We start from the raw sequence: 110984 nt of genomic DNA, 5'->3' as shown, positions 1-110984 counted from the left end.
TACCATACTTGTGGGCTTAAAGGGATTACTTGGGCTAGAGTTGCAGGGAAGGACTAGAGAGGGGGAGGCAAGAGTGGATGTAGATTTCTTTACCCACGTTCATAAGCAGCGTTATTCATAATAGTCAAAAAGGCGGAAGCAACCCAGATGTCCATTGCTGGATGAGTAGATAAACAAAATGTAGTCTATCCAAGCAACGGAATATTATTCAGCCTTAAAAAGGAAGGAAATTCTGACACATGCTACAAATGTATGAACCACGAAGCATTATGCTAAGTAATAAATAAGCCAGTCACAAAAGGACAAATATTCTACAATTCCACTTATATGAGATACCTAGAGTAGGCAAGTTCATAGAGACAACAAGTAGAAGGTAGTTGCCAGGGAGTGGGGAGAGGGGAGTATGGGGAGTTCGTATTTAATGGGTATAGTGTTTCAGTGGGCAAAGATGAAAAATTCTGGAGATGAATGCAGTGATGATGCACAGCCACATCAAAACCATACACTTAAAATGGCTAAAATGGTGAATTATATGTATATTTTTATTTATTTATTTATTTATTTTTAAAGATTTTATTTATTTGACAGAGACAGACACAGCGAGAGAGGGAGGACAAGCAGGGGGAGTGGGAGAAGCAGGCTTCCCACTGAGCAGGGAGCCCGATGCAGGGCTCGATTCCAGGACCCTGGGATCATGACCTGAGCCGAAGGCAGAGGCTTAATGACTGAGCCACCCAGGCGCCCCTATATGTATATTTTAGATAGATAGATAGATAGATAGATAGATGGATAGATAGATAGATATCAGGAGGCTATTTTGATTGTCCAAGCAAAAAAATTATTCTGATTTAGAACAGGGCTTTCCAAATTTTGTTGTTGTTCTTTTTTTTTTAAGATTTTTTTTTATTTATCTGACAGAGAGATAGAGAGAGAGCACAAGCAGGCAGAGCAGCAGGCCGAGGGAGAGGCAGAAGCAGGCTCTGTGCTCAGCAGGGAACCCGATGTGGGACTCGATCCCAGGACCCCGGAATCATGACCCGAGCCAAAGGCAGACGCTTAACCGACTGAGCCACCCAGGTGCCCCCAGAAACAGCATTTTTTACAAATTCAAGGTTCGTGGCAACCCTGCATCGAGCAAGCCTATTGGTGCTATTTTTCTAAAGCATTTGTTCACTTTGTGTCTCTGTGCACATTTTGGTCATTCTCCCAATATTGCAAACTTTTTCATTATTATTTTATTATGGTAATCCAAGATCAGTGATTATGACTCAAAGAAAGCTCAGATGATGGTTAGCACTTTTTAACAATAAAGTTTGGGCTGGTTTGTTTGTTTGTTTGTTTTAAAGATTTTTTTTTTTGACAGAGAGAGACACAGTGAGAGAGGGAACACAAGCAGAGGGAGGGGGAGAGGGAGAAGCAGGCTTCCCACTAAGCAGGGAGCCCGATGCGGGGCTCGATCCCAGGACCCTGGGATCATGACCTGAGCTGAAGGCAGACGCTTAACAACTGAGCCACCCAGGCACCCCTGTTTGTTTTTTTGAGAGAGAGAGAGAGCGGGAGGGGACAGGCAGAGGGAGAAGGAGGGAGGGAGCATCTTAGGTTGTCTCCATGCCCACGTCCTGAGATCATGACCGGAGCTGAAATCAAGAGTTGGATGTTTAATTGACTGAGCCACCTAGGCACCCCAGCAATAAAGTATTTTTAATTAAGGTATATACATTGCTTTCTTAGACATAATGCTATTGCACACTTAATAGACTATAGGCTTGTATAAACATAACTTTTATATGCACTGGAACAAACAAAAAATTCATTTGACTCACTTTATTGCAATATTAGTTTTATTACGGTGGTCTGGAACCAAATCTGGAATATGTCCAGGTATGCCCATATGCACTCCACTACTCATATACTATTTACATTATGAAACCGAAATAAAGAATTTTAAAAGATTAAAAAGAAAACAGTCTGTATAGAAGTTCTAATATTCTCTCCTGTACTCTAATAGATTGCTTTCTTACACTAGTGGGTATGTGAACCTCACTTGGAAAGCCACTCATAGACTATGGTAGTGGCAGTAGGGAGTAAAGCAGATGCAAGTCAGTGATGAAATGGATATGGAGGGTCAGGAAGAGAAGGGAGTCCTGGATTTCTCCTGAGTCTCTGGGACAAACCATTGTAGTGGTGATACTCAGTGCTGGGACATTCCTGAAGACCACATTTGGAAGGGTGGAAGGTAGAAAGAAGGCCATGAGTTCCGCTGTGAAAATGACATCAAGGAGGGAACTGGGATGAGGGTCTGGAGCTTAGGAGAGTGCTGGAGATGTCACTGGAGCTTTGGTGGTCATCCAAGCTGTGGGGAGGAGCTGAAGGTGGGTTTAGATCGAGGGGAGGCTTTTTAGTGATTTAGTTTTGTTTCATTTTGTTTTAAGTAAGTTCTACGCACAATGTGGGGCTTGAACTCACGATCCTGAGGTCAAGAGTCTCATGCTCCACCGGCTGAGCCAGGCAGGTGCCCGTTTGGAGATTGGTTTTTTAAAGTGGAAGAAATTTAGACACATTTCAGTGTTAGAGAGGAGAATCCAGTTAACAGAAAGAAGCTGAGTATACAGTAGAGACATCTGGTCATTTTGTGAGGTTCTGAAAAGACTCGAGGGGGTCTAAGATGCTTTGGAGCAGGGGCACCTGGGTGGCTCAGTCGGTTGAGCATCCAACTCTTGGTTTTGGCTGGGGTCGTGATCTCAGGGTCGTGGGTTCAGGCCCCCGTCAGGCTCTGTGCTGCTGGGCATGGAGCCTACTTGAGATTCTCTCTCTCCCTCTGCCTCTCCTGTGCTTTCTCTCTCTCTCTCAAAAAAAAAAAAAACAACAAAAACTGCTTTGCAGCAAAGACAGTGGGGAGCTTGCGGACAGAGGCGTGAGGAGAGTGAGAAAGGTCTGAAGGCAGAAAGGTGAGTAGAAGGAGAAATGTGGTAAAATTTACAACTTGTACTAAGGATCTATTTCAGGTTGATAGTCATTAATTCAGAGTAGAGCCCTCCTTTCTAGAAAGCGACTTCCCCTGGCAGCCTTCAGGTCAAAGTGAGGAAGGTGGAGTGAGGATTCACCTGGCAGTTGAATACAGAGAGTGGAGCAAGAGTGTTATTGATGTGATGGGCTTGAAACCCAAGCTACAACAGGAGGGATGTGAGGCGGGAGAAGACATTGGGTTGGAGGAAGTGTCTCTGGGTGCTGGGGTCATCTTATCTGTGGAGGCTTCAGACAAGGGACAAGGGATGATGGCTGGCTTCTATGTGGGCCAACTGTGGTTCCTGCAGTCTCAGGACAAGCCCGCCCACCATGCAGAGGTCCTCCTAGCTCCTAGGACAGGCCCCAGAGGCCTCTAGTGGCTGTGTCAGAGGCACGTGGTAAACACTGGATGGGACTTTAAAGAGGCTCCCTCTGCACGTGGCAGGCTCTGATCCGTGTGCTTAACCACTGCTGTTCACTTCACTCCCAACGTCATGGTCCCAGAGTGATGTGCTGGAAACTCCTTGTGCCTGGCTCCATCGGGGCCCCTTCTGTAGACTTCAAGCCAGGACCAGGAGGTTCTAGAGACCCATCCTGCCATGCATGCGGTTCTTCTTTTTTCTTTTCATTGAAGTATAATTAACATACAGTGTTATATTAGTTTTGGGTCATATGTGCAGTTCTTATTTGGGCTTGGTGTAAACCTGGTCAACCTTGGGGCCCTTCTGGTGACTCCTGTGGTACTCTGAGCACCAGGCCATCTTGGACTTCTCAAGCTTCCTTGAGGACATTTTGTATCGTGCACATTTCAAGTCTGCTCTGCGAGTACATCTACAGTTCTCATACCTACCTCCTAGAGGTTTGAACAATTTGTTTTCCTTCCTCAAATACACATACATATGGAAAAGGAGGGAAAAAACATCCACGTACCCACCACACAGGTCTGAGACATTTGTCATGTCGGGTCGCCTCTTCATTCCAAGCTCCCTTGCACAGGCCTGCCAAGAAAAGAAGATCTAGAGATGGAGGCCAGGCCCTCCTGGAGCCCCGCTGTCTTCAGGGACAGAAGCTGTGATCCTCCAGGTTTGCAGAGAGGTTTGTGATTGGAGCCTTAACACGCACATAGGGATAGGACGGCAGCCCAGAGACCACCAGACCAGCACCTCAATTTGCCACGCGAGAGGCCAAGAAGGCACAGGCGGGGAACAGGGTCTCTCTCTGAATCTACCTGACGCCCTGTGTATCTGGTTAGAGGCACAGTTGGTGGGAGCCAGATCCCACGGAAGGGAGGAGACCTCGGAGGTCATCACCGTGGGAAGTGAGAATGAAATTTCATGAGTTCCTCAATGACAAAAGAGCCCTGCATTAGGGAGATGGGCCAGAGATGCACCTTGACCTTGGCATGAGATGCCTCTCTTCGCTGAGGCAAAAACAAAAATAAAAACAAAACAAAAACAAAACGCAGCAGATTCACATTCCTAATGTGAAAGGCTGCGGAATACAGATATCCACACTGAGGGGCCCATGAGGAATGAGAGAACTAATTTTCTTAAGCAGCCAAGGTTATTACTGTTGGCTTGTGCATTCTTCATGGCAGTAGAAGCCAGGGCTCCCAGGCTGGGCTTTTCCATGTTAGTTTTAGTGGGCATGTCTGAAAGAAGAGCCTTCAGGGAAGGGGTTATCCCAGCCAAGTTTTGTGGGTGGGGTAAGGCGCAATGGAGTTGGTTTGGAGAGAGTACCTTTTCTCCTCTACTTGACTGGTTTCCCCTGGGCACAATGTGAAAGCTGCAATATGGACTAGGAGCCCCAGGAAGGGTAGCTGCATTCCAGAATCCACAGGATTGGGGAGCAAGTCTGGAGAGGGCTGGCCAGACGTTCTGGACAGAGAGCAACCGGCTGTCTGCTGGGCGTGGAGAGAGGCTGGGGCGAGGCCAGTCTGGTCTAGCTTGAGTGGCGTGGCCCAAGCAGGAAAGGGGGTGAAAGTGGTGTGAGTCATGTGCTGAGGGGGAAACTTCTCCCCCAGTCTCCAGATTACCTCCCTGAGGAAGTCACTCCTCACTCCTCCCTTTCCCCCGTGTGTAAGCATCTGAGCATCCTGTTGTCCTTTCTTCACTGGTTGTGCTGTGGCCAAGAGGCCCTTGCCGGGCAGAGCCATCTGCTTCTGTCCACCCACACCTCTAAGATCCCAGGTTGCTTTTCATTGTTCTGGGGGGCTGGGGCTGGCCAGAGTCCTGGGAGATCCCTGATGGTGGTGGGGGCAGCTGAACCCCAGGATCCAGGCCCCTTCCCCTGCAGCCAGGACAGGAGGCCTGGTCCCATCTTAGGGAACATGCAAGATACAGGCAGGATGAGCTGCTGGGGGCTCCCTGGGGGCTCTTTGGGGCTGAGTGAAACAGAGGTATCTGGGTTATGGGGAAGGTGCTGGATGGACTAGGGACCACCCTGAAGGCTATGCCCACCATAGTGATCAGCTGTGAAAGTCTCACAGTGGAGAGAGATATAGTCCAGGCCCCACAGACTTCCAGGGGTTCCCAGGGCTCATGGGCAGGAAAGGACAGTGTGCTGGGGAGGGAACCAGGCAAGGTTCTGGTACCGGTGAAGCCATAGGTGTTACTGCCTCCAGGTCAAGTTATCCTGAAAGCTGTGAGCAGCTCCGGTCCATTTCATAGCTGACAGAGCCAAGGTCCTACTCTCCTCAGGTTCCCATATGTGAACCCAACCACGGGCACTGCCCTCGCTCAGAAGGTCTCTGCTGTGGTTCTGGTCCAGCAAGACGTGTCTCCCGAGAACTGTGAGAGAAGAGTTGCAGGGTCGATTCCATGGCCTTGTGGAAAGTTCGGCCTTGAACACTTGTTGGAGTCCTGAACAGTTACATTTATGAAAATCCCCCTCAGATGTGTACACCCACCAGGGGCCAAGATGGAGGGGCCTGAGAAACCTTCTCGGGTCCATCTGGTTGAAGAAAGCAGAACTCTGTCCCCTTTCCTGAGTGCGGGCGACTTTCTTTTGGTTATCAAAATGTAATAACCCCAACTCCTTGTCATGGAAACAAGAGGGGATTTATTAGCCCTAACAAAAAGGGCACTGTGGCCACTAGAATGGCTGTCCTTGGCAGCCGTCCTGATGCCCGGGAATAACTCACAGACTGCTACCCTGCAGCTTGCGTGCTCCCCCTGGACACAGTGGGGAGGAGGCCCTCAGGAGCTGGGTCTTCGTTTCTGCAACACACAGTGCCAGAGTCCTCCAACCCGGCAACTCTGACGTTCCGTTATGGCTCCACTTAGAGATCTCTCCATGTGGTTGCCCCTAGTTACAGGCCAGTTAGGGCACTTCAAGTGGGTCTCCACTTGCTAGCAAGCAGGGGCAGGGAGCTGCCACCGGCTGAATTTCTAGTGGTGACGGTGATTTATGAGACCTTAGCGACTGGCCGCAGAACCCGGATTCCCTTCCTTCCAAGGAGATGTGGGACGACGGAGGTGCTGGAGGGCAGGAGCGCATAAGCATCAAACAGCTGGCTCCTCCCCACGTGCAATTTGGACAAGCAGGTGTTCCAGCCAGGTCACGGAGCAGTGGGGGTTTGAGTGATGAGAGGCGAGAGGAAGCTTCTCCCCCGCAACACTCACTCACTCCACGGGGAGAGATGGGCTCAGGGTCCAGCCCCCCCAGGCTTCTCACTGCCAGGCAATGTTGCACCTGACCTTAACGCTAACCCGCGCAGCTGCCAAGTACTCGGGCCTTCCATTTAGGGGCAAAGCTGGGCAGAATCAAATCACATTTTTAAGCCAAGTTATTAGAAACATTTGGGGAAAGGCTGAGTGGATACACTACAATTTGGCTCTTAACCTACAATGATTTCACGACCACAAAACATTGCTGGTAAAGTGCAAAACAATGAAGCACGGTCACTCTACACGGCATCAAATGAGGGTGCAGGAGCATCCAGTTCTGAGCCAACAGTGAGGACTGAAGAGGGAGCTGACAAAAATTAAAGCCACCTTTCACTTGCCATAGCTCCGGGTTTCCCACCAGAATCACCAAGGAGATTGGGCTGAAGCCCTCAGCATAAATGGAGAAACCCTGGAAGCAAAACATCACCCGCACAAAGCCTATCAGATCAGTAAAAATAAATGAGATTACCTGTGATCCCATAAAATTGGCAATTCAAGCTGATTCCACATCTGCCCAGGTGCAGTCACAGGAAAATCCAAGAGGACCATGAGTCCTGAAGCTGTCACAAGTTTGGCCCCCTCCTAGAACAAGCCTCTGGTGGTGGGGCTCTTTAAAGCATGACCTCATGGGCCTCCTCCTCCAGGAAGCCTGCCCTGAAATCCCCAGCTGCTTACTTTCCCGTTATAGTATTTATCGTGCAAAACTGTAAGTTTTGCCCTTTCGGGACTGTGAGCTTAGACAATGTTCATCTCATACTCAGCTATCTCTCCAGCCCTGGGTTTTTGCATATAGCAAACAGCAGGCATTCACGAAGCAGCTTCATTTAGTCAACACATTTCTGAGCACCTACTATGGGCCAGGCACTGTGCTAGGTACTGGGTATGGAGTTGGTGAATACCACAAAAGTGATCGTTCCACTCAGTTGTGGGGTTTGTTTTGAACAAACAAAACCCACAAAGAGAAACATAATACAAACATGCAAGCACAATGAGAACGTATTGCAGTGAAGAAAAAAAAAGTACCAGAAGACTATTGCAAGAAGAGCTTAACACATTCTGGAAGGTCCTAGAAGGCATCCCTGAACATGAAATGTTTAAACTGGCATTTGAAGAATGAGAAGCAATTACAGTGGACCCTTGAACGGCACAGGTTTGAACTGTGTGGGCCCACCTACGGGTGCATTTTTTCACAACACAGTTCTGGATTTTCTCTTACGATTTTTTTTTTAAAGATTTTATTTATTTATTTGACAGAGAGAGACACAGCGAGAGAGGAAACACAAGCAGGGGGAGTGGGAGAGGGAGAAGCAGGCTTCCCACCCAGCAGGGAGCCCGATGCGGGGCTCGATCCCAGGACCCTGGGACCATGACCTGAGCCGAAGGCAGACGCTTAACAACTGAGCCACCCAGGCGCCCCCTCTCTTACAATTTTCTTAATGACATTCTTTTCTCTAGATGTATTGTAAGAATATAACATACATATAACATACAAACTACGTGTTAATCAATTGTTTGTATTATTGGTCAGGCTTTTGGTCAACAGTAGGCTACTCAGTTTGGGGGGGGGGGAGTCAGAAGCTGTATGTGGATTTTTTATTGTGTGTGGGTGGCCAGCACCCCAACCTCTGCAACGTTCAAGGTCAACTGTAGTTGGGGAAGACCTCCAGGTGAAAGGACCTGCCTGTACAAGGGCCCCGGAGCAAGGAATGTGGCTTATTTTAGGAACTGAGGGAAGGCTAAGGGAATTCCCCAGGGACTAGATCATACAAGACAGGCTGGGCAGCATGGCTCTTTCTTAAGAGAAACAGGAAGTCACTGGAGAGTTTGATGCAAAAATTTGTTTCCATAGCACTGGGCGGGGCGGGGGGGGGTGCGGTGGAGAGGCAGAGGGGAAGGCAGTTAGCAAGGTTCTCAGGGGCCTGTGTGTGGTATCAAAGGGCCAGAGCAATGGAGAAAATCCAAGGTCCTCTTCCATGGATCTTTAATACTGATGTTCATTTTACATCAAGTACACAAATCTTTTTTTTTTAAAGATATTTATTTATTTATTTATTTATTTATTTATTTATTTATTTATTTATTTATTTGACAGAGAGAGACACCGCGAGAGAGGGAACACAAGCAGGGGGAGGGGGAGAGGGAGAAGCAAGTTTCCTGCGGAGCAGGGAGCCCAATGCAGGGCTTGATCTCAGGACCCTGGGATCGTGACCTGAGCCGACGGCAGATGCCTAACAACTGAACCACCCAGGCGCCCCTCCAGTATATAAATCTTAAAGGCAAGTTTAAATTCCTACTCATGTATATATATGGTACCCCTCATCCCAATCAAGATATAATACTTGAGCAGGCCCTGCCTCTCCCAAAGATAACTGCTACTTCATCTCTACTATTATAGATTAGTTTTGCCCGTTTTGAGTTTCCCATCGGTGAAATCAGGTAGTATGTACTCTTTGTGCCTGGCTTCTTTCACTCATCACAATGCCTGGGAGATTCATTTATGTTGCGTAGGACAAGTTTTAATTTTTTTTCGCTGTATTCCATTGAGGAACATACCACTACTCATTCTGTTGTTGTTGAACATTTGAGTTATTGCCAGGTTTTGGCTATTATGATTACTATGAACATTCCTGTCGGTCTTCCGGTGACATAAGCCGATCACTGCTACTGGTACATACCCAACAGTGAAACTGCTGGAGCATAACTACGTATATACTTAGCTTTAGTAGACACTACCCATTAGCTTTCCAAAGTGGTTGTACCAATTTACATTGCCACCATCAAAGTGTGTCCATCCCAGCTCTCCTACTTCCTCACCAACACTTGACATTCCGGTCTTCAAAAAAGTCTGTCATTTTTGTGGGGGTAGAATGGTATCTCACTGTGGTTGGCATTTGCATTTCCTTGATGACAAAATGTCAAGAATGTTTTCCCATGGGCGCCTGGGTGGCTCAGATGGTTAAGCGTCTGCCTTCGGCTCAGGTCATGATCCCGGGGTCCTGGGATCAAGTCCCGCATTGGGCTCCCTGCTCCGCGGGAGCCTGCTTCTCTCTCTCTCCTCCTCTGTCTCTCATGAATAAATAAAATCTTAAAAAAAAAAAAAAAAAAGAATGTTTTCCCATGTTTATTAGATATCTGAATATTCTTATCGTCTGTTCAAGATTTTAAAAACTGAATTGTTGGTCTTTTAAAAAAAAATAAAATGGACTAAAAAAATAAATAGGACAGACTTGTAGTTCTTCTTATATTCTGGGTAATGAGCCCTTTGATGGCCAATATTACATGATGTAAATATCTTCTCCCAAGCTGTGGCTCCCATTTTCACTTCCTTTTGATAATTTTTACTCTTAATGCAGTCATTTGTCAACATTTTTTCTCTCTTATGGTTATCACTTTTTGCTTGGTGTCTTCTTCGCCCAGTTGAAGGTCTTAAAGTTATAACCCTATTTTCCTCTTGGAAATGTTCTATAGTTTGCAGTGTAAAGGTCTTGCACATCTTTGTTAGATTGCTAGGTATTTGATTTTTTTGGGTAGGGTACAAATGGTAATATTCTAACTTACCATTTTCTAATTACTTGGTGCTTGTTTATAAAGACATGATTTTTGTGTGTTGATAATTCACTTATTAATTATAATAGTTTGGATTTTGTACATATCCCCTCATGTCATGTTACAAATGACAGTTTTCTCTTTTTCCCAATCTTTGTACCTTTCTTTCTTTTTCATACCTTATTGCACTAGCCAGGATGGCCAATACAGTGCGAAATGAAAGTGCTGAGAGCTGACACCAGTCTCAAGATGAGAGTTCAATATTTCACCATTACGTGTACTATTGCCTAACATTTTTGCTAAATATCCTTTATTAGATTAAGTTTCCATCTATTCCTAATTCGCTGAATTAAAGAAAAAAGTCTTTCTTTTTTGAAAGGCTGAAGACTGTGTGCACACCCAGTTTGTTCATGGTGGAAGGGGATGGGGAATCAAATGTGAAAAGATGTCAGCCTGCTCCAGAAGGCACCCTGGGGCTCACATCAGCGGTTGCTGGGGGTATTGCTGGCCTCTCCACCAACAGTCTGTGCGGGCTCCTGCTTGCCAGGTCATCTGTAGCTGGCTGTTCTTTTCTGGTAGTTGGCTGTGACCGACATTACTTGGGCTAATATTTGGTTCTATACTTCCCTGCCTCCTTAAGTGAGAATGAGGTAAGTTCAAGTTGGGATAATGTAAAAATGAGCATGTCTGACAGCTCCGTTCCATTCCTGGGAGAAGAAAAAAGCAGCCATCTTCTGACTGCTAGGGACAGACACCAGGACAGTGGCCCATCTCCATTCCATGGAAGGCTGATGTCTGCAGGATCTCCAGATTTAAACCAAGTAGAGCTGCAAGAGAAAAGTAAGCCCGCCCAGACACTGGGGTATGTTTTGAGCGTTAAGTCATCATCTGGGTTGATGAAAGCTGCAGAGCAAAACCACTGAGTCTGGAAACCGAAGCACAGAGAGGCCTCTAACTCATGGACCCACCCAAGGAGATGGTAAAGTATGAGCTGGCCTGGCCTTTCTTGTTTTGTCAAGAAGTCCTTTAGACACTTGTGGAGAACAGGTCTGAGGTTCTGGTCACTCACACCTTTAAGATAAGTCCAGCGCATGGTGAGGGGCAGCTCCGAGGCCTCATCCCTGTGGGAGCCGAGCCCAATCTCCAGGCTGTCCAGAGCAGTAGCAGTGCTGGACATGGGGACTCGCTGCCGCAGAGAACCAGAGGTGTGCAGCCTTGTGCCTTATTTTTAGATCTGTGACTCAGAGGCTTAAACCAGGACCGAGGCCTTGGGGAGAGAAGAGGCCCCACTCAGGGGCTGGCTCTTGGGAATAGCACGGGTCTGGCTGCTTGACACCACGACCCTGTCCATATCAGACCACACGTAGGTGCAGCGACAGAATTTCCAGTAGGACACACTCTCTTGAGGCCTTCCATTAGCAGCCCTTCTCTAAGACATGGGATATAATTTGACGATCAGGTTTAAGTTCCCAAAAATTCATTCTGGCTGCTGCATAGAAAATGAATTGGGGTGAGTGCAGTAGGGATGGAAAGGGACCAGTGAAGAAGTTACTGCAGTAACACATGCAGGAGGTGAAGGTGCTTCACACTAGAGGTCAACAGATTTCTGGTTCAAGATGGTAAACCAACTATAAATGTTTTCTTCTTTTTTTTTAAAGATCGTATTTATTGGGGCGCCTGGGTAGCTCAGTTGTTAAGCATCTGCCTTCAGCTCAGGTCATGATCCCAGGGTCCTGGGATCGAGACCCGCATCAGGCTCCCTGCTCCGCGGGAAGCCTGCTTCTCCCTCCCCCACTCTCCCTGCTTGTGTTCCCTCTCTCGCTGTGTCTGTCAGATAAATGAATAAAATCTTAAAAAAAACCTGTATTTATTTATTTCTCCCTCTGCCTGCCGCTCCCCCTGCTCGTGCTCTCTCGCTCTCTCAAATAAATAAATACAATCTTTAAAAAAAAAAAAGGACATTAAAAGGTCATCAAATGAGTAAACTACTATTTGTAATATAAAGAGAATTGGGCAGAAAGGAATCTGTGAGTTATTTTTCGACAAATTTCTAGACTGATTAGAGCATATGGAGTTGGCTTGGCGACCCAGGGCAGAGCAGAGGGTGCGGCCACCTGGACCACGCCTGAGGGTGCCTCTGTGCACGAGGAGCCACTTGGCTGAACTCTGAAATGCTTCAGACTCTGAGGCAGCAGGTATGACAAGAGGGCAAGAGTGAGGGGGAGGCTTGAAGACAGAAAAACTAATTTTAGGTCTGTCTGCACAATAAGCAGTGAATAATCCTCTCACTGCTACAATTAGAATGACCTATAATTAGGGAACGAATTGCTGGGAAAAACAAACAAACAAAAGGAAGATTCTTCTCTGCAGATAGCTGTGGGATCTGTGAATATTGGCACCTCTGGACAAAACCTTCTGGAATTCAGAGATCTCAAGGATTAAGAGCACTCACTACCTTAAAGGAAACCCTGCCAGATGACAATTCTGGCCACAAAAAGGGCTCCTGGCAACAATTCTGCCTCTTTCTAATGAGATACAATGAAGAATCCTCAGATATTTGAATAAAGTATGTTACAGAAGGGAAACCAAGATTGAAAATGAGGATAAGGAAAGAAATATGAGGAAAAAACCAAAAACCAAAAAAACAAAGACACAGGGGATGCATCTGAAGCTCTCATATCTACGAGGGAGATTGAAAGAGCAGTGTGGGTGGCACTGAAGAAACTACCCAAGAAGTAGTTAAGAGTTAAAGGAAAGACTAATCTTTAAATCCAAAGAGTCTACAAACTGTTCAAGATAACACTGGGATAAAACAGAAAGACCCATAACCAGAGAAGTCATTATAAAGTTTCTTAACACAAAGGACAATGCTCAGTTTCCAGAGAGGAAAAAACCTGTCCTCTCTAACGAAAAAGAATCAGATTGGCATTGGGCTTAGCACTACTGCATATTAGATCAAGGGTCAGCAACTGAGCTAAGAATGGTCTTTATATTCTTAAAGGGTTGTTAAAATAAAAGATGATTTAACAGAGACCATACTATCTGGCCCCCTTTTTTTTTAAAAAAACTTTTTATTTATTTATTCATGAGAGACAGAGACAGACAGAGAGAGAGAGAGAGGCAGAGGGAGAAGCAGGCTCCCAAGGAGCAGGGAGCCCGATGCGGGACTCGATCCCAGGACCCCAGGATCACGACCCGAGCCGAAGGCAGACGCCCAACCATCTGAGCCACCCAGGCACCCTGGCCCTTTATATATACTTTCATAGAAAGCTCCCTAAGGAAGAGTTCTAGCAAACAAGGAAATGGAAAACATGGCATCCATGAAGCTCTGACTCTCATCCATGAGAGCAATGAACAGAAATCCCAGAATCATCACTTTGCTGAAGATCTCGAAAGCAATGTTTGGATTTTAGGATGGCAGAAAGTTACAGAACAGCCTCTAGGAAAAAAGACTTCATAGACCGAATTGGAAAGATAGTATGGCTGAGGGCTTAGAAAAGCTTTATTGTATGATAAAAGCAACAAATACAAGCAAAGAACATTCAGCAATTCCAGGAAAAAGAAAAAGCTGTAGAGAAAGTAATGGTCCAAGGAAAAAACTGTCTAAAGTATATTAGAAAATTGTTGAGCTCAAGAAGAATGAAATAGATTCCAAGTAACAGAGAATATGAGAGGCAGTCAGAGGGAAAATGAGACGAGAGAGAGAGAATATTTGCAAAACCAACCAGAAATTCTAGGGATAAACATTGTAAACATAACCCAAACCCAGAAAATAATACACATAAAATTCAGAATAGCGGTTTCCTTTTGTGTGAAGAACAAATGAACAGGGGGCTATAATACATAGATGCAGGTTGTTGTGACACTAGTTTTTGGGGTAAATAACAGACTTACAGTTCCTCATCATAGTACAATTACATATTCTTTTGTGTACATTAAACATGAAAAGAGAAAAAGATAAAGGAAATGCAATTTAAAAATTGGAGAAGAAAGGCAAAGTCCAATCATGAAGCAAATTAAAATGTGGATGATTTTTTTTTTAAGATTTTATTTATTTATTTGACAGAGAGAGACACACCAAGAGAGGGAACACAAGCAGGGGGAAGGGGAGAGGGAGAAGCAGGCTCCCTGCCAAGCAGGGAGCCTGATGGGGGACTCGATCCCAGGACCCTGGGATCATAACCTGAACTGAAGGCAGACGCTTAACTGACTGATGCACCCAAGTGTCCCGCTAACCTCATATTCTACTACTCTCCTGCTTTGCTCCACTCCAGCCATATCAGGTTCACTCCTGTTTCAGGGTCTTCACAGCTACAATTTCTTCTGCTTGAATATTCAGTCACTTTCTTGAGTCATTTCTCAAACGTCAGCTTCCCTAACCTAATTTATTATTTCTTAACTTTATTTATTTATAATCTCTACATGAAATGCGGGGCTCAAACTTACAACCCCCTACTGACTGAGCCAGCCAGGCACCCCTCTAACCTATTTTGTTTTTTAAAAAGATTTTTTTAAAAGATTTTATTTATTTGAGAGAGAGAGAATGAGAGAGAGAGAAAGCACATGAGGGGGGGGGGAGGGTCAGAGGGAGAAGGAGACTCCCTGATGAGCAGGGAGCCTGACGCGGGACTCGATCCAGGGACTCCAGGATCATGACCTGAGCCGAAGGCAGTTGCTTAACCAACTGAGCCACCCAGGCGCCCCTTTTAAAAAGATTTTATTTATTTGCAGAGAGAGAGTGAGAGCACAAGCAGGGGGAGCGGCAGGCAGAGGGAGAGGGAGGAGCAGACTTTCCGCTGAGCAAGGAGCCTGATCCCAGGACCCTGAGATCATGACCTGAGCCGAAAGCAGATGCTTAACTGACTGAAACACTCAGGCGCCTCCCTTCTAACCTATTTTATTTTAAAGATTTTATTTATTTATGTGAGAGAGAGAGAGTGAGAAACGGCATGAGAGGGGAGAGGGTCAGAGGGAGAAGCAGGTTCCCCACCAAGCCGGGAGCCCGACGTGAGACTTGATCCCAGGACCCTGGGACCATGACCTGAGCCAAAGGCAGTCACTTAACCAACTGAGCCACCCAGGTGCCCCCTTCTAACCTATTTTAAATCGGAAGCAGAAATCCCTCCTCCAGTCCATATGCCCTTTCTTGTCCCCCTTTTCCTTCATAGCACTTAATGATTTTAATATATTACATATTTTACTCATTTATTTTGTCTCCTCAGTAGAAAACAAGCCCCTATTGGGGCTATTTGTTTTGTTCACTGCTGCTTACCCTGCAATCGCAACTATACCTCTTCCACAGTAAGGGCTCAATAAATGTTTGTTGAATAAACAAACTCTTTCCCTTTTTCTATAGAGAATCAGCAAAACTAAAAACAGAAGACTAGGTGTAGAAAGGGATAAGATTGTGAGCATGACTATTGCCTTTCATTAAAATCCTGATTTAGGGATGCCTGGGCTGGCTCAGTTGGCTAAGCATCTGCCTTCAGCTCGGGTCATGATCCCAGGTTCCTGAGATCGAGTCCGCATAGGGCTCTCTGCTCAGCGGGGAGTCTGCTTCTTGCTTTGCCTTTGCCCTCCCCTCCTGCTTGTGCTCTCAAATAAATAAATAAATAAAATCTTTTAAAAAAATCCTTTCTGATTTAAATAAAAACACAAGGGGCGCCTGGGTGGCTCAGTCGGTTGAGCGACTGCCTTCAGCTCAGGTCATGATCCCGGAGTCCCGGGATCAGGCCCTGCGCCGGCTCCCTGCTCAGCAGGGAGTCTGCTTCTCCCTCGGACCTTCCTCCCTCTCATGCTCATGTCTCTCACTCTTTCAAATAAATAAAATCTTAAAAAAAATATGTACACACGTATATCTCCTATCAAAACAAATTTTTTTTAAGGAAAAGAGGTTATCATAAATACTTAGGAAGTAGAGTAGACGGAACTTGGTAACAGGTATGATGCTGGTACAGAATGGAAGGAAAACAGAGTGTCAAAGACAGGACTGCCAGATTTCTGGTATCCTCCACTTAGTAGCTGGTACTGCTCCATAATGGGATCAAGAATGCTGGAAGAGGGCGCCTGGGTGGCTCAGTTTTCGGATGTCTGCCTTTGGCTTAGGTCATGATCCCAGGGTCCTGGGATCGAGCCCCGCATTGGGCTCCCCGATCACTGGGGAGTCTGCATCTCCCTCTGCCCACCCCCTGCTTGTGTTCCCTCTCTCGCTATGTCTCTGTCAAATAAATAAATAAAATCTTAAAAAAAAAATGCTGGAAGAGGGGCACCTGGGTGGCTCAGTAGGTTAGGCACCTGCCTTCAGCTCAGGTCATGCTCCCATGGTCTTGGGATCAAGTCCTGGGTTAGGCTCCCTGCTCAGTGGGGAGCCTGCTTCTCCTTCTCCTCCCCGCTCATGCTTTCTCTTGCTATCTCTGTCTCTCTCAAATAAAATCCTAAAAAAAAAAAAAAAAAAAAAGAATGCTGGAAGAAAAGTAGAGGGGAGATCACTTCAGTTTGGCGACACTGAATGTGACAGGCTACTGTTAAAGACATTCAAGTACAGGTAACAAGACGTCAGATCTAGACTCAGAAAAGATATCTGTGCTAGGTATGTGAATCTGAGAATAACTCCATATAGTTAAGGCCACAGACGTTGAGGCCAGAGAGTATGCAGCTTTAAAAAAGATCATGACCTGAGCTGAAGGCAGACACTTTTTTAAAAAGATTTTATTTATTTATTTGACAGACACAGCGAGAGAGGGAACACAAGCAGGGGTAGTGGGAGAGGGAGAAGCAGGCTTCCCGCGGAGCAGGGAGCCCGATGTGGGGCTCGATCCTAGGACCCTGGAACCATGACCTGAGCTGAAGGCAGACGTTTAATGACAGAGCCACCCAGGCGCCCCAAGCATTATTTTCTTAAAAAAGGAGTTTGTAACATAATAAATATACTACATACTTTCAATCATATATTAATATATATTAACACAATGGGATATAGTATGCCAGCATAATTAAATGCAAGTGAAAGGATGCCTTATCAAGAAAGATGTTGAAGATACAGGAAGAGAGAGGCAAATCAGTATTTTATGTCTGGGAAGAGTGGGAGTTAGGGAGCATGAGACAAGCCGTTTTTTGATAGGTGTTTCTTTCTTTATAGGGCCACCAGGAAATGGCTGGATTTAGATGGGGGGTTGGTTTAGCGTGTGGTTTTAAGTATTGGAAGTAGTTTCTGTCCAATGTCCTCTAGTTCTCTTTGAAATAGATGGCAAGGCCTATTGTTGACTGCAAAGAGGTGATTCAAGGAAAATACTCAGTTTTGCTGGCAATGCTGAGGGCCCAGTAGAGAGCAGTAATCAGATTTACAGTCGTACTAATTTACTCCATTGTGATTCTCTTCTGCAGGATTCAACCCTCTGAGTGAATACTGACAATGTGAAAGGATGGATGCTTTCAGAGTTGAAGTTCCTCTAGGCAGGAGCAGAAGCAGCTCAAGAGGTATATGGGGGTTCAGGGTAATTGCAAGATAAAGGATGGATCATGGAGTCTAGGCTGGTGGGAGATGGTGGTGGGGAAAGCAAAAGAAAGGAGGGAGCTAAATGAGTTCAAAGTAGAAAGATCCTTGACCTGGAGATTTCCACCAGGCTAAGAACAGTTACTGAGCAAGGGAGTGGTTAGGTCACTATGATTTTTTTATTTTTTATTAAAGACTTTATTATTATTAAAGATTTTATCTATTTGAGAGACAGAGAGAGAGCATGGGAGTGAGCAGTGGGAAGAGCGGAGGGACAAGCAGACTCTGTGCTGTGCCTGGAGCCTGACGTGGGGCTCAATCCCATGACCCTGAGCATGACCTGAGCTGAAATCAAGAGTTGGGACGCTTAACCCACTGAGCCCCTCAGGTGCCCCTTATTTATTTATCATTTTAAATTTATTTTTGAAGATTTTATTGACAGAGAGAGAGAGAGAGAGAGAGAGAGAGAGAACAAGCAGGGGGAACAGGAGAGGGAGAAGCAGGCTCCTTCAATGCGGGACTCAATCCCAGGACCCCGAGATCATGACCTGGGCTGAAGGCAGAGGCTTCTCCGGCTGAGCCACCCAGGCAACCCTTTTTTATTTTTACAAGATTTTATTTTTTTAAGTAATCTCTACACCCAACGTGGAGCTCAAAGTCACAACCCAGAGGTCAAGAGTCACATGCTCCACCAACTGAGTCAGTCAGGTGCCCCTGGAGTTATTTCTTGAGTAAGCCAGTTGGAAGATCAGTGTGGGGTGTCTAAATCCATGATTCAGAAGTGATGCAATTGATCTTGATGTGCAGGGTCCAGGTGTCTCCACACCTCTGGGTAGGAGATGGAGGGTGAGAGGAAAAGGTCACAGGACAAGGAACAGTAACCAGGGTGTGGGACGGGTCCAGAAGAGTTAACATACTAGGCCTGACTGTTATCCTTTATAATTCCTGCTTACAAGTTTGGTCCTTGGCTGCTATCTGGAAACTTGGATTTCAGGAGGGTTTCTACCACTCCCAGACCTGTAAGAGTGGATCACTGTGCCTGAATTGTTTGTACGATAAATAGGGTTTAACTGTGCTTTACTTCTGTAACTCTGGGGTTTGGGGATGTGCCAAGCAGACGGTGCTTACATAGCCAGCCCCCAACCAAAACAGTGGGCACTAAGTCTTGAATGAGCTTCCCTGGTAGACAACATTCCACACATGTTGTAACAACTTGTTGCTGGGGGAATGAGTACATCCTGTGTGGTTCCACTTCAAAGTCCCCTTGGAAAGTTTGAGCCTGGTTTCCTCCAGATGTTGCCCCTGTCTTTTCCCTTTGCTAACTTTACTTTGTATCCTTTAGCTGTTAAGAAATCCCTTTATTAGGATTATCCTGGGGTCTCTCAGTGCAGATGGGTAAACCACACAGAAGCTGGACACTCGGAAGGATGGAAGTGTGGAGGAAGAGAAAGGCAGGCATCAGACTTTTTAAGATAATGGGTAGTAATGAGATGATTAGATGATCATAACCAGGAGGGTGAGAGGATCACATGAGCCTCAACAAAGTAAGTAGGGCTTTCACCAGGAGGGGAAGGAACAAGGACACCAAGCCCACATCCTGAACACTGGTTTGCAGGGCAAGAACTACTCTAGTGTCCCTACTGGGAGGGTGGTGGGGGGAGCAGGCACAGGGGAGGATTAACCCTGTGTCTGCTCTAATCTATACATCTCTGTCTACATCTATAGGACATCAGGGTTTTCTAGTATTTCATGGTCAGTAACAAATTACTTGCAGTAGCACGCTGGTGTGGGGTGCACCATAGTTGGGCACTACCATCTTTCACCATACTCCAAGTCCTCAAGAGGTGTAAATCAGCATTCCTCTCACCTACTGCAGCTCTGGCTTCTCTTGCAGAGGAAAAAACAGTGCTAGCATGATTGACCGCCAAAAGGTAGAAATTACCTGAATGTGGCACCAATGGCAGAATGGCTAAACTGTGGGCTATTAACACAAAGGAATATTACGTTGCAATGAAAACAGTTCATAGCCAAATGCAACAATATGAACTAATCCCACAAACAACGTTGAGCAAAGCTAAGCACAAAAAGAATTTATAGTGTATAATTCAATTTATATAAAGAACAACAAAAAGCAAAAGCCATCTACACCGTTTTAAGTCAGGATAGTAGTTACCCCTGAGGGGCAAGAGGATACTAGAAGGGAGTTATAGAGGGGTTTCTAGGGTACTGTTAATAAGCTGAATCCCAAACTGGGTGCTGTTTACAATTATGACACATGTACTTCGCTGTATATATTGTACTTCAAAACTGGAACAGTGCTATTCAATATATTGCGTGACAAGAGCAAGTTTCACCATAGTACATATACTGTGAATCCATCTTTGCTGAAAAGCACATGGCTGTACAGAACAATGCCAGGCAGAATATACCCCAATAGTGTTGAGGATGGTTAGCTCTGCGTAATGGGACTGTAAATTTCCTTTTCTTCTTATCTATTTTTAAAAACCATTTCCATACTGCCCATATTCTTTTTTTTTTTTTTTTAAAGTAAGCTCTATGCCCAATGTGGGGCTTGAACTCACGACTGAGATCCAGAGTTGCATGCTCTGCTGACTGAGCCAGCCAGGAACCCATACCGCCCATATTCTTTCTAAATGTATGACTTTTACAAAAACAAAACAGCAATACCTATTACCATTTTATAAACTGCAACCTGCAAGGTTCCACATACCCACTTTGGGACAGAGCAATGCTATTAATTAAACACTGAGGAATGGAGCAACCCATAAAGAAAAAAAATTTACAAAACCATTTCAGCACAAGCAAAATCCTGAATTGCAATGTTGGGATTTGCATTCTCATCAACAATCCTGTGTGAGTCTAGCACTGGAGGATTACCAGGATTAGGTGAGCCCCAGGATTATAGAGGCACACTCCAGACATCTAGTAAACATGTTCCCATCCTCGGTACTTTTGAATGACTGTCAACCATTCACTGGAATTCATTACAGTGTTACCTAGGGTCCCAACTTCTCACAGCTCCTCAAGACTGGCATTCTTTCCTCTCTCCTTCCACTTTCAGACTACTTTTCAAGTCTGGAGGCAAAGGCAAGGCTTACTAAATGGAGTCACTCTAAGAAAGCCTTATTATTGAGCTGAAATATGCTTTAGCCTCGCAGTGCTACTTTGTTTCTTTATGAACCACAACATGGACATCAGTGCATTTTAAAGCATTTCCTTAAAATCAACATTCATTATGAACTGGAGTCAGAATCAGGTTTATTTTGACATGTTTCTGAGCTAAACCTGAAAACATTTTTACCAGTCAGCCCAGTTCGTTAAATATGAACCAAGCTGGAATTTAAAGGACACCCACACCACTGGCTCACAGCTCTGCACCATCACTGAGAACAGAAACCACATTAGATTCAGGCTCACCATGTGCTCTTGGAACCAGATTTATAAATGTCTCAAAACCACAAGTTTGCTTTTACTAACACTGGCTCTGAAAAACAGAAGAACCTTTGCATCACTCCTCAGAAGTTTGGGATTATCCCAAGACCAGTGCCTGGGACCTGTACCTCTAGCTTCCCAGTGCACACACTAGCTGGCTGCCTGGCTGCCATTGGCCTCCAAGCCCGGTGCTCAAAGCTACACTCCCTGGCTTCCCTCACTTGACCAACTCCTAGTCAGGGAATACCTCTTCCAAGAAGTTGTCCTTGTGTCTCCTTGGGAGGAGCTAGGGCAGCCTGTTCTGAGCAAACCCCAATTTAGCATCCTCAGATTCTGAGATTAACAGTGCTACTTTACCTCCCTAAATTGACTTCCAACTGTATTAATACTTATCTTTTAAAAACACAGTCGAGGGGCGCCTGGGTGGCTCAGTCGTTGGGCGTCTGCCTTCGGCTCAGGTCATGATCCCAGAGTCCTGGGATCGAGCCCCACATCGGGCTCCCTGCTCGACCGGAAGCCTGCTTCTCCCTCCCCCACACCCCCTGCTTGTGTTCCTGCTCTCGCTATCTCTCTGTCAAATAAATAAATAAAATCTTTAAAAAATAAAAATACAGTCGAAACAGGTAAAGTCACATGCACATGTGGGCTCCTAAGAGAGCTCACTTACCTCGATTACTTTATCCCACAACCTCTCCTGACGGTCACAGTTTAAACCAGCTCTGAACTAACAGGGCCGGGGCATCCCCACACACTGCATCTGGGCATGATTAGACCCGAGTGATTAGCACACAGCCGTGCAGAAGGCGCAGCTTCTCTTTCAGACAGATAACCCACAGAGACAGGGAAAACGGCCATGTAAAACTGAGACACAGAAACAACACACACCCTTTTCCTGTATGCTAGGAATAAAAAACTAAGTCTTAGTACTCAAATCAGCCAAAGCCGTAGGAAATTTGAATCTCTGTCTCCCTGTTTTCCCCTGGATTCTGTCCTGCAGAAATGCCCCCCCCCCCCCCTTAGTCCTCTTTCCCTCTTCCTGCCGCCGTCACAGCCTGGATGTACTGGATTTGGAAGGATGGGGAAATGGAAAAATCATCCAGTGAAAACTTTACTAAGGCCCTTTAAGGAGGGGGCTAGATGAGGTGAGCTGGCTGTGCTGTTCTTCTAAACCTGCTTATCAGAACTACCTATGGGCTCCTCTACAGAACTTCAGACTCTTGACTCAAGGTGTGGGGTATGGGAATCTGTACTTTACAAATGCTCCTGAGCAGATCTGGAGAAGAGATTTGTGAACCATTTCTTGAGAGAGACTGGGATGAAGTGGTAATTCCTGTGATAATGGCTTTCCAAAACACTGACTGTGCCACCGGAAGTAAGGTCCTTTTATACCTTGTCCTTTCATATTCCATATAGACAATTTCTTCAGTAAATGTTTTTAAAGATTTTGGGGGAGGGAAAGAATTAATTCCCCATTCATCGTCTTTTGTTCTAGAGGAACCTCAGCCAGTATTTCTCAAATTGGAAGGGCCACCGTTGTACTTTGGGCTGGATAACTGATGATGTGGCACCATCGAGCATAGTGTACAATTTTGCCACCCTGGCCCTTACTCTTAAATGCCAGTGGTGGTTCCTAGTCACTGTGACAACCAACACACATCCCCTCATACTTCTAAATGCTCTTGGGATGTCAGTTCAAACCCTGATTAAGAGCCATTGAGCTGGATTAACATTCCTGACCCCTCTCCCTACCCCCTGCTAAGTCCTGCTTTTTCAGGGGAAGACATGGTCTAATCCTACAAATGAAGTTAGGAGTCAGCCCTTCCCTCTCTCCTCTTTCACACCCGCCTACCCACAGAGGGAGCATTTTAGCTTGAGGCTTCTAGCTTGGCCTGTGCATGGCGGGTTCAGTCTCCTCAAGATGTGGACTGCAAAGCACCCTAGTGGGGGACAAAGGGGTTCCCAGCTTCCTAAGCACCTACAACAATAAATAAATCTTAGGAAAAATGTTAGAAATTAGTTATTTTAGGGAATATAAACATAACCGTAATTCCATTCCTATACTTAAAAGAGGTCTTTCATTATGTTTCTTTCTATGGTAAGATGATACTACTATTTAAAGAGAAAGAACTTTGACGAACATTTTTTATTTAACAGTTTTATTCTGTCTTAGAATAAAAACCTTGCTTTAATATTGTAAGGTGCACTGCAGGTATGCCATGCTGCCAGTTATTATTGGGGCACCAAATGCCTTAGTCAGTGACCCAGAGGGCTTGAAAAACACGTGAATTCATACTTTCAGAGCATGTAGAACTGGTATTTACAGCTTTTCTTGAAACTGGCCCGGGACATCTCAAACAGTCTACATAGGAATTATCATAGCACTGCTTTGATGTTCAGAATGCTTCGGAAATGTGTTCAATATCATGATTTGTGGGTCCTCCAAAAGGTTTTGTTGTTAACATGCAAGCAAACAGTATTAAGCAACATTATCTAAACTACGGCTGCCAAGTACTGGACCTTAAACGAAACCAAATTACAAAACATTTCCTTGTAGGGAGCTATACAAAAGATATAAAATTAAAATTAAAAATATCAACCATCTTTAAATATTCCAATTCTCCTACAGTGCAGTTTTCCACATCTTTATCACTATTGAATACTTTAAGGAGAAAGTTAACAAAAATCAAAATAGATAAAAATATTTAAATCTTTGGATCCCTTTATTCCATGGCCTTCATAAAAACACAAAAGTGGCCAGATTTTTTTTTTCCACTCTAGCTTAAAATATCAAAAAGATTTACTAGTGATTTATAATTAGCAATGAACTCTATTACCGAGTCATTTGTGGGCCATGGGCCCAAGGACCAGTGTTAGGATATCTTATAGGTTGCCAAAATAATTTCTAGCACTCTGAATCCTCTTGAAATATAATGGAATGAATCAAGGTATCACGACAAAATTCCAGGCATATCAGGAAGAATGGGTTAATCGATGCCCAGTTTTATTATCTTAAAAAAGGGAAGGGTGCTTATTTGAAAATACAGCTAAGTATATTCTTATCTATGATTATTTACATTCATATACTGAAAATATTTATTATTTGGACAAATCCTGTGATATGCCATTTGTTATAAAATGAAGCTCTTACAATGAGTATGAGTAATTTATCCTTTTCAGATAATGGAAGAATGTATCAAATCTTATGTTCCAAACATTAAAAAAAAAATCAAAATCAAAAATCTCAAGCCTGGAAAGCTATGAAAAAAGACCCACCACCCACAGCTCTGCTCCTCAGCACATCAACTTCTGCAAGGACACAGTATGTTTTGCTGACTTTAAAATGTTTATTCTTTAAAAAATTAGTTGCTTTTTATACAGCTATACAAAGTTCTTAATGTTTCTTTGGCAATGGAATATAATGGAATTTTACAACTATATAAAAAAGTTACCTTTGCCTAAGAAACAGTATTTACTGTGTGTACATAGTTGACTGACAAAATTCTCTACCATCCAGCACCCTAATTAATTGACCAAATAAGCTACCTCAAAGGGGATATTACAGGATTTCCAAAAAGAAAGAAAGAAAGAAAGATACAGACACACACGCACGCGCACACACACACACAACCTTCTGTGGCTCAAAACACAGTATCACGGCCCTATCTGCAGGCAACTTACAATAATTGCCAAATACAATTTAGTGATAAGAAAAATCCTTTCAGTGATGAAAAAATACTTATAAGTCCCATTGAAGTACTGCTGTAGTTTAACTATACATAAGAAATTACTTAACCTTCTGCTATTCCAAATATATTTAATGCTCATTTTTTAAGATGAGCCTCCCCCCCAAAAGTAACTGCATTGTATCTTTGAAATTAAGCAGAAAAACAAACAAACAAACAAACAAACAAAAACCCAGTGCTGGTGACAAATATACAGCAAATTCACTTCTTCATTCTTCTCAAAAGACTGAAACCAATTCTCAGGACCATGAAGAGCTAGAAATTCACCTATTTTCAAAGACTTGTTTGTAGACTATGCAGCAACTTTGTTGTCTTTCTAAAAAGGAAAAAAAAATATCTCATGTTTCAAATTATCAGTTTATTAATAAGTACTTCTAATTTACTTAAGTATATTTCCCATTACTTTCAAATATACCCTCCTTTTCCTTTCATGTATAAATCCATTTCACTAATTTCCAGGAAACATTTTGACTTCCACCCCCGGCAGCAGCTCATTATTGTTAACTGCATTTCCCAGTTACTAGAGGTTACAGCAGTGGTGATGTGGTGTGGGCTGGTTCCAGCAAGAAGGCCTCCAAGATACAGGCATACCTCACTATCTTTGGTTGCATCTTAATAATTTTTAAACACAATGATTTAAACCTTCAACTTAGCAGTCAAGTTCATCAACTACAACTGACAACATACCCTGGAAAAGGATTAATAAAATCCTGAAGTCTTTGATGTTTTTACTAAGCAATAAAATATCCAGACAGTAAAATAACATTTCTCTCCAAAGTTTCATGCCAGGAGAAAGCAATGATTTAGAAATTCATTTTACAAGGATAACTTTTAAATTCAAAAATAAGTTCTGAAAATCAAGGTTGACTGGGTAGTAATTTTTAAAAAGTAACCAGGGAAAAAACAAAAATCTCAAGGAGTCTCTAGCTTTCCAGTGAGACTAAACGTAATCAAAAGTCCTGTACGTAACACCAGAGCCAGGGGCTACTGTTTTCCTCAGGACTAGTTGTTATCATATACCTGATTTTTACTGCTGATTCTCAGCCTGACTATTATAAATACATTATTTCCCATGTTAAAGACTTAACTTTATCTGTGTATACAGCACCAAACCATTTGTACAATGCCATTAAATTGGATACATATGGCATGGTGTGAATTGGTGCAAAAAGAAATAAACTGAAGATAATCCCACCCACCCCACAGTCCCCCACCGAAGCCAACCTTCACATGCCCCGATATTTTTTTTTTACCTTTCAGAAAGTTGTATGATCAATCCAGACCTACTTTAGGGTCCAAAAGCTGTGGTTTTCTGAAAGGTAAAAAAAAGAAAGCAAGAAAGAAAGGGAGAGAGAAGGGAGGGGGAGAGGGATACAGGGAAGTAGAGGGAAAGAGAGGAGAAAATAAAGGGGGGGAGGGAGAGAGAGTACCATGCTGAGTCATTTCGGTTACCTCTTTGTTTCTGGACCCTATCTGAAGAAACAGACTCAAACGGAAGGCAGTCTGTCTCACCTACCATGCTGTTTTATTTAACCTCCTTAGCAGCAGCATATAAAATAGGAACTGACTATACTCTTATTACAAACCCAACCTGATCTCCTCATCCCCCAAACCCACAAAGTGCCATAGGACCAAGCTTAACACAAGTTTATCTTTCTGACATTATCCTTAAGGAAAACTGGGCTAGAAGTCAGAGACTAAGTTTTGGCTTTACTAGCTTGTACCCAGATCAAGAGAGTTAACTTCTCTGGGTCCTTGGTTTCCGATCTATTGGGGGTAGGGTGAGAGAGAGTTTATAGTTCAGCTGGTATTTTTGAGGAGTTCTAAAAATCTATAATCCTACTTTGCCCACATTTTCATTAAACAACCAGATTTGCTTATGCTCACCTCAAAACTAATGATTCATGCCAACAGAACACAAAGAAGAAAGCCAACCCATTACATGAAGGCTGCTGTAAATGCCAATGACCTCCATTTCTCTAAGAAGTATTAGATGTAGTTTTAGAAGGGAGTTTAATCCTTGAAGGTAAATTTCCTTCATGTAATAGTGATCACTCACTCTTTCCACCTTTAAAGGTGCCTGCCAGGTGATATGATTTAGAAGACGTTGAATGCGGAGAAGGTCAGGGCTCTAGTGCCAGACTTGAGGGTCATTTAACTTTGGAATGGACAATGAAGGACTAGCCACACTGATGGACCTTCTGCCTTACTGAAGGCTGAAGTAGTGTATTCCTAATCAACATGCTGAGCACTTACTTCAAGCCCACTATAGTTCCATGTCCACTGGAGGAAATGAAAAGTAAAATACACGTTCACTAATGCCAAGAGGCTCATATCTAGCTGGAAATGCAGAACAAAACACATGAAATACGGAACATGAGTGTATTTAAAATGTGTGCTGATGAAAGCAGATACCATAGGAGTCAGAAAAAGAAGAAATCAGTGCAGGAAAGAAGAGAAGTTTCCAAGGACAGAGCAAACCTTGGACAAGACTGTGAAGGGTGTGAAAGGGAACCCCTTGACTTTTAGCTATGTCTATCTCTCCACTGGACTAAAACACCAAGAAAGCTGGGACTGCATCCGTTTTGCTTACCACTAATATCCAGCACAGTGCTTGCCATATATGAAGAATGCAATATGTTTGGTCAACAAATGAGGTCAAAGTCGGAATCAAGGACAGTGCATATAAGCATTGACCATGAGTCAATTTGCTTGAACCAGACAGCTTAAAGGGCAATGAGAAATGGGGCTGGAAATAGCAGTGGGATCTGCACAGAGTAAGAAGAGCAGGCAGTACAATGTCACATTAGAACCTTCTTACCACCAGGGCAATATCTAGGGCCCAATCTATGACGCCTTGAAACACCCAAGCAGAGGCTGGGCTCCCTGTCAAGGATACACTAATGTGGGTAGACTCACGCAGACAACCTCTACAATGCATTCTAATTCTGCAATGCGTGGCATAGGGGTTTTCACTGGAGGCTCAAAATGACTGAACAGTGAGAGCTTCAGAAAGTCTGAATTAATAAATGCATGTACCATGCACTCGGCAGTTATTCAAAGGTTTACTGATGACTGTCAGATAATGGGAAATAACAGTCCAATCTTGTAGACAGCATGACCGCGGTTTTATCAAGTATCTGTGGAATTATCATGAAGAGGAGTATGTATATTCTGTGTGTTTACAAGGGTAGAGTTAAACTAAGAGTGAAGATACAGGGGAAAAGATCTTCACCCACACTGTGAAATCCTACTAATTAGACCATCCCTGGGGTGGGATGGATGCCTCTTAGTAAAAGTAAGCTGCCAGCCCCTGTAAGGGATACGTCAGAACTCACAGCTTGGCCAGAAGCTCAGACCTCTCAGATGCTTCCCAACTCTGAGGCTTTAATGATCTTTAAAATGTGTATTTGATAAAAGTGTAACTGTTTCCAAAAATGTAAAAACTGAGGGCCTGAAAGGTTTAACAACTCAACTGAAGTCACACTAGCAACAATCACTAGAATTCTCATCAGGATCCAAGTTTAATTTAAATGTACTTTTTCTCAAGCCAAGTTGAGTCAATGTGGTTTTCAACAAGGAGCTGTCACAGGTTCTTCAACAGGTAGCTGATATGCCTGAAGTGAGGTAAAGAGACTGAATGTCTACAGACCAATTAGTGGGTTATTATGGTAGTGCGCAGGGACATCAAATAGGAACAAATGTGGTAATGTGTAAAGGGGCTGTGCCACACTGTTAGTGTGGATGCTGGGGTGGTGGGAAGGCAAGAAGATGGTAAGGTCATTTTGAAGAAGGTCAAGTTTAAGTTAGTCAAAGGACATAAAGCAGATAAAGATGGAGAAATGCAGGTGGAAGCACACAAGGTCCAAGTTGAAAACTGATTAAAAGCTACGTATCAACAAGCTCACAAAAGGGGAGGGGAGAGAGGTAGGGACAAGAAAGAAGGGGGAAGAAGAGCAAGCGCAAACATCAGCACGAAAGCTTTTATTTATTTTTAAGAGATTTTATTTATTTATTTGGGGCGGGAGGGTCAGAGGGAGAAGCCGACTCCCCACAGAGTGAGGAGCCCAATGCAGGACTTCATCTCGTGGACTCTGGGATCATGACCAGAGCCTAAGGCAGATGTTTAACTGACTGAGCCACCCAGGCACCCTGAGCATGAAAGCTTTTAAGGAGCAAACCGAACATTCTAGGCAGAAGGAATGGGTGAAAAGGTCCTGAGATAAGAATAAGCTTGGCACTGAACAAGAGCAAGAAGGTGGTCCACATATCTGCAGCAGACTGAATAAAGAAAAGGGGAGTCCCAATGGCAACAAGGACAAGAGCCAGTACAAGACTTCTGAACTGGAGAAATAGATCATGAAGTGCTTACAGGCTGTGCTGAGGAACATGTGTTATTATTATTATTTTTAAAGATTTTATTTTTAAGTAATCTCTACACCCAACATGGGGCTCAAAGTCACAACCCCAAGATCAAGTCACAACTGAGCCAGCCAGGTGCCCTGGAACATGGTGTCATTTTTAAAAAATTAATTAATTAATTAATTTAAAGATTTTTATTTATTTGAGAAAGAGAGACACAGCGAGAGCAGGAACACAAGCAGGGGGAATGGGAGAGGGAGAAGCAGGCTTCCTGCTGAGCAGGGAGCCCGACGTGGGGCTCGATCCCAGGACCCTGGGATCATGACCTGAGCCGAAGGCAGACGCTTAATGACTGAGCCACCCAGGCGCCCCCATGGTGTCATTTTTAAAAAGAAAAACAAAACAAAACAAAAACACCCCAAATAACAGTATTTTTAAAAAACCAGGAAGAAAGATTCCAAGTTGGGTGGGCAGTTATCAGTGTCAAATACTTCAGAGGGGTTAAGGGCAAATATTTGAATTCTGTAAGCAAAAGGCCACTGGCAAGGGCAGTAATAAGAACAATAACAGTGACAAGCAATGGCAATTTTGCAAGTTACATGTCCTACAGCGGCTGCACCAGGCCACGACAGCTGAATAGCCTGAGCTAATGACTTGAGGCTAATTTCCAGTAGTCTTGGATGGATGATACAGTATCAGAGGTGTCAGAATTAACAGAATAGACCCCAAAGCCACTAACATCGATCCTTCAAGAGGGATCTCAACAATGGCCAGTTTCGAATAATGGACAATAAAATTCCTGCCAGCAGGGCTTTTTGTTTCCAGCTGCCCTTTGTAATTCTAGTAGATCTCTTTACAAGGGGATTTTGATCCTTTCTGTGATTATATAACTTTCCTCTCTACTGAACCTAAAAATCAATAAACTAGGAGAGTGACACTGACGTCATCTACAGACTCCTTGCAATAAATTAACTACACATATATACAAACTATACATAGTTTTCTAGCAGCAGTTCTCAAATGCCAATATATCACAATATTTTCAAGACCAAGGTAAAATAAGAAAACCAGGGAAAATGTAGTTGAATTTTCCATAAAAGTAAATTAAGAGCACTGACTCAGGAACAAACTTACTAGGCTCACGACCCTGCAGCATCACTTAGTAGCTGACCTTGGACAAGGTATTTAGTATCTCTATACCTATTTCTTCTTCTGTAAAATGGTGATAAGAACAGAACTATCTTATAGAGTTACATGAGATTTAAGTGAGTTAATATGTGAAAAACATTTAGAACAATGCCTAATACATGCAAAGTACTATATAAATGTTGGCTGCTATGGATGCTTTCCATTCTGGAGTATGTCCTTCCTAGACTCTTTTGGTGTTAAAACATACTTTGTAATATAAAATAAAGGTAATATGATATAGTCTTTTTTGGTATAAATACTTTAGTAATCCCCCATGCCTCCAAAAAAAAAAAAGGAAGAAAGAAAAAATACCACCCTAAATCAATTTCTAATACATTTTTGGGGGAAATTTTACTAGTCCATGAAATCTAAAACCATGGTTCTACAATAAAAAAGACCCCTCCCACCCCAATCTCATTTCATCTCTTACTTCCTCCAATTGAAAACAGTTAAAAACTTTGGACTCATCAGCAAAGAAGTTATTCTCCCTAAAATTACATAAACAACCTAATCCCCCATTAAACAGTCAAATTGGAAGTTATACAAATGTCTTAAAAATATTCACTCAAAATAAAACCATTTTGAATTTCATAAAACTGCATGCCAACCCCAAAGCATATAATACTTACCCTGTATTCAAAATCTGCAAACTCCCTGCCCCCACGACCTCCTCTGAATCCACCACGAAATCCTCGAGGGGTGGTGAAGGTACCACCTCTGCCACCACCACGCCCTCGGCCACCACGGAAACCAAGACCTCCTCTGCCTCTGTACCCGCCACGGCCACGGTTTGGACGAAGTGGGATTCCAAATGTTTCGGCATTTAATCTTCTTTCTTCAGCCCAGGTTGGTCTCCGTTCTCTGTTTTAAGAACAAATCATCTCTAGTGTATCGGGTTTAAGAACATTTTCCAGCAAAACAATGTGGCACTAATTCCCAAATTAAGGATAAATAAATCCTAAAGATCAAATAAAAATAAGCACCTTATCTGAGTCATCACAAACTGTCCATGGCAGTATGTTCCCATAATATTCTATTAAACTTCATGTGAAAACATGACTGGTGTTAGTTTCTTTCAAATACAGTTGAGGAAACAAACATCGTAACAGCCCCCAATATAATGGGAATTCAAATATAGTAGGATTGGCAATTGACTACTTCTCCCCTCAGCCCCAATGTGAGAGAGCGCAAAGCCAGGAAAGGGAACTCTGTCTCAGGAAGCTGGGAGAAGGAAAGTAAGTCCTAGTATGCTAGGAAAGTAAGGTCCTAGTATGCTCCTAGCCCAATCCCTGGACCTGATGTCAGAAGCAAGTGTTTAAATTGCTACTGCTGTTGTCCCACAGCCCAGTCCTACAGCAGGACACAGATCAGATCATTCCCCCTCCATATTTACGCCGAAGTAGATAACTGCCACCAGGTGGCACCAAACTACAGAGAGGAGAAGGAAAATTTGGACTGGATAGCAGAAACTCTAGAACTCCTGTTATGCTGGATCCTTTAATTAACCTGACAATTTTCTGGATCCACATTTGCTGCGATATGGTGAAGTTTTACTATATCAGCAAACTTCAAAGTAACATTAGCATTTTTTGGCCATGACTTCATTTGAACTACACTGTAGAGGAGTAAAGTAAAAGGTCTTACTTAGATATTAGATGAATGCTTTTGTTTTAATTAATAATTTCCAAATGTCAATGCATCCCTAAACAAAAGTATATGGTTATTTCTTCTTCATAAGGAGTAATGTTACTGAAAATTTTAGTACGGATTATTTTCTTTTAGCAAAATAACACATTAAAAAATTGTAGTCCTTAGATATTTTTAAGTATTCATTAAACTTTGTCAATTTATAGGAAATCATTTCATACTTCAACCTCCCAACAGCATAAGAGAAGCTTAAAAGACTGTACCTATTATCATCACAAGAAATATTATCAAAGAAGGATTTGGTTTTGTCATAATAGCAATTAGGGCCAAGTGGATCTTCTTCATCTGCATTTCCTTCACTGTTTTGGGTATCAACTCCTGAGTCTCCTTTATCTTCACCATTTACAGGCTTCTCCTGTTTCTCAAGTTTATCCTCTAATGAAAAACAAGCACATACCAGAAAGTCAAGATTTTTATTAAACATCCACAATTCACAAGCCAAATAACATTTTCTGAATAGAAAAATAAACTCACCTTTCAATTTAAGTTTATTATGAAATTCTCTGTCTATTTCCTCCTTGTTAAATTGTGCATTTGCACTTTCAAAGTCAAAGTCTTTCTCAAATTTCATTGGACCATCTCGTCGAATACCAAATCGTCCCCTGCCACCTCGATGACCCCCACGCCCTCTCCTTGGAGCTGAAGGAGCACCTGGAACTATGTCAATAAAGGAAGAATAAGCTGGTTTAAGACAGAAGCTACTACTATGGTCTTTTATACACATTACTATATTTGTAGTTTTTATAAAAATAAATTGGGATGCCTGGGAGGCTCAGTCGATTAAGTGCTTGACTCTTGGTTTTGGCTCAGGTCATGATCTCATGGGTTGTGAGAGTCTGCTTTAAGATCTTCTCCCGGTTTTGGCTCAGGTCATGATCTCATGGGTTGTGAGAGCCTGCTTTAAGATCTTCTCCCTGTCCCTCCCTACACACACACACACACACACACTCTTTCTCTCTAAAATAAACAAATCCTTAAAAAAAATTAAAAAAGAAATGAGATTTCACTAACCTAACACATAGTGAACTGAGAACAGCACACATGAAATTTATACTTATGGGGTCCAAACTCATACATGTTTCTCACAGAGTGCACAACCAAACTGTTTGAAGACTTCTATAGTAAATTACTGGCATACTCCTTGAGGGAGGGGCTCTGCTCTGCTTATAGTTCTAATTCCTACAAAGTGCCAAACATGTAGTGGGTTCTCAAAATTTAGGAAGTCTTCTATGAAAGTATCACAGGAACCAAGATTTATAATAAGAAAATAAATGAACGCTAATAAGCACAAATATCACAGATAACAAAAAGCACCACCACGTCTCAACTCCTCCAACCACTTTCTTTCACCTTTCTTGTCTCCCTCTAAATGGCTTCATATTATTCAAATCTTCCTGTATCTACTTCCTCTACTGTGCTAAAAGGATTTATGAAGTATGATAAAGCAATAGCAAAATAACATAGATTACAGTAAAAACTTGAGAACCCAAATATCCAACATAAGAGGAAGAGTTAAGAAAAAAATAAGAGGAATATGGAACAGTAGTTCATGTGAGTTAAAAGAAACAGAGCACAAAGGAGTATGAATTCAATGATAATTATGTGAAATGTTTAATACATAGTGACAAAGATCAGAAAGTGACTGCACAGAAACAGACAGGTTATGTTCAGTGTTGGCTGAAGTTCTGCAAATTGCCCACGTCTGAAAAAACAAACCACAAAAACCTACAGCAGCATATCCAGACACTTAAATCTAGATAAGCAGGATGTTTAAAACATTCAACTTCACTATTAAAAACACCTTGGCCACAAGCCAGGAAGTAAATATAGCACAATCTTTCCGTCTTAAAAAAAACAAAAAAAGTTTAAGTATAGTCAATGTTTATAAAATCATTAAGAAAAAATGTCTGAAAGAATAGTCACTGGTCTGTTAATGAACCTTTGGGGTATGAATTTTGAAGCACACTGAAAGGTACTTTTATTTATTACTTTATGTGATTTTTAAATGATGGTAGTATGGCAATTACCTTGTTCTGAGAGAGAAGTTCTCTTTTCCAAAATAAAAAAAAGTGAAACATAGCAAATCAAATCAAAACCCCTGAATCCCACGGCACACAGCACATACAGCAATGTACAGGAGAAATTCAGTATACATTTTCTGAAATTAAGTGAAAGATCATTTTCTATTATCTAAATAAGGTGATTACACCTTGCCTTTATTTTTTAATTTGGACATTTAAAATCATAAATTTATTCTCTGGTAATATATTTGAAAGTATTGATAAAATAAATGAATCTGGGGATAAACGTTATAGATTACAAAACACAAAGGTACAGTCTTATTAATTCAATAACAATGAAAGAAAATTAAAGTTCTTGAACAATTACTTAAAGGAAAAAAAACTCAGGGCTTAAATAATTATAATGAGAAAACCTCAAACCTTCGAGGTACAGATAAATCCACTCTTAAAAGCTCAGAAAACAATAAAAATTTTATAATGTTAACCAGAAACTGACATAAAAACGTAAAAAAATACAAAAGACAGTACTAAAGAGGAAACCATACAACAATGTAAATATAAGTGTACAAATCTTAATGGCAGATAAATTCAATATACTGAAAGACAACTGCCTCCCATCGAGTGGAGTTTATTCCAGAAATATAATAGTGATTTTTTTAAAAAAACTTTTATTTTAAAACATTTAGACACAAAAAAATTGAAAAAAAAAAAAAAAGTAGTACAGAGTGGTCCTATATGCCCATTATCTAGCTTCCCCTCTAATGGTAGTATCTTATTTTAACTACTGTACATTACCAAAACCAGGAAATTAAAACTGGCACAATATAATTACACTATAAGCCTCACTCAGATTTCAACAGTTTTTGCAGGTACTTATTTTCTAGTGTATCTTTAGATATAGTTCTATAACATTTTGCTATATGTATACATCTGTACAACTACTACCATAATCAAGATAAAGAAATGTTCTGTTACCACAATGAACTCCCCAGTGCTAGTCCTTTATAGTCACCAACCCCAGGCTTTCATTTTTTTTTTTTTAAAGATTTATTTATTTGAGAGAGAGAGAATCTTAAGCAGACTCCCTGCCGAGCGCAGAGCCCAACATGGGGCTTGATCCCACAACCCACAAGATCATGACCTGAGCCAAAATCAAGAGTTGGATGCTCAACCCACTAAGTCACCCAGGTGCCCTGCAGGCTTTCATTTTTTAATAGTAATTATGCATCAAATGTTCTTTTTAATTGAGAAGCCCAGAATATGGCTTTCAGATTCAAGTAACTTACCTATTTGTCTCTTGCTATCATTTCTGAGTTGCTCATTTTCTGGTCTTGAAACTTTGTGTACTTCAGCTATAAAAGATATACAAAATCAGGAATGAGCTCAGGACACAAAATCAAAAACTTCTGTAAAGTTTAAAATGGGAAAAACAAAGGAACCCAAAACAAAAGCAAAAAATCTATACCCCCACCACCATCACTACTTTTGAGTCAAGTTTGAAAGACTGAACATTCTATCAAGTTCAGTTTAAACCCTCTAGGATCATTCATATACAGTAAATCTTTTTAATAAAAAATAAGGTGAATGGAAAATGTTGATCAGTCAATTAACGAATAGTAAATAGCTAAAGTTCTACCTCGCCTGTGCTCTTGATTCTCTATTGCTTTTTGGCTGGTAGATGGTAAAGGCCTGGTTGATACAGGGCTCCTTCTCCCAACAGGTGCTGGAGCAGGTAAGTGGGCCGAGGCGGTCTGTACTGCTTGTTCCATGGTTGGGCTTTTTCTCAAAGGGTCTAACTGAGGGCTTGAACGACCTAAAACGTAACCAAAAGATAAGAAACTACCCTATCCTCTGGGGATTTCAAAATAATCTAGACCCTCAAAAAAAAGGTCTATGGTTTTATTTCTACCAATTTAAATCCTTAGCACAAATCTGAATTCATCTACTTATTAGACCAGAGTTTAAAACTGGTTATCTTTAGTGCGCTGAGTCACTAGGCTAGGAAAGAAACACTGAAAAAACCCCCAAAACCCCCAACAACCAACCAACGAACCAACCAACCAACCAATGGAACTTTTTCTGTATTTCTACCTGGTGGAACAAGATTTAAGTAAGTTTTTAAAAAATTGCTGCCTGGGCAAGACTTCCCAGGAATATTATCAAAGATCATGTTGTATGCAGGTAGGATGCAGGCTTTCCCCAATAATGACAACCACAAGATTATATTGACACTTTAGACATTATTTCCAGAGGCTGTAACCTAAAATTTTTAGTACTTTCTGAAGATATGTCCAAAGTAGTACTTTTTATATTTATAGGTATTATCTCCATACATTTCCATTATAAAGGAAGTAAAGAACTAGAAAGTTAGACAGGTGAAGTCCTTCAATATCCTAGGGGCTTGGGAAATTTTATGTCAATACTCAAAGGCTAGCAACAAATACACCCTTCAGATAATAACAGAGTAGCCCCATATTCATTTCTGGCCATTTGAAAGATCTTTTGGAAGCTTTTGCTTAATATGAGTTGTGCACTTACAAATTCCATTTTTCCTTTTATATGAGTTCAGAGCCTGGTCACAGTATGGACAGAATAATAGAACACTGGATGCTCCCATCATGTTCTGTCTCTACGTATGCGGTAAATCTCTTCTCAAGGTGCTCTCATATCTCATGATATTGCACGGGATATGTTTTGCTTAAGAAAATTATGCTCATTTCAAGTAAAAAAAATTCCAAGTATGCTGCAATGTTACTCCCCACCAGTGCATAGCTGCATAGGCTCCGACCACTGGTGAACTGGTTGAGTGCTGACAATGCATTGGTTATTAGGCACCAGATGCTTCAGGGACCATCTATTAGTAATTTTCCCATGTTTATAGTTATCTAAAGTACGTAATAAAATGTATATCACCATTTCCAGCCATTAATGCCAAAGTTTACTCTACCATTAAGAGAAACAGTGCAATGTTCCGTGATTATAATGGGAATCATGGTGGTTTGTAGAAGTTCTGGCCTATGAGAAATCATTTTGTGATCATTTATCACCTTGTACAGGGATTTACTTATAGAACAAGTGCTAAGTTTTTTGAAAAGCCTATTGTTCAATTTTATAATATTACATTAAATGATCTTATAAATTTCTTTTTCTTTCTTTTTTTAAAAAAAGATTTTATTTATCAGGGAGAGCACGAGCAGAAGGGAGGGGCAGAGGGAGAGGGGCAAGCAGACTCCCCGCTGAGCAGGGAGCCCGAAAGGAGGCTTGATCCCAGGACCCTGGGGTCATGACCTGAGTCGAAGGCAGACACTTAACCGACTGAGCCACCCAGGCGTTCCGATCTTATAAATTTCTAAAATTTGTCTCATTGAGGCTTTTGAGAAAAGAATCCTGTGACCCACAAGTGTTGTAGAACCACAAGTGATGGGGCGATCACAGCAAGGACTCATCTGATGTGTACTTTCTTTCTTTTTTTTAAGATTTTATTTATCAGAGGAGAGAGAAAGTGCGCACACAAGCAGGGGTAGCGGCAAGGAGAGGGAGAAGCAGGCTCCCTGCTGAGCAAGGAGCCTGATGTGGGACTCGATCCCAGGACCCTGGGGTCACGACCTGAGCCAAAGGCAGACATTTAACCAACTGAGCCACCCAGGTGTCCCCTGCTGTGTACTTTCAAAACCTTTGTGACTGAAGTCTCCTAGTCTTATTGGCAGCTGTGTTATCCACAGGGAAATACAGGTAATGCTAGACATACCATTAGGAATAAACCCAGAAGCTGGTTTCGACATAATAAAAACACAACCCCCTGACTTATCTGCACATTCTTACCATTTCGAAGAAAACTCTAGGTATTTTAATTTTGTTAAGTTGTTTTCATTGATGAAACTTAAATGCAGAGTCCCAGACTTTCTCCATTACTGCTTTATATAAATATACCTCTTTCTTATAATATGTACTTGAAAAATTTTTAAATATTTTAATCTATTTAAAATTCTAGTCCAAAGTATGAGGGAAGGAATCTAGATCTATTTTTCCCAAATGATCAGGCAGTTGTCTGTCCTGATATCACTTATTGGATAGCCAGCCTTCCTCTACTAATTTAAGAACATCTTTATCATGTATTAATCACTTATTTATATTTGGAACTATTTCTGACTTTTATTCCTGCACTGCTTTACTTTATGTGTACTTTATTATCAAGTAGGTAAGCCCTATGTCATTACTTTTATTTGAAAAATATGTCTAACTATACTTCCATGTTTATTTTCAGGTCTGTGTATCTTTTAATTAAGTTCTCCTACTATTCCATGTGGATTAAAAGTAGAGTAAATTTAATTAATATGAGACACAAGATCTTCCTAATACTAAATCTTTAAATCTAGGAATAAGATCTATTTCTCTGATTACCTCTGACTTCTTTTATGTTCCTCTACCACATTTTGTATTTTCTACAGAAGTTTACCATATTTGTTATGTATTTTATATTTAATTACTATTTTTTATTATGACATCTTTTATCTCCATTACATAATCAGTGGGTTAGGTTTTAGAACAACTATTGCTTTTTATATGTGTGAATTTAAATACCTCTCATTTCAGTCCTTTAGTTCTAGGTTTTTCAGTGAATTCTCAGTTCACTGGCAATTCTCAATTGCACTGGCAAATAATACCAATTCCAATATTTATGCTTATTTCTTTTCATGTGTTCCCGATTTAGCTAAAAATTCCAGAACTATGCTGAGTAGTAAAGATAACAGGCATCCTTACTTATGATTTTAATAAGTGCTTCAATATTAAGGTTAATGTTCACTACTGATTAAAATAACATCTGCAGTATGCTAAGGACACTGCATACATTTTAAAAAATGTAATTCTCACAATAAGTTACTTACCCATAGAGCCCCATTTTATTCTATTCTTATTTTTTAAGGTTTTATTTACTTTAGAGAGAATGTGAACGTGAGTGGGGCAGGGGATGGGGAGAGGGTGAGAGAATGTGAAGCAGATTCCACACTCAGCACGGAGCCCACTATGGGGCTCGATCCCACGACCATGAGATCAGGACCTGAGCCAAAACTGAGAGTTGGCCACTCAACCAACTGAGCCACTCAGGTGCCCCTTTATTTTATTTTTTACGAAGATTTTATTTTATTTAAGATTTTATTTATTTGACAGAGACACAGCGAGAGAGAGGGAACACAGGCAGGGGGAAGGGGAGAGGGAAAAGCAGGCTTCCTGCTGAGCTGGGAGCCCGATGTGGGGCTCAATCCCAGAACCCTGGGATTGTGACGAGAGCCGAAGGCAAACACTTAATGACTGAGCCATCCAGGCGCCCCTATAAAGATTTTATTTTTAAGTAATCTCTATAACCCAACATGGGGTTATAGAGATCCACAACCCCAAATCCACAACCCCAAAATCAAGTCATGTGCTCCACCAGATGAGCCAGCCAGGTACCCCTAAAGTCCCATTTTATAGTTTAGAAAACTAATGCTTAAAAAGATGAAGAATTTTACTGAAGAATTTTAAGAAAGATTTTTTTTTTTTTTAAGAATTTATTTATTTATTTGACAGAGAGAGAAAGCACAAGCAGGGGGAGCGGCAGGCAGAGGGAGAGGCAGGCTCCCTGCAGGGTAAGAAAGAATTCTTAAAAGAAAAAAGACCCAAAAGAGCTATAGAGAAATATACACTTCTATTAACCTAGAAAAAAGTCTGACATGTATACAACAAAAAGTAATTATTTGTTATTTCTGGATAGTGGGACTATGGGTGTTTTTATTTTTATTTTCTTCCTTATACTTACTGTATTTTCTAATTCATCTACAACACATCTTTAGAATGTTAAAAAATTAAAAACTAAGTTATTTTAAATCAGTATGACAGTAATTATTTCAAAACATCTAAAGTGAGATACATAGGATTATGTTTAGTATTAGCTTGGTTTTACCCTCAACAGCTTTAAACAATATTATCCTGTGATGATTATAGCATCCTTCTGAAATGACTACATTGTTTTATTTAAAAGTGAACATCCATATAAAGTAACGAGCCAAAAACAACCACTTCAGGGGCGCCTGGGTGGCTCAGTTGGTTGAGCGTCTGCCTTCGGCTCGGGTCATGATCCCAGGGTCCTGGGATTGAGCCCCACGTCGGGCTCCTGGCTCAGCGGGGAGCCTGCTTCTCCCTCTCCCTCTGCCTCTTCCCCTGCTCATGCTCTCTGCTCTCTATCTCTGTGTCTCAAATGAATTAAAAACAAACAAAAACACACAACCACTTCAGCTGCAGGTAAAAAAATATAGACTCTTGGGACCACCGAAGATTACAAAACTGGCTGGTAGAAAAATAGATTTAAAGGGCACCTGGGTGGCTCAGATGGTTGAGCGTCTGCCTTCGGCTCAGGTCATGATCCCAGGTTCCTGGGATCGAGTCCCGCATCGGGCTCCCTGCTCCTTGGGAGCCTGCTTCTCCCTCTGCTTCTCTCTCTCTCTCTCTCTCATGAATAAATAAATAAAATCTTTAAAAAAAAAAAAAGAAAAATAGATTTAAAAAAATTAAACAGGGGCGCCTGGGTGGCTCAGTCGATTAAGCGGCTGCCTTGGCTCAGGTCATGATCCCAAAGTCCTGGGATTGAGCCCCACATCGGGCTCCCTGCTCAGTGGAGAGCCTGCTTCTCCCTCTCCCTCTGCCTGCCTCTCTGCCTACTTGTGCTTTCTCTCCCTCTGTCAATAAATAAATAAATAAATAAATGAAATCTTAAAAAAAAAAATTAAGGGAGGAGTAGGAGACCTAGATTTCGTCTGGTCAGGAATTCAGCTGAATAGGGATCAAACCATTCTGAACACCTACGAACTCAACAGGAGATCGAAGAGGAGAGTAGCAACAACTCTCTGAACAGAGAAGCGACCACTTACTGGAAGGTAGGACGTGCGGAGAAGTGAATCCGAGGCGATATTCGGGAGGATAGACGGCGGGGGAGGGGCCTCCGCCGGCCGCTTCTGACAAGTGATAGAGCCATGGAGCACAAAATTGGACCTTTTAGAAGGTGGCTCGGCTGAGGGACGTCGCTGCAGTGGCTAAAATCCTCCCGGGACAGTGTGGACTCAGGACCCTTGGGGTCACAGAAAGACCGGGGGTGCCTGAGTGCGGCAGAGCTCCCAGGTATCGGAGCGGGGAAGCCGGCTGCAGAGACGGAGCCGAGGCACGGGCTCTCAGCTCGGGGTTGCCATAAACTGTGATCCGCGGCCCAGTCAGGCCACTGCTCCTCCAGCAGGGACCCAACAAGCAGCAGAGCCGGGGAGACTCCCCTCCCTCCCCGGGGAGGAGCGGCGCGGGAACGCACCGCAGGGATCTGCTGGGTTTGGAGACTCCACACGGGGTCGGGTGCCAGAGATAGCAACGCTCGGTCACAGGCCGGTGAGCACGGAGTGCGGCCCGAGACCAGGGAGACGGGAGTGACTGCTTTTCTCTGGGAGCACACTGAGGAGCGGGGCCCCGAGTTCTCGGCTCCTCCGGGTGGAGACTGGGAGGCCACCATTTTTGCCCTGGTCCTTCAAAGCTGTACTGAGAGCTTGCAGGGAACAAAAGCTCCTGAGAGCAAACCCGACGACAAGGGCGGGGCAATTCAGCCTCCAGCAAAGACATTTGGAAACCACAGCAACAGGCCCCTCCCCCAGAAGATCAGCACGAACAGCCAGCAAGCCAAGACCAAGTTTACCGATCAAGGAGAACGGGAGAACTCCAGCGCTAGGGGAATACTGCACATAGAATTCATGGCTTTTTTTTTACCATGATTCATTAGTTCATCAAAGTTAATTTTTGTTAACTGTTTTTTTTTTATTTTTCTTTTTCCCTTTTTCAACCAACGTCTCATCAATCCCTTTTTTTTTAAAAAAACATTTTTTATTTTTCATTTTTAGAGTCATATTTTATCCCTTCATAGTAGTTACCCTTATTTTTGGCATATATATATAAGTTGTTCTCTCTTTAAAATTTTGAGATACAGTTTCTTCTAACAGATCAAAATATACCCTAAATCACTAGTGTATGGCTTTGTTCTAATCTCCTGCCTGATCACATTCTCTCCCTTTTTCCTTTTTATTTTTCTTAAATCTTTTTTCAAACAACTTCTTATCTTATCAAGTCCTTTTATAAAATCTTTTATAATTTTCATCTTTACAGTCATCTTCCATCCCTTCATTGTATCAACCCTTATTTTGTACATATATGTCTTTCTTCCTTTAAAATTTTAGGAGGCACTTTTTTCTAACAGACCAAAATACGCCCAAAATCTAGTGTGTGGCACTGATCTATGCACTAGCGTGATCATATTTGATTATAGTCTGCTTTTTTTGTATTGTTCTGTTTTTGTTTTTATCTTTTTCTTTTCTTTTTTTCTTTTTTCTCTTTCTTTTTTCTTTCTTTCCCTTTCTTTTCCCCTGGTTTGAGGTCTTTTCTGATTTGTATACAGTATATTTGCTGGGGACGTTGTAAACCTGTTAGCATTTTGTTCTCTCATTCATCTATTCTCCTCTGGACAAAATGACAAGACGAAAAAAATCACCTCAGCAAAAAGAACAAGAGGTAGTACCGTCAGCCAGGGAACCTACTTAATACGGACATTAGTACGATGTTGGACCTAGAGTTCAGGATCATGACTTTAAAGATACTAGCTGGGCTTGAAAAAAGCGTGGAAGTTATTAGAGAAACCCTTTCTGGAGAAATAAAAGAACTAAAATCTAACCAAGTCGAAATCAAAAAGGCTATTGATGAGGTGCAATCAAAAATGGGGGCACTAACTGCTAGGATAAATGAGGCAGAAGAGAGAATCAGTGATATAGAAGACCAAATGATGGAAAATAAAGAGGCTGAGAAAAAGAGAGAGAAACAACTACAGGATCACGAGGGCAGAATTCGAGAGATAAGTGATACGATAAGACGAAACAACATTAGAATAATTGGGATCCCAGAAGAAGAGAGAGAGAGAGAGGGGCAGAAGGTATATTGGAGCAAATAATAGCAGAGAACTTCCCTAATGTGAGGAAGGAAACAGGCATCAAAATCTAGGAGGCACAGAGAACCCCTCTCAAAATCAATAATAATAGGTCAACACGCCGACATCTAATAGTAAAACTTACGAGTCTCAGAGACAAAGAGAAAATCCTGAAAGCAGCTCGGGAGAAGAGATATGTAACCTACAATGGTAGAAACATTAGATTGGCAACAGACCTATCCACAGAGACCTGGCAGGTCAGAAAGGACTGGCAAGATATCTTCAGAGCACTAAATGAGAAAAATATGCAGCCAAGAATACTATATCCAGCTAGGCTGTCATTGAAAATAGGAGGAGAGATAAAAAGCTTCCAGAACAAACAAAAACTAAAGGAATTTGCAAACACGAAACCAGCCCTCCAAGAAATATTGAAAGGGGTGCTCTAAGCAAAGAGAGAACCTAAAAGCAGCAAAGATCAGAAAGGAACACAGACAACATACAGTTAACAGTCACCTTACAGGCAATACAATGGCACTAAATTCATACCTTTCAATAGTTACCCTGAATGTAAATGGGCTAAATGCCCCAATCAAAAGACACAGGCTATCAGATTGGATTAAAAAACAAGACCCATCAATATGCTGTCTGCAAGAGACTCATTTTAGACCGAAAGACACCCCCAGATTGAAAGTGAGGGGGTGGAAAACCATTTACCATGCTAATGGACACCAAAAGAAAGCTGGGGTGGCAATCCTTATATCAGACAAACTAGATTTTAAAACAAAGACTGTAATAAGAGATGAGGAAGGACACTATATCCTACTTAAAGGGTCTATCCAACAGGAAGATCTAACAATTGTAAATATCTATGCCCCGAACATGGGAGGTGGGGGTGGGAGGATGGGTTAGCGTGGTGATGGGTATTAAAGAGGGCACATTCTGCATGGAGCACTGGGTGTTACGAACAAACAATGAATCATGGAACACTACATCAAAAACTAATGATGTAATATATGGTGATTAACATAACAATAAAAAAATTAAACAGGATCTTTTTTTTTTTTTTTAAAGATTTTATTTATTTATTTGACAGAGACAGCGAGAGCAGGAACACAAGCAGGGGGACTGAGGGAGGGAGAAGCAAGCTTCCCGCTGAGCAGGGAGCCCGATGCGGGGCTCGATCCCAGGACCCTGGGATCATGACCTGAGCCGAAGGCAGACGCTTAACGACTGAGCCACCCAGGCGCCCTAAACAGGATCCTTTAAGAAGCTAATTATGATGCACATTGCCAAACTCCAAGGATTCTGATATAGCAATTGTCAGGATCTACATTTTTAAGAAGCACTCCACATGATTTGGTTGTGGGTGGTCCACACTAAGAACCACTGCTCTAGCTCCTGTGAGGATGCTAGGCAAGATCCAACAGCGTAAGGAATAGTTTGGTTCTTTTAAGCTGCTATTTCAAGTTCATCAAGAATAATTCATTTTCCGTGGTGAGTCTGGGACTAATTTGATATATTTAAATATTATATAGAAGTCATATAATTGCCTTGCAAGAAAGTTTCAAACTTAGAGAATGTTCACTGGTTCCCAGTTTTATAATCTCAGAACTGCAAAGAGTCTAAATAGTGGATGTCATTCAATAATATATTTATCACAACAGCAACTCTCCAAGATTTAGGAGAAAAATCTTAAAAGGACCAAATAGAAAGTATACATGTGATTTGCAAGCTGCAAAAGCTCCTTACATTCAAAGAGAAAGACAAAAACCACTAAAGATGTTAGGAATGGAAATATATGAAAGAAAAAACAGCTTACCTTGAGATAACTGTGTTTTTAGCGATCTTGTATCCTGTGTAAAGGCAGAACCAACTGCAGTACTTTGGGATAGGGTACCACTGTTTGATGTTTCTGTTCCAAAGGATGTCAAAGAGCTTCCAGCTTTAAGAGATTTTTTTTTAAATGACAAAAATATATATTTAATTTAAACCTTTCAATTATATAAAGTAATATACCATTTTAATGATGATAACTTGCCACCCCTCCCCCCTGCAACATGTGTGCAAATTAGTAATCTTGGAAATTAACCAAAGTGCATCAAAAATAGTTTGAGAAATCTTTTACACTATATGGAAAAAACAAACCAATATACACTCCAGCATCCTTGGATGCAAACGATTTTTTAACAGCAACACTGTCCTAGGCAGTCACATAGATAGGACAGGAAGGACTGACGTCAGATAGAGAAGTAGCAGAAATGGTACGTTCTACACCAATATTAAGGTGTAATTATTTTAATACCGAGTATCTGCACAAACAGCCAAATTAGCAGACAGGTCTATGAAGAGCTTGTCCAGCATTTCCAAGGAGCCAGTGGACTCCAGTTCATTTTAATGCTTCCCTCCAGGATGGTACCATGGGACTGCATTTTGCCTAAAGCAACCACAAAAAGTTCTGGTAATATGAACAACAAATCCCTAGAAAAGGCCCAAATTCTTTGCTATATGAGGTTATGTCAATCTCCTCTAAATTTCTATAGTCCTTATGGATCATTCACTTTTCTTATGCTGTGTTCTCTTCTGACGTAATATTTAATTTATGTAGGTTTTCTCCAGCAGGAACTATCTCAGTAGCCCTTCCTCCCCCACCTCTAAATCCAATCTGAAGGTGGTTTTCAGAATGATCTCTTGTGAAATACAGATATAACCACATTACCACAGTGCTAAGGACCCTGTTATGGCTTTCCACTGCCCTTAAGATAAAAAGTTCAGATTACTTACCTCAGTTTATCAGGCCCTCCCCTATCTGTCTACTTCTTTTCTCACCACTTTCCTTATTTTCACCAGTCTACTCTTAAATATTTGAAGATCATGATCACGCTTCTAGGAATCTTCTGATTTCCCAGCTAAGCAACTCCAGTTCCTTCAACCACTACTTACCTTCCCACGTCCCAGTCTTTAACACTGTCCCCTCCAATTTAATAAATCCTAGTTATTCATATCCCTTTTAAAACAGGGCATCAGAACCTAGCACAGAATCTCATAATGAGATTCACTGGGACTCTCCTGGAGGTAGAATCCAGTCAGGCTACAGTCCTGGCCAGTTCAGGAGAGGCCTAACATAACTTTCTACATCACCAGAAATGTGGGGACTAATGCTCTCAATGATTGTGGGAAGTTAAATCCATCCCATTATCCCTAGTATTTCTAGGCAATGACCAAGACATAAGCCACTCTGATCATATGTAGTCTTATCTGCATGCTGGTTTCCTCACCTCCTCCAACCTCCCACTGCTTGCCCTCTGGTTAGCAAACTCTTCTATGTATCTTTGTTTCCTCCATCTCTTCTCTGAGTTCCTGGTTGTACCACACCTAGTTCCTTACTCTAATTCGCCTACTAGTTTATCTAAAAAAAAAAAAAAAAAATTTTTTTTTTTAAAGATTTGACACCAAGCGTGAGCGCAGAGGGGAGGGACAGAGGAAGAGGGAGAGAGAGAATCTTAAGCAGACTCCACTCTATGTGCAGTCGGGTTCAATCTCATGAACCTGAGGATCATGACCTGAGCCAAAGCCAAGAGTAAGACGATTAACCGACTGCGCCACCCAAGCACCCCTCAAACTGTTTTTCATATATGGTGTGAGGCAGGGGCCAAGGCTAATTTTTTCCAAATACATATTGGTTAAGGAGATTTGCCCCTCTCCACTGAACTGCACTGGCATCTGTTTTAAATGAGTATTTAAGTAGGTCTATTTCTGTACTCTCTATTCTTTATTCCTGATATATTTGTCTATCCTTGTATCATTGAGTCACTGTTCTGATTTCCCTAACTTTACAGTAAATCTTGAAACCACATACAAACCTCAAACTTTTTTTTTTTTAAGTAGGTTCCATGCCCAGCGTAGAGCCCAACACAGGGCTTGAACTCACGGCCCTGAGATTAAGACCTGAGCTGAGATCAAGAATCGGATGCTTAGGGGCATCTGGGTGGCTCAGTTGGTTAAGTGTCTGCCTTCGGCCCAGGTCACGATCCCATGATCCCTGGGATCGAGCCCCATGTCGGGCTCCCTGCTCTGCAGAGAGCCTGTCTCTCCCTCTCCCTCTGCCTGCCGCTCTGCCTACTTGTGTTCTCTCTATGTCTCTGTCAAATAAAGAAATAAAATCTTTAAAAAGAAAAAAAAAGAACTGGACGCTTAACTCTCTGAGCCACCCAGATGCCCCCTTTCTTCAAGACTGTTTTGGCTATTCTAGGTTTTGTATTTCCACTAAATATTAGAATCAGCATGTCAATTTCTCTCTCTCTTTCTTTCTGAGAGAGAGCAGGAATGGGGGTGGGGAGGTAGAGGGAGAGAGAATCCCAAGCAGGCTGTGTGTCCGGCGCAGAACCCAACACAGGGCTTGATCTCACGGCCCTGAGATCATGACCTGAGCCAAAATCCAGAGTCAGATGCCCAACCGACTGAGTCACCCAGGCGCCCCCTGTCAATTTCTATTTTTAAAATGTCTACTGGCATTCTGTTTATTCTGTAAATCAATTTTGGGAAAAATATCACCTTAAAAATAATACTGAGTTTTCCAACCCACGAGCCTGGATCAACTCTCCATTTATTTAGAACTTTAACTTCTCTCAGCAATATTTTGTGGTTTTCATTATAGAGCAGTTTTCTCAGCTTCAGCACTACTGACATTTTGTGAGGAGTTGTCCTATGCACCGTAGGATGTTAGGTAGCATCCCTGGCCTCTCTCCACATACTAGTATCCCCCAGTTGTGAGAACCTAAAGGTCTCCATACGTTACCAAATGCCCCTGCAGGAGGAAGATGAAATTAACCCTCCTCCACTGAGAACCACTGTTGTAGATGTTTTCAAATATCTTCTGTTGTATTATTTCCTGGGTATCTGATGTTACTGGTGCTAACTGCAAGCTGTGGTGCATTTTACATTTCACTTCTCAACAATCTGTTCTAGATCACATGTCAATAAACTTCAACTATAAGTGACCAGATGATAAATATTTAGGCTTTTCAGGCCATATGGTCCCCATTATAACAACTCAAATCTGCCTATGTAGTTTTTTAGCAGCCATAAACAACATATAATAAATGGGTGTGCATGTATTCCAATAAAACTTTATCAAAACAGGAGGCTGGCTGGATTCAGTCCACAGACCACAGTTTGCCAACCCATCTGTTCTAGAATAAAAAATATAGTTCATTTTGTATATTTACCATGTATTCCCTTACCATGCTAAATTCACTTATTCATTCTAATGGTTTGAATATTCTTTTGCATTTTCTAGTACACAATCATGACACCTTCAAATAGAGACATTTTTAGTTCCTTTTCAATCTTTATTATAATCTTTCTTTCTTGCCTTTATGTATGTAAACTTTTCATTTCACTGATCAAATTTAGGAAATTCCCTCCCATTCCTCAGTTGTTGATAAGTAGGTGCTGAATTTTTATCAAATGCCTGTTCTGTGTCTCTTGGGATTCTAGTTTTTCTCCTTTATTCTGTTAATGTGGTAAATTACTAATAATTTTCAAATGTTAAAATAACTTTGCATTTCTGCGATAACTTTACTTTGTCATTAGATACTATTCTTTTTATGAATTGCTGACTTTCACTGCTAATATTGTTAAGGATTTTTAAATACATGTCCACAGAGATGGTGGGCTGTAATTTTCTTTTCTTGTAATGACCTCATTAGATTTCGGTATCTTAGTTAGCCAGGATATCATGTTTTTATCTGCTCCTGTTTGGGTTTAGGAAAGTTGTATTTTTTTAAGGAATCTGTCTATTTTATCTAAGATGTCAAATTTGTTGATTTAAACTCGTCCATAAGATCTGTTCTTTAAGGATCTATAATGATATCTACTCTTTCATTCCTCATATTGGTAATTTGGGTCTTCTCTTTTTCCTTGATCAGTCTTGCTAGGGCCTGGCTTTGTTGATGTTATGTATATTTTGGCTTTTCTTTTATTTATTTATTTATTTAAAATTCTTTATTTAAATGCAATTTAGTTAACATATACTATATTACTAGTTACTGGGGTAGAATTTAGTGATTCGTCAGTTGCATATAACACCCAGTGCTCATTACATGAAGTTATTTTGGCTTGTTTCTATTTCATTGATTTATGCTTTTAATTTTTTCTCCTTCTACTACATTTGGGCTAATTTTCTTTCCTTTTTTCTTAGCTTCTTAAGCTGGCAGTCTAGAGCACTAATTCTAAAACATCCTTATTTTCTAATATATGCATTTGAAAGTATAAAATTTTTTAAAGGTGTAAAATTTCCTCTAAGCTCCACTCATAAATTTTGATATGCTGCATTTTATGATCACTAAAAAGTATTTTCTAGTTTCTCTTATGCTTTCTTCTTTGATTCATTAGTGATTTATAAGTTTGCTCAATTTCCAGTTATTGGAATTTTTCAAGTTATATTTATTTATTTTTTAAGATTTTTGACAGAGAGAGAGAGATAGCTAGAGCAGGAACATAAGCAGGGGGAGTGGGAGAGGGAGAAGCAGGCTTTCAGTGGAGCAGGGAGCCCAATGCAGGGCTCTATCCCAGGACCTGGGGATCCTGACCTGAGCTGAAGGCAGACGCTTAACGACTGAGACACTCAGGCACCCCTCAAGTTATACTTATTTAACTTATGGTTATGAGAACACACCATGTATGATTTCAGTCCTAAATTTAATGTAACTTGTTTTATGGCCTAGGATTTGATCTATCCCATTAAGTGGTCCATATTTACATGAAAAGAATCTATATTCTACAATTTTGGGGTGCACTATTTTATAAAAGTTACCACCTAGAATTATTAAAGCTTCCTGATGAACTGTCCTCTGTATCATTAGGAAGAATCCTTCTTATCTCTGGTAGTACCCCTGATCTTTAAGTTTCTTTGTCTGCTGTTAATTTGTCTAACATGGTTTTCTTGTTATTAGTATTTGTATGGTATGCCATGCTGTTTTTTATTTTCTCCTCTTTCAGTGTATTTCTTATAAACATTACATAGTTAGGTCTTGTTATTTTTCTGAGTTCAGTTTGATGATCTCTGCCTTTTAACTGGAATGTTTAATTCCCTTACACTTTATCAAAGTGGATCTTGAACAATCTTTAGTCTGTCAGCCCCAATGTATGAAATACTCAACTGGCTTGGGGCGCCTGGGTGGCTCAGCCGTTAAGCGTCTGCCTTCGGCTCAGGTCATGATCCCAGGGTCCTGGGATCGAGCCCCGCATCGGGCTCCCTGCTCCGCAGGAAGCCTGCTTCTCCCTCTCACAGTCCTCTGCTTGTGTTCCCTCTCTCGCTGTGTCTCTCTCTGTCAAATAAATAAAATCTTTAAAAAAAAAAAAAAAAAGAAATACTCAACTGGCTTTATGCTAACTATAAAGTTCATAAGCCTGCCTTCTAAATGTTCATCAAAATGATCTAAATTTTCATTAAAAATTAATCTGTATGAAATACTGGAGACTAAGAGAATCATTGTCTAATACGGCTTGACTATGTTTAACCAGCTAAAATGTACCCATTTGTCTGTCTATTCAGCCAACAGTTCTCAGTCTTGTCCACAGGGTATTATGAGACTTAGCATGCCATGGCACTTTTGCTGTTTCCTTTATTGTGGGGTCATTAATTTTTCCTAAGGATCTATAAATTAAAGTCAATAAAGACCTAATCTTTGCACTTAAGAATTATTTTGGCATCAGCTTTAAAAAAATACTGTTTTAATTCTGTCTGGTGTATCATTCTTTTCAATGTATGAGAGTATCTGTTTCCTCACTATCTTGCAAAAATACTATATATACACACTTAAACTTTTGGGCTTTTGCCAAATTGATCGTGAGAAATGGTGCCTCAGTACAGATTTAATTTGTGTATCTCATCATAAGCAAAACTTAAGCATTTTTCCACATTTGAAGGACATTTGTACTACTTTCTTTCTGAAAAAGGCAAAGTTAGTTCCTAACACCTGCCTCTTTTTCTGTTGGGTTGTAGGTCCTTAGTTTTGGAAGCCCTATAGATGTTATAGATACTAATCTTCATGATACAAATTGTAAAAAAAAAAAAACCAAAACCTGTAAAAAGACTATAAACATCTAAGAATTAAAATGGAAAAAAATTTTCCCAAATAGCAAGAGTTTCCCTGATTTAAGCTTCCTTTTTAAGTCAGAATACTCTACTGTATTCTTACAATAAAGTAAGCTAAAGAAAAGGAAATGTTATTAAGGAAATCATTCAGGGGCACCTACGTGGCTGAGTCAGTTAAGCATCCTACTCTTAGTTTCGGCTCAGGTCATGATCTCAGGGCCATGAGGCTGAGGCCTGTATCTGCTCAAGATTCTCCCTTCCTCTCCCTCCCCTGCTCACAAATGCTCTCTCTCTCTCTCAAATAAATATCTTAAAAAAAAAAAATCACATGGTAGAAAAAAATACATTTACTAATGTATTTACTGGAAAAAACCCACGTGTAAGTGGACCTGTGCAGTTCAAATACATTTGCTCAAGGGTCAAGTGCCTTAGGGATCAAAAACAAGAGGCTTAGATTAAAATCTGGCTTAATTTGTGTTAACACAAACCATACCTGAGTTAACTCCTTTTCTAAAAATCACCAACCACCTTAATCAGTGCAGTAATTTTCTTCCTCCTCATTTAACAACTTCTGAATATTATATATAGCTCTCTAGTCACTCCACAAACTATCCTACCAATATGGAAATCAACAAATGAAAAATAATCATCTACTGCAAAAATTACTCAACTGACATGGAAAATACAAATAAAACCCTCTACCTTTGTGACATCCAAAGAACAGTAAACTAGCAACTCCCAATAATACCAAAATTAGATAAAAGCATATACAAGAAATAGATACTCTGATTAGAAAAGCAGGCTCTGAAGAATGGTAGCAGCAGTATTTACTATGTAACACTATATGCTAGACCCTATTCAAATGCTTCACACATATTAGGTCATACAAACTTCACAGTAATGTACGAGGTAAGTGCAGTAATAATCTCAATGTTAGCCAACTACTCAATTTAGTGAAAGGAGTCTCAAAAGGATAATTTGCAACTGCCCCTTATTTAAATCCTCAGAATAGGATTCTAACAGTTATAGCTAACAGGGTAAATCTGGATTTACCAACTGCTATATCATCACATTAGGAGACATTTAATTAGTTAACTATGGCAATGCCAAACTTTAAGACTTGATTAAAATGGTGACCATGAGAGGTCTCCATTATAAAGGCACAATGTCATCCCCTCTGTAATTAATTAAATGTGGGATGATATTTTAAGGCCATTTTAATATTCTGTCCAACACTGTTCACCCAATGATTTTAGCATCCACTGATAATCCTTGCTAATGAATACACTGGATATTACAAAAATGGTGATTATTTGTATCTACCATTCCTTCTATTTATTAGTTGGGACTTTTTTGTTAAAAAAGAGCATTGTTGGGGCACGTGGCTGGCTCGGTCGGAAGAACATGTGACTCTTGATCTTGAGCCTCATGTTGGGTATAGAGATTACTTAAATAAATAAACTTAAAAAAAAAAGAGCACTTTTCCCTTCTTTTCTCAAGGGGCCCATGTTCCTTCTAGTGGGGAATGGTATATAGAAACCAAGAACTGGGTCTACACATATTCTTTGCTACAGGGTATCATTGCTTCTAGGTCCTTTCTATGAACAGAGTTAGGAAATAACCAGTTTTAAAAAAGTTCACATTCATGCTTCCAATTCACATTCAACACCACGGGGTTCTTCCTTACTCCTATGTTTCCTTCTCCCTTCTCCACGGAAAGGACAGCATTTCCCAACAACATCATTATATTAGTCATTTGCCCTATCCTATAATACATACAAAACAGTTCCAAATTAACACCAATACCACTACCAATTACAAACCCTAAGTCAAGGGATTTTTAGTTTTGTTCTTACAATATACCCCTACTAAGACTGTAAAAGTTACCTGAATTCTTTTTTTTTGTGTGGTTATAGTATCAATTTGATATAAACAGCACCAGTTATTTCTGTTTATATCCATTCAATTTTAGGATTTATTTTTTCCCATCCTTTTTGATTTTGTGAATAAGCAAAACATTTACATACCTGAAAAGTCACAACCACATAAAGAAAGTATATTTATAAAAAGGAATTAATTTTAACAAAACTTGTTAACATGCTAATGGTTTCAAGATATACCTGAAACTGGATTTGTGATGCAGAGAAACAGGGTAAACTGATAAATGGTTATTTCAACTGAATTAGAAAAGATTAAGGGCTAGAATTTGAGATTTAAAAAGTTATTCTTTACTGTGAAAATTTCTACTAAAGAGCTAAAATGCACAGCTATAAAAACAAAAAAACAGAGCTGATCTGATTATATCTAGCTTTCTCTTTACAGTGTTAATGTTTCTAAAACGTTGTTACAATAAACAAAGCATCATGCCCTCAAACATGCTATGTGTGATTATCTTTTCACATTCTACCTAATATAAATACTTCTTATTGGCATTATTATTCCCTAATAATAGCATTATCTCCAACCATCCTTTTGAAAACCCATCCTGTTGGAAAAAAATGCTTATTTTACGATTTTTTAAAGATTATTTTTCTAGTAATCTCTACACCCAATGTGGGGCTCGAACTCATGACCCCGAGATTAAGAGTTACATGCTCTTCCAACTGAGCCAGCCAGGTACTCCAGAAAAAAATGCGTATTTTAAATGGAGATATCTTATGTAAATTTAAAATAACATTCAGTGATATCTGGCAATTGACTAGATCTAGATTTAAAAAAAAAAGTGACTATTCTGAGAGATGACCTTTATAGAACCACTAGTTATTAAGGACATTAAATAAAACCTTTAAATTAATAGGTTACAAAAGGAACACCAAACAACATGTCTGTAAATTTGTGGTAAAGACAGGTAAATTTAAGAAAAACAAAGAAAAGAAAAAGAAAAAAGCACAACATACCAACACCAACAGCACCAAACTGCTGCCCGACTAATGAACTTGGACTGAACTGACTGTATGTCGACATCCTGCCAAAAGGTCCATAGGAACCCACTGACTGGAATGAAGAAGTAGATGAGCCTAGTGAAGACTGAAGAAAGATCATGGGTTATTTTTCCAGGCTCTATACAACATGTATATAACGAAAAAATTCGAATATTTACATTTTTAAAGAAGGCTTTAAATTATAACTATTAGATACAAAACCAATTATAATAACTTACAACACGCACTTAATATCAAAACAGTTTAACAACCTCCTGATTTCAATAGTTGTATATGTGCCAATTATGCTTGATGTGACTTATAAATATATTTTTCTACAGTTAAGTAGAGTTAAGAGTTTTATAGCAAGTTTAGGAAAGAATGAAAGAAAAGTTACTTGAATAAGTAAAGTAATTTTAAGAAAAAAGATGGGAAAAATTACATTTGGTTATACTGAGTTTTAGTCTGGTGCTGACAAAAATAAGGTATCTCACTTGTCATTTTGCTCATATTTCAATCATCTGAAGTACGCTATTAAATTTACAGGGAAGAGATGCAGAAACAAACTATCCCACACAAGACCATTTACATTTTTATTTTTTATTTATCTTTTTAAGTAGGCTCCATGTCCAGCATGGAATCCAATGTGAGGCTCGAACTCACAACTCTGAGATCAAGACCTAAGCTGAGATCAAGGGTCAGATGCTTAACCAGCTGAGCCACTCATGCGCCCCATGACCATTTACATTTTTAAAATATATTTTTCATTAAGTTAAAGAACATTTTACAAAAATTTCAACTTACTAAACCTAAAATGTATTATAGAACGTATATATGCTATTATATATTCATTTATCTTCATATAAAATATCTCATAATACAAATATGAAGTGTACTAACAAAAGGATATAAGCTCATTGATGGTAGGACCCTGTCTGTGTGTTCACTGCTAGTATCAGGCACATGGCAGGTGTTCAATAAATACTTTTGTATGTATGAATCAAAAGGTCAAAAGTCAAAATTTATGGTGAATGGAAGAAGTTATTCAACACCAGTTTGACTTCTGTTTTCTTGGTTCTTCAGATTCCATAAAGCTGATAACTTAAATAACTATTTCCCTGGAGAATTATCAGAAAATCTATACAAGAGAGAGTCAGATAATACCACTCTTTGGTGTAGGCTATCTCTACTAAAATGTGTCTCTTCTCTCTCCATTTAAGAAAATGCACATTTTCTCAGGATTCCTTCAGACTTACTTCCTTAAAAGTTAGACTTAACAAGGAGTAGGGGGGGAGAGAAGAGGAATTTCTCCAATTTATAAGAATAAAATTAATTATTTCTTATTAAAAAACTTACATTCAGGGAAGATAAATATATTAAATATTAAAAGGTACTTTCTCTTTTTTTCCCATTTTTTACAAGATTTTATTTTTAGGGCACGTGGGTGGCTCAGTCAGTTAAGTGTCGGTCTTCGGCTCAGGTCATGATCCCAGGATCTTGGGACTGAGTCCCCCATCAAGCTCCCTGCTCAGCAAGGAGTCTGCTTCTTCCTCTCCCTCTGCCCCTCCTCCCCATCTGTGCTTGCGCTTTCTTAAATAAAATCTTAAGAAAAAAGATTTTCTTTTTAAGTAATTTCTATGCCCAACATGGGGCTCAAACCCATAACCCTGAGATCAAGAGTCACACACCCCACCAAATGAACCAGCCAGGCACCCCTTTTTTTCCAGTTTAATTTTATATATCACTTATTATTTTCTTTAGAAGAGTTCATTAGGTATTTTAATATTGGAAGTAAGACAAATCTTATGCAAGATAATATATATTCTAAGAATCTGTTTTGTGGAAAACTAAGATTTCACCACAGCATAAAACAAAGTTAATTTAAAAAAATCTAATTTAAAAAAATCTAAAAGTATTACATTACTTAAAAAAAAAACAACAAGCATATTTTAGTGCAAATGACCAAAGACTGACAAGAAAAAGGGTTGAGCAGAAAATGATGGATCCAAGAGGAAAATCATGGGGGCCATAAACTTTTAATCAGCTATGCCCTAAAATGAAAACACTCCTATGTCAATCCGCTTCCTCTGCTGTTATAACTAAAATTCAGGCAGTTTCTATATACTTCCAATTATCATGTAAACAAGCACTGTAATGAATATCCTCCTTAATTCATAACTTATAATCTTTTAGAAATCATGTATTTCTGTTTTTAATAAAATATAAATTTTTTATTTCTTTTACTGAGAATACTTAGGGTCTTCTTTGTTCATACATTATTTTATTTATTTATTTAAAAAATTTATTTATTTGTCAGAGAGAGAGAACAAGCAGGGGGAGCAGCAGGCAGACAGGCGGAGAGAAGTAGGCTCCCCCACTGAGCAGGGAGCCTGATGTGGGATTAGATCCCAGGACCCTGGGATCATGACCTGAGCCAAAGGCAGATGCTGAACAGGCTGAGCCACCCAGCCATCCCTTTTTAGACCTTATTTAGAGAATTGAGTAATATACCTATGTATGTTAAAATCCCTTTATGTTTGTGCTGTATTATACAATACTGCATGCATATTATGTTATATATATGTATGATACTAATATGATTTATTACTTTTTTTCACTGAACCTAATAATCTTACCTAAGAGTAGCCATTACCACCCTGGTTTGTAATATGAACCAAATGTGAATAACATAGTAAGTGACATGGATCCTGGATTCCAGAGCCAGACTATCTGGTTCTGTCCAAATTGTGGCTCTATCTTAATTTACTCACTTGTAAAAAGGAGAATTATACAATTATACTATAATTATAGTACCAAGTTCAGAGAGTATTGTGAGGATTGACTTACTGTATGTGCAGTAGTTTGAATAGTGCTTCTCATACAGTTAGACCTCAATAAATGTAAGCTATTTTTAACTTGCTAAAATCAGAAAATATTTTATGATAAAAATAAATCCCTCTATTTCTTTCTTTCTTTATTTTTTTAAAGGTTTTATTTATTTGACAGAGAGAGACACAGCGAGAGAGGGAACACAAGCAGGGGGAGTGGGAGAGGAAGAAGCAGGCTTCCCGCAGATCAGGGAGCCCGATGCGGGGCTTGATCCCAGGACCCTGGGATCATGACCTGGGCCAAAGGCAGACGCTTAACGACTGAGCCACCCAGGAGCCCCTTTATTTATTTATTTTTAAAATTATTTTAGTTGTTTTATTTATCTGAGAGAGAGAGTGAGAAAGAGCGAGAGCAGGAACACAAGCAGGGGGAGAGGGAGAAGCAGGTTCCCCGCTGAGCAGGGAGCCTGATGCGGGGCTTGATCCCAGGACCCTGGGATCATGACCTGAGCCGAAGGCAGACGCCTAATGACTGAGCCACCCAGGCGCCCCATATTTCTTGCTTTTAGTCCAAACTTATGATCTAAAGAAAAAAAACCTAGATGAAAACATTATCCAGGTATTTTAGGTTTAGGTAACTAGGAAATGATAAGCACACGAACATTCAATTGAGGAAAAACAAAAACACCCCAAAACCAAAATAGAAGAGAGGTAAAAGCCAAGACTAGCCATGTACTTGAAGTTTTCTTGCACTCTAAGACAAATTTACTATCAGATACCTGAACGATAGCTGGGTCCTGAGGCAAAGAACATTGTGGTTTTGGTGGCTCACAAACAGTGAGGTCTTTAATATCACTCCCACGGAATATGATGTATTCAAAGACTTCATCTCGAGGTGGTATTGGACGATCTGTTGGTCTGTCTTCTGTACCGAAGGACCGAACTGGTGAGAAAACAGAGGATATGAGAGATATGTGTACTCATCACATTCATGTAGTGCCTCTTAGAAATGCACTCTTTCAAATACCAATGAACAGCAGTTCTTAAATGTCATCTGTGAGAAAATATTCATTAATCTGTAGCTCAAGAAATTTTGTTTAAAAAAAGAGGAAAATAGAGTGGGTTCTGCCTAGAGCTAAAAGAGCTAAATGTACTCAATTTAAAAGACAATCTGTATTATGAGGTCATGTTCTTCCTACATTTTTATTTATATCTTTGGTGGTTGTGGTGAGAGGAGGTGTTAAAAATGTCCTCTTTCATTGTTGATTTTTTAATATCATTCAGCAAAATAAAAAATTAGCAAACCTATGTGAGATTTCTTGTTGGGGGGTGGAATGGCAAGTGAGGATTTCCCCGTCCATAAAATCCCAAAGTTTGGGAAATTGAGCTTTTGGATTAAGAGAAGACAATGAAGGGAACATCTATCCCAGTGAGTGGTAGGTCCTCTAGAAGCCAAGCCAACCAGCTGTCAGGTATTCAGCCCCAGGGGACAGCCTGAAATGCCCTAGTTACCTAAAATACCTATCTCATAATTAAATCGGATTATTTCAACACTTAAGATAGCATTACTCAAAGTTAAACTGTGGACCACCTACACCAGGGTAAGCTGGCTAAAAAGATTTCTGGGATCCTATTCAAACACACTGAATCAGATGTTCTGAGGAGAGGGTCCATAAATCTGCATTTTAAACCAATTCCTCGAGTTTCTTATGAATACTAAAGTTTCAGATTCACTATCTTAGACTTCTGAAAATGTCTGCATCCATACAGAAGGTTCAAATAAGAAAGTTTGAAAGATCATGTATTATCCATTTAAGAATGTCCTAGAGGGAGTAAACCCCTTAAGATTGTGCAACATTTTGAATGTATACATTTTTCTGTAGAATAGATCCAGGGTTAGATTAAATATGCACATAATTTCATTTTAAATAATGCCTCCTTCTTTCATGCTAAAAAGTCTATTACTTATGATACTTCCAGAAAAGATGGTGGCATAGATGTGGGCTTGCAGGAGGATATCCTTCCCCAAAACTAAATAGCCAAAAAGAGTTAAAATATCCCTAAACTAGGAGATCTCAAATTTATACCATGAAATTTTATTAAAAAGTATCACTCCAATACTGAATGAGTTAGTCCAAACTGGAAGACCAATCTGAGAATCCATATGCAGCATGCCCTGGGAAATGCTCACTGGTACCTCCACATTGGTAGATGGAGACAGGAGCATGATGGATGTGGTAAGGGAAAAGATGTGGAATATCCTAGTTGAAGTTCCTCTTCCCCTAGTGGCCAAAGAGTACTTTATAATGGCAGGAGTAAGTGACAAGGTTCTGTATTTTGTCCTGTATCTTAAAGGAAGAATAAAGAGCTAGAAAAATCAGGATTAAGAAAATTACAAAGAAATCAGTATCATCCCTAACCTCAGTGGCAGCAACAGCATCACCAGAACACCATGTATACAGCCTCAGGCCTCAGAAGTAATACACTAGTTCATCTTGAAGCAGAGGGAGGAAAAGTCAAAGTCCTCCTTTTTTTCTTTAAAAGAAAGAGAGAGACAACAGAGCGAGAGAGAGAGCACAAGTGGGAGGGGGGAGGGGCAGAGGGAGAAGCAGGCTCCCCACTTAGCAGGGAGCCCGATGCGGGACTCGATCCCAGGACCCTAGGATCATGACCTGAACCAAAGGTAGGTGCTTAACTGACTGAGCCACCCAGGCGCCCTCTCAAAGTCCTCCTTATACAAAAACCACCGACAAGCTCCGTTAGGTTTTCCAAGGCCTAATGAAACCATTCAAAGTATACCCATGTGTTCACTAGACAGATGAAAAATCCATTCAGGATTAATATTTGTCACAGGAAATAGAAGAAAATTTCAGAAAGAATTGCTTTACCTATTTGAGAAAAATAAAATTCTTATGATCAAAATGACACTGAAAAGAAAAGGTAGCATACAGAATTAAGGAAAGAGAAGAACAGACAAATGTAACAGCAGAATAACTGTATCAACAACACAACAGTAAAAGCAGTAAAACCAAGTCATTAATAGAGAACAATTCTGAGAAAAAGGAAGTAAGATGTAAAGAAAAAGTACAGAAATAAAATGGTTGAAGATGACTGTTATGCAGATCCAGACAAGAGAATAAGAGAAAACATAAAGATGTAACAGAAATTTCCTGACATGAAGACCTAAATTTGATCAAAGGGTTCTGCTCTATTTCCAGAAAAAGATTTAGTGCACTATAAGCTATAGAGAATTATCCTTTGCTGTATCAAATTAAAGAACTCACAGAAACAGTGGTATCAAACAAAATATAAAAGATGATGAATACATTTGTAACAGTGTGGATGGAACTAGAGGGTATTATGCTAAGTGAAATAGGTCAGAGAAAGACAATTATATGATTTCACTCATATGTGGAATTTAATAAACAAAACAGAGGATCATAGGGAAAGGGAGGAAAAAATAAAATAAGATGACATCAGAGAGGGAGAGAAACTGTAAGAGACTCTTAATTCTACAGAACAAACTGAGGGATGCTGGAGGGGAGGTGGGTGGAGGGATGGCATAACTGGGTGATGGGCATTAAGGAGGGCACTTGATGTAATGAGCACTGGGTGTTATATGCAACTGATGAATCACTAAACTATCTCTGAAACTAATAATAAACTCTGTTAATAACTGAATTTAAATTAAGAGATGAAGAATAAATTCATTTAAGCACACAAATGTGTATGACAATTTACTATGGTCTTACAACAGAATATAAGTTTAATAGTTCTGAAAAAAGCTAACTTACATACTGACAAAAGTCAGGATGGTTTATCACACAGTAGTCTAACAAATATTGGAAGACAAAGATGAGTGGAAATAGAGGAAAACACAAAAGGAAATACAGAAATTGATACTCTCATCTGTTATAGCAGGGAGTCACTTGATAAAATTTTTTGGGAAGTTGATAAATTAATATATGTAGGCTTAAAATCTGGTTATTTGAGGGGTGCCTGGGTGGCTCAGGCGGTTAAGCGTCTGCCTTTAGCTCAGGTCATGATCCTGGGGTCCTGGGATCAAGTCCCACACAGGGAGCCTGCTTCTCTCTCTGTCTGCCGCTCCCCCTGCTTGTGCTCTCTCTGGCTCTCTCTCTACCTCTCTCCCTCTCAAAAAAAAAAAAAAAAAAAAAAATTGGTTATTTGAGGTCCTAAAGGTAACCAACATTAGACTTTAAAACTAAGGGCATATTTTCCATAATGTGGTGTGAAGAAAACCTGTATCATACAGCAAAAGAGGAAAATGAAAAAGTATGAAAAAAGAGACCATGGAGAATGAATTACACACACCAAGAGTATGAAAAACATGCTCTAATGATGGAGACTGGTTTGATCAGATTTAATATTTCCAATAGACAATTCTTGTACCATTATAAAGAACAAATTAACAGAGATTGGAAGGACACACATGGCTGGAAGATAATACAAACAACCTGGGCACTGAGAGTGGAAAGAAAGGCATGATGAGCACAGAAAAGGTAGAAAATCACCATTACTGTTCAGCTACAACACATTTCAACACATTAATTAGCTTATGTGCAAATTAAGTAAAGGAACTGTCAGTATAGTGAGAAATCACATTGGTTCATCCCCAATTTTTCTTGTTATTTAATTTTTGCACTTGTGGTAACAGAGCTAATACAGCAAACCATGGAAAACTAGTATATGATACCCACTCACCCCATGTTTCCTCTTGGCTCAACTCGGCTACATAGTCTTAAAAGTACTTATTGCACGGTTCTCCCTGATCTTGATGCACTTTTTCCCTGTCTCCAGCAACAAGCCTCAATTCTTGTATCTTCTTCCACCAGGCTTTCAATTTTTTCTTTGAAGCTGACAAACAACTTTTTTAGGTATAATTCACTACCAGCACTTTTGTTAATGCTATCATTTTAATTTTTAAAAAATCATGGTAAGAACACATCTGAAAAAATTTTAAACCAATATAGTACAGTATTTATATAACAAGATGTTGTAGAGATATAGAACTTTATTATCTTGTTTAATTGAAACTTTATACCTAAGAAACCATGATTCTTCATTTCCCCCACCCCCAGGCCCTGGCAACCACCATTCTACAGTATTTGTCCTTCAGTGATGGTGGGAAACAAAATGAAAATGGAAGAAGACCAGTTTGGAAGTTACCAGACAAGTAATGGTGAAGAGGAACTTAAAGAAAGGCAACAGTCTTAAAGAGACTCAAACTCACCAGAAGTATATGATTTATTGGATGCAATTTCTTACTTAGAATTCTACAACTCTGGTCTTTCTTTATTTTTCAAAATAGGTATATTATTTGTAATATCAAAAAGTTAAGTAGACATAGGGGCGCCTGGCTGTCTTAGTCAGAGGAACATGCAACTCCCAATTGCAGGGTTGTGAGTTCAAGCCCTATGTTGGGGGCTTTTAAGCCCCTACTTAAAAAAGAGAATTAAGGGGCACCTGGCTGGCTCAGTTAGGTGTCTGCCTTCAGCTCAGGTCATGATCTTGGGGTCCTGGGACTGAGCCCTGCTTCCAGCTTTGCATTCAGTGGGGAGTCTGCTTTTCTCTCTCCCTCGCTTCTCCTCCCTCTCATGCTTGCTCACTCTCTCTCTCAAATAAATCAAGAAAATCTTAAAAAAAATTTAAAAATCAGGTGAATATATATAGTAACATTAAACATGTTATATGGGGCAGATTACAAAACTGTAATTTTCTTTTCTTTTTTTTAAAAGATTTTATTTATTTGACAGAGACACAGCAAAGAGAGGGAACACAAGCAGGGGGAGTGGGAGAGGGAGAAGCAGGCTTCCCGCCGAGCAGGGAGCCCGATGTGGGGCTTGATCCCAGGACCCCAGGATCATGACCTGAGCCGAAGGCAGACACCCAACGACTGAGCCACCCAGGCGCCCCTAAAACTGTAATTTTCAAAAGATTACAACTACTTAAAATAAAAACACAGAAGTGACTGACATGAAAGATGGCAAAGTAGGAAGATCCAGGGATCAGTCCCAACACTGAAACAACTTTGACCCGGCACATGAAGTCTGAATAAACCATTTCAGAACTATGGAGTCTAATCACACACTTGTAGCATCCATGGGAGTACTTGATGAAGTAAGGCTGTTAACTTGTGGTAAATTTTGGCATTTTTGCATAGTGGCTAGCTGTTACTATTCATTAACTCCCATCTCCACAAAAGGCAGATATGGGGATGGTGGCTCATGATCCTGGTGCAGCTTTGCTAGTGCTAGGTGGGCAACAGGAAGCATATCCCACAAAAATCAGGGTTGTATGATTTGAACTACCTGGTAATTCACAGAGGGACTATTGTTTCAATCCTCAAAAGCCAAAGCACCTCCCCAGCAGTGTCCTGAAAATTTTTAAAAGCAACAGATTATCCTTTCCCCCCCTCAACAACAGCAGACTATACATTATTCTCAATTGCACATGGAACATTCTTCAGGATAGACCACGTTAGGCTAAATTCAATTCTCAATAAATTGAAAAAAGAAAAACTGAAAATTTACAAAGTAAATTTCTCTGTCCACAATGGAATAAAACTAGAAATGAATAATAAAAGGAAACTGGACCTGGAAATTAAATAACGCACTCTTAAACAACCAATGAGTCCAAGAAGAAATCACTAGGGAAATTAAGAAAAATTGAGACAAATAAAAAAGAAAACACAACGTGCCAAAACTATGGGATGTAAAGAACGCCATACTCAAGAGGGAAATTTATAGCTATAATCACATTAAAAAAAAATCTCAGGGTGCCTGGATGGCCCAGTTGGTTGAGAATTGGACTCCTGGTTTCAACTTAGGTAATGATCTCACGGGTTGTGGAACTGAGCCCCACGTCAGGCTCCACGCTCAGCAGGGAGTCTGCTTGAAGATTCTCTCCCTCCACTTGTGCTCTCTCTCAAATAAATCTTACAAAAAATTTCAAATCAACTTTACACCTTAAACATTAGAGTAAGAGCAAACTAAACCCAAATCCAGCAGAAGGGAAGAAATAAGAGATTGGAGCAGAGATTAACAACATAGAGAACAGAAAAACAGAATCAACAAAACCAAAAGTAGGTTCTTTGAAAAGACAAACAAAACTGACAAACCTAGAGCTAGAATGACTAAGGGAAAAAGGTGAGAAAATGCAAATCACTAAAATCAGAAATGAAAGCAAAGTCATTACTACCAACCTCATTGAATTTAAAAGGCTTATAAGAAAGAAACTACAAACAAATACCAACAAATTAGAAAATCTAGATAAAATAGAAAAATCCCTAGAAACAGCAAATTACCAAAGTGACTCAAGAAGAAACAGAAAATCTCAACGGATCTATAACAAGTAAAGAGACTGACCAGTAATCAAAAGCCTCCAAAGAACTAGGACCAGATGGTTTCATTGGTAAATTTTAGCAAACATTTAAAAAAAACAACAACCAACCCTACTCAAATGCCTCCAAAAGAGAAGAAAAGGGAATACGTCCTAATATATTCTTTGAGGCCAACATTACTCTGACACCAAAGTCAGACAAAGATACCATAAGAAAACTATAGACCCGTATCTCTTATGAACACAAATACATAAGTCCTCAACAAAATAATAGCAAACAGAATCCAAAAGTATCTTAAAAGGATTACATATCATGACCAATGGGGATTTCATCCTAAGAAAGCAAGGTGATTCAACATAAAAAATAAAATCCAATGTAATATATACCACATTAATAAACTAAAGGGGCAAATACGTGACATGATCATTTCAATAGATGCAGAAAAAGCATTTGACAAAATTTAACACCCTTTCATGATAAAAACATTTAGTAAATAAGGAATAGGAGGAAATTACCTCAACAGGATAAATGGCATATATAAAAAACCAATAGCTAACGTATTTAATAGTAAAAGATTGAAAACTTCCCCCTAGATCAGAAACAAAATAAGGATGTCCACTTTCACCACTGCTAGTCAATGTACTAGAAGTCCTAGCCAACATAATTACCAAGAAAAATAAATAAAAGGTATCCAAATTGGAGAGGAAGAAGTAAAACTCTCTTTTGGCAGATGACATGATTCCATATATGGGGATTCTACCTATACTGAATCCATAAAAAAAACTAAACAAAACTAGAGTTAATAAATGAATTCAGCAAAGTTACAGCTGCAATATCAACACACAAAAATCAGCTGTTTGTATATACAACAACGATCAATCAAAAAGAAATTAAGAAAACAATTTCACTTACAGTACCATCCAAATGAATAAAACATCTAAGAAAAATTCAACCAAGGAAGTGAAAGACTTGTATACTGACAATTACAAAAGACTACTGAAACAAATTAAAGAGCAGCTAAATAAATGGAAGTCATCCCATGTTCATGAACTGCAAGACTTAATATTAAGATTACAATGCTCTGGGGCGCCTGGGTGGCTCAGTCGGTTAAATGGCTGACTTTGGCTCAGGTCATGACCTCAGGGTCCTGGGATCAGGCCCCACATCAGCCTCCACACTGGTGGGGAGTGTGCATCTCTTTCTCCCCTCTCCCCCTCTGCCTGTGCATGTGCATTCTCCCTCTCTCAAAAAAAAGGATTACAATGCTTCCCAGAGTGAGCTACCAATTCAGTGCAATCCCTATCAAAATTACAATCCACCACCCCCGAACTGGAAAAACCAAACTTCAAATTCATGAAAAATTTGGAAGACTTGTACTTCCCAATTTCAAAACTTACTACAAAGTTATAGTAGTCAAAACAGTATGTACTAGCATAAGGATTTATGGAATGGAACAGTCTAGAAATAAACCCAAACATCTATGGCCAATTGATTTTCTTTTTTTATTTATGTATTTTTAAAAGATTTTATTTATTTGACAGAGAGACTGAGAGAGGGAACACAAGCAGGGAGAGTGGGAGAGGTTCGAGAAGCAGGCTTCCCGCCAAGCAGGGAGTCTGATGGCCTGAGCCGAAGGCAGACACTTAACTGACTGAGCCACCCGGGCGCCCCTGGCCAATTGATTTTAGATAAGGGTCAAAGAATATTCAACAGGGGAAAGAAGAGTCTTTTTAACTCTTTAACTCTAACTTTTTAACATATGTCCCAAAACATGGTTTTGGGACAACTGGATGACAATATAAAAAGAATGCAATTGGAACTCTACCTATTCCAAAACAAAAACTAACTCAAAGCAGATGTGATGTTGTGATATAATAATATATATTTGGTCTTTGTGTCCAGCTCCTGGCCAGGGCTCTTAAAACCTTTATAACTTCCTAAGAAATAAAGGTACTAAGAGCATCTTTGTTGTAATATTTGGTCTTTGACCCTGGTTCCTAATGCAGAGCTCCTAAATCTCTTGGAATTTCCTGGGCAGTAAGAGCACATTTTGTTCTAATGAGGAGACGCTTGCCTTTCTGGCAAATGATCAAACCAAGGAGGGGGTCGTAGGAAGCCTCAATTTTTAGCCAGTTGGTCAGAAGTACAGTTGTTAACTTGCAACTTGAGACTGGTGTGTGAAGTAGGCTGGTGTGGGTTGTCTCGTGGGACTGAGCCCCTAACCTGTGAGATCTGACACTAACTTCAAGTAGATAATGTCAGAACTGAATTAAATTGTAGGATACCCAGTTGGTGTCTACGGAGCTGGGAGAATTGGTTGATGTGATGACTGAACATGTGGTGCCCAGAACTATTGAGTAAGCTGGTGAGTAGAGGAAAAAGCACAGTTTTTTTTCCTTTTTAAAATATTTATTTATTTGAGAGAGAGAGAGAGAGAGAGAGAGAGAGTGAGCGCACATGCACGTGCACCAGGGGGAGGGAGAGGAACAGGGAAAGAATCCCAAGCAGACTCTGCACTTTGTGCAGAACCCAATATGCGGCTCAATTCCATCCACGATCCCGAGATCATGATCCGAGTAGAAACCAAGAGTCTGACACTCAACCAACTGAGCCACCCAGGCATCCCACACAGTTTTTCTTTTAGTGGGTCAACAATCTAAATATAAGCCCAAACTATAAAACTATTAAGAGGACATAGGAGTAAATCTTTATGACCTCAGATCTAACAATGGATTCTTAGATTTGACACTGAAAGCATGAGCAACAAAAGAAAAAATAAATTGGGAGTTCACAAAAATCAAAACATTTTGTGCATCAAAGAACAATACTGAGAATGGTCAAAGACAAGCTATGGAATGTGAGAAATATTTGCAAGTCACATAAAAGGGCTTAATATCTAGAATATATAAAGAACTCCTAACAATTGAACAACAGGGATGCCTGGGTAGCTCAGTTGGCTAAGTGTCTGGCTTTGACTCATGTCATGATCCTTGCTAAGCAGGGAGCCTGCTTCTCCCTCTGCCTACTGCTTGCTCTCTCTGACAAATAAATAAATAAAATCTTAAAAAAAAATAAACATGGGCGCCTGGGTGGCTCAGTTGGTTAAGCGACTGCCTTCGGCTCAGGTCATGATCCTGGGGTCCTGGGATTGAGTCCCGCCATCAGGTTCCCTGCTCAGCGGGGAGTCTGTTTCTCCCTCTGACCCTCCCCCCTCTCATGTGCTCTCTCTCTCTCATTCTCTCTCAAGTAAATAAATAAAATCTTAAAAAAAAATAAACAAAAAAACCCCAACAACTCAACAACAAAAAGACAAAGCATCCAATTAAAAATGGGCAAAAACTTGAAAAGATATTTCTCAATAAAAGAGACAAGCAGTCCACAAGCTTGTGAAAAGAGGCTTAATATCCTTGGTCATTATGTTGTTGTTGTTGTTGTTTTTAAAGATTTTATTTATTTGACAGAGAGAGACACAGTAAGAGGGAACATAGGTAGTGGGAGTGGGAGAGGGAGAAGCAGGCTCCCTGCAGAGCAGGGAGCCCCATGCGGGGTTCGATCCCAGGACCCTGAGATCATGACCTGAGCCGAAGGTAGACGCTTAACGACTGAGCCACCCAGGCACCCCTCCTTTGTCATTATGTTAATACAAATCAAAACTATCATGAAATGCCACTTCGAAACTACTAGAAGGGCACAGCAGCAATGTCCACAATAGCCAAACTATGGAAAGAGCCAAGATGTCCATCAACAGATGAATGGATAAAGAAGATGTGGTGTGTATACACACACACACACACACGCACGCACGCACACACACACACACACACACACACACACACACACTCCTATGGAATATTATGCAGCCATCAAAAGAACCCCCACAAAATCTTGCCATTTGCAACAATGTGGATGGAACTAGAGGGTATTATGCTAAGCAAAATAAGTCAATCAGAGAAAGACAAGTATCATATGATCTCACTGATAGGAGGAATTCTTAATCTCAGGAAACAAACTGAGGGTTGCTGGAGTGGTGGGGGTGGGAGGGATGGGGTGGCTGGGTGATGGACATCGGGGAGGGTATGTGCTATGGTGAGTGCTGTGAATTGTGTAAGACTGACAAATCACAGACCTGCACGTCTGAAACAAGTAATACATTATATGTTAAAAAAAAAAAAAAAGAAGATAGTAGGAAGGGAAAAATGAAGCGGGGGGGGCGGGAATCAGAGGGCGAGACGAACCATGAGAGACTATGGACTCTGAGAAACAAACTGAGGGTTTTAGAGGGGAAGGGGTGGGGGGATGGGTTAGCTGGTGATGGGTATTAAGGAGGGCATGTATTGAATGGAGCACTGGGTGTGATATGCAAACAATGAATCATGGAACACTACATCAAAAACTAATGATGTAATGTATGGTGACTAACATAACAAAAAAAAACAACAAAAACAAACTACTTGAAGGGCTTTAATAATAAAACAAAATAGACCTCTACCTCTTAAACCAGTAATACATTATATAGTAATTGAATTTTAATAAAAAAATACAAATGTTTAAAAAATAATAAAACAAAATAACAAATATTGGCAAGGATATAGAGAAATAGGCATCCCTGACATTGCAAAGAGAAATGTAAAATGGTACGGATGCTGTGGAAAACATAGCTTGGTGGTACGGATGCTGTGGAAAACACAGCTTGGTGGTTCCTCAAAAAATTAAACATAGAATTACCATATATATTACTCAGCAATTTCACTCATATGTGTAAAAACCTACGTTGACACAGAAACTTGTACACGAATGTTTAAAGCAGTATCATTCATAAAAGCCAAATGCCCAGGGGCGCCTGGGTGGTTCAGTCGTTGGGTGTCTGCCTTTGGCTCAGGTAATGATCCCAGGGTTCTGGGATCGAGCCCCGCGTCGGACTCCCTGCTCGGCAGGAAGCCTGTTTCTCCCTCTCCCACTCCCTCTGCTGTGTTCTTGCTGTGTCTCTGTCAAATAAATAAAAAAAATCTTAAAAAAAAAAAAGCCAAATGCCCAATGCCCATCAACAGATGATGGTTAAAACAAATTGTGTTTTTTATATTTAGACACACATACATAGAATATTATCCAGCCATAAAAAAGGAATGAAATGGTGAGACATGTTACAACTAGAAAGAAACTCCAAAGCATTATGCTAAGTTAAAGTCAGGTCACATATTGTATGATCTGTTTTACATACATCCAGAAGGGGAAAAGCCATAGAGTCAGAAAGCAGATAAATGGTTACTGGGGACAAAGGGAAATGGGGAAGGATTACTTAATGGGTAGGGGTATTCTTCTAAGGTGATGAAAAAATTCTGAAACTGAAGTGAAGTGGTGGTTGCACAATGCTGTGACTACACTAAAAGCCACTGAATTACATTACTTTATAATGGTTAATTGTGTTATATGAATTTCATCTCAATAATCCTCCCCTTCCCACACACAAATATAGCCTCAAAGAGAATACACAAAATAATAATAATAGCAGGGTTAGATGTTGGAACTAGGAGTGGTTGTCCTCTCTATTCTAAACTTCATCATGGTGCTATGTTTTAGTTAAGTATCCTAGTTTTTTTTAATTCTCCAACTAGAAAAGCCCAAGTTTTAGGCCCATGTTTAAAAAAAAGGGAGTGGGAAACGGAAAAAATTTTCTCTATTAGTCTGAAAGAATATAATCAATTCCTTATTTCTGACTACAATTTACTGAGATATGCATCCCATGATTGCCTTTTTAAAAAATACATAAAAAGGGTCAAGGTTCTGGCAAAATCATTTATCTAAAAAAAAACTCTATTTCTAATAGATCAAGTTCAAACTTCACACTAATATCAAACCTAGTTACCAGTACATTAATACCTGAACATACAGTCATACTACATGGATGGAGGAAGAGCTGTAATGACCAACTTCCTAATACAATATCTCCATTATAAAATACCAAACCTTTGTAAGTTTAAACATGACAAACATATACATAGTTAAATACAGTCAGTATGCCCAAAATTACATCATTAGTATTTTCCAAAAGACTTCACTTTTGGACACAAACTAAAAATTGTAAATTAGGCTCTAATATTGACTGATAAGGAAGAAAAACAAGTCTGCTGAATACCAAAATGTGAGAGCAATAAATGAAAGTTTGAATTATTCAAGAAATGCCCAAAGTAAGTTAGAAATCTAAGTCTAAATTCAAATGTAAATCTAGAATAAGATTTTTAAAAGAAGATTTATTTATTTGAGAGAGAGTGAGTGAGCAGAGTGGGAGGGGCAGAGAATCCTAAGCAGACTCCGCGATAAGCACAGAGCCCGATGCTGGGCTCAAATCTCACGACCAAGACCACAACCTGAGCTGAAACCAAGAGTTGGGCACTTAAGCGACTGCGCCACCGAGGTGCCCCTAGAATAAGATTTTTGATGTAGTCTTAAAGTTAAAACTTCTGTCAAGTATCACTTGTAAGACCTAGCACCATCCCACTTATACAAACTTAAGTTCTAACGAAGCTCATTATTCTCTATAGCCAGAGCAGGTTCTCTGTCCTCTACCATAGCTTCTCCCCACACTCAACACATCCTAAATTTCAGCTTATATGCTTGTATTCATCAGCTTTCTCCAGAGAAACACACATACCCCACAGATTTACTTTAAGGAACTGGCTAATGTGAAAATCCAAAATCTGCAGAGTAGGCTGGCAGGCTGGAGACCCAGGGAAGAGCTGAAGCCTGAGTCCAGAGGTGGTCTGCTGGCAAAATTCCTTCTTGCTCAGAGGAAGTCACTCTTCGCTCTATTAAGGCCTTCACATGATTGGATGAGACCCACTCACATCATGGAGAGTAATCTACTTAAAGCCTACTGATTTAAAAATTAATCTCATTCAAAAACCATCTTCCCAGAAACATCCAGAATATGTGACCAAATATCTGGGCACTTGGCCCAGCCAAGGTGACACAAAATTAACCATCACACAACTCTATCAGTAATACTTCCAGGTAGAAGACATTCTTCCTCTAAAAATGACACAGCATTCTGTCACAGTGTCTATACCTGCCCCATCCTAGAATTTAAAGATCTTCAGGAGAGGGGTGCCTGGGTGGCTCAGGTGGTTGAGCATCTGACTTTTGGTTTCAGTTCAGGTCATGATCTCATGGGTTGTGGGATCAAGCCCCGTGTTGGGCTCCGAGCTCAGCTGGGAGTCTGCTTGAGGATTCTTTCCCTGTCCCTCTGCCCCTCGCTTTCTCTCAAATGAATAAATCTTAAAAAAAAATTTTTTTTCAGGAGAAAAATCTGTATCTTAATAATCTTTGCAACTCCCTCATATCTAACACTGTATCTTACATATTGCTCACATTTGCATATTTCTTGAATAAATTCCACAGTGGAAAAAGCTATTAAGTAAGCAATTTCCAAAATTACTGAACATTGTTTAATATCAAGGGAATTGAATTAAATTATACAATACTCCTACTTAGAATAAAATGGGAGAATGACTACATCAAAAAGAAAGAACAACTGGATATCAATAGGATGGGAAAATAGAAAAACAACGTTACTTAAAAAACAATGTATACAAAAGCATCGAACCAGGGGGAAAAAAAGTGAAAAGTTGCACTTGGCATTTTTCTTCTCTTTCTGATGTTTATCCATAAGTACAGTTCTTGTTGCACAACTGGTATCATACGCTATCGTTGAAAGAATCTGAGATACTGCATATTTGGAATAAGCTGTTACATATGGTTTAATTATTTAAATACGAAGAGTAGCTTTATAAAGCTATCTCTTCTACAATGTAGTACCCTTGCATAGACCCTGATGGGAGGATGGTAGTAAGCACCCTCCTGATTTTTTACTTGGGAGGGACACAGGACTGCTTGTGAATCACATCAAAAACTGCCTCCACAAAGCTTCACTTTTTTTTGTGTTAAGTTATATCTATTTAATACCTACCACAATCATTAATAAAGTTATACAGCGATGCTCAAAAACAGAATAGATATATCAAAATGGAATTCTTTTTTTGTTTTTTTAAATTTAATTTTATGTTAATCACCATATTGTGTTATGTTAATCATCATTAGTTTTTGATGTAGTGTTCCATGATTCATTGTTTGCATGTAACACCCAGTGCTCCATTCAACCCATGCCCTCTTTAATACCCATCACCAGGCTAAGCCACTCCCCACCCCTCTCCCCTCTAGAACCCTCAGTTTGTTTCTCAGAATCCATAGTCTCTCATGGTTCGTCTCCTCCTCCAATTTCCCCTTCATTTTTCCTTTCCTACTATCTTTTTTTTTTAAACATATAATGTATTATTTGTTTCAGAGGAGGTACAGGTCTATGATTCATCAGTCTTCCACAAGCTTCACTTTATATACACCTGCACTCTCCTCTTTGGCCCCTTCTTCACCCTCACCCACACTACCTTCTGGTAGGGAATATTACTGCACTGAGTGAAAACATCTGTCTCTGGCCTCTACCACCTTTTCCTTTACCCAATTACAGACCTGTCACCCCAAGAGACATCTCTACCAACCTTCTCTCTGCAATATTCTCAATCTCCTCAGCACTTATCACACACACCAAACACTGGCAATCTGAAGACAAAAAACCACCTCCACCTCAAGTTCACAATGCAGGTGACTTTCCTCTCACCATCCAAACATTCTCTTTTTTTCCTAAAGATTTTATTTATTTATTTGAGAGAGAGCATGAGCAGGGTAAGGGGCAGAGGGAGAAGCAGGCTCTCTGCTGAGCAGGGAGCCCAATGTGGGTCCCGGGATCATGACCTAAGCCAAAGGCAAACGCTTAACTGACTAAGCCACCCAGACGCCCTTGCTCAAACATTCTTAAATATTTTTATTTTATTTTTTTAAAGAGGGGATAGAGGCAGAGGGAGGGAGAGAATCTTAAGCAGGTTCCACGCCTAGTGTGGAGCTCGATGCAGGGCCTGATCTCATGACTGAGATCATGACCTGAGCCAAAACCAAGAGTCTGACGTTTAACTGACTGAGCAACCCAGGTGCCCCTCACCTTCCAAATATTCTTAAAACCAACTCCTTATTACTTTGACTCTAAAGGTTAAAGTAATCTCTGGTTTGTCTAAAAAGATCCCAAACCATTTTGTCCTTTTCATTAATACATTTCATCATCTTCACTCATTTTCTTCCCTCTTGCTTGCACTCAGAGGAGGAAGGACCCTTACATTTCTTTTAACCTAAAGTCATCTCCTACAATTACAGGTTTGAGACCTTGCTCAGTTCATTATCTCCTTTCATTTGCAACTTCACTTGCTTTCCCCATGCAAGATTCTTCCCCTTGAATTACTAATATTTGCAGATTTACCTGACGTATTTTTCCTCATTTACCATGAGAATGTCAGACTAAGCATAAGGGAATAATGACTTGTGAGAATAAGAATTTAGGGAGAGTGGCATGAAGAGAGAATTGTACAACCAAAAAGCAATTCAAAAATTAAGATAGTGAGGCAGTAACAACAAAACAACGGTAATAATGCTAAACATATTTACAAGGACCCTTTTGAAACTGTAGATAAGAAAGATTCTGAAACATTTCTATAAAGCACAGGATGGCAAAAGAAAACTGAATTACACTCATCATTATTAATCTGAGAGAATAAAATATCTTTAATATTGTCTTTTTCTACTAAATATCAAGCTGTTCAACTACACATTTTCAGACCCAGGTAAATTTTCAGAAACAATAATGCTTTATGTGACCAACAGATAGTTAATTTGCTATGTACAATGAACACGAGGGGAAAAAGATGCTGATGTCTAGTTGTGAAACATAGTAAGACAGGCATGAGGCACAGGAAGAAAACAGAAGACAAAAAGAGAACACAGAAGGTACACCTAGCATTTCTTGACTTACGGGAATTAGAGAAGGCTTTGCAGGGGTGATGATGCTCAAGCAGACAGAAAAATAAACCTAATTCCCTCCTGATCTATTCCCAATTTCAGTGGATAGGAACCACGACTATATGTACCATCACTCAATTCTTCCCTGTTCCTTGCCCAGTCAACGTTTTTAAGGCCAATCCACTTTCTCATGTATCTGTTCTTCCCTCTCCTAACTAGTTTAGGCCTGTATTTCCTCTTTCCTAAACTCTTAAAATACTCCAACTGACATCACTATTGTCAGCCTCTCTCCTCACTCCCAATCAGTTTTTTCACAATGTTGCAGCATAAACTTCCTAAAGCTAGACTCTGACATGTTACCTTATTGGCTAAAAAACTTTCAATGGCTCCCTAAATCCACCAAGAAAATTCAGACTTGTTAGCCTGTCATTCAAATGACAAACTGAATATATTAAGATAAATTTAGCAGTGGAAGCAAAATAAGAGGGGAGGGGAGAGTGCCTGAGCTTGTTATTTGACACATTTTCACTGTCACTTAAGCCTTCCAGAGCTCTTAGTTTTTTTCTTTCCACTGTGACTTCTTAATCTGTTGCACTGTTCATTTCTTCAACCACAGCCATACAAAGAGTAGGGGAAGAAAACTCCAATTCAAAGGCACCTTGTGAAAAGGCCTCAAATCTGAAGGAACGTGACTGACCTGAGGACCTGAATGAGAGTTAAGTGTGAGCTGCAAGGTGTTATGGGTCAGGATAAAAGTCTGGGCTCTAGTTGTTCCCTGATAGACTGCAAAATCTCTGTGGCCTGGGACCAGATACTTACTCCTAGATATCCTCTTCATGTGGCTAACTGTAATTATCTGTCAGGCTGCATCTTAAATGCTATCTTCTCAAGAATCTTGTCTCTAATGCTCTTTTGTTTCTTGCACTTAGCATACTGTCTAGCATGTAGCCATAGTAGGTGCTCAGTAATTCTCCTGAATGAATAGCTTATAAAATAATAAGCACCAGGCAGATGCGAGCTGCTTCTATGCCCCATTTGCTCCAAGCTGTTTTTAGTGTTGAAGTACCCCTGTTCTTAACGGTGCCCACATTTCCCCAGAAACTCTACTTTACCCTCTCCAGAGAGTACCAGTACTGGAGAAGAGTAGCTATCCAGTTGTGTGAAATGCAAAAGGGGATTGGAAATCTGACCAATTAAAACAAATTTTGAGTTAATCTTCCAGTTTTGAACTCCATCTTCAGTCCTCATTACTTCATAGTCTTCTAGTTTCCATTGCAACTGGTGTTAGTTCTTGGCTTAACCCACTATCTATTTAGGTTATAGCTTTCTCAACTCTTCTAAGTCATTTAAATTCATCCATTTGCTTTCCAAATTCCAATACTTTGTTGCTCTTATCTCCTTTCCCAATCTACCTTGTCCTTTATGGTTTTAGGCCTAAAACAAAAAAGTCCCTTGCATATAGTTTTAGTAGGATTTATCAACAGCAAGTAAAAGTAAAAGCTTGTCCAACCTGCAGTCTAAATTTAATCTTTACTCTTTAAGCTGCTTTCAGTTGTGATTTCTTTCTTGTAGTTTTTTGTTTTTTAAAGATTTTATTTATTTGACAGAGAGAGACACAGCGAGAGAGGGAACACAAGCAGGGGGAGTGGGAGAGGAAGCAGCAGGCTTCCCGCGGATCAGGGAGCCCGATGCGGGGCTCGATCCCAGAACCCTGGGATCATGACCTGAGCCGAAGGCAGAAGCTTAATGACTGAGCCACCCAGGCGCCCCTTGCAGTTCGTTTTATATTTTAATCTTCTAAACTATAAAACCAAGAGACATAGATGAAAATAACAGAAAAAAATATTTATACACACACACACACACACAATATTGCATTCAAGAGGAATTCAAAACAAACATGGGTGAGGAATGGAGGAACAGAAACTAATCTAAGGCAGACAGAATTTATTAGGTTAAAGATAACTGGAATCTTCGGATTTATAAGGTCCACGGAGAACTACTCAGGAATCAGTGTGGTAATGTTTCTGAACTCTAAGAATAAAGCTTCTGGAGAGAAAAGTGACTAAGAATCAGATTGGCATCAGCAACGCCAGAATGTTAGAATACAACAAACCAACACCCTCAAAGTTTTATAGAAAAAGATTCTTGGGGTGCCTGAGTGGCTCAGCTGGTTAAGCGTCCAAATCGGTTTCAGCTCAGGTCATGATCTCATGGGTTCTGGGATCGAGTCCTGCGCCAGGCTCCCTGCCCAGCAGGGAATCTGCTTGAGGATACTCTCCCTCTCGCCCCCACCCCTTGCAGGCACTCTCTCTCAAATAAATAAATCTTAAAAAAAAAAAATTCTGAATTCAGAATGATATAATCAGCCAAGTAATTAAGAAAAACACAGGCTCACTAAAAAAACTTGCCACCCACACATTCCATGTAGTTTTTGTTTTTGTTTTTAAATGGTAAAGATGCACTCAAAACACAACTGGGGGTGAAAAGAGAATGAAATAAGAGGCCAACATTGAAATACGAGTGCTTGAGTGTCTCTGAAGTCTGGTGAGAGATAATAAACCAAAAGAGCAGTGGAGGCAGTAAGGGGTCAAATTTTGGATATATTTTCAAAATAGAGGTGATAGGACTAAAAATGCATATGAAGTGTGAGAAGAACAGAAGAATTAAGGATGATTCAAAGGTTTTTGGACTTACCAACTAAAAGGATGAACTGTCATTCACTTAGATGGAGAAACAGGTATGTGAGACACCTAATGGACATTTCTCCAGGTGATGGTGTTAAGGAGGCAGTTGGGTATACAAGTGAGGAGGTCCAGTCTGGAGATAGGAGTCAATAATGTACAGGGAGTATTCAAAGCCAGGAACTGCACGAGATTATCAAGAGAAAAGTGCAGATGGTAAAATAAATTTTTTAAAAGATACAGTGAAAGACACACACACACACAGAAACAGAGAATGAGACCTTGAGCTTGCCAACATTTGGAGGTTTAAGAGTTGAAGAATCAACAAAAGAGACTGAGACGCAACCAGTGAGGTATGAGAGAAAACCAGGATAATGTCAAGTGAATAATGTATTTCAAGGAGAACAGCCCAACTGTGCCATATATTGGTGACTGGTCAAGCAGACTGAGGATAAGAACCAACCATTGGATTTAGCAACACGGAAGTCTTTGGTGATCTTGGTAAGAAGTCTGTCATCTGTGCAAATAAAAACCTAAATAAACTGGGTTCAAAAAATAATATAAGTAAGTGGTGTGGACAGCTCCTTCAAGGAGTGTGGGTGTAAAGGGAAGGATAGAAATGGGGTGATAGAAGAAACAGTTAAGAGTAGTAGTGTTTAAAAAAAAATAGGAGTGTTCTCTTGTTGCTTGTTCTTAAGATGCGTGAGTTAGCATCATATTTCCACATAGACAGGAAAGATCTCGTAGAGAAGGAAAAACTGAATTCACAGAACAGAGCAGAGAATTGCTAAAGCAACGACCTCAAATCAAGAGGTGATGAAATCTGCATAAGGGGAAGGGTGGTCTGATAGAGAAGAAAGAACACTTTCTCTACACTGACCAGTGAAAAAGTAGAGGTGTGGAGCACAGATGTGAGTAACTGGGTATATGTGGGGTTATGGGATGAGTTAATCAAAATTCTCTTCTGCTTGCTATTCTTTCCTCAATTAAATAGGAAGCAAGGTTCACAGGCTGAAAGTGAAGATGGGTAGGAGATATTGGAGGAGGAAAACAGAAGGAATGAAAGAGTCATGCAAAAAAATGGAATGAGTAGACTATGGAAATACAGTATGACTGCAGGAAAGTAATCATGACTGATGAGGTTAGTGAAGGTAAATTTAGAGTGAAACTGGTCAGCATGTCTGTGTTGATATAATCAGGACTATGGTTTCTCTAAGCTTGCACAAGAAAGCAGAAGCGCAGAGGGGTTAGGTTTATGCTAAGTACTGATTGTAACTGCTCATGGAATTTAAACAGGATAAAGAGGGACGAGTAAAGCCATGAGGGGGATGTGGAAGGTAGTAAGTTCAACAGACTGTAGATTGCAGTAGGTCTGAATGACTTATGGAGTTCAGGTCTAGAGAGACAGAGATGGAGATGGTTGCTGGAAATAACAATGAGTTACTCTTCATTAAGCACCTACAATAAACTAGTCACTTTTGATACTACCTCATTTAATTCTCAGAATGACTGAATGATGGGCATTATCTGTAGTTAAAAGAACAAGTTGAGGGGTGCCTGGGTGGCTCAGTCGTTAAGTGTCTGCCTTCGGCTCAGGTCATGATCCCAGGGTCCTGGGACTGAGCCCCGCATCAGGCTCCCTGCTCGGCGGGAAGCCTGCTTCTCCCTCTCCCGCTCCCCCCACTTGTGTTCCCTCTCTCGCTGTGTCTATCAAAAAAAAACTTAAAAAAAAAAAAGAACAAGTTAAAACTAGGGGTTAAATAACGTGTCCAAGGCCAAAGAGCTACTAAGCATTCCAACTGGCCTTTTGGGTCACATTTTCTTTGAGAAATAAACACCCTACAAAACTAGAATAAGAGGGGTGCCTGGGTGGCTCAGTCGGTTAAGCGCTGGACTCTTGATTTCCACTCAAGTCATGATTTCAGGGCTGAGATCGAGCCCCGCAGGGAGTCTGCATGAGATTCTATTCTCTCTCATTCTCCCTCTCCCTCTGCTCCCACTCCAAATAAATAAATAAATCTTAAAAAAAAACACAAAAAACAAAACTAGAATAACATCCCCGTAAATAAAATATTTTACAAACTCACACTTCATCCATTAAAAAACTTACTTCAATGATACCTAGATTTTAATATGGCTAATTAAAGTATTACTTCAGGGGTGCCTGGGTGGCTCAGTCAGTTAATTGTCGGACTCTTGATTTCCACTCAGGTCATGATCGCAGGGTTGTGAGATCAAGCCCTGTGGTCGGGCTCCAGGAGCTTAGAGCCAGCTTAAGATTCTCTCTCCCCGGCTCCCTCTGCCCCTCCCCCACGTGCACACATGTGCTTCTCTCTTAATGTAAAGCGTAGAGAAATAAAAAGGTAAATTGTTCCTGTAGAGGGCATCTTCTACCATGGAGTAGTAAACTCAAGTTAAACCACCTGCAGTTACTGGTATTATTACTTTGGCACTGAGTTATAAACACTTATAAAACTCTTGCTATGTGTCAAGCACAGATAAAATTTCTTTACTCTTCCTATTTCTGTCCTTCTATTATTATCTTCTTCAGGCTTTATGCTGTTTTCTCTACTTCTGATTCAGAAAGCCACAGCTTATCTTACTCCACTGGAAAATGTAGTTAGTTTCTGGCACTGACTTCAGACTCCCCAAATTACTAAATATTTCTGTGGACTGTAGAGCAACAATAAACTGTTTCCAAGGCTCCAAGTTCTGGCAACCTCACTAAACAGGGCAACCAAAAGAAACTGCAGCTTGAAGTGTTACCAGATCTTTGACATTTTAGGTAGTGATTTTGTGAATTGCTAGATTAGGTCCCCAACTCATGTGAGAACGCAGAAAACCAATAAAGCACTTCACAGGAATTTCATTCATCCTACAAAGCTCTCCTACTCACTCAATGGAGTTTATGAGTATGTGGCTAATTAACAATCAAGAAGTGGCTAAGGTATACCAATGGGCAGGACTCAGCAGCTGACTTAAGTAAATGATCCATGACCAGCTTTGATACTCCACTACGAATGCCTTGATTTTAAGGACAAATCATTTTAAAAGCAGCTGGCTTATTAATCATTCTTCTTCACAAAGTCTCTTTTTCTAATGCAGTGGCAACCCGGTTTTCATTTGAGTGGTGAATTTTCCCGGTATAGCTACCTTAATATATATTACATGAGAATTTCACTCATTTTAGCCCATTTTATTTAAATATTGTAGAAATCTACAAACATAACACTTATGGGAAATATATACTTTCTCCAACTTTGAAATTCCCATAATTAGAAATCTTCGATAACTACAACTATCCTTTCATTTATTCAAATATTTACGAGGGGCTTGCTATGTCAAGGCACTGTTCTAGGCACCAAGGATAGAGGAGCGAATGAGACAAAAACTCTGCATTCGTGAAACTTCCATCCTGTGGGCAATCTCTTGCTATCCACACTCTAGTATGTGCTTGGGCATCATATTCACAGACATAGGTTTGAATATACAGTAATTGGAAATATTCTACAAACTATTCATGCATGCCACCACTTCCAATTCCCTCAAACATCCTGAACTAATTCTTCCCTTAAATTTTAAATGAAAATTATAAACGAGCCTGAGTCATAAGGTAAAAACTCCATCTCCCTAACAATGTCAGTTTTGTTGTAAGATTTTATCCTCCTGCACTTCTATTCTCCAAAATCTCTCACTATTGGAGGCAGGGTCGGGGGGCAACATATCTTAAGCATTTCAATTTTAAAGAGATATACAATTGTGAACGTGGAAAGTACTATTTGGAGATTCCCCAAGAGATTTCTACAAGATTAATCAACTAAAATGTTAAATCATTTCCATTTATTCATTAAACATTCGTTCTCCCAGGAGCTCAGGGAGAGGGGGGAGGGAAGGTGACAATAAACACATGCAAATAAGCAAAGATTACATGCAGGTCATAATCAGTGTTAGGAAGAAAATAAACTCAGAGCTGTGACAAAGACTCCAAGAGACAAACTACAGACCAAATGATCTATTAACATACTTAATAGACTGACATCAGTCTCTTACTAGGTTGCCTTTAAGACTCCTTGACATTCATGGGGCGCCTGGGTGGCTCAGTTGGTTAAGCGACTGCCTTCGGCTCAGGTCATGATCCCGGAGTCCTGGGATGGAGTCCCATATGGAGTCCCACATCAGGCTCCCGGCTCAGCGGGGAGCGTGCTTCTCCCTCTGACCTTCTCCCCTCTCATACTGTTTCTCTCTCTCTCAAATAAATAAATAAAATCTTAAAAAAAAAAAAAAAAGACTCCTTGACATTCATATAGAAGATTCTGTGTATCAAAGCCCATCAAACTTACTTCAATATTACCTTTACAGAGCTAGAGCTAGTCTGTGAAATCTCTAGCAGAAAATAAAGGACATCACCCAGTTAGTTACTACCTCTGGGATTGGGCTTTTGATTATATTTAGTGTGATCATACAATTTATTACCTAAACTGGAACATTTTCAAGAGAGAAAAGGGATGCTTTATTTTTATTTTTTTAAGTTTTTTTTTTATTTTTTAAAAAAAGGTTTTATTTATTTGAGAGAGAGAGAGACAGAGATAGCAAGAGAGAGCACAAGCAGGAAGGAGAGGGAGAAGCCGGCGGGACTCGATCCCAGGACCCTGGGATCATGACCTGAGCTGAAGGCAGATGCTTAACGACTGAGCCACCCAGGCACCCGAAAAGGGATGTTTTAATAATTATGCCATAACAACAGGCACAAACAAGGACCTTCCACCAGGGTAAACCAGGCCATATGGTCACCATAACTATATACCATATCAAATATAACTAATCCAAAATTTTAAGAGCATTGTATAGTTCCACATGAATTTAAATTTTAAGTAACATCCAAGTAAAGGACCTAAGTTTTAATCTGGATCATGTAAACCAAGTGAATCCCTTACTAAATTTAAGTGAAAAGGGAAAACAAAAAAGTTCTGAAAAAGTAATCAAAGTATCTTCATGACCTTGGGGTAGGGGAAAATTCCTTAAAAGAAAAAAAAAGAAACACCAGCCATAAATAAGAGGAATAAACATGCCTACATTAAAATGAACTTCTGTTCACCAAAAGAAACCATTAAATGGGAAAAGATATTTGCAACAGATATACCCAGCAAAGGATTCGTACTCAGAATACTGAACTCTAGAAAAAGACCCATATTTCAGTAGTAAAATGGGCAAAAGATTTCAAAGGCATTTCATGAAAGGTGAAATCCAAATGACTAGGATATGAGAAAGTGTTCAGCTCATTAGTAATCAGGAAGATTAAAGCCAGGTACAATCACACTCACCAGACTGGAAAGGATTAAAATCTCTGGTACTAAGTATTACTGTTGGTAAGGGATGTGGAACTAGAACTCTCATATACTAGTAACTGAAATAAAAACTAGTAAACAACAACAATGAAACTACTTGGCATTACCTAATAAAGGTAAAGACACACATTCCCCATGATCCTTCAATTCAAATATACACCCTCAAGAAAAGTACACAAACAGGCATCAGTGCACTTAAACACAAATGTTCACAAAGGCACTGTTCACAATAGCAAAAACTGTAAACAATTTAAACATTAACTGTAGAATATTAAAAACAAATGCAGAATAAACTTGTTATATTCCTCATGAAATACTATGCCACAACAAAACAAAATCAAATATATACAAGATGATTCCATTTATATAGAGTTAAAAAAGGACAAAACGTAAACTCTATTATTTAGGGATGTAAACTTAAGTGATAAGACTATAAATGTTAAATAATGTTTATATCCAGCTTAAGTGGGTAGTAGTGGTGATGGGAAGATGCAGGGAGTGGGAGGATTCTGGGATGCTGGCAATGTCTGTCTTGCCCTGGGTGGTAGTTACAACGATCTCTGTTTAAAAATATTTCATTCTTATCTATGTATCTTTTCAACATGTGGGGTATTTCACAATAAAAGGGGGAAAAAAACTCTTCCCAGAGGGGAAAAAAATTAACTTCCAAAAGAGAATTCTAAGAATGTCATTTGAAGAGATTAACTCAATTGATAGTTCACAAAGATAACAGGGATCTCTAAATGCAAATACATATTGTGTTCTAAACTCCATAAATAAAGTTTGGCTTTAATCTGTTAGACTGCCATTTCTCCTCCAAATTTTGAAAAAGGTGGAATATCAGATATCAAATTACATCACAAGTCATATAAATTCTAAAATTTTAAGACCAAACACCCCACTTCTAATTCTGAAATTTGAAGTGCCCGGTGTTGACTGGATAGCTATATAGGAGTTTTAGATTAGATACTGCTAAGTAGAATAAGCTACCAAAATTTGGTAACTTCAGTTTCTGCAAATACAATTGGATTCCCAAACCTCTGTTACATATTAACTAACTTCTACTGCTTAAGAAAAGCATATATTATCTATGTGGGATTAATTATCAAAGCCATAAGTACAGATATACATTCAATGATTTAAAAAAATATTTTCATTGCTGTACTTGTTATTTATCAAGTCGTGATACAAGGAACAAATTGGCATATGAACTGAACTATTACAGACTAATAAAATGGCAGTTTATTGACTAGAAGCTGAAAAGCCACATTTTTTAAATGTGGCTCATTATCAATATAGACTTTTTGTTTTCCTGTATAAAATGATATATTCAAAGATTTTTAAAAGGCTAAAGTTAGGGGCGCCTGGGTGGTTCAGTCGGTTAGGCGTCTGCCTTTGGCTCAGGTCATGATCTCAGGGTCCTGGGATCGAGCCCCGCGGCGGGCTCCCTGCTCGGTGGGGAGCCTGCTTCTCCCTCTCCCTCTGCCTGCCTGTCTGCCTACTTGTGACCTCTGTCTCTCTGTCAAATAAATGGATGAATAAAAATCTTAAAAAAAAAAAAAAGTTAATACATCAGAAATCTCAAAAATGTACATTTTTTTTCATTGTGAGGAGTAAAAGTACAGTCAACTCAGTAAGTCACTAAGCTGGCAAGATACCTTAAAATTCAGATTAGGTAAAACAATGCTTTTTTAAAAGTTACTAAATGACTTTAATGAAAAATACTGTATGTGGTTCTCACCAAGAACTTTAGAAAGCCTTTTTAATAATTTCATAAAGCCATAAAAACTAAGACACTATACAGCTAAATATCCATGGGGTGAGAGTGGAAAAGAAGCGAAGATTTAAAAAAATAAATAAAATTAAGACTCCTTACTCGGGTATAAAATTTGTCCCAACCCGAGTGTCATTAAAAAGGACCCCAAGGGCCGCATAGGTGGCTCAGTCGGTTAAGCGTCTGCCTTCGGCTCAGGTTATGCTCCCAGGATCCTGGGATTGAGCTCCGCATCGGGCTCCTCGCTCGGCAGAGTCTGCTTCTCCCCCTCCCTCTGCCTGCCTGCCGCTCCCCCCTGCTTGTGCTCTGTCAAATAAATAAAATAAAATCTTAAAAAAAAATAAAAAGGACCTCAAAAATGTCACTAAATACTTGTGTGATACTGTGAAATGACTCTCCTTCTAGTTATAGATTAAATTTTTCTTCTTTTTACAGATTTAGGAAATTTCTTCCTAGCCCTGAACCTGTCTCTACGCCGGTATTCATTCCAAAACTCTACTAGATGTACTGGAAAGCTACCTTCGTTAGCTCGCCACCCTCTGCTAAGTGTTTCAAACTTATGAGATTTGTTTTAAGAGCAGGAGCTAAAGTTTATTTTCTTCCTGGTTTTCTGGCGGAGCGAAAGCACAGCACGTGTGAACGGAAACAAAACCCATTCAGACTGGGCAACGCTTAATGAAATATACTACGCGTACGACACTTTCCTCCTCAACGCCCAGAACTCGCCATCCCAGGGAGCCTCCACAGGGACAGGTCAGCGCCCACGGACTACTCAGATCTGCCTTGGGAACCAGGGTCCTGGATCAAGCTTGACCCCTCCTCCCCACCGGCTTTCCAGAAACAGGGTCGATGCGAGAAGCGCAAGCGTTTTTAAAAGAGATGGTTGCACAACAGCCTTTGAGAAGGATTCCGGTTTAACAGGTAAATACCACGTAGGAGACAAGTGGGATGCAATCTGCTCGATGGTACCGGTGGCATTTGGAGACCGTCTGCGTCGCTGAGCAAACCCAAAGTTTTGGCACATTACTTAACAGTTCACCTGATGAATACCGTAACGAATCGAAATTAAGAACGTGAGAAAATAGGTGCCTTAGAATCAACAAATCACCTAACTCGAGCTAGGCGGAAAAATTCTTTGAATACTCAGGCTTTGTTTTGTGGCAAGACGACAGAACCCCCGAATTTCGGAGTTGGAAGACACGTCTCTCCGTGTTCTCCGGCCCGTTCTCGGACTTCAGGGCCGCCCCGCCCGCCCAGCTCTCGGTCCTGTAGTTCCCGGATTGAAGGCGCGGACCTTCGGGGTAGAAGCCAGGAAGCCCGGGGGAGGCCGCGGCCCGGCCCGCGACGCCCGGGCCCGGAGGGAGGGAAGGGAGCGGCCTCCGGGAGGACCACGGCGGGGGCAAGGAGGGAGCGAGGAGGCCGCGGGCCGAGAGCCGGGCGCAGCACCCCACCCCGAGGCCCGCCCCGGCGTACCTTTGGCGAGGGCTACGGTGGAGTTCTCGGTGTCGATGGTGTAGAGGATGCCCTCGTAGCGGATCTCCGCCTTGGAGATAAGGCTGATCTTGCTGCCAATGTAAGGGGTGCCCCCGCTCATGGCGCCGCCGCCGCCGCCGCTCCGGGCCGCTCGCAGAGAGGCAGATCCCACGCCGCTGTCGCCGCTCCGCAAGCCCGCTCGCTCCGTCGGCGCCTACAGCAGCCGCCTCAGACCCAACATGGCGGCGGCGCCGGCTCCGCTACCCTCCCCCAGCCTCCCGCCCTCAAGCCGCGGCGCGGCGGCGGCGGAGGCGGCAGCGGCGGCGGCGCGGGGCATGCTGGGCTGGCGAGGCCGCGCTCTCGCGAGACTCGGCCGGCTGCGGGCGGCTCATCCTTACCGGGCGGTCGCGGTAGTGCCGCTGGTGTCTCTTGGCCTAGTTCGGGGCAGCGGTGCTCGCGCCGCTTGAGAGGCGATTCAGGGAGAGGCGAAGTACCTCGTGTCGCCACGACACGGTGGGCTGGAGTGGAGGCGCGCGCGGCCCTCTTGACCTCACCTGCGGCCTCCGCCATTTCCAGACCCGTCGTATTTTGTCTTGGCATCCCATGTCCGCTAATGCGGATCTCAGCCTGGAAAGTGGCCCATCCGCCTCTGAGCTCCTGGCGAGCCCCTTTAAGGCCCGGTCCTTCCCCCTTTGAGGCTACTGTGCCCCTCTTGAAGCTCTCAAGACCCCATTACAGCATCCCATAACCCAACAAAGTCCCCTCCTCTACTCCCCTTCGCAGCTGCTGGAGCTGGGACTTTGTCCAACACTTTTTTTGAGATGGTCTCATCTAGACTCGTGGCTTTCAATGCCACTCTACACAGACCATTCCCAAGCATTTGTCTGCTGCTTTGATCAATTCTGTGAACTCTGGATTCATATAAGCCATAGTCTCCTCAGCCTCTCTAGTTGGATGTCCAATCGGCATCTAATTAACTCTGTGTCTCCAAAGCAATGCTCCCGATTTTCCCTCTAAAATTAATCTTTGCCCACTATTCACCACTGAGGTAACTGGTACCATTTATTCAACTGCTCATCCTTGGAGTCATCCTTGACTTCTCTCTCACCCCGAAATCTGTTCTGATTGCAAATCCTGTCCTTTCCATCTATAAAATATAAACTGAATCTGATCACTTCTCACCATCTCCATCCCTACCCCTCTACAACAAACCCTACTTACCCTGCCCAGGGTTACTGCAATTGCCTCCTAAAAGTTCCCTCTACCTCTCTTCTTGCCCCAAGTAGTTAATTCTCCACACAGCAGCCAGAGGGATCTTGCCAAAATCTAAGTCAAATCACGTCCTTCCTCTACTCAATACTCCTCTCCCCAGTGATCCTTTTGTCACACAGAGTGAAAGCCAGACTCTTTACGTAGGCTTTATAAAAACATGTATGATTTAGCCCCTTGTTGTCTCATTTCACCATTCTGTTTTAGCCACCCCTTCTTCACCCAGAAGCGCGGCAACGCGGAGAGTGGGAGGCAGGAAAGAAGACTAGAGGTTGTGTTGAGCCTGGTGCACAATGGCTTCAAAGGAAGGCTATGAGATAACCTGCTTCAGTACCGGCTTCCTGACGGGGAATTGAACTCTTACTCGTGTTCATTCCTTTCCCTTCCGGGCCTGGAACCTAGCTTAGCTTTGGATGCTTCCTGAGCCCATCCTTTTCCCTCAAAGCTGGTGATTCCCAAATTTACATCTTCCTTCCGGATCTCCTGACTCCCTTGTCACACAAACTATGTACTTTCTAGATGCAGTTGTTGGGGGTGTGTCTCACAGGCACTTCCAACTCAACATGTTCAAAATTATCTGCATCTGTACCCTTCCTTTCCCCAAATAAACCTGCCCTTTATCCATGCTCCTCATTCCCATCACTGGCCCCAGGACTCAACCAGGTATCCAATACTGAAACCAAGAGTACTCCTCTAGATACACTCCATGGATCACCAATCTTGTTGCCTCTAGTTAATGTCTTGCAACTCATGGTTTCCCGCACCCTATGGCACCAGGAACTATGCATAATTGTAGCTGATCAGTGTGATAGCCCATAGTATATTATGTATATGAATCTCCACCTTGTGTGCTAGAAAACAGTTGAGAACTGTGACATGTTTCATTTACCATGGCTTCCAAAAACCCAAATCCCATGTTGCTCTCCTGCTTAAGAGCCACAAGATCCCAATTCCAATGTGTGTATAGGGATTTCCATACCAACAAGCGATTCTTGGACACCAGCTGGGGTGTCCTATAATTCAACTCAATTCTGACACTATCTACACAGAGATAGCATCAGATCCCACAGGTTGAGGTCTCAGTCCTACAAGACTACCCCCCTTTCAGATGCCAATCACAAGCCCAGGTTATCACCTGTGCTTCCAACCAACCAGCTACAGACTGGGGGCTCCAACGACCCCCCAGCCCCCTTGGACTTCAGACTCAGTCACAAGTCCAGGTTGTTACCATACTTCTGACCAACTGGCTATTAATCAGAAGTTCCCACAACCCCCTTTCTTGGGTTCAATTCATTTGCTAGAGTGACTCACAGAACTAGAGAAACATTTTACTTACTAGGTCACTGGTTTATCATAAAAGGATATAACCCAGGAATAGCCAGACGGAAGAGATGCACAGGGCAAGGTATATGGAGAGGGGCCTGGAGCTTTCATGCCCTCTCTAGGCATGCCATCCTCCCTGCATCTCTACATCTTCACCAACCTGGAAACTCTCAAAACCCCATCCTTTTGGGTTATTATGGAAGCTTCATTACACAGACATGGTTGGTTAACTCATTGGCCATTGGCCATTGATTCAATCTCCAGACTCTCTTGCCTCCCTGGAGGTTGGGAGTGGGGGGTAGAGAGTGGGAGGGTGGCACTGAGAGGTCTAACCCTGTAATTACCAGGTCCACTGCACTGGCGATCGGCCTCCATTCTTAGGCGCTTTCTAGAAGTTACCTCATTAACATACAAGAAGACAACTTTATCACTATCATTACTTAGGAAATTCCAAGTGTTTTAGGAGCTCTGTTCCAGAAACAGGATGAAGACCATATATGTATTATAAATCACAGTATAACAAGTTCACCAGGGCTTCAAATGCCTTGAGGGCAAGATATGATCTGTGTGTCTTGTAGGCTTCCCCTTCTAGTAGGACCTGGACCCAAGCATCAGGAGATGATGATGTCTTTCAGTTCAGGCCCCGGGCTTCTGCACTGCCACCCATTTAACCAAAGAGGAAGACTAGCTCTGTGTTTTGAATTTTCATCTATTATCTGTTGCTTTACCCCATAGAGATGTTTAAAGTATTAGTAGTTTCTTCTTAGCCACGCAGAGCCCTCTGACTGTGGCAGGCCCCGTTATTTGCCTGCCCATGCCCAGATGCGGTAAATGCCCCCGGTAGCCACTAATCTCTTCTCATCTATGAAGTCTTGTCCCCCTTCTCCAGAATTTAGTTCCTTTAGACTACTTTGTGATATCTGTAAAAAGAAACATATTTTACTTTACCCATTCTCTCCCTCTCCCCCCCATTATTACAGGGGAAGTGATTGTCTGCTGTGACCTTTTCAATCTAATTGGAAGTGGAATTTGGGAGTTTTTTTTTGGTCATATATATCCATTAGGCATATGTCCATTTTATCCTTAGAGAGCCCTCCCAGTCAGTTTTTATTCTAGAGTTGGGATAGACTGCTAGCCTTTTCGTTAAGTAATATGACATTGTTGGCTTGCATTTAAGGCTTATGTTTTTGGAAAATATATCCCTTCAAAGAACCACTCTCTGTGCAGTGAGATGCTCATTCTATGAGCTACACATCAAAACTGAGACTAATTGATGGTCCCATGTTTGCTTTGCAGTGCCAGTACATTATGTGAAATTGTGACTGATTTCCGTCTCTCTCCCTCTCTCTTTTCAGAGCATGATCATTGAATTTCCATAGGTAAGTGCACAGATGATACAATTTCATTGTTTGCTCCCTTTTATTTTTATCTTCTTAAAAAGATTTTATTCATTTGAGAGAGAGCAAGAGAGCATGAGAGAGCATGAGCAGGGGGAGAGGCAGAGGAACAAGCAGACTCCCCACTGAGCAGGGACCCCCCCCCCCAACTCAGGGATCCATCCCAGGACCCTGAGATCATGACCTGAGCCGAAGTCAGGCGCTTAACTGACTGAGTCACCCAGGTGCCCCTATTTGCTGCCTTTTAATGAATAGTAGCTCTGAATAACATGTTTTTATTTCTAATTTTTAAAAAAGATTTATTTATTGAGATGGGGGGAGGGGCAGAGGGAGAGGGGGAGAGAGAATCCTCAAGCCGACTCCCTGCTGAGCCCTGAGCCTGAGTCAGGGCTCGATCTCACTACCCTGAGATCATGACCTGAGCTGAAATCAAGAGTCGGCCACTCAACCAACTGAGCCACCCAGGCGCCCTTCTTATTTTTAAATGAGGAAACTGAGGCTCAGGGATATCAAGTAACTTAGATCCAACACTAAGATGGGAAATCATGAATTTCAACCTCATCAGTATGATTCTATAATGGATGTGCTTTACCTCATTCTAGGATGGCAGATGGAATTTTTCATCAGAGGACAACTCAAGTAGATGGCACTGCTTGCCTGGAAATTTGTGTTGACAATTCTGAGGATGTGTCTGAAACCATCAGGACTTTGTGCCATGATTGGTTATCAGTATCTTCCGTGGACACAAGGTGGAAGAGTGGTGATACCTGGAAATCTCAGTCTATACCCTTTACCTCCTAAGTACCTGCCATGAGAGTGCATACGGTAAAGTGCTTTGTAAACTTAATAACACTCTATAATTAGTTGCATTAATCTTTTTTAAAAATATTTTTATTTATTTATTTTGAGAGAGAGAATCTCCAGCAGACTCCATGCCCAGCGAGGAGCCTGAGGCAGGGCTCGACCTCACGACCCTGAGCTCATGACCTGAACCAAGATCAAGAGTCAGACTCTTACCCGACTGAGCCACCCAGGCGCCCCTAGTTATATTATTAATCTTACCATTACTCAAATATCTGTCCAATGACCTTAACAACAAACAACAGAAATGGGTAAGAAGTGTGTGTGACTGGAAAGTAAGCAAAATAATAGAAACTAGTCTCTAATGAATTTATCCAAAGAAAATCTTTCTAAAATGCAAATCTTATGATGCCAGACCTGGCCCTCAAGCCCTATCCCAAAAAACCTTCAATGACTCCTTGCAGCTCTATGACCTTAGAATAACCTAGGGTCTGTTGTGTGAACTGGCTCCTGCTTAATTCTCCTGTCTGAACTCTAACCCCTCTGCTGTCTGCTCTTGTAGTCAGTTGGGGTGGTGCACAATCCCTGGTGGGCGGGTGGGAGGTGGTGGTGTCTCAGACCGGGTTTGGCCACTCACCGCTGACGAAATCCAAAGGCACGAGATGGGTGGTGGGGAAGCGAGAAAGGACTTCACTTCAGTGAGGCCAACCCCGGGGAAGACAGCAGACTAGGGTCTCAAAGATTATCTCCAAAGTGCAGAAAATACTTCCAGGTTTATTAGGAAAATGTGGGACAAAGGTGGGTGGGTGTGAGCAGGTAGGCAGTGAAGCTCAAATGGATCACTGTCTTTTTTTTTTTTTAAAGATTTATTTATTTATTTATTTGACAGAGAGAGACAGTGAGGGCAGAAACACAAGCAGCGGGAGTGGGAGAGGGAGAGCCCGATGCGGGACTCGATCCCAGGGCTCTGGGATCATGACCTGAGCCAAAGGCAGACGCGTTATGACTGAGCCACCCAGGCGCCCAAATGGATCACTATCTTAGAGACAGTCCTGGGCAGGGTCTGCTGGCTCAGGACAGTCCTTATTGCTTGAGGGGGTAGTTTTGTTTCCCAGTACGGGATGCTTTGCCCACAGGGTCTTCCACCTGAGCCAAGGGACAGGCTGGAAAGAAGAATCGAATTAGAAAGTTTGAGGTCAAAATTGGAGGCAGTTAAAGTCCTCTTTCATTGTCTCTACCCTCCAGCTTTCGTCCCTCGGTTCCGGAAGCCACATTAGATTTCTCTGGAATTCTTCTCCCTCTGAAGTCTTTTCCCTGAGGCTCCTCGTCTAGATATCCAGTCCCAGGGCCTTCTCACTGCTGTCCCGAGAGAGGCTGTCTAAGACAGTTGCTCGGTCCATACGATCCGATCCAAACTGTGCTAATTCTGCCGTTGAGCTAATCACGTTGAGGTGAATTGCCTAGTTCTGTATCCATCTCCTTACCCGAGGCGGTAAGTTGTGCTGATAGCAGGGACTGTATATGCCTTGTCGCCTCTGCATTCTTAGTACCAACTCAGGACCTTGTGCAGACATGCAAAACATTTCTGTTGGGTGAATTAATAGACACATGATTTTTTGGTGTTTTGTGAATTTTCAAGAAAGATGCTCACAGTAGAAGGTGACCTTTTTAAAAAATAGGAGATATGGAGGGAGCCACTTCTAGCTTTACAGATTCTATTTTTTTAATTTTTAAAAATATTTTATTTATTTGACAGAGAGAGAATGAGAGACAGAGAGCATGAGAGGGAGGAGGGTCAGAGGGAGAAGCAGACACCCTGCTGAGCAGGGAGCCCGATGTGGGACTCGATCCCAGGCCTCCAGGATCATGACCTGAGCCGAAGGCAGTCGCTTAACCAACTGAGCCACCCAGGCGCCCTACAGATTCTATTTTGATACTTGAGGGCTTAAAATGAGTTGTGTAGGAGCTTCGTTATCACACCTATGTTCTATGTTTGGTTTTTAAAGTGAAACGTTTTGCCTCAAATCCGGGCATTTTTTATTCATTTCTTGTTGTGTACTAAGTTAACATGCAAATTTCAATTGTCAGTTGAGTAGTTCTGGGTGATGTTTTCTTGTTACTATGTGGCAGACACCCATGGCTTTCTCATTCACCCCATCTGGGCCTCCAGTGTCGTCTAATTATCCTGAAAAGCCAAGATGTGTTAGAGCTGAGCTTGATTACTCTAATAGCACACAACGTTTTTACAAACCTCCTGATTCCTGAATAATTATCATTATCATATGTATGTGTTTAGCCAAAAGCTTAATTGGAAAATTCCAGAATGAAACAATGCTACACGAGAAAAAAAAACCAAACAAAACAAAAACAAAACCTTCCAGGCATTTTCTTAAAAAAAAAAATCAAAGTGCTGCTAATACATGCATAAGGTTAAACCATCGAATCATGCAGAAGGGCTTATATTGGATAGCAATTATTCCCAGCCTACCTCTCCCCCGCCGTGGTCCTATGGAGGCAACCACTTTTAACTCATTCGGCTGTTTCTCTTGGTGGTTTCTCTAAATAATATGCTTACATCACCAGGTCTTGATTCATCCATTTTAGACATTATCTTAATTTCTAGCTATGTTAAATGAAGGTTTCTCTCACGGGGGTAGTACTTAGAGGTATTTTAAACTTCTTTTCCATTCCCGAGTTGCCTTTATTTCCGTCATGCGGGACTGAGGCTGCATGCGTCTTTAGGTGGGCCCCTTATGTCCGGGTGGTGCCTTGTTCTATGTATAGCCTTTGCTTTATTGACAGTTGCATTGTATGAGGATGCCCCTCACCTCTTGGGTGTACGTTTTGTGTGCTTGTCTTCGAGTGAGTCTTTATTTTGGGGGCTTTCATCCAACTCTGGTGACTACTGGAGCACATAGGAGAACCAGATCATAAATCCTCTCTGTTATGGGGCCTCTCTGCTTGCAGTGGACTCAGACTGAACGACTTCACTTAGGGTCATCAGGTGGGAAGCCACTCTCTTAGACATTTAACTGGCAGACCTCTAAAAGACTGTGGGAGTTCGGGGATGTTCAATACTTTTTTAGAGAAGAACCTCTGCCATTTTTCTGGGCGTGGGGTGCCATGTCAAGCCATCACATGGCTGTTTGTTCAGAGTGGTGGGGAGAGGGTAAGGCTCAGCCCTGTCTTATTCCTACCCTTTGTCGTACTGGGTATTTATATGACACGAGCCACTTGGGGGTCCCAGGGATGATTTGCTCCCTGCTTGACTGCCGTTTCCCTCCCCCCCCCACCGTATGCATTCCAGTCTTTGGCCTCCTGTACTTGGCTTTAGCGGTTACCTCCATTCTCTATTTTTGTGTGTACGTAGGGTAAAATAAACATTAATACAATTTACTGTTTCCACCATCTTTAAGAATATGGCTCAGTGGCATTAACTACGTTCACGGTGTTATACAACCCTCACCACCATCCACCTCCAGACCTTTTCCATCTACTCAAACTGAAACTCTGTACCTATTAAACAATGCCTCCCTGTTCACCCCTCCCCATAGCCCCTGGCAACCACCATTCTATCTTCTGTGACTATGATTTGACTACTCCAGGTACCTCATATAAGGGGAATCATACAATATTTGTTCTTTGTGTCCATCCTCTATTTCATATCTTCAATAAGTCTGCTGAAATGTCTTATTTCTTGATTTCTTTTTTTTTTTTAAAGATTTTTATTTATTTGCGAGCGAGAGAATGAGAGAGAGCACATGAGAGGGGGGAGGGTCAGAGGGAGAAGCAGACTCCCTGCCAAGCAGAGAGCCTGATGTGGGACTCGATCCAGGGACTCCAGGATCATGACCTGAGCCGAAGGCAGTTGCCTAACCAACTGAGCCACCCAGGCGCCCTTATTTCTTGATTTCTATTGAAAGTCCCATCTCTTGTTGTGGATTTGTACCTTTTACATCCCTTACGATTATTTTAGTAGGGTATTGGGAGAGCATGGAGATAAAAAGGTGGGATTAGCCATCTTTTTTTTTTAAAAAATATTTTATTTACTTATTTGCCAGAGAGAGAGAGAGAGAGTGAGCACAAACAGGGGGAGCAGCAGGCAGAGGGAGAAGCAGGCTCCTTGCTGAGCAAGGAGCCCGATGCTGGACTTGATCCCAGGACCCTGAGATCATGACCTGAGCTGAAGTCAGACGCTCAACCGACTGAGCCACCCAGGCACCCCTAAACAGCCATCTTAAAAAACAAAAAACAAAACAAAACAAAAGAAATCCAGTCATCTTTAAGCAGGAGTTCACTTACTTTGAAAAGGGGAAATTCCAACGAAAGGACAAATAATGTATGATTCTACTTGTATGAGGTACCTCAAGTAGTCAAATGCATAGAGACAGAAGTTAACATGGTTGTTACCAGGGGCTGGAGCAGGGGGTAGTGGGGAGTATTTATTTAATGGGTACAGAGTTTTCAGTTTGGGAAGATGGAAAAAGTTCTGGATGTGCTGGTGATGGTTGTACAACAGTGTCAATACCCCTTTTTTTTTAAGATTTTATTTATTTATTTGAGAGAAAGAATGAGAGAGAGAAAGCACATGAGTGGGGGGAGGGTCAGAGGGAGAAGCAGACTCCCTGCTGAGCAGGGAGCCCGATGCGGGACTCGATCCCGGGACTCCAGGATCATGACCTGAGCCGAAGGCGGTGGCTTAACCAACTGAGCCACCCAGGCGCCCAACAGTGTCAATACCCTTAATGCTGCTAAATTGCACACTTAAAATGGTGAAATTGGTTAATTTTATGTTATGGATAGCGTACCACAACAAAAACTTTTTTTTAAAGAAAGGAAATAGTTAAGATTTCTATCTTCACTGTGTATGAGTTTATTACAATTAAGTGTCAGAGAAAAAGTAGCTCCTTTAAAATGCTATGGAGGGGCACCTGGGTGGCTCAGTTGGTTAAGCGTCTGACTCTTGGTTTCAGCTCGGGTCATGTTTTGAGGGTCCTGGGATCGAGCCCTGTGTTGGGCTCTGCACTCAGCGGGGAGTCTGCTTGAGTACTCTCTCTCCCTCTGCTCCTCTCCCCGCTTGGGTTCTCTCTCTCTCTTCCTCTCAAATAAATAAATAAATCCTTTAAAAAATTAAAAAATAAGTAAAATGCTATGGAAGGTGGGGTTTTAATTCTGGAAATGACAGTATCTTGTATCGGACCCACTTACCTGTTGATAACATTTACTAGCCCTGGACAAAAAACATTTTTTTAAAGATTTTGTTTATTTGTTTGAGAGGAGAGAGGGAGAGAGAGAGAGCATGAAGGGGGTGGGGCAGAGGGAGAGGGAGAAGCAGACTCCCTGCTGAGCAAGGAGCCTGCTATGGGGCTCGATCCCAGGACCCTGAGATCATGACCTGAGCTGAAGGCAGACGCTTAACTGACTGAGCCACCCAGGCGCCCCCCCCCAAAAAAACCCCACATTTTTTAATGCTATTGCTTGAAGGCACTGGCAAATAACCTAAAGTGGGCAGGAATTGAAGGGAACATGAGTCTTGTAAGAAGGGAAGGAAAGAGGGTTAGCTCCAATTTATTAGGTTTTTCCTCGGAGGGCACTTCCAGTTCTCAGGAACACATGGGACATGGTCCAGTAGAGTTAAAATATCAAGTGGAGGTCTTATTAGCTGAAGAGAGGGAGCTTAGATTTTAGGGCTGCCAAAACAGGTGGGAATTGAAGGGGGGGCTGCCCAGAAAGAAGAGAGTCATAGGGAGAAACTATAAAATGTGCATATAAATTCCCTGTAATCTCTGGCTGACTCCTAAAGGGAACATGCACATGGCAAGACCTCAGGGAACCCAGTTGAAAGTTTTGGCTAGAATTTTAGGCAGAAATGTCTATACTAGTTTGAAGTTCAAGTCCTGACAGGTAGGAGGGGCTCAGTGAAGTCCTACATCTTTCTACTGAAAACCAAAGGATCGTGACTTACAAGTAAGCCCAGGGTTGAGAGTTATCAGAAATCAAAAACATCCCTTGGATGGCCTAATTGAGCAGACATGGAACTGCTGAGTGCCAGAGAGTCAACTTGAAGACATGTCAGTAGAAATTATTCAAATGAAATATAGGGAAAAAATGATTGAAGAAGATGAATAGAGTCTCAGTGACCTTTGGGACAATATCAAAGGGTCTATTGTATGTGCCTTTGGAATCCCAAAAGGAGACGAAAAAAAGAACGGGGTAGAAAATATATTCCAAATACCAGTGTTCAAAATTCCCCCAACTTGGTGAGATACATCAACCCCAGGTCCAAGATTCAAAAGAGAATCTACAGGGGCACCTGGGTGGCTCAATCAGTTAAGGCTCTGACTCTGGATTTCGGCTCAAGTCATGATCTCAGGGTCGTAAGATCGAGCCCCGTGATGGGTCCCATTCTGGGCATGGAGTCAGCTTAAGATTCTCTCTCTCCCTTTCCCTCTGCCCCTCCCTCCCACTCCTGCCTGCTTGCATGCTCTCCCCTGCCAAAACAACAACAACAACAACAACAACAAAAACCCACCAAAAAACAAAAGAGAATCTACAATACAGCTTCATAGCTGCTCTTGTGATTTTTTTCCAAAGTGTATGCATAGATGTGAAGTTTGTGGAGAGGGGGGATTTAGTCCATGGGCAGCCACAGGTTAAAATCTAATGACTTCTAGGCCCATGGCTAGCTCAATACAGAGGAATGCAGAAGGCCAACCCCTCTGTGATGGAGCTTCAGTAACCAGAGCTTGATAGGCCAGGAAACAACTCCAGTGGTTTATTCTGTATCTGCAAGCTTTGTAAGCATCTCTCCCAGGGCACTAGGGCCACATCTAGGGTGGAGCAAGGCAGGCACCCAACACACACAATTTAAGAAGGCACTCATTCCCAAGGTAGGATTCCAATAAAGAGAGGCCTGCTATCTGTTCTGATAACATCTGTCAAAGAAAAGTAATGCGACCACAGCATTAGGGATCACGGTCCCACGGACAGCTTTGACATGCCACGAAATGATAACAACCAGCCCATGAATGTATTGGTAATAAAGCATTTTATCATTTGATCTTCCGATGACCTGCATTGCAGAGCAGAGAGCCAGTGTGATCATGCTCCTCTCTTTACAGCGGGAAGAAAACTGAGGGCCAGGGAAGGTGGTGGTTTTGACCTCAGGCGGTTAATGGCTGAGCCAAGACCAGCACTCACAGCTTATTCCAAACCTCAGTTCTGTCTACCGCACCTAGAAGAGAAAGTCATCCACTTGGTAACTGATACAGCTCTGTATCTTTGTGTGCAAAATTCGTTTTGCTCGTTTTGCTCTACCTCATATCTTATGTGTTCTGACAGTGACCTGAGTTACTGAAGATACAGATAAGTAAATTATGATAAGTATAGGTGTAACTATTGGCAAATAAAAATGATAGAATAACTCATCAATATAGTACTGCAAAACACTTTCATAAAATGGCCTTCTCCTGGAGATTGAAAGCATCATAAAAAGAAACAGATTACAATAGAACAACTTTCAGAGTTTATAGAAAACAATTTTAGAATAAAAGTAAAAAAAATGAGCAGAACAGTAAATTATATAACAGCAAATTATATGTTACTATATTCCAGTCATTATGTAAATTACATAGCAGTAATTCTTAAATTTAGATGTTATTGGATGCCTTGCCGAAAGTATTACTTTATTGAAAATGATGATATTTAGACCAATACACATCACTTACCTCTAAAAAAATATTAAAAAGTAGAGGTATTTATTGGGGTAACGTTTTAAAGAACTGGTCATCTTTCCAGATACACTTCACCACTTATGAGATCTGGGCACCATATTGGTGTTTATTTACGTAGTTAGTTGGAATCCCAAAGTGTCTTGGACATGAGTATGCACTAGTGTCAGGAAGAAGGCAATCCCCTACAATATCTTCTGGCTTTGGAGTGTGCCAGGTGAGGGAAATGTGCTTTAAAGCCTCTGTGCTGAGCAGAGACAGTGGTGGTAGTTAAGGTGGTGGTGGTCATGGTGGTTTATGGTGGTGGTGGTGGTGGTCATGGTGGTGACAGTGGTGGTCATGGTGGTGGTCATGGCCGTGGTGATGGTGATGGCAACAGTGATGATGACAGAGATGGTGATAGTCACGGTGGTGGTGGCCGTATGTTAAATGAACGAGAGAGGGATACAAACTCTCAGAGGTCTTCAGTCTGCCACAAGACGTACTATCAAATATCAAGAGGTTCAAAGAAATTAGTTAGATAAACTGGAAAGAAAAGAAATTCCAGAAGTATATGATAGGAACAATGAGGGACAGGCCAGTGTGGAGTCATCACCGTTCTGTTGTTGAGAATATGAGCACTGAGCCTGGGGCCTGTGGCTGAAGGCAAAGGAGGCTGTGCAGCATTGCCTTCAGATCCTTGCAGGCTCTCCCAGGGGCAATGTGGAGATTGGTGCCACCTGCAGATTCCCTTTGCAGGTGAGCATCGGTGGGGACCCGTTCCGCCTGGCTGAGGTTGTTCTGAGAAGTGTTCTTATGTTTGCACAGGCTGCCCCTTGCATTATGGGGCAAGGAAAAAATATCAATGGAGACCATGTCCCATATATCTAAATGTTTAAAAGTTACAGTTCAAGTAATAAATGGTTAAGTTAAATATGTTCTTTTTCTCTGAATAAACTATACCTTCAAACCAAGCTGGTTCAAAACCAAGGCCAGGTTCAAAAGTAAAATTCTCAGATTCCTTGGAGTCACACGCTGGAACACGGTGAAGTGGGGACAGCCAACCCCCACCGTGGGCCACCCCCCCATGTCTTCCCACTCCCAGTCCTTTCCCACACAGGGAAGGCCTCCCCTTCACATGCAACTGTGTGTTCCAATCTGTTTGTATTCCTCAAAACTGCCACCTTTTGGTCACTCAAGCCTAGGGAAGCACACACCCTTAGGACAGCAGACTTGGGGAAGAGAGGCCCACACAGGCTAACCCTGGCAGTGGGCATGAGTCTGTTTGGGTATGGCACGTTGGAGCTCTGGGTGGCCAGGGCATGGATTAGATTAGGGCTCAGTAAACCATACCCCTGGGCCAAATCTAGGCTCTCTGCCTTCTTTTTTTTTTTTTTTTTAAGTAGTCTCCACACCCAGCATGGAGCCCGATGCACAGCTTGAACTCACAATCCTGAGATCAAGACCTGAGCTGAGATCAATAGTTGGTTGCTTAACCAACTGAGGCACCTAGGTGCCCCCAATGCTTGGTTTTATGTTTTGTTTTGTTTTTGTTTTTTTAAGATTTATTTATTTATTTTAGAGAGAGAAGAGAGAGAGAGGGAGCACACTAAAGCAGGGGGTGGGACAGAGGGAAAGGGAAAGAATCTCAAGCAGACTCTGTTAAGCTCAGAGCCCTTGGCGGGGCTCAGTCTCACAACCCTGAGATCATGACCTGAGCTGAAACCAAGAGTTGGACCCTTAAACAGCTGAGCCACCCAGGTGCCCCCCTCAGCCTGTTTTTGTAAATAAAATGTTATTTGAGTCCCACCCACACTCATTCATTTGCATATTATCTATGGCTGCTTTCTTTCTTTTTTTTTTTTTTAAAGATTTTATTTATTTGACAGAGACAGACACAGCGAGAGAGGGAACACAAGCAGGGGGAGTGGGAGAGGGAGAAGCAGGCTTCCCACTGAGCAGGGAGCCCGATGTGGCGCTTGATCCCAGGACCCTGGGATCATGACCTGAGCTGAAGGCAGACGCTTAATGAGTGAGCCACCCAGGCGCCCCTATGGCTGCTTTTTTGCTACAGTGGTACAATTGAGTAGTTACAGTAGAGATCTTAGGGCCTGCAAAGCCTAAACTATTTATTCTCTGTTCCTTTAAAGAAAAGGTTTGCTGACATTTGGTCTAGAAGGGGGAGTAGGCAGGCTCTCATGGGGTTGCCTCTTTGGCTCTAGACTTGGGAGATATAGCTCGAGGAGGGTCAGAGTGGAGTTCCCTGAAGTGTGGGGCCCCAAACCTGAATCTGACCATAAGGGAACATCAGACAAATCCAAACGGACAGGCATTCTGCCAAAACAAGCCCTGTACTCTTCAAACTTCCCATGCTATGGGAGACAAAAAAGGGCTAAGGAGCTATTCCCAACTAAAGAAGAATAAAGAGACAAGACAACCAAAAGCAATGTGACGACTAAAAGATTGGATCTAAGACCAGGAAAAAATACGCTATAAAGTACAATATTGGGATAATTGGTGAAATTTTCACAGGTCTGTCAATTAGGTAATAGTGTTATATTAATGTTAATTCTCACTTTGAGAATTATACTGAGATTATGCAAGTAGGTGTCTTGTTTTTAGGAAATTCACAATAAAATATTTAAGAGTAAAGGGATATGACAGTTCTAACTTACTCTCAAATAATAATAATAACACTAAATGTAGAGAGAAAATAAAAATAAAATACAGCAAATATGGCAAAATATTAACAGTGAATCTGTGAAATCTTGCTAGGTCTTTTTTTTTTAAGATTTTATTTATTTGACTGAGAGAAAGGGAGAGCACAAGCACAAGCAAGGGGGAGTGGCAGAGGGAGAGGGAGAAGCAGGCCCCCTACCAAGCAGGGAGCCTGACATGGGGCTCGATCCCAGGACCCTGGGATCACGACCCAAGCTAAAGACAGACGCTTGACCGACTGAGCCACCCAGGTGCCCCCATTAAAGTCTTATTTATTCCCGATGTGCGGCTCAAACTCATGACCTAGAGATTGAGAGTTGTATGCTCTTCTGACAGGGACAGCCAGGCACCCCTTTAGGAGTTCTTTATGTTCTTTTTGCAACTTTTCTCGAAGTTAAAATTATTTCATAATAAAAAGTGAAAAAATAAAATGAGGGGAAAAGGCCTTCCCTCTCTCATCTTCACTCACTGAACCCCTTTCCCCCACCATTATATTCACTATAATTCAACAAATTATAACAAATTACGAATGAAAAGGAAATGAGTGTAGTTATGGAAAGGAGAAGAAAAAAACTCCTTTTGGCGGTGGATGTAATTACCCATGCAAGGCCCGTCAGGGGTGTTCTTAGGCTTATTCAGGCTCACAAGATGACCGCGGGCCACACTCAGCCAGTAGAAGGGTAGAGGGCAAGAACCACAGCAGTCAGCAGGGCAGCTCCGGGGGCTCTTTGCAGCGAGTGTGCTTTGCCACAGTATACTCTGTGGGTGCAAGGAGGCAAGATCCACATCTGGCCTTTATGAGAGCTGCTCTAATTTAAATGCCCATACCTCACGGGAGGTAAACTCACAATTCTAGAGGCATAGCTTCCAGGGTCTCTGCAAGAGACGTGCCCAATTACAAGAGTTCTACACTCAGGAAACCCCAAACAGTGGTTTTCCCATCTGGTAATTATCTTTCAGTCCAGATCATTTACCAATGATCTTTTTACTGTTAGCAATTTTTTAAAAAATATTTTATTTATTTATTTGAGAGAGAGCACTTGAGAGGGGTTAGGGTCAGAGGGAGAAGCAGACTCCCCGCCCAGCAGGGAGCCTGATGCGGGACTCGATCCAGGGACTCCAGGATCATGACCTGAGCCGAGGGCAGTTGCTCAACCAACTGAGCCACCCAGGCACCCTGTTAGCAATATTGCCTAGCAATGTAGTTGACATATACTCTCAGGGAAATAAACCTAGGATTAGATTCTCATGCAGAAGCCTTTTGTTAAACCTTTGCCAGTAGTCTACCCCCCATGACTTGTTGAACACTTTTTTTTCATATTACGAACACTTTTTTTTTTTAAAGTAGGCTTTGTGCCCAGTGTGGAGCCCAACATGGGGCTTGAACTCACAACCCTGAGAGCAAGACCTGAGCTGAGATCAAGGGTCAGACGCTCAATTGACTGAGTCACCCAGGCGCCCCTGTTGAAAACTTTTAACAAAGAACAAGATAAGTTAGCACGTCTTTCGATCACCAGAATTTATATTACCAGTGGAATAAGGAGGTCCCCTCCATACCCTATGTAACTGGAATGGTCTTTGGCCATCTGTCTTTATAGTCCATACAATACCCTTTTTGTTCTGGGAATTCTAGGAATTTTACAACAAATGATAGATATTACATGATCTTTTTTTTTTTTTTTTTTTTTTTTAGACAGAGAGAGAGCAAGCAGGAACAGGAGGAGGGGAAGAAGGAGAAGCAGGCTCCCCGCTGAGCAGGGAGCCCGATGCGGGCCTCCATTCCAGGACTCTGGGATCATGACCAGAGCCGAAGGTAACCCACTGAGCCACCCAGGAGCCCCATACAGGATCGTTTTTAACAAACCGAACATACTACAGTGAAATTTAAGCTTTTTAGAAAAGTAATCCCCCCCACCCTCCATATGCTGTGTAAATCAAAGGTTTTATCCATCCTGAAAGTACTTTGGCCTTTTAAAATAACCAATTACTGCTTTAAAAATCTTGCGTCTGGCGCTTTAGAAAATGTTTGCATTCCCATCAACTTTCACTAGATGGCAGCAGAGGACACTGGTCAGGCTCCGGTGTTGTACTAAATCCACTGAAGCGCATCCCTTTTGTCAGACTCCGGTGTTGGCCTGGGGTTTCCCGTTTCCACACCCAGAGAGCTTTCTTTAACATTTTACTGGTGGCCCCAAATCTTGTTCTCACTGTAGCCCTGCTTGCACCTGCTGGCCACCACACGGCCATATGTCCGCCTTTGCCCTTGGCTCGCTTGGGTGCTCTCAAACATTCCTCCACGTAGATTAAAGTTTGAATGGGGTTGGCAGTCCCACCACAAGTATGGGGTATTCGAGTTCATTCTCTTGTCTGCGCAGCCCCCCTCCACCACCCACCCGGTTAGACATCCATGTAGCCCAGCTGGGATTCTGGCCAGGTCCCGTCCATGGACCATGAGCAAGCAGTTTCTCCTCTCAGGATGAATTTGTTTTTTCTCCAACCCGCATCTGCCCCCGTGCCTCCAAGTTTTCTGCAACAGGGAATGGGTAAAAGTACTCTTCCACCCAGATAGTCAATGCCTCATGTTAGCATTTCCTTCTGCCCTACTGCTGCCATCACTCTGCAAAGCCATGGGAAGGTCTTCTTAGATTCAACCTAATATGCAGACTCATAAGGCTACTGGAAGCCACACACGACACTGGCCTATTCAGAAGACATAGGGACAGGAGCCACACATGCCAGCAAGTCACTGTCAGCTACTCCCAGCAGTGGGAATCTTTGGAGCAGTTCACTCAGCCAATGGCTCAGGTGCAAGAAGACTAGATCTCCATAGGGCACGTGCACAAGTTGCCCTGATTTCATGCGCCCCCCCCCCCCCCTCCAGCAAACAAGATCCCTGGAAACAACTGCAAAGGCATGGCTTCCGGGGTCCCCACAAGGGACTTGCAGGTTAGAAAAGGAACCCAAGGCTACGGTGACTCCCAGTCCAGAGAAGAGGTACAAACCAGAGGTCATTTTTATTATAAGCAATGTTGCCTAGTAACATAATTGACACGTACTATCTTTATCCGTTTCCAGGAAAACAGAAAAAATTTTTTTCTATTTTTTTATTATGAAAACATAGGAAATTAACCAAAAGTCAGACTCTCATACAATGGAGAAAAAGGTTTAATACTTTACCTACACCTAGAAGTTAAAAGAGTCATATGAAAAACTGTAGTACTTTGTTCAATGAAAATGAATAAAGACATTCAGCAAAGTGGCCAGATATATTTTTTAAAAAGTCTTTTAATGTACCAGCAACGATTACATAATGTAATAGGATAAATATTTTTCATAATATAGACATAGACTACATAATATACATAATACATAATATACATAATAATATACCAAAAAATATTCAAGCCCTACATGAAGAATACCTTAAAACTTGACTGAAATTCCTACCAGGTTGTTTGGATGAAAAGAGTCAATATTGGAGATATAAATGCTCTCCAAATAAAGTACAAATGTGGCATAATCCCAATAAAAATCCCAAGGAATCTTTCTAAGGAATTTGAAAAATTGATCCAAAATTCACCAGGAAGCCTACATGTGCAAGAAATTTTTGAAAGAAAAAGAGTTGGACTCATTTTGTAGACATCCAACCTACTAGAAATTATAGTGATTAAGAGTACAACTTTGGCCCAGAAATAGCCATCCATATCAATAGAATTGAATAATTACATTCAGAAACAGATACTTTAGTTTTCTTTTATGTTGATTTAGCTTATGTAAAACACATAAATCTTATGTGTAAAGCACAGTATATTTTCACATGTGTATATTTCTGCTTTGCCACCACACAAAGATCTAGATCATTTCTAGTACCCCAAGAGGTTTGCTTGTCCTCTGTCCCAGGTGTTATCAAGCCCCCCATTAAAAATAACCATGGGGCCGTTTTGCCTCTTTATGAACTTTATGTGAATAGAATCATACAGATGGAACCTTTCGTGGCTGGCTAGTTTTGGTCAGCATTACATTTGTGATATTCATCCATGTGCTTGCATGCAGATATAGTTTGTTCTTTTTCATTATTGCAGTACTCCATTGCATACAAGAGTATTTCATTATATGAATATAACAAAATACAGTCACTCATTCTATTGTTGATGGAATTGGGGTTGCTTCTAGTTTTTGGTTATTACAAATAAAGCTTCTATGAACACTCTATTACATGTATTTCTGTAGACATAAACACTCATTTGTATCAGGCATATACTCAGAAATGGAACTCCTAGGTCATAGGATAAATATGTATGTTTACTTTTTTTTTTTTAAGTAGGTTCCATGCCCAGAGGGGAGCCCAATGCAGGGCTTGAACTCACGACCCTGAGATCTGAGCTGAGATCAAGAGTCAGACACTTAACCGACTGAGCCACCCAGGCGTCCCATGTTTGTTTAGCTTCAGTAAATGCTGCCAATTTTCCAAACTGGTTGCACCATGGTGGGGGTTGAGAGTGTTGGTTTATAGTGGAAAATCAATTGTGGTTTCAATTTGCATTTCCTTGATGACTAATGATGTTGAATGCCTTTTCATCTGCTTATTGGCCATTGGGACATTCTCTTTTGTGAAGGTCAGTGCAAGTCTTCTGTCCCTCCCCTTCCTTAAAATTAATCCAGATATTTTCTTATTAATTTATAGGAGTCCTTGTCAGATATATGTTTTGCAAACATTTCCTGCTGGTCTGTCACTTACTTTTTCACTTCTTTTTTTTAAAGATTTTATTTACTTATTTATTTATTAGAGAGAGAGACAGAGGGAGAGGGAGAAGGAGAGGGAGAGAAAACTTGAAGCAGACTCCATGCTGAGCCCAGAGCCTGATGCGGGGCTCGATCCCATGACCATGAGATCATGACCTGAGCTGAAACCAAGAGTCGGATGTTTGACCAACTCAGCCACAAAAGTGCCCCTTTTTCACTTTCTTAATGGTGTCTTTTGATGAGTAGAAGTTTCATTAACTTAATTAATATATAAGTTAAGCTTATTTAGTTTATACATTAAATTGAATTAATGTATTAATCTTCTATGGTTACTGCTATTTGTGTCCCATTAAGGAAATCTTTGGCTGCCCTTACCCATTAACATGGTCTCTTATGTTTTTTTTAATACTATTATTGTCTTACCTTTCACATGCTTCTCAAATTAATTTTTGTGTCTGGTGTAAGGTAGGGGTCAAGGTTCGTGCTTTCTTATATAAATATTCAACTGACCCAGCCATATTTATTGAGAAGACCATCCATTCCCCATTAGATGGTACTGGAGAGTCTAGCTAGTGCAATAAGGTAAGAAAAAGAAGTAAAAGTCATCTCGATTAGAAAGGAAGAAGAAAATGGTCTTTATTCATTGATGGTATGATTGTACAGAAAATCTTCTGGCGTGTATAAAAAGCTACTCAAACTAATAAGTGAGTAAGTTTTTGTAAGTTTTCAGGATACAAGATCAGCATACAAGAATCATTTATATTTCTATATATTAGCAATAAACTATTAAAAATGTAAAAATAATACCATTTATAATTCCATTAAAAGTATGAAAACTTAGAGATAAATCTGACAAAAGATGTTCAAAGCCTGTACACTGAAAACTACAAACATTTCTGAGAGAAATTACAGAATACCTGTATAAATGGAGATGTTTCCCTTTTCATAGATTGGAAGACTGAATATTTTTAAGGTCTGATGTAGATGGATCTATAGATCCTTTGCAATTCCAATCAAAATCCCAGCAGGCTTTTGTTGTTGTTGTTGTTGTTGAAATCGACAAACTGATTCTAAAATTCGTTTAGAAATGCAAAGGATATAACCAAGACCACTTTGAGAAAAAAGAACAAAGTGGGAAGATTTAAATTATCTCATTTCAAGACTTATTATAAAGCTATGGTAATTAAGACCATGTAGTATCAATGTCATGATAGATAAATCAATGAACAGAATAGATTCCATAAATAAACCCACCTTTATATAACCAGTTGATTTTTAGCTAATTGGCAAAGGCAATTCAGTGGAGAAAGGATAATTTTTACAACAAGTGGTTAAAAAAATTGGATGGCTATATGCAAAAAAATTAACTTCAACCCATCTCTTACACTATATATAAAAATTAATGTAGCATAGATCATGATCATAAGTTTAAAATTTAGAACTATGAAACTTGTAGAGAAAAAACAGACAAAATCTTTGGGACCTCGGGTTAGCAAAGATCTCTTAGGACACAAAAACACATAAAAATGTGTTAAACTTTATCAAAATTAAGAATGTTTGTTTTGAAACATGCTTTCAAGAGAATGAAAGTACCAGCCACACACTGGAAGAAAATATTCACAAATCACATATCTGAAAAGACATACCTAGATTATGTAAAGAACTTGCAACACTGATTAGTAATAGAATGAGGAACCCAATTTTTAAAAATGGGCAAAAGACTTGAATTGCCACTTGGATGGCAAATAAGCTTATGAAAGGATGTTGAATTTCATTAGTCATTTAGATAAATGCAGATTAAACCTACAAGGTGATATCACTACACATCTTTTGGAATGTCTAACAAGTTTTGGTGAGAATATGGAGAATCTAGAACTCTCACTCACTGTTGGTGGGAATGTAAAATGGAACAACCACTTTGAAAAACAATTTGGCAGTTTTCTTAAAATGTTAGACATAGCCCATCATAATGACAGTCATTTCACTTGTAGGGATTAATCCAAATAAAAGCATATATCCGTACAAAGACTTGCACATCAATGTTGATAGTTTTGTTCATTGTAGCCAGAAACTGGAAACAACCCAAAAGTCCAACAATGTGTGACTAGATAAACAAATGGCGCTATATCCAATGGACTTTTGATACACTCAGCAACATGGGTGAAATCTAAAAATAATTAAGCCTGATTTCGAGCGCTCTCCAAAGCCCATAGTATATGATTCCACTTACATACAATTCCATAAAGTGCAAATTAAACTATGGTGACTGAAAGCAGATCTATGGTTTTGTAAGTAGTGGTTATGGTAGACTGTGCCTGGGAAGAGGGATTACAAATGGGTAGAAGGAAACTTTTGGGGGTGATGGTTATGTTCATTCACTTGATTGGGGGTTGGGGACTGGGAAGGCTGGGAGGCTCGGAAGGCGGGCGCAGGAGCGGAGGCCGAGGCTAACGCTGAAGCAGCGCAACAGGTAGCTCGTCCTTGCTCCAGGCACCAAGCCGGCGCACCAGGCACCGAGCCAGCGCTACCTCCCAGCCTGCCCCGCGTTTTCGGGCGCAGGCGCAGTGAGGCGGGCGGGGGAGGGGCCGGCCCCGAGGTTCGGTGGGTGTGACTTGGCCCCCTAACCCCGCCCCGGCCGCGGCCACACCCCTCGCCCCGCCTTCTGGCTCAGGACGCCCTGGGGAGGTGCTGCTGACCACCTCCGAGCTGCTTCCCGCGGGCAGGTGAGTGAGGTCCTGCGGTCGCGCGCCCGGCGTTATATTTGCGCCCGCTGGTCTGCCTGAAGGGAAGGAGGGAAGTTGCGGGTGCCGAGTGGGATGATCTTACCCCGTCCCTCTGCTCACTTAGGACACAGTCCCCGAGTCCTGTCGGGAGTGGGACAACTACCCAGGAGATGCTCAGGAACATTACTGCAAAAAAGATGCTGCATCTGAGTGGTTTGCTTCTTCCTGGGTGGGGAGTTTTCGGTGTAAATACAGTTCTTCCTTCCCGAGTGTATGAAAGATAACCTATTTAAAAATAAAAACAAAGTCCCCAGCCCCATCTAGAAATGAAAGTGTTCTTAGGGGCAGCTCCATTAGATAGCCACCAGAAAGGTATGTGTAGTTTTTCGTGATGCAAATCAAAATACAATATATATATATTTTAAGATTTTATTTATTTGACAGAGATACAGCGAGAGAGAGAGAGCACAAGCAGGGGGAGCAGGAGAGGGAGAGGCAGACTCCCCGCTGAGCAGGGAGCCCGATGCGGGGCTCGATCCCAGGACTCTGGGATCATGACCTGAGCCAAAGGCAGACGCTTAACGACTGAGCCACCCAGGCGCCCCATAATACAATATATTCTTATCAAAATATTGTTCTGCTACTTACTTTCATTTGTGAAGACCCCCTTAACTGTACTAGGTGCGTGCCAATATAGTATGTGAGTGCTTGAAGAAAGTGAGGCACAGAGAAGCAGAGTTGCCTCCCAGAGATTTCACACCTATTATCTGGAAGAGTCAAGATCCGAATCTCATTATTCTGGCTTCAGAGTTTGTGCTCTTCTTGACTATTTGATATTGCCTCTTGGCCACATTCTTGTCAAACTGTGGGTAGATACTTACTTCAATTGCTTTTTTTCTTTTTTTTAAAAGAATAAAATGGCTGGATCCTGGATACTAATTTGCCTCACTAATAAAGGAGGCAGAAGTTACCCAGGGTAATCTGATGTGCTCCATTCATACCCGAACTTAAAAGACATCAGTTAGGAAATTGTTATTTTACTCACAATCAAGTTATGAAAACTTATTTATGACTCAAAAGACTCATTTCATTTTTGTTTTAAAGTAGTCGAATCTGTGTGTGAGAATAGCTGGAGTTTTATGGTAATTTTTGGTCCATTCTTTAGAGTTCCAGTGGCTCCCCTTAGAGAGGAGAGCCATCCTCACTTGGGGCAGGCCCCACAGTTCTTTTCCCACGTTGCACAGTGGCGGCTAGTCAGGGGGAATAGACTCATAAGCAGCCATGACTCATAAGTGCTTGGCAGGCTGCTAATTTTTGTTTTCCCACTATAGCAATCGTTAAACACTTGGGAACAATAATAAAAACTCTCAATAGATGACAAATGAAAGCACAGATTTCCCTTACAAAACAGTGGTATGGCTTTCTTCTATGTAGACAAATCATGTTAAGTAGACTTTAGAGGTTCTGGTTATGTTTAATTTCAGTGGTATCTGTTTCTCATAAATAGATGTACAGTTTTGCAGATGAGTTCTCTTTCCTTCTTGTCTGGTCACTTTCTGGTTTTAATAGTTGCCATCACATGTTCTCTGTCTGCCCCCGGCCCAGAACCAGATCTTCTTACCATACTTGGCTGCCTTTGTTCTGTGATCACATTTGGGAATCTTGAATCCAATTAGGCTCGAATCCTCTGTTCTTCACCTCCCCAGACCCATAGCCTTCTGTGAAATCAGGGCACCTAGCCCCACTTGGTGGCTGTCTTTTTCAGCTTCTTTTGTTTTAATTAATTAATTATATTTAAATTCAAGTCAGTTAACATACAATGTATTATACACACACACACACACACACACACACACACACTATATGTAGTTTTAGGGATTTTTCAGCTTCTTTTTAAGAGGAAGAGCCTAAAGACTCTGAGTTTGGCTTGGGACTATTGTCTTGCAGAAAGCAAGAGACCTTTATCCCATAGGAATTGAGGTCCCGTTTGCCGGGGCTGGGACCCGTCCCTCGGCCCTAGTAAGCCTGGGGCTATTCTCTTGCTACCACTGTGTATATCTCTGTACCATGTCCACTGAGATGATTTTCCTATTCTTGAGCCTAACTATGGCTTACTGGTTTTCTCTTTTTATATTTTACCACTCATTGTAAGCTCTCAGAGGACAGGAACCATCAGTTTTATGCATCACTATCTTTAGCATTCAGAATGGAACCTGACACATGGTAGGTATCCAATAAATATTCATTAGATAAATAAATGAACAGAATGCTATTTTTGAAAAAGAGTCTGTCCAAGTGTAAACTTAGGAATCATCCAGAAGTGGAATTTGACATGTTCTTCTGGATATGCATTCTGAAGAGCAAAATATGTTAGTATTCCATTATTCACCTCTAATTGTCTCTTTTTAAAAACCACATACAAACTTTCCACTCTTATCTTTGTTTCATATCTAATAGATTTGCTTTATAATGTCATAAAGCTATCTGAAAATAATAATCAGATTATTTTCATTTCATAAAGCTATCTGAAAATAATAATCAGATTATTTTCATTAGCAATATATTTCTGTAGAATGGAGAATTCTGTTTAAAGCTTCTAATTTTATCAGGTTCGTATTGTATTAGTTATCAATTTCTGGTTAACAAATTACCTCACAGCTAAGTGAGTTAAAACAACAATCAGTTTGTTATTTCCTCATAGTTTTGTGGGACAGGAATTCAGACAGAACACAGTGCGGAGGAATCATTTATGCTT

The 110984-nt window shown here is 41.1% G+C and overlaps 1 protein-coding gene and 1 long non-coding RNA gene across 5 annotated transcripts; one reads left to right on the top strand and one right to left on the bottom strand.

The window, feature by feature from the left end:
• Positions 1-23304: 23304 nt before the first annotated feature.
• On the bottom strand, positions 23305-85847 carry LSM14A (LSM14A mRNA processing body assembly factor). Of its 4 annotated transcripts, XM_027618223.2 has the most exons (11): positions 85547-85847; positions 57796-57959; positions 54165-54294; positions 44989-45111; positions 35823-35999; positions 35473-35538; positions 32640-32822; positions 32369-32540; positions 31088-31319; positions 26162-26220; positions 23305-25224 (listed from the first exon to the last, which is right to left on the bottom strand). In XM_027618223.2, the coding sequence occupies exons 1-10, from the start codon at positions 85665-85667 to the stop codon at positions 26197-26199; spliced, it is 1392 nt and encodes a 463-aa protein (XP_027474024.1). In that variant the 5' UTR covers positions 85668-85847; the 3' UTR covers positions 23305-25224; positions 26162-26196. The 4 variants fall into 4 exon arrangements, with proteins under 4 accessions (XP_027474024.1, XP_027474025.1, XP_027474026.1 ...); XM_027618224.2 differs by lacking the exon at positions 26162-26220 and having other exon boundaries at positions 85547-85846; XM_027618225.2 differs by lacking the exon at positions 35823-35999 and having other exon boundaries at positions 85547-85846.
• On the top strand, positions 84832-102501 carry LOC113935775. The gene is made up of 4 exons (XR_003524114.1): positions 84832-84994; positions 89494-89517; positions 90138-90360; positions 102457-102501. It is a non-coding gene; the product is annotated as an uncharacterized LOC113935775 (long non-coding RNA).
• Positions 102502-110984: the final 8483 nt, after the last annotated feature.

This window comes from Zalophus californianus, chromosome 17 (assembly GCF_009762305.2).
Source record: "Zalophus californianus isolate mZalCal1 chromosome 17, mZalCal1.pri.v2, whole genome shotgun sequence".
Lineage (NCBI taxonomy): Eukaryota > Metazoa > Chordata > Mammalia > Carnivora > Otariidae > Zalophus > Zalophus californianus.
This window is presented reverse-complemented; position numbering and strand designations above follow the sequence as displayed.

Bases quoted from the DNA above. Each gene is read 5' to 3' on its own strand.
- LSM14A (XM_027618223.2), bottom strand. From the start codon at position 85,667: ATGAGCGGGGGCACCCCTTACATTGGCAGCAAGATCAGCCTTATCTCC. The intron at 32,823-35,472 runs GTAAGTTACTTG...TTATTGACATAG, and splicing joins TGATAGCAAGAGACAAATAG to TTCCAGGTGCTCCTTCAGCT. The intron at 26,221-31,087 runs GTAAGTATTATA...TTTACCTTTCAG, and splicing joins TTGCAGATTTTGAATACAGG to AAAACCACAGCTTTTGGACC.